At 36.0% G+C, this 144,179-nt stretch overlaps 2 long non-coding RNA genes across 2 annotated transcripts; both read left to right on the top strand.

Moving 5' to 3' along the window:
- The first annotated feature begins 56,943 nt into the window (after positions 1-56,943).
- On the top strand, positions 56,944-79,351 carry LOC102724145 (uncharacterized). The gene is made up of 3 exons (XR_427423.3): positions 56,944-57,229; positions 57,518-57,589; positions 79,294-79,351. It is a non-coding gene; the product is annotated as an uncharacterized LOC102724145 (long non-coding RNA).
- Positions 79,352-83,262: 3,911 nt separating this feature from the next.
- Positions 83,263-126,760, top strand: LOC124909495 (uncharacterized). The gene is made up of 2 exons (XR_007096279.1): positions 83,263-83,403; positions 126,626-126,760. It is a non-coding gene; the product is annotated as an uncharacterized LOC124909495 (long non-coding RNA).
- The last annotated feature ends 17,419 nt before the right edge of the window (positions 126,761-144,179 follow it).

The following is a 144,179-nucleotide window of genomic DNA, read 5'->3' as shown; positions in this document are numbered from 1 at the left end:
CCTCCCCGCCCCCACCGCCCCACCCACCAAATCTCATCTCAAATTGTAATCTTCACATGTCCAGGGAGGGACCTGGTAGAAGGTAATTGTATCATGGGGGTGGTTTCCCCAGTGCTGTTCTCATGATAGTGAGGGAGTTCTCATGAGAACTGATGGTTTCAAGAGTGGCAAGTTTTCCTATGTTCTCTCTCTCCTGCCACCATGTAAGACATGTCTTCCTTCCCCATCCCCAGCCATGCCACATTTTGAGTCAATTAAACCTCCTTTTTAAAAATAAATTATCCAGTCTCAGGTAGTATGTTTATAGCAGTGTGAAAACAGACTAATATATCAGTCAATTTAAAATAAAATTTTAAATGATTTAATATGAAAATAGATGTAATGCTCTACAAAAATCCAGGCAGTTGTTTTAAAAAGACATAGATAATTGAATTTACAGTTGTAATATATTTTTTCTCACTTACCTGAGTGTATGATCCCAATTTGGAGATCACTGAGTTAGACAAAAAAGGATCAAAATTGTTGTGGAGAATGCACAGGAATTTTATAATTATCTATTGGAGACACGAGAATATGTTATCTATGGTGTTCATCATATTAATGGCTTGAAAAAATTTCACATCAATTAATTACAGAAAAAAATTTATTATAAAATTCATCATTGGGTGTGTATGTATGTGTATGTATAGCAAACTTTATGCCCAGTAGCAGATTACAGCAGACAATCCCATTAAAGTCAAGGATCAAATGAGCTTACATACTAACACTACTAGTTTTAATTTTGCTTCAGAAAACAAATTGTGTAATAGAACTTATAAATATTGAAAGAATAGAGTGAATGTGGTATAATTCACAAGTTATCTGATACAAGATAAATCTAAAAAAATTAAGTCTTCAGAAACACCAAGAATTCAGTAGGATAGTGAATTTCAAATTAATTTGAAAAATTACTTTCTAATTATATTAGAAGAATAAATTTATCCACAATAGCAATATCAACAAAATAAAAAAAAATGGGAAAAAACCCACTTTGGAATAAACCTAATAAAAGCAGGCAGTAATGATGTTCTTTACAACATACTATTGTATGTAGTTTTACAGTTGTAAAGTTTTAAAAGTTGTACAGGTGTACAGATTTCTTAAACTTCAAAAATTTAATTTAAGAGTTAGAACCTTAATGTGCAGAGTCACAGGCCATGTTCTTGGATGGTATCACTATGTATTTTACAGATACAAATTTTCTACAAGTTGACCTATAAGTATAATGAATACTAATTAATTCCATAATTAAACTGGAGAAAAAAAGTATAAGATTATTTTAAATTCATTGGAACACTAAGTACGTGAGTATAACCAGAAAATAATTTAAAATAAAAGAAAATGAAAAGGATTGGTCTATCAAGTATAAGAAACATAAGAATATAATTAATTAAACTGCTATTGATTCAGGAATAAGAAAAAAATGGAATATACTAACGGCTACGGAAACAGATTCAAGCATGTATGAGTATTTAATATGTAATAAAACTGAATTTCTTTAGTAGTGAAGAGAGTATGAATTAAAGAATAAATGACATTGGGACCATTTTATTCCAGTTTACAAATATTGTATTTTTTTCTCATACCATAAACCAAAAGTCTCAAATGAGTTGATGATTTAATTGCAAAGAATCATATAACGAAAGAAAGTTTGGGAAATAATTTTTATAATTTTAAGGTGGGAACAACTTTCTGTAGAAAACATTGACACGTTGATTTACATAAAAATTTATAATGCACAATAAAGCCATGGAAACTAGTGATGGGCAGGATCACATATAAAAAGTATTTAAATACTAAAAAGTCCTGTTAAGAGCTATTTAAGTAGATATTTTTCAGCTATGAAATTGGTTAGGACTTTAACATTTTCCATATCAATATTGGTGTAAATTATATACTGACACCTTTCTAAATGTCAATTTAGTAATATAATCAGATGTTACTAAATTAGTTATCCTATGTAAGTAATTAGATGTTTGTGACAGTATATACACAGTGGTGGTTATTGCAGTTTTGTTTACGTTTTTTTTAAATGGTAAGAACTCAATATCCAATAGTAGGGGGCTTACAACCATTTAAAATGGAATATTAAGGGGTTTACAAAATGGTTAACGTTACAGATCTTGTTAGTGGCAAATTTAGAAAAATGGAAAGCAGGTGGCCGTTGTGGGATCCTGCATTGTGTGTGCGTGTGTGTGTGTGTGTGTGTGGGTGTGTGTCTGGGGGAATTAAGCCTGTGGGGAGAAAGATCCTTAGTAAGGAAAGGAGAATGTGAGAGTGATGGGATATTCTGGGATCCTTAACTAGGAAAGGCTGAGGTGCTTGGTGGAACTGGGAAATAGAGGGAAAAATAAAAAATAAAATAAAAATGGTTAACATTAAAAAGTCTATACACCACATTAGTAACAGAAAAAGCAGGCTATACAAATAACTAAAGTCAGATAACCTCCCAGACTGTTTTTTACAGGTGCATAGCTAAAACAGTACTAGTAATTATTTCTGGGTAGAGACAGAAAAAAAAAAAGGACCATTCTTTTCTTCTTCATAATTTTCTGAAAAGTTTGAAATGAGTATGAATTTTTCTTATGTTTAGAAATGATGTGGCTATTTTCATTAAACTAGTTTTATTTAAATAAAAAAGTAACAAATGAACTAATCCTCTTCCTATTATGTATTGACTTACATACTTTATTTGGCAATCCATGAAAATTTTCCAATTTCTAGTGACTATCATTTTATGTAAATATAATTCTCCAAAAAATGACTTTACTCAATTTTAGATGATTTTATTTCATACTATATATATCACTTGGGAGTCATTAAAATATTTAAATAAATGAATGAAAACAACACATGCATTTGCCATAATTGCTTCATTTTTAATTTCCCCCCTCTGTCCCTAATGAACATCAGCCGTTCTTTTCCTGTGATTCAGCACAGCCAGTGATCACCTATGAACCAGGATATGAGAAATTTCCTTCCCACACAGAGCTAAGTGAAATACATATGCCTTTGTCTCTCTTTGTATCATAATTAACTTACTAGAGTTTCACAGGATATTAATCTACCCTTTTATTTTTATAGTTCATTAAGTATATTATTATGTGTCTGTACATATTTTATATTCACAGCATTCCTTAAAACAATTTTACTAGTTATTTCTCACATATTGTTATTAAATTATGAAATATGATTCAACCAAAAAAAAACACTCAGAAATGAAATTGCCTCCAGTTCTAGCTGTAGAGAAAATCTGACATAATAAGAAAAGCCATGAGATATCCAGTTCGTAATCACAGCTGTTTCCAAGCAGTTCTAGGTCAGTTTAATAAAACCTAGAATGGTCAGAAAATAACTGATTTTACCTTTCAGCCTTGTCACACTGCATCTGAATTTTCAAAACTCTATTCCCAAAGCTCAATTTCAATTTAGTCGATTGCATGCGACTCTTAACCCTACAATTAACCAACAATTGACTTAGATTTCTTGCCAGCACCTAAAAGTTCATTAAGTGACTGATAGTGTCTCCATTTTTCTACCTATCAATGTCAATATAATGAATTATTTTGCATTCGTATATATTTATTTAACATTCATAGAGGAAATAGATTGAGTTTGTGTTATTCTCTTTAGTTACATGTAAAGTAGAAAACTCGGGTGTTGACATCCAAGCAACAAACAGGCAAACAAACATGGAAGTTCTCATAGATTATTATATTCCTCAATAAATCTCCACACTCTATCATCTTTCATCTTTAATGTATATGGAACTTTTTTTTTTATCATAGTTTCATTTACCACCTGAATTTTTCAATAGTCTCCATATTGGTCTTCCTTTCTACAGTCCTTCCTACACACTGTCACCAGAATGATCCTTCTAAATTTGTCTCTGAGCATATTACTCTGGCCTTTAAATCTGTCAGTGGCTCTACTCATCTGCCTGGCAAGGGTCAGGTTCATTTGTTGGCATAATACCTTCTCCATAGTAGTGACCCTTCTTTTAATCTTTAGCTTCATTATCCACCATCCAGTTTGACACCTCTGTGGGTTTGCACAAGCTATTGCCCCTACCTTGGATGCCTTCTTCTACCTTCTTCAATCCACCTAGTAAAGGTTTGTCTATCATTTAAAGTTTTCAAACTTCCAGGTATACAAGCATCATTTGAGGTACTTGTTCAAAAGTATGCCAAGCTCTGAGATTCTGAGAACCAAGCTATTTCTGGTCCAAATAATGGACACTATACTGGTGGTTCTCAACCCAGCCTACATTACAGTAGAATAACGTAGGAATTAGAATAATTCCATTAGAATAATATAGGATCTTGGAGAGGATGATGGGCAGGCTCATAAGATGTTCAGACACTGGTGTAATTTAAACACTTCACAGGCGATTTGTTTCTAATATTCAACAAGAATTAAGAAACATTTCTTTAAAACATGTTCAGGCAGTAATTCTTCCATGAAGAATTCCTTGATGCTTGAGACGGATAAAGTTAGTCCCTCTCAGAGGGTTGATTTTTTGCTAGAATAAAAGCCCAAAGACAGCTATGCTGTATTTGTCTTTGCAACCTGATGGGGTGCAGAAAATGGCACCCCTAGGCATGAAAACAGAAGCAGCAAGGTCTCCCCGACCTTCTCTCACCCCTTTTCCCCCTGAAGTAGGATATAGAGATTAAAATTCTCCTTGCCCCTTCGTTCCTGAAGGAGGCCAGAAAATCCAAGAAGGTCACTCTCTAACCTTCTCCCACCCCTTTCCCCTGAAGACCCTTATGTGACAATTGTCCTGTCCTATTCCTGGAGGGAAGGAATGTCACACAGGGATACTAAGAAAAAACTGAACCAAGGGGCCTTGCTAAGTATCTCCCCATCCCCATCAGTTTATTAGCATTAGATCATACCCTTTGTCCTCCAAACACACTTCTGCATGACAGTCCATAAAAATACACAGATCTCCCTGTTTCTTTAGATCTTCATTTCTGAAAGCTCCTGTGTCACATAAAATTTATATTGAATAAATGTGTATTATTTTCTCTTGTTAATCTGTCTTTTCTTACAGGAGTCTCAGCTATGAACATTGTGATGGATGAGGAAAAGATATTACTTTTTTCTTCCCTACAAATCTGCAACATCCAGCAGAATTCATGATGAAGTGCTCTGTCTCTGTCTCTCTCTCTCTCTCCCCTCTGTCTTGCAAATGAAACTTTTGAGGAAACCCTCTGGAGCTAATAGCAATATTACATTGTTTGCCAGATAAGCTAAACAGAAACTATCCTATATCAAAAATCAATCAATGAAAATCATTTTGTTTTCAGAGTTCATTCTCTCTAAGGATAATTACCCATTTGTATTTCCTTATTTACCAGAATAAGGAAATATAAATGGGTAAAAAATGTAATTATCCTTAAAGAGCATGAACATTCTTTTTCTAGCTAAAACCAATCTTCACAGTATTTATGTCATGCTACCACCTCCTACATACTGTTTTAGCCATACTCCCATCCTTCAGCCCTACTCTTTCCTAAAAAAGCCTTTGTGTGAGATTGAACATATTTTTATTTAGTCTTTATCATATCTTTGCTTTGAAAACTTTCTTAAACATAAATCGTTTTCTTCCTTTTTTTTTTCAGTATTATTAGATGCTAATCTAAAATTTAGAATTGAAAACCTACTCTCTTAACCCTTCAAGTCAAATTTTTCAGCCCATGAGATAAGAATATGTGTCCATTTCAGTCATGCAAGGTCCATCACTCCAGCATTTTCTGGATACCACCCTTTTGGCGACAATTACCATTGAACAGACTGACCGTACTAAAAGTCTATTGGACAAATAGCTTATCCGAATTTACATGGGAGAGTACTATCTACAAAAAAATTTATAAAAATTATTTCAAAAGAAACACAAATTGAGCAACAGCAAGAAAGAGAAAGCACAACAGGGAAAGATGAGGTAGAAGCAACAAAAGAAAACAAAAGACAAAAAGTGGCTATAGCCATAAGGAATAAGAAAAGAGAAGAGATTAGAATGGACATTGGGGAAACAGGTCCAATCTAGAGATTTTGCTTAGAATAAAGATGAGATAAGCTGTAGGAAATATTTTGAGAGACATAAATTGTGAAAGGAATAGTGCAGTAGCCATAAATGTCTATGTGAAAGCTTCTCCTATACATCTACTAACAGGCATGGAAAAAAAATCAAGATAAGTGTTTTCTAATGCTACTAATTGTTTTCATTAAACAATTATGTGCTTGCTTGAACTTTGAGCACATGTTGTTATCTGTATAAAATGTTTACCTTGGTCCAAAGGAAAGTAAGCTGGTAAAATTGAATTAGGTCCTCAGATATTCCATTACAATGTTTTCATTCTCTGGGAAGCACAAATGTGAATGATATATGTTATTTATGAAGCGTAAAAATAAATTTTACTTTAGACAAAACCTCTCTGTATTTTTATATTATTCTTTGCAGTGTTTATTTATACATATTTTTATTTGTATTATTATTATTTTTTATATTACTCTGTATTCATCTATATCCAACATGAATAATGGAAGAAGCTGCTTAGTTTTGGAGACAATATCCAGTTAGTCATTTTCTAGAGAAAAGTAAGACTGTTCTATGAGGAAGCCATTCTCATTTAACCATGCCAACGTGTACTCTCTGTAGAGAATTTTGTCAAAATAAATCGGAAATTTCCGTTGCCTAAAAGCTATGTGAGCTGAAACCTTTGGATTTCTGTTGGCTTGCTCCAGACCTTGTGGTCTAAACCACTGCTTAGCAACTTACAGATAGGATTTTTTAATGCCCCTGAACTGATTAAGTTGGGCTTCTAATATTGGAGTGGAATTAGAGGCCATATCAAGAAAGTATAAAATATTTGTTAAGTTAGATTAATTCAGACCGGGAGCAGTGGCTCACGCCTGTAATCCTAGCACTTTGGGAGGCCGAGGAGGGTAGATCACCTGAGGTCAGGAGTTCAAGACCAGCCTGGCCAACATGGCGAAACCCCATCTCTACTAAAAATACAAAAATTTAGCTGGGTGTGGTGGCGGGCTCCCGTAACCCCAGCTACTCAAGGGGCTGAGGCAGGAGCGTCGCTTGAACCTGGGAGGCGGAGGTTGCAGTGAGCCAAGATCGCGCCATTGCACTCCAACCTGGGCCATAAGAAAGAAACTCCATCTTAAAAAGAAGAAAAAAAAAAAGGATTAATTCAGCACCAGGTAACCAACAAGTTCTTTTTTTGTTGTATTATTTTAATGCTCGCTAGACACTTAACTTTCTGATTTTTCTTATTCTGATCTTCAGACTTCAAATTATATCCACAATAACAGTAAAACCATCCTAAACTTACTACACCACAGTATTAAGGGTTTTGGTGGGTTTTTATTTATTTATTTGCTTTGTTTTGTTTTGCTTAATAATGTTTTAGAATAGGTGTCTGTAATTTGTGGCTGCCTCAAATCTTTTTAACCTTATTCCTATATTGTGGACCTTTCAAAGGCAGAATTTCAAAAGATCTACACATTTCTCCTTTGTGATGAGTGCAATTTCCACTCATCAGGTGGATTTGTATGGGACTTTAACTTAGAAGCAAGACATAAAGAGTGAGCCAGGGCACCAGGCGTGGAGTGGCAGAGAGGGCATGCATCTGATACTGTCAGCTGTTGTGGCAGTTTTCTTGTCATGGAACCAAGCATGATTCTGTACTTGGCAAAGAAAAAGCCTGAACAAGCCACAGTACTCCAGTAAAAGTACTGTGGTTGTGGTGTGGGCAGTGGCATATCTGCAGTGTCATGAATGAAATTATTATTGTAACCTCAACCTAGAATCTATTCCCTCAGGCTTTCCAAAAGTTCTGCTACATTTCTAACATTTCTCAATAATTCCCTACTACTTAAACTGATTATGGTAGATTCTATTGTCTGCAACCAAGAACCACGGATTATATCATTTATATGGTAAAATCCAGAATTACAATTTAAAAGTAATACATCTAGCAGCTGCTACTTTGTTTTCCAGAAAACCTTTCATGGGGTAACATTTTTCCATGGACTAACAATATTTCTTGACTTCTACTTTGTATGCAGGACAGCATTAAGTGCTAGAATGAATATCAAAATGATTAGACAAGTTATTCCATTCATGAAGCATATGTATCTATGAAATAATTTTAAGTAATTAAATGTTTTAATATAAGCTTGCTACTAATTAGTAAATTGGAAGAATACATTGTTATTTGTTGGTACTGCTCTTGGAAAGAGATAAAGCAACTTTCATCACTAGCTTTTCTAAAAAATAGAAAAATCAATTGCGTATTTTTTCTTTCCAAATTTTATTTTAGGTTCAAGGGGGTATATATGCTGGTTTGTTATATGGGTAAATTTCGCGTGGTGGAGGTTTAATGTACAGATATTTTTCTCACCCAAGTAATAAGCCTACCCAGTAGACAGTTTTTAAATCCTCACCCTCCTCCCACCCTTCACCCTCAACTAGGCCCCAGAGTCTACTGTTCCCTTCTTTGTACCCATGTGTAATCAACGTTTAGCTCCCACTTATAAGTGAGAACATGCAGTATTTGGTTTTCTGTTCCAATCAATGTTAATTTGCTTAAGATAATGTTCTGCAACTCCATCCATGTTGCTGCAAAGAATATGATTTTGTTCTATTTTATGGTTGGGTAATATTCTATGGTATCACTGGCTTTTAATATCCTTCCTTTGTAAAATAGCCTCTACAATTTTCTTCCCTTATTAAACCTCTGAACAGACTCTCTAATGGTTCAACAGATAATTCATAGAGAACTTGAAGAAAGACTGTCAAGTGGTGAGATAAAAGAAAAAGACTAGGATGCTGATTCTATGTTTAATCCAATCTGAACACCCTTTGGGAGGACCAAAGTGACATAGATTCCAGCTTTCACCATCAAGTGAAAAATTTGGTGAATATGTGTGTACTTTCAAAGTACACATGGAATCCTAAAATTTTGTAGAAATAAGAAATTATCTACATACTCTACTTCAACATCCTAGTTTATAGGTTTGATCCACCTACATTATGGGGAGGGGGTTAATATGTGTACTTTTGTATTTCCTCATGCCTGTGTGTCCTGGACAAATGTTACTCCCAACTAAGCCTTCATTCTTTCCACTTTTCCATATCCAGTAAGCACATTCCCAGATGTGTATGTGTGTGTGTAAATATATATATAACTTTGAAAAATGCATCTTATATTTTTCGTACTATGATATCTATCACATTACACAATTAGTGGTTTCTAGAACCACTAAACTTTGCCTCAGAACAATACACTTGAGTATGTATATTTATACACACACATAAATATAGCTACGGTGGGCATAATGAGATAAAATAAGATTTAAGGACTTTTACTTGGAATTAACCAGTATCTGGTGATGATTTTTGGGGAGCAGAGAATAGAATGTTATGTAGATGTTAATTGTACAGTACAAATTAGTAGCAATGTTAAAGTATATACATAGGACTCCAGTCTCTCTGCTCCAAAATACAAAACTCCCTTCCGTCTCCTCGGTATAAAATTATCTTGGCACAACAGGAAGAGAATTCACAGAAATGCAGCAAAATTACATAAATTTGAGATCCAGCACCAGAGAAGACATAAAAAGTTCTTAGTGAGTCAGACTTAGTTTATAGTGTTGTTTTTCCTTTAGTCTGCATTTCAATGGTCTTTCTATTTTTGTTAAATATAAGTGAAGAGAAAGAAGGTTTTATTAGAGGTTTGTTGGCTAGTTGCTGATTCTGATATGCCTTAAATGGTGCATTGCAATCTTTAGCTGTCAGATACTGGGAAAATGGAAAGTATTCTTAGATTTTCAGTGACGATTCTCTAAAACTCTCATGAATTCATATTTTGAACTAAAGTATTTGCTTTCTCTCTCAATGCTGATCTTTCCCCAAAAATAACATATGGAAGTTTAAAATCTATATCTATATTTTCCTTGTAGAACAAGATGGTCAATGAAGCAGTCACTGTGAAAATCTCATGAGAACAATTAAATCTCTGCAATTAAATTGATGGCTAAATTTGGTGGTAGAGAAATGGTAGTGACACTTTCTGCAACTCTTTCTGGAAGGGCTCACTTTCTTTTTTCTTCCAATTTCTTTAATCAAAATGAATAGGCACAAATGATTTTTTAAAATCTTACAAGTGCCTATAACTTGGAGTTTGGTAGATATAGCTAGAAGAAGTTGCAAAGCACATTGTTAGAAAGTCAAAGATTCAAGCTGTCTTTTTTCTCTGCAACATATTTTTAGAGAATCAAAATGTAATTTTAATGAAAAATTATTTTAAATAGTGAGCTTGAAAACACATCAAACTACAGCTTTTTGCTTTTAGTTAGATTTACACAGTATTTTATGTGAGGAAGAAGAAATACATTACTGTTTGTGGTGAATGACCTTAAGCTCTAAAGTTGAGGGTTGAAAATGACTAGGAGGGGCAAGAAGTAATACTGATACATGATTGTTAGTACAAATGTGAACTTTTGTGGTTGAATGGACTTCAAAACTGTGTTGATATGATAGCTCTATGTTTCTTACCTAAGAGTTAATCCAAAATAATTGCTTTCCTAATAAGGAACAACTAATGTGCCATCATTTATTTATACATGCAATGTACCATCATTCATTTGTTCATTTAACAAAAATCTGATAGGGTTTTTTGGGTCCTGGAGCTACAGAGCAAACTCTCTACCTTCAAGAAATACAGCTTATTGGAGGAGTCAGATGCACATTTTAAAATAATCATTTATTTATGTGAATATTATGATAGAAATCTACACAGAGTATTATGGACATCTGTTCTTAGCATGGTGGTCTTAGGCCAAGCAAGGCTTACTAGAAAATTTAATTCTTCAACTGTCACTCAAATAAATAAAGCTGAGCTAGCCTGGACAGAAGACAGAGAAAGGAACACAGGGATGAGGGAGCAAAAGTATGGCAGTAACCAATCCTCTAGGTGATTTTTTGGTTGGTCTAAATACATTTGCAAATAAGTGGTTATATTGCCAGTTTCACATTGCAAATTCAAATTTCCTTTGATAAGCACAGGAGCAAAATTTAATTAAATGCTGTGATAAGTTATTTGTCAATTCAAAATCACTACCTGGCTGGGTTTTTTTCTATTCTTAAGATGAAGTTATGGTCTTTAAAGTATTTGATTTTATCAAGAGGTTCTGGAGATTCTCTGGACTCTTCCCCAGCAAAATTCTTCTTAGTAATGGACTTTCTACCTTTTATCTACTTTATCTTCTAAAATTATTGAAGCCTGCCACCTTTACACAAAAGCAGGTCTTCTCACCCTCAGCATTATTGACATTTTAGATGCAATAATTCTTTGTTGGGGTGGTGAGCTTCCCTGTGCATTATAGGATGTTTAGAATCATCCTTAAACTTTTTACCCGCTAGATAAGTAGGAGACCTCCCTCACTCCAGTCATCTGCAGTCGTGACAATCTAAATGTCTCCAGACATAGACAAAATATTCCATCGTGAACAAAATCATCACTGGTTGAAAATCACTGCACTAACTTAACTATTGCCACTTAGTTTAACTGCAGCAGTCTGAATTAAGCTCAAATGTTTTACTGTTAGTAATGACATAATATTAAAAAAACTGTTAATAACTTGTGCAGGGGACATCCAGTGACCAAATGCCAAGTCACTCACAATAAGGGCCAAAAATGTACTGGATAGCTACATATTAGAAAAGGTCTCATGTTCCTCTGCAAAGTAGTCTGTGATATTAGTTGGTGCCAATGTCATTACCTGTACTGGTGATGTTACTCCTCCCCTGAGCACACAAGGCGTGTCTAGCTTGTTCATGACCTATAAGAAAGCTGAAATTAGTAAGTCTCTTTCTCACCTGAAGTAATGATACACTCTAACCCATGGTTCTCAACCTCAGATGCCCTTTGAAACTTTCTGGGGAGATTTACATCATACTAAACTCTTGATTGCTTTGCAATGTTCTGATTTAATTTAAACAATTCTAATACACCTCAGTTACACCCAGAGGTTCTGATTTAATTGGTCTAGGGAAAGGCCTGGGCATGAGAAATTTCTAAAAGCTCCTGTAGAGTTCTAATGTGCTGCCAAGCTTGAAAAACAGTGCTCACTTTATCTTACCTTGGGCTATGGACCATGTTTTAAAATCTCCATTTTGTGTAGAGATGTTGGGAGGCAGCTAAATCTTACTTTAGTTATACTCATACATCTAGTTAGTCTTTATGACGCTTATAAATTTTGTGTCTGTTTTAGGTCTAGGAATTTACTTCTTAGAACTAGGAATTTACCTTTAGAACTACAAATTTAGTCTTTAACCAAGTGTTTCCTAAACTTGTCTACACATCAAAATTATGTTTTTGCTTTTTAAAGATCAGGCCATACCCCAGACCAATTAAATTGAAATCGTTGGGGATATTACATATATCAGTGTTTGCGAAGCTCCCCAAGTGAGTCCAATGAACAGACAAGTTTGAAAACCACTGCTTTGTATCTGGAGAAGGATCAAAATGCCTTGTAGATATAGATTATTGGTTCTCATATTTAATTGCACATTAGAATGGCATGCGCACTTTTTAAACTCTCAGTGCCCAAGTTGTGCCCCAAGTCCAGTAAATCAGAATTGCCAGGCACCAGTATGTTTTTTAGTTCCTTAGGTGATTCCAGTGTGCAGTCAAGCAGTAGTTCTCAAACTTTAGCATGCATCAGACTCAACTGCAGAGCTCAATAAAACAGACTACTGGACACCATACTCGAAGTTTCTAATTCTGTAAGTCTGTGTTGGGCCTCAAGAATTTGCACTTCTAGCAAGTTCTCAGGTGACACTAATGCTGCAGATCTGGGGACCACACTGTGAGAACTACTGGGTTAGGAGAATCAGCTTATAAATGAAATAATGAAGTGACACATAGAGATTAAGTTTAACTTCCAGGGATTTTTTTCAGTACTGCCTATTTTAGCTGTTGAATTGTTTTAATGGACGTAATAGTATTTAAAATATCCATGAGGATACTAATTATACCTATTGTAATATTTTCTTGTTTCCCATACAAACTCTCTTCCATTCAGATTAGTTTTTCCCTATTTATATCTTGGTGCTATTTTTTCTTTCTCTCATTTGTATACATAGATGGGATATGGATCAACAGGTATCAGCAGGTATGGTACTTCAAGTTCATTTCTTTCACCCAGATAAGAGGAAGTATATGCCTGGCAGTAAATATAGCATCTGATGATGGACCCCTGACTATAGAAGCTGTGGTTCCACAGGAAAGAAAATGATCTTACCTGTAGAAAACCCTATAATAATTACTCACTAAAAACTGAACTAATAAATGGATTCAGCAAAGTTGCAGGATACAACATTAACAAGTGAAAATCAGTTGTGTTTCTATATACTGACAATGGACAATTCAAAAAGCAATTAAGAAAAGCATTTAGTTTATAATAGCACCAAAGAGAATATAATACCTAGGGATAAACTTAACCAAAAAGGCAAAAGACTTGCACACAGAAAACCACAAAACATTGCTGAAAGAAATTAAAGAGGATACAAATAAATAAAAATACATCTGTGTTTGTAGATTAGAAGACTTAATATTATGATATCAATATTATTCAAAGTGATTTACAGATTTAATGCACTAACTAACAAAATCACAATGATGTTTTGTTGCAGAAATAGAAAAATGCATCCTAAAATTCATATGAAATCTCAAGGGACCCTGAATAGGCAAAATAATCTTGACAAAGAAGAACAGGTTAGAGAACTCACACTTCTCAATTTCAAAACTTATTACAAACCTACGCTAATCAAACCATTGTGGTATCAGCATAACAACAGACATAGAGACTAATGAAACCAAATAGAGAGAGAGTTTCAAAATAAACTTACATATATAGTCAAATTATTTTCAACAAGGGTGCTAAACCCATTCAATGGGAAAAAGAACAGTCTCTTCAACAAATGCTACTAGGAAAACTGGATATCCACCTGTGAAAGAATAAAGTTGGCCTCCTACCTTACACCATATACAAAAACAAACTTAAAGTGGATCAGACCTAAATGTAAGACCCAAAACTATAAAACTCTTAGAAGAAAACATGAGGAAAAGAGTTTGTAACATCAGATTTGCCAAAGATTACTTGGATATGGCACCAAAAGCCCAAGCAACAAAAGCAAACGGACAAATGGGACTACATGAAACTTAAAAACATCGAAAGAAACAATCAACAGAGTGAAAAGTCAACCTGCAGAATGGGAGAAAATATTTACAAATCACATATCTGATAAAGGCTATCTTTGTCAGCTTGGGTTGCCATAACAAATACCATGAACTAGGTAGTTTAAACAACAGAAATTTATTTCTCACAGTTCTGGGGACTGAGAAATCTAAGACTGAGGTGCTGGCCCATTCCATTTCTGGAAAGGGTCTTCCTAGTTTGCTATATCCTCACATGGGAAAGACACCATCTCTCTCTTCTTTTTTTTTATAAAGACAATAATCTCATTCATGAAGGCTCCATCTTCATGACCTATTGACCTCCCACAGGCCCCACATCCAAATACTGTCACATTAGGAATTAGGGCTTCACCATATGAATTTTGGGAAGGCAAAATTAATCAGTTCACAGTTCACAGCAAAAGGTTAATATCCAGAATATATCAACTCCTACAACTCAACAATGAAACCCCCCCCAATGCATTTATTTTAAAAATTGGCAAGGGACATTGAATTCCTCCAGAGGACAAACAAATGGCCAATAAGCACGTGAAATGATGCTCAACATCACCAATCATTAGAGAAATACAAATCAAACCATTATAAGATATAACCTAGCACTCATTAAGATGGCTGTATTTGAAAACCAAAACAAAATGGAACATAACAAGTGTTGAGAATGTAGAGAAATAGGAATTTTTGTGCACTCTGGGTGGCAATGTAAAATGATGCAGCCACTATGGAAAACAGTATGATCGTTTTAATTTAAAATAAAACTACTATATGATCCAAAAAATTCACTTCTGAGTATGTATCCAAAAATAATTGAAAGCAGAATCTCAATAAATTTGCACACCCGTGTTCATAGCAGCACTATTCACAATAGACAATAGGTAAAAACAACCCAAGTGTCATCAACTGATGAATGAATAAACAAAATGTTTTATATGCATACACTAGATTATAATTTAGCCTTATAAAGGGAGAAAATTATGCCAGCAGACAGCCTTCAAATTTGAACTGCAACATTGGCTATTCCCTACCTTTAGCCTACCTGTCCCACTCTGCAGATTTGGACTTAACCATTCTCCATAATTGCATGAGCCTTTAGCTAAATTTCTTAAATGCCTTTAGCTAAATTTCTTTCTATATACTATACATACATACTTTTTGTTCTGTTTCTCTGGAGAACCTTGACTAAATACATGGATGAAACTTCAGGACATATGTCAAATGAAATAAGCCAGTCACAAAAAAGATAAGAACTGTATGATTCCATTTATACATGATATTTAGAGTGGTTAAATTCATAGAAACCTAAAGCAGAGTGTTGGTTGCCAGGGGCTTGGAGTAGGGAAAAATGTGGAGTTGTTTAATTAGCATAGAGTTTCAGTTTTGTAAGATGAAAAAGTTCTGGTTATACAACAATATGAATGCACTTAACACTATTGAACTGTACATTTAGAAATCGCTAGAAGAGTAAATTTTGCATTACATTTTACCACAATCAAACCAAACAAAACAACAAGCTGTCTATGCTTACGTAGTTCTATTGGTTCCAAAACAAACTGCAGAGTTAAAAATTACAAAAGATCTATTATAGCTTCAATGACACAGAGAGGAGAAATGAGTCAGAATGGACATCCAAATTGAACTTGAATCAACAATTTCCAGCTGGTATTTTAAAATAGTAACAAATAAACAAATGGACAAAAAAGCCAGATTAGTGGGGTATTCTTCTACACATAACATATAAAGACAGGTTATAGAAAGGCAAGTACTAATGTCTCTATTCTATTATCAGTGGTAAATTCTTTATTGGATTTTGAATCAGTTTAAGTTAACACAGTATATGTGAGAAAACTGAACTGCATTCAGAAGAAAACATTGTAAGAACTTAAAATATATAAGTAGAAATTTTAAAACAATGTAGAGCTTAAAAGTTTACATGTGAATGTTAAAAGAATCTAGATTTTTTGATGTATAGAGAGTTGAGGGATAAGTTACTAAGTTATTACATATAGGGGATTTTCCATCTAATCTCTATGTCTTTAGAACACAAAATTGAAGGCCATGAACTTCAATTTTCAGTAAGAGACATTTCCTGGGAGTAAGAGCAACTAAGCCTTGATAAAGCAAATGGTAGACTAACTGTATTGACTGTGTAACTAGTTTGTACTCTAAACTTAGAAGCTTAAAACACACACATTTATTCCCTATTATTTATCCCACACTTCCTGTGGGTCAGGAGTCTAAGCATATAGCCTAGCTGGGTTCCTGTCTCCTAAGGCTTAAATTAAGGTGTTGGCTAGAGGTACAACTCCCTGTTATCTTGCAGTCCTCTTCCTGGTTATTGGCAGAATTTAGTTTCTTGCCACTGTGAGGACTGAGACCCCTTCCTGGCCAGATGGCCCTCTCCACACCATGGCAATTTGCTTCTCGAAGGCCAACAAGAGGGAGTCTTCTGCAACTTCTTGTCTCTTTCCTCTAGATCCTCTTTGAAATGGTTCATTTGGTTAGTTAAGGCCAAATGATTTTAATTAATCTTTTGATTAATTCAAAATCAACTGATTAAAGACCCTAATTACACCTGTGCAATTACTCCACTCTTTCCAAACCACGTAACAAAATAATGGCTGTAATATTCTATGATATTCACAGGTACCACTCATACTAAAGAAGAGAAGATTATGCAGGACGTGTACATGAGAAAGCAGGACTCTTGGAGACCATCTTGGAATTCTGCCTATCATCCTATCTCAAGATTTGCCTATCTGACCTAAAATAATATCACTTTCTATTTAATTATTGGGTTTATCCCCAAATATGAGATAGGATAAAATCTCATTTATTTCTCTCGAAAGTTTACAGAACATTTTCTCATGTGCCACCCCGCATGGAGGAGTAATAGCTGCATATGTAGTGTGGTTGAAGCAATGCCATATGACAACAGCTGCTTAAAAATATCTTCCCGGGTTTGCAATCAAACCTGGCATTAGCTTCAACTTACTCTGTGGCATTTACCTTTAGAAATATACCCAATTCATAGTGAACAGATTAATCAGTTGGCTAAGATGAGTTAAAAAGGAGTAATTCAAATTCAAAGTTGATATCACTCTTTCATAGGAATTTTCGGTATGACTGGATTGACATTGCAAGCATCTATACATGTATGTCTCCTACAGTAATATTCATTATATTCATTAAGGAATCACACTTACAATCCTATGTTGATTTCAAAACCAATATGTCACAATAATCTTCCCTTTGCCTGTGATCTGCAATACTGTTGGAATTATTTTTCTTCATATCATTCTTATATTTCCTAACTACCAATGCAGATTGAAATGATAGGAATTTCAGCATTCTCTTTAGTAGCTAAGTTTTTGCTTCAAATGCATCAGTAATGTTTCATTTTCATTTCCCAGGAGGAAATTCCTTAATGTTGTATAGTAAACAAAGTGTCTTACTTTAACAATCTCAAAATTTAACCATGTATTATATTCTTTAACTCATCTGTATTCTTTCTCTCCCTCTAAAAACATTAATACTGTGTGGTATTGACTAAAACATGACAATTGTTAATTTTACATATATCACATTTGTATAGCAGTGGAAAATGGCATGATCCCATGCACATATCACAATCTTTTCAGAAATTGAGAATATGTTTATGTAAAGTATTACTTCCAAGATATGAAACAAGTTCTACAAACTACTGATCAAAATCCTAGTTGAGTGTGCACATGTTGTACATGCTATTTAAGGAAAGTGACAACATCATATAGTTCTTTCTTAGTGTCTGTGAAAGTAATAACACAGGAAGCATGATATTATAACCTATAGAGGTTATAAATACTAACCCTATAGCATTTTTATTACCAACTTATATCAAAGGCAATCTGGCACAAATAAGATTCTCCCATTAGTAAGCAGTCTTATATTGCAGACATAAAATATTTGTAAGCATTTTAACTTCACAAGTCTACAGCAGCTGTGTCACATTTGCTTTTCCTTCATTTAATATGAGCTTATTTAGATGAAATTGGAGTTGCCTTTCTCCCCTCTAGATGACAGTTCTGGTTTAATGCCAAGCCACTTAGTGAGGTCAATCAAACAATGCTCTATTATGTACAGTGGCATAAATCAAAAATCACAAAACCACTAACTTATAACACATGTTACATGCTCAGTAAGTTCAAAGTCTAGCCTTCTACAGGTGATTTTACATTCCATTTTAAGGTATGGCTTATTACCTCCACTGCAAACTGCTCATTTGATCATCTCTGAACTATTTTAACATTTATTTTACATTTTTTATGAGAATACATTGCTACATTTTTAACTAAACAAACCGACCAGAAAGAAAGTCAAATCAAACTTTTAGCCAAACTTTGCTTTGTGTTACATCAACATTATTTGCATTTGGGAAATCTATTAACTGAATTGGAAATGAGATTTCAGTGACTCTCCCTCACTTTCCCATCACTGCCTCCCTCACCTGCACCTGGCCATACTGTTACCATTCAATGAGGTGGGGCCTCTTCAAGATCCTGCTAAGCTAGTAGTCTCTGCCTCCTAACATATTTCCAGTAGTGCCAAATGATAGCGACATAAAGGAATCTGCCATAAGTTTCCTTTCTCGTTCTTTTTTTAAAAGCTGAAAGGGTGAGACTGCCGCAGAAAGATTATCAAATCCTCAGACTACATACTCTGGCATTAGTGACCCATATAGGCTTTAAGCAATACATTCTTGTCATAATTAATATGAAAGCTTCATCCATCTGCTGGATATAGATACCGCCTCAACCCTAAATAATTTAATAACAACTTCCCTGCACATCTGTTTACATGAGAAGCAATCTTTACTACCCTGAAGGCCCCAAATTCCCACCCTCTAAATTTTTCCACTTTGCACTTTAATCTAGGCTTGAATACTCTGAATCTTTTCTTTTGACTCAGATCTCAACTCACCTTTATCCTAAGTACTAAGTAGCTTCAACTTTAACTGATAAAATGCATATACAAACATATACATATTTGAGTTCTTTTCCAAATTTTGTGAATAACCACTAACCTAGATGCTGGTCTATATTACTGGTTTTACAGACTGTAAAATATTTTGGGGCAGGAACTATAACTAAAAATATGTCCAGTATTACAGGGCCTAATTAGGTGCCACTGTATTTAGGTAAATACTCAAAAATAGTTATCATTCATTGATAACAATCATGATTTAATATACTAGAGTAATTCATAATGGTAACCCTGTGGGAAAGAGCTACATCCCAAAGGCGGCTAAGTCAGTAATAGAATAATAATAATTCATTGCCTGTATTAACTTTCTGGTAAAGGAAGCCAGCAGATGTAACTAAGACATGGAAACAAAAATAAATAAATAAATAAATAAATAAATAAATAAATAAATAAAGCAACTTATCATCAACAACCCCAGAGAATGATAGAAATTCTAAATGCAGTCTAAAATCTAGATGTACATGTAAAAGTATAGTGAAGTGTAGTTTGCTATTTAGGTAACTAGACAAAAAATTCAGTTTGTTATGCAAAGTGTTGCATTTATTATTTGAATTTTAAATTCAGCTGAAACATTATTGAAAAAGATTGTTGAAAGCCCAGGATAACTGTTTTGACTAAATTTAACATTATTAGTCATTTTCTTTTTCTCCTTCTCTTAATTATCCGGTTTGTTGATATTCTTGGCAAGTTGATTGAATAGGCAGCATCATAAAATCCTATAATTACATCACAAAAGGCTAGTGATAAGAATCTGTTGCTGTAAAAATATTCTAAAGAAAGAGTTATACATATTCCAAAAATCTTTACTGCTATTTCATCATAAAATAAACAAAAACAGCAATGGATAAAACTTCATGTTTGTATAAAAATAATTTTAAAAATTGTTCTCAATGCCTATGAAAGTAATGGGGCCAGATTATTTACTTTTCAGACATCTGTTAGGATCCTGAATCAATAAAAAGTTGTTCTTTTTTCTTCTTAAGAAAAAAAAAACATCTGAAGTGTGAACTCTTAGGGATGAAGAGATGAAATGATAAAATGCTTTTGTTTTCTTTATTACATAAGCAGAATTTCCAAACTTCATTTTTTATTAATTCTATTTGTCATTCTTTTAATGCTCAGTTAAGAAAAAAAATAAACACAAATTACTTTTAGGACAACATATACTAGATTTTCAGTTTTCTTTGATGGCTTCCAAAAGCCCTTTGATGTGGACTCCTAAAAAGGAATTTTCATCCTCAGAAATGTATTTTAAAACATTAAAACCTTGAGAATTGCAGGATTGGATATTCTCGGCTGCAGCTCTGGAAAAAAAAATGTGCATAAAGAGATGAAGACTTAAAGTAAAATTTTAGAAGCTTGACAACAAGGAGATTCAGTGTCAGAAGCAAATTAACTGGCCTAGTAGGAAAGAGGCCCTCTCAGAGAAGGATAACTTGAATCCAGTTGAGTTATTTGGGAGATGGGGAAAGAGGCCCACATAACGGGGCCAGGATAGTGTGCACATGGCACCTTCCCCCACTGTGCCTGTCCACTCGGCTCTACCAAGTGTGGGCTCATGATTCAAACTGACAAGAACCTTACTCCCTCTCTGATCCAGAAAGAAAGAACCTTGTCAAATTGAATATCCTGCTTGCTGCACAGGAGCAGAGTTGCCAGGAACAATGGGGGAAACTCCAAATATGCTCTCAATCAGCAAGAGGACTTGGGCCCTGATGCGGCTGCTCACAGCATAGCTAGAAGTGTAACTGAAGCTTAGATGTCATTGCATTCTTTTTTGAGGAAATGTGAGTTTCTTCTTGTGGTGATTGTTGTTTTGCTTTGTTGTTTTTTTTCCTGGACTGTAAAAATATGGTGGTAAAGTACTCTCTTTTCTATAAGGAAAATAGAATAACTAATAAACATACTCTAGCCCAAAGAACAAATTCAATCCAAGCAAGAAATGTACGCATTAAAATTCATGGTGTGCCAGGTAGAGTAGCCATAGTGGGTGTGGATATAAAGATGATGTATTGGCCTGGAGGAGACTAATACAGCCTATGAAAAGTGGCACTGCATTCAGAAGATGCATAAAGATAATGGAATTTGAAAGTCAAAGTCCCCCTCTTGACCCTCATTTTCTTGTACTTACTCCGAGATCTTTGAACAATCACTTGACTTCTCCTAAACCTTGTGTTCTTATCTATAAAATGGAGTTATGAGGAACTAACTTACAGGAAAGATGTGAGAATTAAATGAGATAGCCTTTGAAAAATCCATTTGGAACATGTGAAGTGCTACACAAACGTTAGCTATAATTTGTCTGGAGGCAGATATGACTCATGATTTCTAGCTAGTACTGCCAATTTGATCTCTATCCATCCTTCCAGAAATGAGGTCCCTCTAAGAGCTCAGATTCTATCTTCCAACAGACTATATTTCAAGAAGGAATTAAGTAAGTATAATAGATATAGGGAAATACTTAAAAAAAAAAAAAGCAAATAAATAAAACCCTTAAAAACAAACAGTCAAACCCAACTGGGATAGTATAGCAGAAGGCTTCTCAAATAAGCTCAATGGAAGTGGCACAGATTCCCATGATCAAATGCTATTAATGTCTAAAAAACCAATGATCACTGTTTCCTAGCATTTCCATTAATAACCCAACCCACTGTGTGTAAGGATTTTAAAGGGAGTGGTCATTCAAGACAGAGGCACCAGGATGAAACTTACTGGCCCCTAGTAAGTTCTGGTATTGTTCTGGCTTTGCATTTCCAATCATCAGCCAGAACAATAGAGTGAAGATCTTTGCTTAGAAGCTCTACTTTCAATCAAATATAATTATTTATTTCTGTTGTTTAAAGTGAAAATATCTTCAAAAGAAAGATAATTTCTGTGAAAATAGATTAAATTTCCCGTAGTGAAGAGGGGGTGAAAGACAAGGTTGTGGCTGGTGGAATACAATTTTTATAACCTGAACAGATTAATGATAATGTTGATGTTTGTGAAAAAAGGGCAAGGTCTGGGGGCCTGACAGCATCAGAAATACCTAGAACACTTATTAAAAGAAACCTACTGAAGCAGGATCTTTCATTAGAGATTAGAGATTACAGCTTAGAATTCTGCATTTAAAAGGAAATCCAGACTAAGAATGAGATCAATGAAGTTTCTTCCCTAGACAAATTTTGCATGTGGGTATTTAGAACTTGTATCACAATCCAACGTGTTATTCTAATAATTCAACTTGTAGAGCCCTTGCTTTTCTGAGAGAATCACTGAATACACTGAATATAACTACCAGATACTCTGGCATGTCAGCAAGTCACAAGCAGTGAGAAAACCACTTTCCCTAGTTTAGGCCAAATCCTATATAGCATCCTGAATGTGACTCTTAGCACATTTCACTGTATTGGTCTATCCAAGAGAAACCTCTCCCTAACCCTTGACTCAAAGATCCTCTAACATAAAACCTAATCTTCCTCATTTTTATATTTAAGCTCTGAGCATTGTGTTGAGCCAATTGCAGAGGCACAACAAATGCTCATTGAATAGAACTAAAACTTTGAAGCTGAAGAAACTTGCCTTAGCCATGAATCTTACAGGAGAGCCAATCCCAGAGCAGCAGCTGCAGTGAGCAGTCGTTGAGCCATCTATAAGATGACAAATGGTTGATCTGACAGAAGTGTAGGGTTAAGGCTAGAAACAAAACAAGGCAGTGCTGAAAAGGAACATACAGTCTGTATCTATTGTAAATTCTAGTTCAAAGAAAAACACAAAGGAGCAGAATAAAAACAACTTCAAAAAGTCAAGCATTCAGCAATGTGTATTAAGCCTCCACTACATGCCAGATACTCTGCTAGATCTTGGGGATGTAGCATAAAAGGAAAGAACGTGTCTTCCCTCATGAAACTAATGGTCACACACATATTAAGGTGCTATGAAGAAAAAATATTGAAGGAGCCATGAGAAAGTGTGATAGAAACTATGTATATGTATGTGTGTATGTGTAGCCATCAGGGTGTAATTGGAGGAAGGTAAGGAAGGCTTTTCTTAGACAGTGATATATAAAGAGAATCCTGGAAGGATAAGTCAGTGTTAACCAAGAAAAGAATATTCTTGGCAGATAAAATGTATGCTATAGTCTGATGGTGTGTGTCTCCCTAAACTTCATATTTTGAAATCCTAACCCTGAATGTGATGGTATTGGGAGGTAGAACCTTTGGGAGTAATTAGGTCATGAGAGCAGAGCTCTCAGGAAAGGGATTAGTGCCCTTACAAAAAAGGCCCAAGAAAGACCCCCCTCACCGTTTCCACCACATCAGAGCACAGAGAGAAGGCACCATCTATGAATGAGAAAGCAGGCCCTTAAGTCTACCAGTGTCTTGACTTTGGACTTCTCATTCTCTGGAATTGTGAAAATCAAACTTCTGTTGTTTATAAAAGCTACTCAGTTTATGGCATTTTTTATAGCAGCCCCAATGAACTAAAACAATATTCAAAACCCCTGACAGCAAAAAGCTTGTCACTTCAGAGGAAGTTTTTAATATTTTAGTCATTAGAACAGTAATTGTTAATACTTACTGGTTCCAAAACAGGTCACCACTATTTCCTAAGGCTGGATATCTGCAAAATCTGCCTACTCTGAGCTACTGGAAAAACCAGAAGCTCCAGGATGCCCCTTCCATCCCTTGGCTGCTCACTACAGTGATGGGTGACATTTTAAACCACATTAATCCCTTAGGAAAAGTCACTTGATTGGCACCTCCAAGATCTGAGGAAGGGTTTTTGAGTATTCTCAGTTAAACAAAATAATATGTTTTACAAATTAATTTTTTAAGCATAAGAGGAATTTTTGTAGCCAAACTGTATTTTCTCAAAAAATAATGACTTATACAGAAGGCTTGTAAAAATCACTCTCTTATATTTGTGAAAAGTAGTATTGCATTTCAACATCAAGAATGCTGGCATGGTGAATACCAGAAGCCAGAGTTGTATTTCTTGGTGGCTTTTTTTGGTCTGAATTTTTAAGCCATATTGGCACTCATATTATCTGATAAATCTAATTTTCTCATCTGAATGAATTTTCTGGTAGACTTTTATATTTCTCCTATCAGTACACACATTATCTTATCATGATTATTTTACACCTACCATTATTTCCAAGGTGCTGAATGTCATCAAGAAATATAAGTGATAGGACAGATTGGAGTTCTTCAATAGCTTTACACTCATTGTACAAAAGGAATTTTGTATGCAATGTTTGTTCTTTGATTAAGAAAGGACCACTGCACTCTTATTTTGATATATTATATGTGATATGTGCAATGTTTACCCACTAGTTGTTTCAGCCTAGGGAGAATTTTTATGACCAACTAACAAACTCTGTAACAGTATTCATAATGTGAATGCTGATATACCATTATTTATACTTCAGTTCTATAGCAAAAATTGGTTCCATGATAAATAAACTCTCATTATCCAATCATTAGTCTATTGTAGCCACAGTGACAAGTCATGCCACAGGCAATACAATATCACTAATGAAATGAATTAATTTATCTTTTTCAAAGGGACATTGGGGAATTGTAAATGTATGTTTTATAGTATCACTCCAAATAGAAAATATACCTAATAATTCAACATTTTAGGCAGATACTTTCAACCCCATCAAGTTTATTTTATTTAACAAATATTTATTGAATGCTTTCTATGCTCCAGGTACTTTCGTAGGTGGTGAAAGTAAATTCTACTGGGAGAAGTCAGAGGTTAAATAAGTAAAAAAAAAAAGAAAACTAGACAAAACTAATCTAGATTTTGATAACTGCTCTGAAGAGAGAGGAGAAAAAAACAAATAAATAAACAAAAAGCCAAACAAACAAAACACACTTAGGTTGATAGTCATCAGAAGGCTGTATTTCATAAGGTGTCCGGAAAACACGACATTGATTCACAGACCATTTTCTACTATAAAAGTCATGGTGATCAATTTGGTTTGGACCCTAAGAGATTGCTTATAATAAACATTTTTCACCCATGGAAATGGCAATTTCATATGGGTCAGCCAGATAACTGATAACACTAAGAACTAATAGTAGATATAATTTTAAGATTAGAATTCTTATTTTACATTTTTATTTTCAAATTTTTGATTGCTCTGTATTTGAATATTTAACATTCAGCATTTTTTTCAGACCCTTAGTCTAGAGACAGAATGAGAATCCTATCATCCCACAGATGAAATAGATGCATAAGCGGTATTTCCAGTCTGTAAATAGAGCTTCTAAAGACAGGACATCTGAAGACGAGGCCTTACTGGATAGAGAAAGGGCCTTGGTAGAGCTTCTGTAATCAATGTGATATCAGAGCACTAGCTCAAGGAATTGTATGCACCAATGGGAACCTGATGTCTTGAAGCCAGTGCTTCTTTTGGACTCAGTTCTGCCAGGAATGTAATCTGCAACATGTACTTTATCCTCTCCCAGCCTCAGGTTTTTTTTTTTTTAATCTTTTCAATGAAAATAATTACTCTACCTTTCAGGGTTGTTATAGGTATTATAGATACAGAGGAGTGACACAACATGCACATCAACTAGTGGTAAAACATATTCAACATTACGCACTTGGGCTGCAGAAGTACAGTGGATAAACAAAGAATAAGAAATAGCACTTCTGAAAGACGTAGGAGATTACACTTACTTCTATACTCAAAGAAATTATGTTCCAGTCTGAGAGGTGTGTGTGTTCATTCTCCAGTTAGTCTCAGGTGCAATGCATCTCTTGTGTTGTAAGCATCCTGCCATCTCACATTATTTATACAGTGTTTTAAAATAAGCACTTCTCTTTAAGTACAAGATAATTATTTAATCTGTAATTAAAGCAAGAAATGGCAACCTGTCTCAAAGCTAAGGAAAAAAACTGGTTCCATATTTATTGAGGGATGGGATTTCAGTCTCCATGGCGATGCTGTTATATTTCCAAGGATAATTTTGATATTAATGAATCTGGCTCTATAAGGTAACTTTAGAATGTAAACCTGCAGAAGATGCAGCTCTAATCTGAGGTAAGTAAAGTGTTCCCAGCAATACCTGGCAGTCAGTAGATGATCTATATAATTATTTTGATCATAAAATAGGCTAAATGGGCCTATTTTGACCATAAAATGGACTAAATGAGTAGTCAATTTTTTTGATTAAAAAAAGTGGTGGATCCCAAGCTTGCATGTCTAGCTGCCACAATCTAAATTCAGACAATGTGCTTTCTTGGAGCAATTTTGCACTTTTCAGACTGTCCTAGATGTCACTGTGTTCTGACCAGCAAAATAACTTATAAATGATATCTCATGCACTGAAAGAATTTGAACAAATTCTTATATTCAGCAACAATCCCCTGGTTGAATTAATATAAAATTGATACTCCTTAAAGTTCCTTTTAGTTGCATTGCAGGCCCCAATTTTTCAACTAAGCATTTTGTCCTACGGAGACTAGATGGAATGGCAAAAACTATCCAACAACCTCTTTATTTTCTGTGTTTCTCCTTTAGAAAAAAAAGCCATGTAAATTACAGAAAAAGGAGAAACTAATAGGGCTATATAAGAGCTGATCTCACAGTTATTTGTCAGGGACAACCCCATTTAGTCAATACTACTTCTGTTTGATTGGCAGCCATGCCCTTAATATTGATTACATATTTTAATATCACTCAGGATGACAAGAACATTAAACTGTCATCATAAATCAGTTCCTATTTAGAAGTCTTATAGTAAAAAGTTGGTAAGTAATTTTTTAAATTTACTTTAAAAACAATTCTGCATACTGTTAGGGGAAAAATAAACTGTTGTTGTAAGGATGTTTCATATAATTCTATGAATGCATATGAAAATCAGGTGGAGATATAGTTTTTCACATTTCTATAGTTTTCATTTATTTGTGGACTCAAATGGATCTGATAAACTAAAATGTAAAAGTAAGCATAATAAAACCCGTTTTGCATTTTTATGTCTGTAAATATGGTTCACAATCCTGATGGCAGGAGTTGTAGAATGCGGGGAAGGTGTATATTTGAAGGAAGCCTTGAGAAAAAAGACGACTTCATAAAATAAGCGGCTTAGATAATAAAGCTCTCATTCACATAAGCTCTCCAAGCAGCATTTCTTTAAACAGTTAGATTGGAAGCCTTGAGAATAGAAAATATATGCTGAGCACATATACTGTGTAATTTGGGAAAACCTTTCTCATACACTCTGTCTGTAGTATTTAGCAGAAATAACTTTCATTTGGAATATTTCTAGTTTTTAAGTTTTCAATAATTGTAGCTCATTTTAAAGTGAGAGCAAATTATGGTCCAAACGATTTATTTTTTGTTGTGTTTGTTTGTTGTCTTCTTGTGTTGTTTTGTGAATGTATTACCATAATTCTTTTTAGGCAGAGCCATGTCTTCATCAATAAATATACTGAAATAATGAATTAGCTATATATAGGCTCCGACAATCTCTAGGACTTCAGGCACGTGCTCTGCTTAGCCCTAACCAAGGGTTCTCACCCCTTGCTAACATTGGGGACCATGAGTAGAAGGTATTCCAGGACAGTTACATGATGCTGAGGACCTCAAAGGGCTGTCAAGTGTACAATGATGTCGCAGATACACTTTTCATCCCCCATGTCTCTAGGAAGCACAAGGCAGTTTGCTACCTCTGGTGTAGTTATCCAGGGGTCAAAATGTGGAGAACTGGGATTAGGAATAGTCATCAGCAGGCTTCAGGAAACAAGAAGCAACTTGGTCTTGACTTCACAATTGTCACAGCTGAGTTGGATATGCAGGCCCTGACTGTTAACTTATATATACCTCAGGAGTATCAGAAAAGCTGCTGGACTTTGCCAAATCAGCATCTCTAACACAGGCCAGATGTGTGAAGGACAGGTAAGGGAATTTCCTGGAGCTCTACGAGGAAAATACAGCCTAAGACCATCCTGGAGCTTGCAGAGGGGGAAATGTGCTTCTTCACTGCAGGATACATTTTTTCATTCATTTAGAAAGGCATATCAGAGGTATTTTTAAAAATTTTATCAATTTATAAATGTAAGCTTTATAAGGAGCATTTATTTAAACAAATTGTTTAAGCATTGCACCAGCACACAGGGGCTGAAATAATATTTGAACTTGAAGATATTGGGTGGTCTAATATTTTGAAAGGGATGCCTTCCTGAACACCTCACATAACTCAAAATAAATATAATTTAAGATGAATATTCCCATAGGAATAAATGTAAAGGTTATTTTTTAGTTTTTAGTTTTTAATTGATAATAATTGTACAAATTCATGGGGTACAAAACAGTGTTTCAATATGTATAGTGTATAGTGATCAGATCAGGATAATTAATATATTTATCATTTCAAACATTTATCCTTTTTTTGTGTTTGAGAGCATTCAAAATTTTCTTTCTAGTTATTTAAAACTATATAATATCTTATTAACTAGAGTCATATTACAGTGGTATAAAACACTGTAATTTATTCCTCTTATCTAGACAGAATTTTATATCCCTTAACAAATCTCTCCCTAGCCCTCCCTTCCCCCTACCACTCCCAACCTCTAATACCTTCTGTTCTACTTTTTACTTCTGTGAGATTAACTTTTTTAAGCTTCTGCATAAGAATGAGAACATGTGGTGTTTAACTTTCTTTTCCTGGCTTATTTCAGTTAGCCTAATGTCCTCCAGTTCTATCCATGTTGCCATGAGTGTAGGCTTTCATTCTTTTTTATGGCTGTATAGCATTCTGTTGTGAATATATACCACATTTTCTTTATCTATTCATCTGTTACTGGACATCTAGGTAGATTTCATATCTTGGCTATTGTGAATAATGCCATAATAAACATAAGGGTGCAAATGTCTCTTCTGTATAATGTTTTTCTTTTCTATTGATAAATTCCAGGTAGTGGGATTGCTGGATCATGTGGCAATTGTATTTGTAGTTTTTTAAGGAAGTTCCCTTTTTTTCTGCATTCTCAACAGGATTTGTTATTTTTTTCCCTTTTTGATAATAGCCATCTTAACTAGGGTGAGGTGATACCTCATTGTAATTTTCATTTGTGTTTCCCTAATGATTAGTAATGTTGAGTATTTTTACGTATTTGTTAGAGATTTATATGTCTTCTTTCAATAAATGTCTGTTCAGATCATTTGCCCATTTTTTTATTTAGGTTGTTTGTTTTGTTTTGTCTGCTGTTGAGATATTTGGGTTCCTTGGATATTCTGGATATTAATATCCTGTTGGAGGAGTGTTTGCAAATATTTCTCTAATTCTGTAGACTGTCTTTTTACTCTACTGTTTCCTTTGCTGTGCATAAGTTTTTTCAGTTTTGATATAATCTTATTTGTTTATTTTTGCATTTGTTTTCTGTGTTTTTGAGGTCTAATTCATAAAATATTTTTCCAGACCAATGTCCTGAAGCATTTTTCCTGTGCTATCTTCTAGTTGTTTTACAGTATTGGGTCCTATGTTTATGTCTTTAATCCATCCTGAGTTGATTTTTGGATAGGGTGACAGGTGAATAATCTAGTTTCATTCTTTGGCATATATATAGATATCTAGTTTTCTAGGGACCATTTGTTGAAAAGATTGTCCTTTCCCCAGTGAGTGTTGGCACCTTTGACATAAAACAGCTGGCTATAGATATGTGGATTAATTTCTGGGTTGGGTTGTTCATTCTATTCCATTTGTCTATGTGTCTGTTTCTATGCCAGTACCATGCTATATTGGTCACTACAGTTTTGTAACACATTGTGAGGTCTAGTGCTGTGATACCCCTGACTTTGTTCTTTTCACTTAGGATTGCTTTGGCTATTCAGGGTCTCCTAGGGTTCCATAAATATTTTAAGATTGTTTTCTATTTCTGTGAAAAGTGTCATTGGTATTTTGATAGGAACTGCATTGAATCTGTAGATTGCTTTGAATGGTATCATAATTTTAACAATATTAATTCTTTTGATTATGAGTATTTTTCATGTATAGAAATACTCATTCATCAGCACATGGAAATTCTTCAAGACAGGCCTTACGATAGGATACAAAACAAGTCTCAATAATTTTAAGAAAATCAAAATTATATCAAATACCCTCTCTGACCACAGTGGAATAGAACTAGAAATTGACACCAAAATAAACCCTCAGAACTACACAAATACATTAAAATTAAGTAATATGCTCTTGAATGATCTTTGGGTCAACAATGAAATCAAGATGGAAATATAAAAATTCTTTCAGCTGAACAATAATAGTGACACAACTTATCAAAACCCTGGGACAGCAAAAGTGGTGCTAAGAGGAAAGTTCAGAGCATTTGAAAGAATGCAGGTAGACAATCTGAGGTCACACCTCAAGTAACTAGAGAAACAAGAACAAACCAAACCCAAGCCCAGCAGAAGAAAATAAATGACAGGGTCGGGCACGGTGGCTCACGCCTGTAATCCCAGCCCTTTGGGGGGCCAAGGTGGGCAGATCACGAGGTCCTGGAGATCAAGACCATCCTGGCTAACACACTGAAACCCCGTCTGTACTAAAAATACAAAAAAATTAGCCAGGCATGGTGGCACGCACCTGTAATCCCAGCTAATTGGGAGGTTGAGGCAGGAGAATCACTTGAACCCAGGAAGGAGAGGTTGCAGTGAGCTCAGATAACACCACTGCACTCCAGCCTGGACGACAGAGACTCCATCTTAAGTAAATAAATAAATAAATAAATAAATAATCAAATAAATGGCAAAGATCAGAGCAGAACTAAAGGAAATTGAAACAAACAAACAATATAATACAAAAGATAAATGAAAGAAAAAGCTGGTTCTTTGAAAAGATCAACAAAATCGATAGATCATTAATGAAATTAACCAAGAAAAGAAGAGAGATCCAAATAAGCTCAATTAGAAACAAAAGGGGAGATATTACATCTGATACTGCAGAAATACAAAAGATCATTCAAGGCTACTGTGAACACCTATATGCACACAAACTAAAAATCTAGAGGCGATAGATAAATTCCTGGAAATATGCAACCCTCCTAGATTAAACCATGAAGAAGTAGAAACTCTGAACAGGCCAATAACAAGTAGCAAGACTGAAAGATTAATACAAATAATTGTTAACAAGAAAAAGTCCAGGACCAGATGGATTCACAGCTGAATTCTTGCAGACATTCAGAAAATTGTTACCGATCTTACTGAAGCCATTCCAAAAGACTGAGAAAGAGGGAATCCTCCCTAAGTCATTCTATAAAGCTGGTATCACCCTAATACCAAAACCGTGAAAGGACATAACAAAAAATAAAACTACAGACCTATATCCCTGATGATCACAGATGCAAAAATTCTCAACAAAGTAATAGCTAACTGAATCCAACAGCATATCAAAAAGATGACACACCATATCAAGTGGGTTTCATAACAGGGATGGTTTAACATATGCAGGTCAATAAATGTGATACATCACATAAACAGAATTAAAAAGAAAAATTATATGCTCATTTCAATAGACACAGGAAAAGCATTTGACAAAATCCAGCATCTCTTCATGATTAAAACCCTCAGGAAAATTGGCATAGAAGGGACATACCTCAAGGTAATAAAAGCCATCTATGAAAGACCCACAGCCATCATTACACTGAATGGGGAAAAGTTGAAAACATTCCTCTTGAGAACTGGAACAAGACAAGGATGCCTACTTCCCCCACTTCTATTCAACATAGTGCTGGAAGTCCTAGCCAGAGCAATTAGTCAAGACAAAGAAAGCATGGGTATCCAAATCAGTAAAGAGCAAGTTAAACTGTTGCTGTTCACTGATGATATGATTGTATATCTAGAAAACCCTAAAGACTCATCCAAAAAGCTCCTAGTCTGATAAATAAATTCAGTAAAGTTTCAGGGTACAAAATCAATGTATGCAAATCAGCAGCACTCCTATACACTAACAACAACAAAGCTGAGAAACAAATCAAGAACTCAATCCTTTTTACAACAGCTGCAAGAAAATAAAATACTTGGGAATATACCTAACCAAGGAAGTGAAAGATCTCTACAAGGAGAACTACAAAACACTGCTGAAAGAAATCATCCATAACACGAAAAAATGGAAACACATCCCATTCTCATGAATGGGTAGAATCAATATTGTGAAAATGACCATACTGACAAAAGCAATCTACAGATTCAGTGCAATTCCCATCAAAGTACCATCAGAACTAGAAAACAAAAACAAAAACGAAAACAAAAACAAAAACAAAACAAAAAACAAAAAAAACCCTAAATTCTTATGGAACCAAAAAAGAGTACACATAGCCAAAGCTGTACTAAGAAAAAAGAACAAATCTGGAGGCATCACATTACCTATCTTCATACTATCCTAAAAGGCTACAGTTACCAAAACAGCATGGTACTGGTATAAAAATAGGGAGATAGACCAATGGAACAGAACAGAGAACCCAGAAATCAAACCAAATACTTACAGTCAACTGATCTTTGGGAAAGCAAACAAAAACATAAAGTGGGAAAAGGACACCCTGTTCAACAAATGGTGCTGGGATAATAGTCAAGCCACATGTAGAAGAATGAAACTGGATCCTCATCTCTCACCTTACACAAAAATCAACTCAAGATGGACCATAGATTTGAATCTGAGACGTGAAACCATAAAAATTCTTGAAGATAGCTTTGAAAAACTCTTCTAGACATTGGCTCAGTAAAAGAGTTCATGACCAAGAACCCAAAAGCAAATGCAACCAAAACAAAAACCAATAGAAGAGACCTAATTAAACTGAAAGCTTTTGCACAGCAAAGAAAGAATCAGCAGAGTAAATAGACAACCCACAGAATGGGAGAAAATATTTGCAAACTATGCATCTGACAACGGACTAATATCCAGAATCTACAATGAACTCAAACAAATCAGCAACAACAATCAAATAATCCCATCAGAAATTGGGCAAAAGACATGAATAGACAATTCTCAAAAGAAGATATACAAATGGCCAACCAACATGGAAAAAATGCTCGATATCACAAATTATCAGGGAGACGCAAATCAAAACCACAAAACGTTACTCTTGCAAAAACGACCATAATTTAAAAATCAAAAATAATAGATGTTGGCATGGATTTCGTGAAAAGGGAACACTTTTACACTGCTAGTGGAAATGCAAACTAGTACAACCACTGTAGAAAACAGTATGGAGATTCCTTAAAGAACTCCAATTTACCCAGCAATCCTACCACTGGGTATCTACCCAGAGGAAAAGAAGTCATTATCTGAAAAAGACATTTGCACATGCATGTTTATAGCAACACAGTACGCAACTGCAAAAATATGAAGCCAGAATAAATGCCCATCGACCAACAAGTGGATAAGGAAAATGTGGTATATACGTATCATGGCATATTACTCAACCATAAGAAGGAACGAAATAAGGGCATTCACAGTAACCTGGATGAAGCTGGAGACCATTATTCTAAGTGAATTAACTCAGTAACTCAGGAGTGGAAAACCAAATATCTTATGTTCTCATTTATAAGTGGGAGCTAAGCTATGTGGATACAAAGTATAAAAATGATATGATGGGCTTTGGGGGCTCGGGGGAATGTTGGAAGAGGAATGAGGGATAAAAGACTACACATTGGGTACAGAGTACACTGCTTGGGTGATGGGTACACTAAAATCTCAGAAAAAAAATGCTGCTGATTTTTGTGTATTAATTCTGTACCCTGCAACTTTACATTCATCAGTTCTAAGAGGTTTTTTTTTTTTTTTTTTAGAGTCTTTAGGTGTTTCTATATATAAGTTTAGGTCATCTGCAAACAGGACGATTTGACTTCCTTTACATTTGGATGCCCTTTATTTCTTTCTTTTGATGAACTGCTCTGGCTAAGACTTACAGTACTACATTGAATAAGGGTGGTGAGAGTGGGCATCCTTGTCTTGTTCCAGAATGTTGTGTTTCTGATATGCATTAATCCCTAGCCAACGTGGCTTAGGGGCATTTGACCTTGGTTTTTAATTTTGCAGCCATGTCATTTCACACATTCTGTTTTCCTCTTTTTTTTTTTTTCAGAATGTGTTGCCTACTTCTATAATGAAGTGTGTGAATAAAAAGGTGCTTTTTCTTTTTCTTTTTCTTTTTCTTTTTTTCTTCAAGATAGAGTCTTGCTCTGTCGCCCAGGTTGGAGTGCAATGGCATGATCTCAGTTCACTGCAACCTCTGCCTCCTGGGTTCAAGCAATTATCCTGCCTCAGCCTCACAAGTAGCTGGGATTACAGACGCGCGCCACCATGCCCGTCTAATTTTTTGTGTTTTTAGTAGAGATGGGGTTTCACCAATGTTGACCAGGCTGCTCTCAAACTCCTGACCTCGTGATCTGCCTGCTTTGGCCTCCCAAAGTGCTGGAATTACAGATATGAGCCACCGCGCCATGCCTATTTTTCTTAACACCATTTCTAAAATTCCCTCATCTAAAATAATAGCACAGGATGTTGTGGGAATTTTAAATCCTCTTCAAATTATTTTTAATCACATCTAAATATCTTTCCAAATTTTTTTATATTTTCGACAATAGTGTTCACACCACAACTTAAGAAGAACTTGAGCAATATTGTTATAAAATTTAAAATTTGTTAATATTGGTAATATAAAAATGGATACTACAATTATTACCAAATTACTCAGAAAATTCTGATATATGTAGAGCATGAATGATGATGTTGTCTATTTTGTATTTCTGTTTGCCAGAAAATGTTGCTGCCAAATGGCAGTACTACAAACACAATTTTCAGTTAACTCCACCTGCTCGTTTAAAACAATACAATTCTTGACCACTTTCAAATTTGATACTCAAATATGAGAGTGAAATTTTTCAGTTTTTTAAAAATTATTTCAAAATGCACATAAAATGAATTATACAATAAACCATTCACTGTCTGAGATTATGTGGCAGGAACTGTGTTGCAGACTCTTCATCCCTGATTATTCCTACTTTAGAGTTAAGGAAGTGAGGCAAATTTGGATTAAGTAACTGGAAAAGAGTTTAACATAAGTCTTTGTGGATTCCAGAGTTTATCCCTATTTTGCCAATATTTCCAAATGTAGTCCCATTTTGAGAAGGGTTTGATGGTGATAAAAGCACTGATATTGTTGTTATAGCAATTAAGCTAGGTTGTTGAGAAGAGAGTAGGTGGTGAGGACAGGAAGGCAGTAAGAGCCACCTCTAGGCAGGGCCATTGGCATCAAAAGTTACACGGAGAACAACAGAGTGGTTATAGGAGGGCTTGGGTTCAACTAGAAGCTTCTTTACTTTAGAATAAATAGATATCTGTGTATGTATAGATATGTTACTTTACAGAAAGAAGGAAACATCTGGAAAGTAGTTCTTTCATTTTAATAGCAATACAGAAATTTCAACAGTCTAAATGTTTAATCAGACCCAACTATAGAGAATACTGTGAATAAGGCATAGAATGTTTTTTTCTTCTAACCCTTTTCACTCTTTTATTCTTTGTCAAGGGCTATCTTCTTAGTAACAATAACAATTATAATTATAATAACTGCACATATTAAAATGGGTAAGTTGAATATATTAAAACTCTAAGCAAAGTTGTAAGCACTTTACAAAACTCAAGTAATTTAATTTTCACAGCACCTCTTAAAAATAGGATACCATGGCTGGGCGCGGTGGCTCACACCTGTAATCCTAGCACTTTGGGAGGCCGAGGCTGGCAGATCACCTGAGGTCAGGAGTTCGAGACCAGCCTGGCCAACATGGTGAAACCCCATCTCTACTAAAAATATAAAAAGTAGCTGGGCGTGGTGGCAGGCACCTGTAATCCTAGCTACTCGGGAGGCTGAGGCAGGAGAATCACTTGAATCCGGGAGGCGGAGGTTGCAATGAGCCAAGATCGCGCCTTTGCACTCCAGCTGGAGGAAACAGGAGTGAGACTTTGTCTCAAAACAAAACAAACAAACAAACAAAAAAATAGGATGCCATTATGATTCCCATATTACAGATGAGGAAATCATGGTATAGAGAGATTAAATAACTTTCAAATTACTCACCAGCAAAAGTACTCACCTTGTCTTCCCAGGATCCTCATTATACGCTTTTCTCCTTTGTCTTTGCATTTTTTTTCCTTTTCTTTTTGTTAACCAAAATTTATGTATTCTGTGTCCCCAGGACCTAACAATATAATTAATTGATTAAAGAGAGTCATGCCAAATCATTTAGCTTAATGTGTTGCATTTCCAAAATAACATTTATATCAAATAAAGACCTTAAGTGTTTTAAAAGGAGGCAAGTGAACACTCAACTTTTGTTTGTTTTTTGTTATTACTAAAAATTACTGACTCAAAGAAGAAAATATCATTTAAACACCTCAACCCAAAATTTGTTTAACACAGACATTGGCTTACAGAATTAGATCCAACTTGTCTCAGAGATTTCTTTAATTAAAAAAAAAAGAAAATATAACCTGATAACATACTATAACAATGCATTTTAAAAACAGAATTAGATCCAACTTGTCTCAGAGATTTCTTTAATTAAAAAAAAAGAAAATATAACCTGATAACATATTATAACAACGCATTTTAAAATAATACATTTCTGTTATATTCATCTCCATATAGTGATGATTTAAGGAAGTAAAGGGAAGATGAAAAGTATAGATCAATAAAGATAAAAATGTTAGGCACAAAGAGAAAAAGAGGGAAGATCCAATTTTTCGTTTGCTTCAGCAAACAACTCTTCCTTCAGCCTACAATCTCTTCTTAAAAGATAGTATTTATCCTTTAATGATAAGTAGTATTAAAAAGTATTACAATATTTCATAAGAATATTATTTAATAGCAATATTTAGTTTTTCACTCTCATTCTCTTGCAAGCATACAGTTTACATTTCTAATATGGCAAGTATTGACGGCTAAACACCATAAACAAAATTTCTTTGGGGTCCTTGATTCTTAAGAACATAAAATGTTCCTGAGGCATGCAATAAGTCAATTCTCCAGACAAATCATTCAAGATAAAACAGGGGCTAAAAGCTATTCTGATAGAAAGAAGCTGGGAAAGAGAAATACAGTTGGAAGATTTATTAAGATTTTTCTCTGAGGCTAGAGGTTCATGAGGAAGGCTTCTGTGGAGAAACAGGTTGGGGGTCGGGGGAATAGTTGCTTACTCAATAGTACCCTGATGGCTCCACTGATATGATAGGAACTTCCCAGAAGTACCTAATTTACTCAAAGGGAGCAGTTCACACCTCATTATGGGCCCACAACTGCAAATAAATGTACAATAATATGAATAACCATAATATTGCAAAAAATATACAGGATAAAAAAGAAACAAACTTGTGCACAGAATTATCTGCAATAAAAGAGCAACCTTTGCTACTTACTAACATCCCAACCTTTGCTGCTTACTAACATCCCACAATAACTAATGTATCCGCCAGAATTTTTCTAAACATTATTTTTGGCTCATTCACTGATGATTACAGAATGAATCTTCTTGGATGTTTTCTCCTTTTATTGCAATTCTCTATCTCTTGTCAGTGAGTGGGCCCCACTTATTTCTTTTGTGAAACCTCTCAATTCCTCTCTCAGTGCAGATACTTCAGGATCTCCTTGCCAACCTACTCTAACATATGCTTTTCCTGTTTCATAAAAATCACTTTAAATGATTTTCTGTTTTCATTCATTCATTGGACAAAATTTATTATCTACCAACCGTGTTTCAGATATGCCTATAAAAATGATTTTTAGGCTCTGGGTTCATGGTAAGAAGACAAACAGTATCTCTGCTCTCACAGAGCTTACATTCTGGTAGAGAGAGACAAATGATAAATAGGTTGAGACATAAACGAAGTATTTTCACATAATGGTTAAAACCTAGGAAGACAATGAAACTGGGTAAGTTATACAGAATGATAGGCAGTGGTGTTTTGGATAAGATGGTGTATTAGTCCATTTTCCCGCTGCTGATAAAGACATACCCCAGACTGGGTAATTTATAAAGAAAAAGAGCTTTAATGGACTCACAGTTCCATGTGGGTGGGGAGGCCTCACGATCATGGTGGAAGGTGAAAGGCACATCTTACACGTGGCAGACAAGAGAGAATGAGAGCCAAGTGAAAGGGGAAACCCCTTATAAAATCATCAGATCTCATGAGACTTATTCACTACCATGAGAAGAGTATGGGGGGAAACCGCCCCCCATGATTCAATTATCTCCCACGGTGTCCCTCCCACAACATGTGGGAATTATGGGAGCTACAATTCAAAATGGGATTTTGGTGGGGACACAGCCAGACCATATCAGATGGTCAGGGAGGGCCTCCATATGGACTTGACATTTAAGGTGAGTCCTGAATAATGAAAAGGAGAAAGCTATGTAAAGATGAGTGAAAAATATTTAACTCAGAGGGCATACAAAGAACTAAGTTTCTAAAGCCTATTAATTCCTCATAGTTACTAGAAAATGAGGATCATAAAGTAGGTGTGGTTAAAGCATAATGAGACAGAGGAATCTTCATAAAGGAATGAGATGGAGAGAAGGGCAAGGATAGGTTAGAAAGATGTGTAGGTCATGGAAAGGAGTTTGAATTTTATTGTAAGTTCAATAGGGAGTTACTGAATGTTTTGAAGCAGAGGTGGGTGTGACAATATCTGATTTATATTTATAAAGGACTACCCAAGGGTTGTGAGAAGAATGTGATGTTGGGGCACAGAGTAGAAATAGGGAGAATGGTTAGAACTCTACTCCAAGCAAGTGAAGACAGTGGGTTAGATAAAGTAGTAGATGGAAAGGAGGAGGACTCTTTGGGATATATTTTGGGGGCAGAGCCTATCTGTCTTGCAGATGAGTTGAATGTAGGTATAAGCAAAATGGAAGAACCCAGCATGGCTCCTGTGGTTTTTAGCAAACGAGTCCTAACTTTTCTTGCTTTCAATGATCCTGAGTTCCTCTCTCCACCGCAGTATCTTGATTGCAGTAAAGCACATTTCCTCATCATTCTTTCCACACACATTACTCATTCCCATTTCTATCCTTTTGCCCAGACATTTTCTAGACTTTACTCTTACACATTCTCTAGCCCAGATCATTAGCTGTAACAAATGAGGGTTGCCTCAATCATATCTTTTGTCTCCTAATTGAAATTCTATCTTGTATTATTTGTTGCTTCATATCAGTGAAGTTGTGTCCCCAGGTATATAATTAGAACATTTATAGTAAGCATCATATCTTAATTTCTTTAGGAAGTGTCTACCATGTAACCACAGATGAAAAATAAACTCTTGCTGATTAATAATGAATGTGATTGGCCCGGTGCAGTAGCTCATGCTTGTAATTCCTGAACTTTGGGAAGCTGAGATGGGCAGATCACTTGAGGTCAGGAGTTGGAGACCAGCCTGGCCAACATGATGAAATCTGTCTCTACTAAAAATACAAAAATTAGCTGGGTGTGGTGGCAGATGCCTGTAATCCCAGCTACTCAGGAGGGTGAGGCAGGAGAATCGCTTGAACCTGGGAGGCAGAGGTTGCAGTGAGCCAAGATCGTGCCATTGCACTCCAGTCTGGGCAACAGAGCAAGATCTCAAAAAAAAAAAAAAATTAATGTAATCTGTGATTAAATATAAAATTCTGCTCTTCTATGTGTTATTCCACTTAGCCTTTGACACATCTTTCTTTGCCTTATTTCTTGTCCTTCAGGCTCCAGCTCAGCTGTTACTTCCCAGGAATGCCTTCTCTGAGGACTCAAGCCAAAATACCCCTACTTACAGCCACTGGCCACTCTCTATCGTGTTTCCTTGGTATATTATTCTTCATAGCATTTATCCCTAATCTGGTGTGATCTTATTTGCCTGTTTACTTGTTTATTATCTCTTTTCCCTACTAGAAAGTTAGTGACAAAAGAGCAGAACTTGTCTATCTTGTTCACTTCTGGATCTCAGCACTTACAGCAGTACTTGTCTTACAGTTTCATATTTTATGCCAAGCACTGTCCTAGAGGCTAAGAATAAAGAAATAAAAACAACAAAACTCTTTACCTCTATGAAATTTATATTCTGGTAGGAGATATAGACAATAAGTAAGATTAATAAGTAAACACATAGTCTATTGTTTAGTGATAAGTGCTGGAAGGGGAAAAAAAATCAAGCAAGAAAAGGCAGATAGGATCAGTATATTTGTGGAGGGGTGGTATATCTGTAGAATTTTACGATGGCCAAGGAAGTCCTTGATGAAAAGGTGACATTTGAGTCAAAATCGGAAGAACATGAGAGGGCGTGTCTTGCCGGGAGCTGATAAAGACCTTCCAGACAGAGGGAACAGCAAATGCACATATGCTGAGGCAGGAAAGTGCCCTCCCATCCCTGTTTTCCAATACATGGTTCCCCTTACCAGAGGTGACTGATCACTGTTGCCAATTTTTTGGATATGCTTTCAGAGACAGCATGTATATACAAACATGGCATGTGGAATATGCATTGTGTATTTTATTAGATATTGCCAGATCACCCTCTAAAACGGCTATAGCAATTAACATTCCCCACCACACTCTAGGGATAACCCAATTTGCTAAGGGTCTGTGATGGCATAAGCAAGTGGAAAAAAGGTGGGAGATGCAGTCAGAAGGAGAAGATGGCAACAGAGGATCATTTGCAGTCTTTGAGGCCAGTAGAATGATTTAGGCTTTGGATTTTACTCTTAATAAAATGAGAAGTGACTGGGAGATTTTGGATAGAGAAGAGCCATAAAATGACTTATATTTTAACAGAATCATTCCAGTTTCTTTTTCAGAATGGGCTATAAGAAAAAAAAAAAACAGAAACAAAGAGATTAAGAGTTATCACCATGACTCAGGTGAGAGACTATGGTGGCTCCAACTGGAATAGTAGCATCAACATGAGCTAAAGTTGTGGTTTCTGGTCCTTGATAAATATTTGTTAAACGAATAAGTAGTAAAGAGTTTCCTACTGAACAGTGATGGTTTACATTTTATTTAAACATATAATGTAGCCCATTTATAAACTGAACAAAACATATGTACAATGATTTTTGAAATTAGATCAGTAACTAAATTATTTAAAAGTCAAAAAGTGGTTTCTTAATAAAATTCATAAAACGTTCATTGATAGATAGGTTACATTTATTTTTACAAGATGCCCAAGTGGGTTATTCATCTGATTTATTTATTCTTGAGACCTATATTTCTCTTGAAAGTAATTCTGATAAGATGGTAGCATTTGTAGAAAATTTAAGAATAGCTATGTTTTTTGGGGAACAAATAAAAAGAACTTGAGATCTGCCATCATTCTGCCTGCTTTGAACACAATGGAAATGATAAGTCTATCACTTAAAATTCTAAATTAGTAGTTTTATAAAAATGAAAATCCTTTTCTTTTCTGTAGTAGAGTTTTCTTTTTAATTTTTTAAAGTGTTTTCATCTGACACTTTCTAATTACCTCTTTTGGATGAGTGTTAATGTATTTTCACAGTGCTACCTGGCTAGGTGTCATCTTTAGACCCAGACAGTTGAGTTCTACTCTGTTTATCAGTAAAACTGGTTTTGACTGATTCTGCAAGTGAAGCGTATGTTCTGAGTCATTCTCAGAAGCAAATTCAGAACATGTGAAATTTCTTTCTCTTTTTTATAGAAATTAATTAGCTTGTTGAAATTGTCTTATTGTTCTCTTTGGGTTGGTTTATATTCAAATCATTGTTTTCAAAACAGAAAATCTGTGATTAGCTGGAGTTAAAAATCTAAACAAGAGATCCCCAAGCTCCAAATCATGTAAATTGTAATATTCATGACAGTTTATAACTTCTTTTCCCCCGATGGGAATATCCTATGTGGTTTATTGCAAGCCATCAACATCAGAGCACTCAAAAATTGCAATATGGTGTTTCACTGGCTCTTGTAAACCTAGTTTAAGCTGGTGGGCTGCCAAAAGCCAAAAAGAGACAAAAGAAAACATACTTAATATTTTGAAAACATGTTGGTATGTACAAATCACTCAAAATTCTGTGGACTCAGTGCTTATGTTCTGCTTTAGGCAGCTTTATAAATGCTTTAGGATACTGCACGCATTGTAACACATTTCACATCACCTAAAATGTGCTAGCTTTTGAAATTGGTTCACATTCTCTTTGGTGCACAAAAGCAATCTTGTTTACATTTCTAACAGATCCTTGGTTACATTCTGGCAGTAAAGACATTGTTATGAACAAAACAGAAAAAGATGTCCTGTGTTTGTCTCTGAATTTTTGTTGTTGAAGATATTGGATTGCCATCTCTAGCACAGTTCATAAACAAACTTGGTGAACATCAAAGGCTATAGCATTACAACCTGCTGAGTCCAGATTACACACCTCAAAAGTAAATGTTACCTCAATGAAAACTCTTCTGAAATTTAAAATCAAATAAAACTCAAAATGTCCAAATGTTTTCTTTAGAACTCAGGCATAGTGTGTGAGAATTTTTTTAATGCTTTTGCAATTATTGGATGATTAACTGTACATTTATTCAATTATGCACAATCTCTTGTTTGGCACAATTTTATTTACTCTCATTTGCTCTTCACACATACAGTCTTGCCATGTATACTCTGGCCCTGGATATGGGAAATACTGGATGTACTTGAAAAACAGAACTGCAAATATCTCTTTTACTACATATAAAACACAGTGCATTATTCACAATAGAATATGGGTAAATAGTTCTTGAATATGAGATTCCAAGATCGTAGCTCTACCAGAGGTAGCCACTTACATGCTCATTAGTTGTAACATACACACACACATACTCACAAATATATGTACTGCATAAATCATTGACTAACTTCTAGAGAAAGAAAACATCAAACTAACAAAACTCTGCCAAGAAACCCTGTTTAACAGTATTTATTGGTGTTTCTCAAAAAAATAAAATTCCAAGACATCTTTGTTATGCCCAGTTTTGTGTTTCTACCAAAAAAAAAACCACATCTGTAAGAATTAGAATCTTTCCCATTGGCAATCTACAAAATCACGTCATATTTTATCCTTAACAATATAGCCAACACAGTTATTTGGGGAGGATTCCAAAAATTTTAAAGAAGCTGAGAGAAAATATCTTAGTCATTAGATTATACAAAGTGAGTCCAGTTGGACATCCCTAGTCAACTTTACATAAATCCTCAGTGCTAATTTAAGTCTTCAGTCTCAATCATTGTATATCTATAGTCATATCTCATCACTTCACTAACTGGCTCCCTCAAGCAGAATCCTTTGCTTCCTCAACTGTGACCTAATAGCACTGTTCACATACCTCCCTCGTGACAACTACCAGACTACATTACAAATACACATTATGTGATCTGACTCTTCAGAGAGCATGAACTTGTTGAGGACAGGGCCATATATTTATCATCTTTTATCCCTAGTACCTAGCATCATTTCTAGTACATAGCTGATAGCAGATATCAGTAAATGCTGAATATATGAATAAACCTTGGCCCAGATATGCTTTCTTAGTATCTCAGTGGAGAATACAGTGATTCCCTGACTTTTACCTTTTAAGAACCTAAGCAGAGAACCCAACTGAGCCTGCCATGGGCTTTTGACATATAGAATTTGAGCTAATAAATGAATGTTGTTTTAAGCTGCTGAGCTTGCGAAAATTTGTTATAAAACAGTAAAAAATAAATACAGTCATATAAATGTGATACTCTTGGTCAAAGGCATATTTTCAGTGAAACAGCTAAAACATGTTAATGTTTAGAGCACAATTTTATAAAAATTATAACTTGTGCAGAATCGTTAAAGTTTGTGATAAATATGTTTAAAATCAAATTTAACAATGCTATACTACTATATACCTATTAGAATGGCTAAAATAAATAAGACTGACAATACCTACTGGGATTCTCATAGTTTGCTGATGTAAATGCAAAATGATACAGCTACTTCAGAGAAAAGTCTGGTGTTTCTTACATGTTTTAACATATATTTATATAATGCAGAAATACCACTCCTAGGTAGGTATACAAGAGAAAACTTATTTTCACACAAAATTGGTACACTAATGATGAGAGCAGCCTTCTTTTCTAATCTCCAAAAGCTTGCAACAACTCAAATGTCTTTCAAGTGGTGAATGGATAAACAAATTGTGGTACATTCATCCACAGGAATAATACTCAGTCATTCACATAATTCAGGTGAATCTCAAATGTGTTATGTTGAATGAAAGTAGCCAGTCTCAAAAGGCTGCATACTCTATGATTCCATTTATATTACTGTATATATTTTCTATTGCTGCAGAACAAATTACCACAAACTCAACAGCTTAAAACAGCATTAATATATTAGCTCACATTTCTATATGTCAAAAGTCTGGGGTAGGCTGTGTTGGGTTCTCTGCATAGATTCTTACGAGGTCAAAGTCAATATGTCACTGGGCTGGGCTTATAACTCAAGTTTCTAGTGGAAGAGGCAACTTCCATGCTTACCCAGTTTCTTGGCAGAATGCAGTTCTTAATGATTGTAGGACGCAGGTGCTCATTGCCTTGTTGCCGCTCAGCTCCCAGAGGCCACTTTCAGGTCTTTTCCACATGTCCCTCCTTATCTACAAGCCAGCAATGGTACATAGAATCTGCTTCAGATCTCTGACTTCCTTTCCTGTTACCAGCTGTCCAACACCCTATGTTCTTAAGGAGCTTGTGTGATTATATCAGGCCCACGTATATAATGTAGCATAATGACAAGAGTTATTATAACAAGCGATGCATGACATCTTAAAATTGTGTCTACCAAAATAACTTTCTGAAAAAGGCAAAAATATAGGGAAGGAGAATGGATCTGTGGTTACCAATAATTAGATGTAGGAGGAGGGGCTAACTACAAAGGGACTGCAAGAGAGAATTTCTTGGAGTGATAGAAATGTTCCATAACTTGATTTTTGTGGTGCTAGGGACTTTACGCACTGGTCAATACTCCTAGAACTGTACATAAAAAAACAGTTTTACTGTTTGTTAATTTAAAAATAAGTGGAAACAAAGAAAAAAATCAAATTCAAAAAAGTCTCTAGTAAAACTGAGCTATCTTACGTAACATCCTAAGTAAATCTAAACCTCAGTTATTAGTATTCTTGATCATCTTGGGTACTATCTGAAGGACAGAATAATCTATAATAACATTTTTTATTAGAAAATCTAGACCCAAATTGAAAAGAGTTAGGGTCTTTTATTTGCACATTACCTTTCTTTCCTATCTTGCATTTTTATTGAGAATTCTTATTCAACTTTCAAAGCTTCAAATGAAGCCTTTTCTTAACTACTCCAACCCCGATTGCTCTCTTCTCTGAACATCAAATAACACTTGCTTTTACATCATCAGGTATTTTTCATACTGGAACTTCTTTTTCCCTATTTTGCTTAATTGTACCTTGAGGGTACACACTTTGAAGCCATAGTGATTACTCTTCATTTCTAATCTCCATGTCCAATTCAAGTCTTCCATTCTACCATAGAAATAGCTCCCATATTTACTCCTCTCTGTTTTTTCCCACTATACTCATTCACTCAGGAATTCATTGCTTCTTGATTAGATCATTGTCTTAAATTCATGTTTACTTTTTATTTTCTGTTTTTGATCATTGCATTTATAATTGTTTCACTTTTTCTGCCACCAATTTAATGTTTCCAAGTAACTGTTCCAATCAGTTAATTTTCTTCCTCAGAAATTTCAGTACCATCCTCACATTCTTTCTTTATTGAATAATGTCCAATCTCTCTAATCCTGGCATTAATGACCCTCCTAAGTCTGGCTGAAGTCTTCCTTTTCAGTTTTTTTTCTGTTAGATATATAATATACAATAAAAAGTTTTGACCAAAAGTGGCCAAATATTTTTTCACTGTGTCCATGCTATTTTCTCAGTCTGGCATAATATCTCTGTTATGGAAATCGCCTACCATATATTCAAGGTCCACATGAGGTAGAACTCCTTCTCAGAAGTCTTTCCTGGTGTCTCACACCTCTTAGCCAAAAATAAATCTTTCTTCTCAATATTCATGGCATTTTTCTTAAATGTCTTAATCACACTCAGCAGATTATATATTACATTACATTTTTGTGCATGTCTTATTTCTCCTTATTCACCTTGAAGTCCCCAACATTTCTCAGAAATAAAACTAAAGAATTGTTGAATGGATTATTAAAGTATTAATTTATAGTAATTAATTATTTTTTAAGTAGTATTCCCTTGTAGAAGTAGAAAGGATAACCAAACAACTCAAAATAACATGCAAAGTGAGTTAAATTGATAAGAACTGACCAAAAAGAGAGATGAGGCATTGCTTTGCCTCAAAGAAAATGGCTTAGTCAGAAATTAAGAATATGTGGAAGAGATGTTGAATATTGTATACCCACACTTGGGCCATATACAAGGCAGGCCCTCTGACCGGGCAAAGGCCAGGCACAGAAACACAGGGCTGGATAATAGCATGGTCTTTGTCTCTGAATTTATGTAAAATTAGGAGGAGAAGAAATAATGGGGTAACATTGTCTTAACTGAAGAGAGTCTTTATTTAGAAATATGAATACATATAAATACACTATGTATGGTAATATTTCTTTACCTAATTGGCCTTATTATTTCCCTTAGAAGCTTTCAAACTCAGAGAGGCAAGAGCTTCGGTTTTGTGATAGATGTCTCCAATAGGAAAATAAGGTTAGTAAGTTAACCTTCTTTAGTTAATAACTTAAAAGAAGGTTGGGTAAGTTAATAATCAACTGTCATAAGAGGATGTTAAAGTAAGGTTTTACTTCTTTGTCTTAGCCAAGTCCCAAATATAGAGAACGAGTATTAAAAATGCCAAGGAACCCCAAAATAAGAAACAAGACTACTTATGAAATACTTGAAAAAAAAAGGTGGTTGTATTAGGGCATTCTTGCATTGCTATAAAGAAATACCTGAGACTGAGTAAGTGATAAAGAAAGGAGGCTTAATTGGCTCACAGTTCTGCAGGCTTTATAGGAAGCATGGAGCAGTCATCTCCTTGGTTTCTATGGGAGGCCTCAGGAAGCTTGCAGTGATGGCAGAAGGCAAAGGGGCATTTGCATTTATAAATGTTTAATGGCAAAAGCAGCAGCAATCAAGAGAGAGTGGGGCTGGGGATGCCACATACTTTTAGATGACCAGATATCATGAGAACTCACTATCACGAAGACAGCACCAAGCCATGAGGTATCCACCTCCATGATCCAAACACCTCCCACCAGGCCCTGCATTGGGGATTACAATTCAACATGAGATTTGTGCAGGGAACAAATACCCAAACTATGTCAGTAGTTAACTAGTTTCCTAGTTTTTCCCTTAATACTTTCCTTGAGGATATGTAAAGGTTAGAGGAGCAAAGAAAAATGGCTGTTTATGGAGAAATACTTTCTTTAAATAAAATTATTGAGTTTTCCCTTGCCATGGGGAAAGAGTGGGGATAGAGGCAATGTGACAGGTCCACTTGGAGAAAGCTTTATATGTGTCTTTCAGAATCAGGTGGCTTTTGACCTGTACTATAAAAATTAAAAGGCTAAAAACTATGACCAGAGGTGCCTGAATAACAGGAGGATAGAGAGAGAAAATGACATTGGGAATAACCTTTATTTGGCAGAAGCAAAGACGTAAAGACATAAGGTGTCCATGGATGAATGTGGACCATGTGGAAGGAAGCCGAATTCAATCCATCTGAAAAGGACTTTTGCAAGAGAGATTCCTGGAGTGATAATGAAGCCTCATCAGTAAGAGTCTATGTGGCCTGGGCTGCCCATGCCGTGAGAATTGAAGTTGTAAGCAGCTAGCTAAATAGAAAACCTCACCATGTGAGATCACTGTATTGGAGGATATCAACAAGTTTGTCTCCAATAAATCCATAAAATTACTCTCAGGCAGAATCAGAATTAGGAATCTCGGATATCCTTCCTAAGAAGAGCAGCCATTGAATCAAATTTATGTCATCCTATAAGATCTTTAGTTTTTCTAACTTCTTTTCTTCACTCCATTTCTGAAAAGGTTAGAAACCTCATCTAGCAAGAGGAGTGCAGGATAGAAGAGTCAAAAATAAGGAACAAAGATGAAGGCAAACAAAGCCTTCTCCTCTGTCCTGTGCCTAAAGCAGCTGCCAAGCTGGAAAGGGGGAGAAGCTTTGACTTTATGTGAAGTTCAGGGTATTTTTAAACATTATACTTAGCATGACATTTTCATAACACTTATGAAAACTTGTTTTTGCCAAATTACCTGTAAATCTCACTATCTAAAAGTGGCTAGGAAAAATATTACAGTGCTTAACCTGATATTAATATCAATTCAAGGAGTGGAGAACTCCAGAAAAGAGATTTGAATGATGGAGGTGAGGATGGCAAACAGTGGAGGTAACATAGAAGGGAGATACAGTCTGTACCTGCATTTAGGTTGTACTCTACTGATTCTCCTTCTTTCAAGGTGCTAGTTATTCTGCTGGAGATGACAGTGCAATTAATTAGGGAAAGATACAGTAGAAGCAATCATCTATATGATTTTAAATGATAATTCATGTTTCCAAATAATTATTAAATAATTAATTTCCACATAATTATTCTTTTTAAGAAAGAATTTTAGTCTAAAGAAAAGGTGTTAAGTACATAGAGTCATGTTTGGGGAAGCAATAATCATTACCTGGAGACAATTGTTCTCTTAATGTTCATGCTACATACCACCAGGAAAACTATATAAAAACAACCAGAATTTTTGAAATTGCGGTATACAACATTTACATTTCTTTTTAAAGCAGAAGTAAGAAGTTTAAAATCCAATGATCTTTTTCTGCATTCCAGCATCATTTCAATGATATTTATTTTACCTTCTTCATGCACCTGATGACTTCCTGCTTTCTAATATCCATGTCCCAGAGAAACAAGAAAGAGTCTAGAAAGCCTTTTTATCTTGACTTTTCCAATTAGTGAAACAAAGCATGTAAGCCCTTCATCTTTAACACTAAAACTGTGAACTATCTCTTAATTTTTTTTTCCAGAGAACAGTTGAGAAGGGAGAAATCATCTGGGGGAGGGTTCAGTAGAAACTTCTTACTGCTCTTGAAGCTTAAAAATGCCTAATATTAGTCTTGAAAAAAACCCTATTTTTAACATTTTATAGTGTGTAAAAGCTAGGTCAGGGAAACAGAAATTGAGACCCTGCACTTCCCAATTATAAATCTAATTGGTTTTCAAATGATAATTTCATTTTCTTGTGGTCAGAGATTATGATTTATCTTTTCTTATCACAGTTCTTGAAACTTTCTTTGTTCCACAAATATTTATTGAATGATAGCTCTGTTGCAAGCATTTTGCCGAACTTTCATATACATGTTGTGTAGTTAACTAGGTCTGGCACTAAACAGATTGTGGGTAAATAAACAGCATTGGTTTTCTGGTTTTATCTCCTGATCTAGTACAGAACTGACATTACTCTATGACACAAAGATTCTCCAGTGTGCTCAGCCTGATTTCAGGTCACCTTTGATAACTTCAAAGTTGTAGCTATTACTGAAGACTCAATTCAAGGGCAAATGCAAGGTGACTTCAGGAATTTAGGGCTGAATTACAATTGACTGTCTAAGAAAGAACTCATACAAGCTTCCATGTTTTTCAAAGGTCCTATTACATAATAAATTTTTGTTACATTCTAATCTTGAGTAAATTACCAAATCCAGATCTAGATTGTTATGTTTGGCCTCAGAGAGCTATGGGTGAAGAATTAGGGCTGGAATTGCAATAAAAAGAAAACATGCCTTGTTAAATTTCCTTTTTTGTACCGAAAACCTTTTTTGCTATACTATGTTTCCAGTGGGAGTAATTACAATGTGTCTAATGTTATACTTGAATAAACTTTTTTATCCTATGTAAGAATAAGTCTTTTTATGTTCCGTAAAGCACCTGGCATATCGTGAGCATTTCAGACGTGCTTAATGATGAAATAATGGGAACTAAAGATCTAAACCCTTGTTTCCTGTGGCTACTGTAATCTGAATGGACAAAGGAGGAGGAAAAATCACCCTGGTTATTGTAATATTGTAGCTTATTATCCCATCCTACACTGTTTTGTTTAGAAAACACGTGGAAGACAATCCACGTTTGAGTATAGAACAAGTTCATCTTATAAAAGCTCACAAGTGTTTATAATTCTTTCGTTAAATCTTACAGAATATGATAAAGTTTGCAAAGAATGATGGAATATTACATCACAAATTGCACATCCATTAGAATTTAGCTAGTGGATATATAATGAGACTCTAAGAGTATACAGGAAATTAATTTTTATTTAATTACCACAATGTATTTTTAAGAAGCAGATTCAAGAAGACTTGTTGGCAGAATGGTCTTCATCAAACAATACACAAAGAGCATCCAATTCAAGTATTTTTCCTCCAAGCAAAAAAAAAATCATTTTTTAAAAATGACACAAATAACTTAGATTTATCAATTCTTAGAGCTAGGAGTTATTAGAGACTCTGCAGTTCAATCCTGAAATCTGGTATTTATTGATTATTTAACAATGTTGCCATAGTTAAGTATTAAATGCTGGTCTTAGATACAGAGGTTTTTATTCATATTGTTAAAGACCAGTGCTAGCCAAAGGATCAAATGGAAAAAAAAGCACCCTAGAACAGATAAAACAAAGAGTAGAGGAAAGAGACTGAGAAAGTAATTCAGAAAGAAAAATAAAATTGTCAAAGATATGTCTCCAAAGTCAAAGAGAACTACCCCACCCCCACCTTAAGAAGATTTCACTTTATCTAAAGAGTAAAGCAAATGCTTTTAGATCCAAGGGTACCTGGTTCAAATCTCAGCAGGGGCAGATTTCTCACAAACTAAAAAGGCACTCTCCCTATTAAAGGAACTGACTTAATACAGTTATATGGACCATTACTGTACAGAATGGGAATTCACACACTATTTTCTAAATGGGGCCTTTTTGTGCATGTACAGTAATTCTTACAGAAGCCTTTTACAAATAAAAAGGGAAAAATTGGGGAAAAATCTAAGAACCCATTATTTGAGCCTTTAATAACTACTGGTGTATTAGAGACAGCCATCTGCAGTAATATAGCAGATCAGGTCTTCCTGGCAATGGTCTGAAAAAGCATTCTAAAGATAAAAGCTTAATTCTTGCACGGACCCCAGATGCCTAGAAAAAGATTAATAAAATATTCCTTGAAGTATGGCCTCAATGTTGGACCTCAAAATGCATGGTCTTCATGGAACTTCACTTAAGCAAGAAGTAGCACTCACATAGTTCATCATAAGAACACTTTTGTCTGAGATTTCCACAAGAAGACTTTACTGAGTACAGTTTTATAAGATACTCTAATTTGACTGCTGAAAGTCTTCCTCAGTAGTGAAACCATGACAGACATGTGGTAAACATTCTACCTAATCCACCTTATAAAAGAACCCTGAGGAAACTGCTAGAAGTCTACTTCTGCAATAAATTTATATTTGGAGAGCTATAGTTGATCTAGGTTCAACATATTTGGGGTAATTTATATCACTCTCCCTGGGAACATCATTGAAGATAGAATAATATTAAATGTTGAAAAAGTCTTTTTCACCAGCTTCACCGTACATAATTCTCTGGGACCTAACTAGAGGCTAAATGATTGCAAATATAGGCCAAGATTCAAAAATGTGGATTATACGAACATATAAAAAGTACTTTCAAAAGTAAAATGTGTTTCTTGCAGAATAAATCTGAGTACTCGGTCAATATTTTAGGTAGTAATAGATTTTACAGAAAGTAATGTATTTGAGACCTATAATTTATCCACACTATACCAAAAATTTTACAAACATCTTCTCAGTATCATATTAGTTTCAGCTGAAAAACAATGAAATAAAATTTAAAAGCTCAAACTGGTTGAAAGAAAGGGTGTGGACAGAGTCAATGTTGTTTCACACAACTGATAGTAACCGGTATGGGGGCAAAAGTGAATCTCAAAGTGCAAAGGATGACTTCAGAAGTCCATCTCCTTCTCTCTGCCTCTCAGGTCCTCTTCTCTTTACGTTGGCTTTTCTCTCAGATAGGCACCCCTGTTAGCCCCACAAGAAAGCTTCCAGTAGCTCTGGCATTGCACACATCCTCACAAATGCATGTCCTGTGGAAAGAGCTACTCCCTTCAACAACATTTCAAAGCAAAATTTCTGAACAAGAGCTCAAGAGAGCCTCAATTATTGTTTCAACTAAATTGACCTAGATTTAAATCGGCTTAGATTTAAATGACAAAGTGTACATGGTCAGATTTCCAAGGATTTTCTTTGATTTTAGTCAATGGAGATGACAAGAAATGTCAAATGTATGTGTGGACACACATACACACTCACACACACACACACACACACACACACCAAAATCTTACAATTTTGGAAACTAAACAGACATGATGTAGAATTAAAATCAGGGAACAATTTTAACTAAGTATGAAGCCACTGAAGTTGGATTGATTTCTGCTAATGCTCTAACTTTGATAATATGAAAAAAATAGAAGAATAGTCAATCTTCAATAAATATTGAATAAATTGGTGAGTGAAGTCATTAGACAGAACAAAAATAATATTTTATTATGGAAACTGACAAGAAACTGCTTCAATAAAAACAAAAAATAAAATCTAGTTAATACTCTGAGTACATTAGAAGTGAAGGTAAGTTCAGGAAGCTGAAAAAAAGCTGGATAAAGTTAAATTCGTTAGTATTAAAGAATTTTCTGTGCTGGTTTTGGATTTTATAAAGTTATTTATATATCAATTTAGCTAATAAAATAATTATTTACTTTACATATGTGTCTAAGCACATGGAATATAATAAAAAGTTAGGTGTCTGCTTGTCAGGGTATCTCTACTAAAATCAATGAACAGGGAGAGGTAGGAATAAGTAAAGTTAAAAAAAAAAGATAAGTAGAATTTAGGTGCATCCTGAACATTATGCGTGGGGACAGAAATAACTTAAAGAATATTATCCTAATGTTAGAGAGCACACCATGTTCTTTTTTTTTTTTTTTTTGAGACAGAGTTTTGCTCTTGTTGCCCAGGCTGGAGTGCAATGGCGTGATCTCGGCTCACCGCAACCTCTGCCTCCCGGATTCAAGTGATTCTCCTGCCTAAGCCTCCCGAGTAGCTGGGATTACAGGCATGTGCCACCATACCAGGCTAATTTTGTATTTTTAGTTGAGACGAGTTTTCTCCATGTTGGTCAGGCTGGTCTCAAACTCCTGACCTCAGGTGATCCACCTGCCTCATCCTCCCAAAGTTCTGGGATTATAGGCATGAGTCACCGTACCTGGCCAAGAGCGTACCATGCTCTTTTCACAGTAAGAAATTAATAGAGAGTATGCTTATATATAAAGCAAAAGTGGGCATTTAGGAGGCAAACGTAGACAATGAGTATCTGGGCCAAGAGAGATGGAATAAGGTACATAAAAATGACAATGTTGTCAAGAAAGAATCTCTGAGTTGTGGGGCAGTTTCTTGAGAAATCTTAAATATTTTCCAGTAAAGCCCAAAAGTTTCTGTTACATTTAAGCAGTCAATTACTAATAAACGATGTTATTATTAATTTTTGTACGACTCACTCAAAGGAGCCATAAAGTCTAGAGAAGCGGTTTCCCAATAGCCCATGGCACAGCCATGTTTTCTAAATTAATCTTTGCTCTTATTCCAAGAAACTAGAGTTTGGGTGGGAGAGAACAATGCTTTAAGTCTGGCTAACTCAAGAGCTTGTAATTTAATAATTATTTAATTTCAGAATTCTAAACCATAGTGCAAAGGATTTTAGCTATCAAATTTCTCTGAGTTTCATGTGCTTTTACTGTATAATGGGGATAATGAACACTTCACAAGATTGTTGGAAAAATTAGATGAGATAATACATGGCAGATTATGGTACAACATATGGCACTCTGTAAATTTATTTTTAAAAATTTTGGCTTGATCTCCCAATTATAAACTAACAAAGTCTTGTGTTTCTTAGTTTCAATAATTCATATTCAGATTTCCCCTGTGGTAATGGAAAATTCCTGGCAGTGAACTTCTCAAGTGGTTAAAGTCTAAAGTCACTTGACCTTTAGCCTCTGGCTTTAAAAATCCCTCAAGAGATACGTTAAATGGCCCAGAAATACATTGCCTGTCATGTCTTATTGCTTAATTAATGGCCAGCTAAGATGGCCTGTATGGACTGCCCTGAAGTAATTGTGAACTGATCTTCTACTCAAGGAAATGAATTGACTAAACAACAGCAGCACTGTCACAGAGCATTTACCGTATTTAAATTTCCACAGCCCTTAGAAGAGACAGAACATACAAGGGCTGGTTAACTGAGCATACAAACACCAGCTAAGCAGATACAAACTGTTGCTCACTGTACCAGACAGGGAATTGTATGGTTCTGGTTTCTGAAAACTGTGTTGAGAATCAAACAAAAAGCTACCAAGTAAGCATTTTCATTTTAGTCCTATTTGTAATAAAATTGGAAGTTACTGAATTCTTTTAATAATAATAATAAAATTGTGGTTTGAAATTGCTCCATTTGAAGATTAATGGCACTCTGGAGAATGGGAAGCAAACTTGGAGTGAAAGTTCACTGATTTAAAATGAACGGTAGAAAGTATATTCCAAAATAAAGGAAAAACTCATTATATTTTAAATTATTTTTCTTTCAAGATAGAGAGTAATATGAATGACTTATTAATAAAATACTGCCAAATATAATTCTGAGTCTTTTGTGACCAATATGACGTGCTTATAATTAAATATGAATGTTGATCTTCTCAGTGCTTATCATTCCCAGAAAAAAAAAACTTTAACAGAATTTTTTTTCTTATATGGTAAACCTCTTTGCTCTACTCCTTTACTGCTTTTATTTGCACTACTCTTTGGCCTTTCCCCACATCCCAAACAACCCCAACCAACTCCCACCCCAATTCATTGTTTCACTTCAGCAGGATGAATGTGCAGTGTCACAAGGGTCTGAAGAATGAAAACAAGTAAAGGATAAACCATTTACACAGCTGTGGACAAGAGAAAGAAGATACTGTTCTTGCTGTTGATGGTTCTATAATCCTTCAGCTAGTTCTGCTAGTTCTTCCAACCCTGACAGTTCAGTAAGTAAATATGAAATTCTGGTCTTCGGAGTGTCCAAGAATGAATTTAAGGATGGTAGTTCAGACTTCACTCCCTTTCAGGTGTATGAAGTGGTGAGGGGAGAGTATGAAGGCAGGGAGACCAGTAAGGAGGCTTTGATGGATAACAGAGTGTTAGGTGGTTTGGACCTTAGTGAGGGTTGCTGGTCCAATGAACAGGAAAATGTCGTGCTGAGAGACGCTCTGTGGCAAGGATTTGCAGAGCTGGTTGATGGATTATATAAAGCTCCTAAGCAAGGGCAGTATAGTTTTCTCCTGTCTACAGCTGTGTGCATGTCCTATCTTCACTCCACTTTCTTCCTCAGTATGTTAGAATATCATGTATTTATTAATCAAAATGAAAAGACAAATGGGGAGCAGGGGTAGCCTTTTATATTTTTTTCCATGGTTCAAAGCATTAAAATGATTGAATGATACAGTGTCTTCCCTTCTGTATTTTAGTAACAGAAAATAGGTCAAGTTTGGGCACATTTTCAGCAATAAAAAAGGTAGAGTCCCTAATCTACTTATCTCTGAATAAATCAAATCACTAGTATTTACAGATTCATTACAATAATCTCAAAAGTAACATTTTCTATATGGCCACAAAGCTATGCAATTTGTAACATAAAAAATCCAAGCCCCTTAAAGAGGAAAATAGTATCCAAATGAATCCCTCCATCTAAAGGCAGCCAACTTCTAATCTGGGCTCTGGGGAAGGAAGGGTGGAAAAAAGGAGACAGAAATAATTGGCAAGTAAAAATGTAAGAAAAGATCAATAAAGAAGAGAAAGGTAGAAGACAGGACAAGGGTAAACAAGCAAATATAGTTTATAGTTATTCAGATATAGGAAAATTGAGTCAAAGCTGTCAGGACTATGAAGAGGTTCCATGCTGCAGCTTATAAATCAAAATGCTATGCTTTAAAATAAGATGATTTTTTGAAATTATTAAACTAATTCTTAACTTCATCTTTATAAAATGACATTTTCCCCATTTTTTCATGTTGATATCTCCCATTTTGAAAACACCAAATGTATACATGAGAATAAATGGACCTGACATAATGTGACCTAGAATATTACAGCATTGGAGCAGTTATTCGGAGGCAACTGCATAATACGTTTATTTTGGATACCACACATCACTAGGGTGAGTATTTGTTTTATAGTCTTGGCTTCTCAGCCTGACTCTTATCCAAGTTGCCAAGTGTAACATCATCCAATTTGTAACTCAATGTTTCATCAACAGTGTTCATGTTTTGTAGACATACAGAAAATAGAAACCCTTGAAACTAAAAAGTGTCAGGATTAATAGGGCTGACATGAGATTCAGCACTAAATAAATGGCCAAGTTCCCATGAAAACAACCACTGTGTCCTGTGTTAATTCTGTTTTTAGTTAACTTTGTCTTCCTGCCTAAAAACATGTAGGTTTTGTATCATTCTTAAGTTGCTGTAACATTGAGATGTGAAATTTGGAGGATTCGAAATAAATGCAGCTAAATGGAACTTTTGGATGAAGAATCCCTGGTTTGTTCAGATCTGTTAAAGTAATAGGGGAAAGCACAAAAGGATCAAGAAAAGGAAGGCCCCAATCTTTGTTCGATGACTGATAAAACAGCATTACTTGGGTGAAAATTGGCCTGACCTTCACCTACAGGATGCTTCCGCTGCCTCAGTGATTCTTGCTTCGCTCTGATTAGGTAAAGATTGCCCCTTTCCCTGCAAGGAAAAGTCAAAGAACAAAAAGAGGAAAAAAAATCTTGACTTAACTATAAAAGGTTTATTTTTTTAATCACAGTTGGGCTCATCCAAGCCAGTTTCTAATCTTATTTTTCAGGCTTAAAAAAAAAAATGCCCTGCCTTTTAAAAGAAATTCTTTGGATCATTTTCTTTACAACCTCTAGTCTAGATCTCAACTCACATTTCTTGGATGTATTTTTTTTTTAAATCTTCCTCACTTGAAATGATAGCTTTTTTATTTCTTTTAGACTCTCCTCTAAAGCTCTGCTGGGAGAGGACGGCCGGAGAAAGACACAAGTCTCCCTCAGCTGGCTGGAACAGTAAGTAGAATGCAGTTGGCAGAGTCCTGCCAATGTTCCAAGGAAACTTGAAGCAGTTTCCCACCCCCATCCCCACCCCTCAGCAGTTGCCCATGGAAGACAGAGCTCCATGGAACCATGGTATTAAGTTTCAGACTCTGCCTGTTCATATAGACCAGAGCTTTTCTGTGACATTACTGTCAAGCAGCCCCCTGTGTGACTAATATTTTTAACAGCGTGATATTTAAAATTTGACAAGGATATAATAATTCATTCTTCAGATAGTCAACATACTACGAGAGTAAGTCATGTCTTCAAAGTATCTTTCAAAGGGGCTATTAAAAGTAGGTTAAATTTTTTCCCCCTACAGCATGCAATTTCATTTTGGCTCCACAACTTCAACCACATAAAATTAAATTTTGACTTGAGAGTGACCTGCTGAAAATTAGATGGAAAAATAAGGGGATAGATTTAAGATACTGATTCAAAGAAAACTAGCATGTCTGTCTGCAACTTAACATGCAGCACACTAAGCTCTCTGAGAATCTTATGTTTCTGGTAGCTAGTATTTTCCTCTTAGGATTCAGATTGTATTTTTAATGAAAATGTTGTAGAACTTAATGGACTGTAATCTCTTGTTGTGATATATAGATGTAAGGCAACACAGGAAAGAATTATCCATGTACATTTTTTGTCACAATTCTCCTCTCCTTGTGACCTTATGATACAGCCATCCAGAGCAACTAGACATTCTCTAAAATGAACTATGTTCTTTAAAACTCCTATGAAAAATGAAGCCAATAAACTTCTGTGATTTTTAAAGTGCTTATCTCAAAAGAACATCTCTCCTTTGACATTCCTTTCCCCAACCATTAACATTTATTCTAAATAGTTATAAAAATGTGATATTGAAGACTAATTTTAGAGGGGTATAAGGCAATAGAAATTAATGTGATTATCCTAATAACAGCAGAATGTGAGCATTTAGAGAAGGCTTAGAGATACTTACTGCAGAGCTGAGTAAGTGATGTATTATGATATATATACATCATATATATATCATATATATATAATCTACTGAGTATTATATATTCTACATATTCTATGATATATTCTACTGAGATCAATGCAAATCACAAAAATGTCGTGTGATATTGCACAAACAGATATTTGGTATCTTTCATTTTGTCCTATTTTAATTACTAAATTTATTTTCCTTTAAAAGCTCCTATATTATATATACACACACATACACATTATACACACACACACACATATATATATATACACATACACACACCAGTCATGATAGGCTAGGTTGTGCCGTGGTAATAAGCAACCCTAAAATCTCAATGATTTAACACAAAAAAAGTTAAATTTTCAATCAGGCAAGTCTACTGCAGTCTCCTCAGTCACTCTTTATAGCAGCTGTACTCCATGTGTTCACGCTGCATTCCAGCTTGCTTTCCTCTTTCAACACACATGCTTCCATGGTCACCTCTGCAGAAGAAGAACAAGAAGAGAGTTCACGTAATTAAAGGCTTCACATAGCCCTTATGCTCAAATTTCATTGGCCCAAACTTGCCACATGGTTAAAACCCAACATCAATGTGGCAGAAAAGTGCAGTTTTCCCATGGACCTCACAGAAGATAAGGTCAAGAGATTGGTAATCAGCAGTAATGCCTATCAATGAATGAAGACAGAATTTTACAATCAAATTAGTTTCATTTATTCTTTCACCTCCAATCATGCTCCTATTTACTAGGGGCCATATCATTATTGTTAAGAGCAAAATATATTAAAAAGCCAACTCTACTGGAGTTCATCCACACATACTGATTGCTATGGTGTGAATGTCCCTGCCAAAGCTCATGTTGAAATTTAATTGCCATTTTAGTGGTACTAAGGGGTGGGCCCTTTAAAAGGTGATTAGGTCATGTGGACTCCACCCTCATACATTAATTAGTGCTATTGTTGCTGGAGTGGGTTCTTAATAAAAAGATTTTGTCCACCATTTTCTTTCTTGCTTGCTCACTCATCATGTGATGTTTTCCACGGTGGGATACTCCTTGCCAGAGGCCTGCAGCATGATCTAAGACTTCCCAGCCACCAGAAAAATGAACCTGTGATTTTTAAACTATTCAGTCTGTGATATTCTGTTATGGCAACAGAAAACGAACAAACACACTAATTTATATTGCTGTTATATAAACAAAGAATATCATTCTTCAAGGTGTCAAATGTTTTTAGAAACCATATATATCTGTTTAATGTAACCTTTCACAAAGCATCCAAAGTATTAGGAAAAAGGAGCCCATGTAACAAGAATACGCTACAAAATTACTCACAAATAAGAATAGCCTAAGTGAAACATGGGCTAAATTGCTTTCAAAACAGGTTAATATTTTTCTTTTCTATTCTTTTATGGTGGAAATATGTACACTATACCTGCCAATTTTAACTGCTTGGCAATTTTCCCAAGAATTTACTCATGCCACGTATTTAATGACAAATGTATCGGCATCATCTAAGATGAGAATTGAGATGCTCAAAACTGCAGTCAGTATCTCCTATTGCTTTATACTCCATCAAAGATGATGCAAGCTGACTTCAAAGGCAGCTCAGTACTTGCATCAACTCTGCAGGGATGTTGAGTAAAATGAGAAATGAAAAAAAAGGAACACCATTATGTTTTGAATTTCAAGACCTAAATCATTATTTCCTAGCTGTGCATGAGGTTACGTAGACAGAAAGTAAAATGACAACTGGTCATGTCATTGGGATGATGATATAGGAGGATCAGGAAGCTTAAGAAGAGGAATATTTTTTAAGTCACATTAAAAAATCTCTCTCCCCTGGTGTTCAGATATTCCTAGGACATTTTTCAGTGATGGAGTGACACTCGGGTACCCCCATAATGCCCAGGTGCCTGCTGGGGATTGACCTGCTTCAGAACTCTCTTCTCAGGAGCAATAATGTGCTACCCCTGAAGATAATTAAATGTGAGATATCCAAATAGTCACTTACATCTGCTGTTGGGCCTCAATTTCCCACTTGGCACTGTATTGACAGTGTGAACTTTAATGGCTTGAAACAAATTCATATGACATTCCTTTTTTTAAAAAAAAATCTCCTTTTAAAGTGCCTAAGTAATTAGTTATAATCAATTTCTAATACAATACTCATATGGAAATATTTGTGTGTGTGTGTGTGTGTGACAGAGAGAGAGTGTGTGTGTGTGTGTTTTTAGTGACAAAATGCAAAAATAATTTATTGTACTAATTCTGGGTACATACTGAAACAAGAAAGAATTCATATTTACTTGAAAAACAAGAATGCCTCTGGATTTAGTTAAGTATCTTAGTATAGTAATATGTGATTTATAACGTTCCTGAAAGTGTTTTTACAGCATTACTTTTGAAAAATAAATGAGGAAATTCTCAGCTAAGGCTGTACTTAAATTATGGTGTGGTGATACAGCATAAAGCACTAGAAATTCACAAAGGCAAAATGAAACTGGCAGGCCTTAACTCATTGTGCTTCTCATCGTATTGGAAAAGAATCATTCTTTGCTATGAGAATTTGGCCACTCTTTTTGAATTAAAATTTCACCTTAGGTGAACTTTAAAAATTCATTATATAATGGCCTTTTATTTACTCTACAATTATGCAAACATACATGAACACATATGTTCATACACCCCATATAATCAGATGTATGGGGTAAACAGACACCACCATATCAATAGGTTATCATTTTAATGAGGCATTACAAGAAATCTTGATACTACTTCTCGGTCTCATGAAACGTTAATGATTACACCACTGTTATATTTCCATTCATCTGGAGCTGTTTCTGCCATTTACTTTAATTCCTCATTAAAGTATTTAGTGTTTTCTTCATTGATATTGCTGAGAAACCCACCCCCTTTTTTTTCACTATAGTTACTGAGCTGTATCTTTTGTTGCTTACATATATTTACTTTTAGGACTATGACATACTCTTCAGATCAGTGGTTTCCAAGGCAGAATATATGCAACTTAGCAACTGTTCAAGTCAATTCTGTTAGTTTGTGCTTCATAAATATATGGTATATTACATATAAAATATATGTTTTTAATTTTTTAAAAATAGATATTTTGGTAATGTATACTTAAATGTTTATAATGGAAAGGATGCACAAATGAAAATACTTACAAATCACTAGCCCAGATATATGCAAAGCTTGATATATTTGTTATACTTTTTTAAATAGCCAAATACAAGATCTAGTTTAATATTATTACAGAATAGGTATATTTAGTTTGTCAGTGGGAAAAATATTGGCATCAAATATTAACACTTTTGTCAGGGGTTCAGCATAACATCACTAAGAAACTAAAACTATTCTAATGGACACGCTTCTCAGATGCCCTATTTTTTTTTAATGCAGTATTTTATTTCTTTTTTTCTCTCCAGTTTTTTTTTTCTAATTTTACTTTAAGTTCTGGGATACAGGTGCTAAACGTACTAGTTTGTTACATTGTTACATAGGTATATATATGCCATAGTGGTTTGCTGCACCTGTCCATCTGTCATCTAGGTTTTAAGCCCCACATGCATTAGGTATTTGTCCTAACACTCTCCCTCCCCTTTCCCCCTACCTCCCCTACAGGCCCTGCTGTGTGATGTTCCCCTCCCTGTGTCCATGTGTTCTCATTGTTCAACTCCTACTTATGAGTGAGAACCCGAGTTGTTTGGTTTTTTGTACAAAGTACTTTATCTCTGAAATTAGATGAAAGCTTTGCTATAGAAAACTGGCTTTACATATATGGCTGTTAACTAATAATTTTACATTCAAATACATCTAAATATGACTAATAACTTTCTGATTGAATACTCCCTCATCCTGTTATGTAGCAACAAAAGGTGTTAAATGTAGAGTAAGCATGTCAATGAGAAAGGCCTCGCCTAATCCAGAAGCACTGGGACTTGGTAAGCGTCATTTAACGTTTTATCTTTGTATCTTCAAGAAATCATATTGTATTGCTCCAAATTTGCAAATGAATTTTGATATAAACAGAATGCCAAAGGTTATTTTAAAATAAACATGCTATCCAGCTAGATTTGTGAGTAAAAGGTGATTTCCTTTTCACTTTCAAAGAGACTAGAAGATAAAATTATTGAAATGCTCTGCTGTTACAAGATGATATTGTTTCTCCTTTAAAAACATATCAACTGTCTTAATAAAATTCACAAGCCTCTTTGCTCTACTACTTAAAATAAGAAAATTTTACAAAATTTATGTGTTATTAGAGCAGCTTCCCTCCTTATTCCAAAAATACCACAGTAGTTTTACCTTCTCCCCCTCCCCTTTCCTTCTGTTTCCTCTTCAGGTTTCTCCCTCTTTCTTCTTATCTTCCCCTCACTGGTTTTCTCCGTCAGAACACTGAATATCGGATATAAGATAATGTTTTCTTTTCCAACATTTTCTTCTTGAAACTATAGTCTCTTTTCTCTGAGAAATTTCTTTTACATGATAGATTAGTCTGTCTTTTTTTTATTAGAACAATATTATTGAGTTTTAAAACCCCTGGTATTTTCATTATTCTGTTACATATATTCTCCTGCCCCCAAATGAAGAAACAAGTTTAATGAGTATGGACATTGCATCAAGCTGGAGAAATGAGGCTAAAAGAAAATGAAGCCAAGAATAAAAGGTGCTAAATGCTATGTTCCCCACAGAGCATAACTCCTGAAGGAACTAAGAAAGAACAAAGTTTCATTCTGTTGAAGAAATTAGGCAGGGCACCAGAAGAAATGTGGGACCTATAAGGATGGATAGGTGTCACTGGGATTAGAAGAGGGTATGTGTTAAAAGAGGACATTAATTTCAGATAGATGGTATGCCCTGGGCCTGATTAAATTCCAGGTCCCAAGCTAAACTGCCGATAACCTTGCTGCCCATTTCTACCTTCACCTTCTGAGACCCTTCCATGGAAACAGAAGGGATCCACATATGATTTGGATATTAAGACAATAGATATTTATTGGGCACCTATTGTGTTCTAAGCACTATGCTGTTAAAGCTATATCAGTGAAAAAAGAATAGACAAAGCCCTTCTTCTCCCCTCATTATCTACTCTTCCCTTTTAATATACTCTTATTCCATTTGAGACTAGAACAGCTTCCCATAAAAGTCTATTACTTGAATTTCAGAAAATATTCCAAAACACCACAGCTATGTATCACTCTTACTTGAGATGATTGGTGTCATAGGCTACCATAATATCCATTAAATATCCTAAAGCCTAACTTAACTTTTACACTGTATGTAGTTTGGCATTTAGACTGGGAAATGCCCTGCCTGTTTGCAGTAATACTATCACCAAGCTGCCAGCCTGGCTCACCTGTTACAATTTAATAAGAAAAATAAATGATAGCAGATGTTACCCATGGTTACATTAAGAGAATTGCACCCCTTTAGTTCTAATCAAGCCAATTTTTCACCCAGCTGAAGATATGTCACTTTTAGAGGGTTCTGAATCAATGGGAAAATACTTGCTTAAGCAAAGAACCCAAGAGAGATAACCTGACCACCCCTGGGGGAAATAGTTCTTATAAGTTCCCACAATTTGATATGCTAGTCTGTAAAACAGTGAGAGTTTTAAAAAAGTATATATTCTGGTTAGTATGTAAATGAATGGAACTTCTTTATGTCTTTCATTTGCATGCAGTTATTTAATAAACATTCTTTGAGCAGATTATATGGAAAGACCTTTGAGCAGTAATGCTCAGAGTCCTTACAGTCAAATAACTTACTGTCTGGTGGAAAGAGACCTTAGAAACCTGTGGAAAGTTAGATTTAAAAAAAAGTTAAAACCAATCAGGCAAGATTAAAAGCCAAAATCTGATGAAGTTGCCAGACTTGGATATGAATCTTTGTGACCCTGTAAAAGTTAATTAATCTCTCTGATTAAGAGAATAATTGTTATAACGATAGGTTCAAAAGAAGCAGCTGTGAATTTTGGATTTTGGGATTTGTTTGCTCTTAACTATATAATAAGCCTGAGCTGATATGAGTGGGCTTTTTCATATGGTGGCGTCTCCAGTTAACTATCTTAAGATGAAAATTTATTTTTCTCTTTCTCTCCTCCTTCACTCATTTCTACAGAGTGTTACTTTGTGCTTGATATGTGCAGGACAAACTTAGAGCATGCCATTATTCATTCAGCATGGCATTTCCCTGTGCCAGCATCCAATTCTCTTGATACCACTGATTTCCAGGTCACCCAATGATCATGCATGAAATTTCCAGCCCTCTTGAATAACAATTACTGTTTGTAATAGACAATCCAGAGAGCAGATTCAGACCCTGATGCTCTATTTTCAACTCACAACATTTCAGAACGTCTACAATGGTGGTTCTCTAGTCCAGAAAAATGGCAGCTGACTGGGCTATGTAGTTAAGAAGCCAAGTTATCACTTCAGAAGCCAAGTTATCACTATAATGGGACAATAGCTTGTGAAGCCACCCAAATATCACCTTGGGTTCCCCATGTTGTGGAAGGAACCTGGTGGGAAGTAATTGAATTATGGGGCAAGTCTTTCCTGTGCTGTTTTCATGGTAGTGAATGAGTCTTATGAGATCTGATGGTTTTAAAAATGGGAGTTTTCCTGCACAAACTCTCTCTCTCTTTTTGCCTGCTGCCATCCATGTAAGACGTGACTTGCTCCTCCTTGCCTTTCACCATGATTGTGGGGCCTCCCCAGCCACGTGGAACTGCAAGTCCATTAAATTTCTTTCTTTTGTAAATTTCCCAGTCTTGGGTATGTTTTTATCAGCAGCGTGAGAACAGACTAATACAGGTGCCTTCCTTATTCTGTCTCATACTCCAGGTTTTCTGTGTCAGTGTCAGGAGAGACGCTATGGAAACAAACAATTGAGGCAAATCTTATGATGTTATCCTTATGTTCACAGCAAACTCAGTTCCCTTCAAATGTGACTTTGACGCAGGGCACATGAGAAAGTAAAACCTTTCATAATTCAAGTTCTTCCACTTCTAAGCTTTTTCAGACTTCAGTATTCAACTATAAGTGGCTGAATTATAGTTTTGCCCTGACCAAAAAATAAAAAACAAAACTGGTCTATTACCAAGTCATCTCCAAATTTATCTTCCCCTTTCCAATATTGAGAAAATATGGCAAACACCTCTGTTTGCCCTTCCCTTCCCATAAAACACATAGTCTCCACATTGATATCCTGCTCAGCTTATTTCCCAGTCCCTCTGTTACTAGTTATGGACAAAAAGTTTATTTCTCATCAGTGACTATACAAAGAAGTGAAGTGTGCAACTTCTGCCATTTATTTAAAATACATTAGCCATGGTCATACTGTTCTCTTAGTCTTCCCATTTGGTTAATAAATAAATGGAAATGTCTTGGGTAGTCCTGGAAATCATATGTAGAAAACAGATTCCTAGAGCTTCAAAAATGTAGCTTGTAGACTAATAAAGAAGAAAAGAGAGAAGATCCAAATAGACATAATTAGAAATGATGGAGGAAATGTTACCACTGACCCCACAGAAATAAAAATAACCAACAGAAATTACTATGAACACTTCTATGCACACAAACTAGAAAACCTAGAAGAGATGGATACTTTTTTGACACATTCATCCTCCCGACCCTGAACTAGGAAGAAATTGATTCCCCAAACAGACCAATAACAAGCACCAAAACTGAATCAGTAACGAATAGCATGCCAATCGAAAAAGCCCAGGATCTGATGTATTCACAGCTGAATGCTGCTAGATGTACAAAGAAAAGTGGTACCATTCCTACTAAAACTATTCCAAAAAATTGAGGAGGAGGGACACCTCCCCAACTCATTCTATGAGGCCAGCATTATCCTGATACCCAAATCTGGCACATGCACACACACAGACACAAACACACACACACACACACACACACACACACACACACACACACACACTCTTCAGGCCAATATCCTTGATGAACATGGATGCAAAAATCTTCAACAAAATTCTTTTGTGAACCCAATCCAGGAGCACATCAAAAAGCTAATCCACCATGATCAAGTAGACTTCATCCCTGGGATGCAAGGTTGGTTCAAAATATGCAAATCAATAAATGTGATTTATTACATAAACAGAGCTAAAGATAAAAACCACGTGATTATCTCAATAGATGCAGAAAATACTTTCCTTAAAATTCAACACCACTGCACGTTAAAAACTCTCAATAAACTAGGTATTGAAGGAAAATACCTCAAAATAATAAGAGCTGTCTATGATAAACCCACAGCCAACATTATACTGAATGGGGAATAGCTGCTTTTCCCTAAAAAACCAGCACAAGACAAGGATGCCCTCTCTCACCACTCCTATTCAACAAAGTATTGGAAGCCTTAGCCAGAGCAATTAGGCAAGAGAAAGAAATAAAGGGCATCCAAATAGGAAGAGAAGAAGTCAAACTATCTGTGTTTGCAGAAGACATGATTCTGTATCTAGAAAACCCAGCCTTGCTCAAAAGCTCCTTCAGCTGATAAACAACTTTAGCAAAGTTTCAGGATACAAAATCAAAGTACAAAAATCGCTAGCATTTCTAAACACCAACAACAGCCAAGCCAAGAGCCAAATCAGGAACAAACACTCATTCACAATTGCCACAAAAAGAATAAAATACCTAGGAATACAGCTAACCAATGGAGGTAAAATAGCTCTACAAGTAGAATTACAAAACACTGCTCAAAAAAATCAAAGACATAAACAAATGGAAAAACATCCCATGCTCTTGGATAGGAAGAATCAATATCATTAAAATGACCATACCTTGCAAAGCAATTTACAAATTCAATGTTACTGTTATCAAACTACAATCACATTTTTCACAGAACTAGAAAAAAAGCTATTTTAAAATTCTATGGAATCAAAAAAGAGCCTGAATAGCCAAGGCAACCCTAAGCAAAAAGAACAAAGCTAGAGGCGTCATGTGACCTGACTTCAAACTATAGGGTTACAGTACCCAAAACAGCATGGTACTTGTACAAAAATAGGCACATAAACAAATGGAACAGAATACAGTGCCCAGAAATAAGGTCACACACCTATGACCACCTAATCTTTGACAAAGCTGACAAAAACAAGCAATGGGGAAAAGACTCCCTATTCAATAAATGATGCTGTGATAAGTGCTAGCCATATGCAGAAGATTGAAGCTGAACCCCTTCCTTATGCAATATACAAAAATCAACTCAAAATAGATTAAATACTTAAATATAATACCCAAATCTATAAAAGCCCTGGAAGACAACCTAGGCCATACCATACCAGACACTGGAATGGGCAAAGATTTCATGACAAAGATACCAAAAGCAATCACAACAGTGGCAAAAATTGACAAATGAGATCTAATTAAACTTGAGTTTCTGCACAGCAAAAGAAGCTATCTTGGGAGGCTGAGGTAGGTGGATCATCTGAGGTCAGGAGTTTAAGACCAGCCTGGCCAACATGGTGAAACCCCGTCTCTTCTAAAAATACAAAAATTAGCCAGGTGTGGTGGCACATGCCTGCAATCCCAGCTGCTTGGGAGGCTGAGGCAGGAGAATCACTTGAACCCGGGAGGCAGAGGTTACAGTGAGCTGAGATTGCACCATTGCACTCCAGCCTGGGCAACAGAGCAAGATTCCAAAAAAAGAAAGATGAAAGAAAGAGAGAAAGAATTATCAACAGAGTAAACAGATAATCTACAAAATGAAAGAAAATATTTGCAAACTATGAATCTGTCAAAGGTCTAATATCCAACATCTGTAACAAACTTAAACAAATTTATAAAAGGAAAACAAACAACCCTGTTAAATAGTGTGCAAAGGGCATGAACAGAAACTTTAAACAAATATATGCAAACAAATAAATAAAACTTTAAATAAATATATGCAAACAACAAGCATATGAAGAAAAGCTCAATATCATTGATCATTAGAGACATGCAAGTCAAAACCACAATGAGATACCATCTTATACTAGTCAGAATGGCTATTAAAAAGAAAAAAATGGCCAGGCCCAGTGGCTCATGGCTGTAATACCAGCACTTTGGGAGACCCAGGGGGGTGGATCACTTGAGGTCAGGAGTTTGAGACCAGCCTGGCCAATATGGTGAAACTCTGTCTCTACTGAAAATACAAAAATTAGCCAGGCCTGGTGGTGGGCACCTGTAATCCCAGCTACTCGAGAGGATGAGGCAGTAGAATTGCTTGAACCTGGGAGGTGCATGTTGGAGTAAATGGAGATCATGCCACCGCACTCCAGCCTGGGCAGTAGAGCAGGACTCAGCCTCAAAAAAAAAAAAAAAAAAGTCAAAATATAACAGATGTGGAGAGGTTACAGAGAAAAGGGAACACTACCTATACACTGTTGGTGGGAGTGTAAATTAGTTCAACCATTGTGGAAAGCAGTATGGCAATTCCTCAAAGAGCTAAAAGCAGAACTACCATTCAACCCAGCAATCCCATTACTGGGTATATACCCAGAGGAATGTAAATTATTCTACCACAAAGAAACATACACATGAGCATTTATTGCAGCATTATTCACAATAGCAAAAACATGTAATCAACCTAAATGCCCATCAATGACAGATCAGATAAAGAAAATATGGTACATATAGTCCATGAAATACTATGCAGCCATTAAAAAGAATGAGATTATGTCTTTTGTGAGAGCATGGATAGAACTGGAGACTATTATCCTTAGCAAACTAATGCAGGAACAGAAAACCAAATACCATACATTCTCATTATAGGTGGGAGCTAAATGATGAGAACTTACGAACACCGAGAAGGAAACAACAGACACTGGCATGTATTGAAGGGTGGAGAGTGGGAGGAGGGAGAGGAGCAGAAAAGATAACTATTGGGTACTGGGTTTAATACTTGAGTGATGAAATAATCTGTACAACAAATCCCTGTGACATGAGTTTATTACCTCTGCAACAAAAATCCTCACATGTACCCCTGAACCTAAAATAAATTTAAAAGAAAAAGGGTAGCCTGTTGACTTGCATCCATCACTACACATTAGAATCACTCACTGAGCTTCTAAAATGTACTAGCAGCTAAGCATCAATCACAAGATTCTGATTTAATTGGTTTGGTTTGGGTCCCAGGATTTATCATTACTGTGTTGTTGCAGATTCTGCAGTGTTTCTTTTCTTTTTTTTTTTTTATTATACTTTAAGTTCTAGGGTACATGTGCACAACGTGCAAGTTTGTTACATATGTATACATGTGCCATGTTGGTGTGCTGCACCCATTAACTCGTCATTTAGCATTAGATATATCTCCTAATGCTATCCCTCCCCCCTCCCTCCACCCTATGACAGGCCCCGGTGTGTGATGTTCCCCTTCCTGTGTCCAAGTGTTCTCACTGTTCAATTCCCACCTATGAGTGAGGACATTTTGCAGTGTTTCTAAGGTGAGAACTCGAACAGAGTCCAATGCAGGCAGTGTTTACAACCTGAATTGCCCTTCCTTGTTCATCCTTTCTCCTGAGATGGAAGCTACACTGTCTTCAAGACCGAGATTTATCAAGTTTATGCCAGTACAATTATTTACAAATAAGTAAAAATTTTCTGCCTGTGGAGCCTAGTTGAGATGAAAGATTCTTTTGAGAGAATTAGAATTATTCATTTAAAGTGAACAAAACAAAGAAACGACATTCTCTTCTGTTACTGAATTTGTCTTCACACAGGTCTCTTTGCTTTCACTCCTGCCATCTCCACACACCACACAGCAGCCATATCAGATCACGACCTTCCTTTGCTCAAAGCCCAGAAATGACTCTCCATTTTAATTGAAGTAAAGCCGAAATTTTTACAAAGTCTTACAAGGTCTCACAAAACATGGTCCCTCTGACCTATCACCTACTTCTTTTCCCTTGCTTACTGTGCTCCAGTTCTATCAGCCTCTTTGCTCTTACTGGAGCATGCCAAACAGTCACATTGCACAGACTTTGCCTCTGCTGAGAATACTCTTCTTTCCCAAATAGTCAAGCAACTAGTTATCTTCACCTCCCTCAAGTATTTGCTCAAATGTCACCTTTTCAATGAGGTCTGCCCTGGCCATCCTACTTAAAATTAAATTTCCCTACTTTTCAACACTTCCAAATTCCCTTTTGCTGGGCTGCTCTATTTTTTTTTTCTCTTGTAAGTTATCACCTATTCTTACAGATTGTAGAATTTAGTTGTTTATGATGTTTATTCTTATTGTTACCTTACAGTCACTAAAATGTATGCTCCAGGAGGGCAGGGATTTTTTTTTTTTTTGGCTAGTTTGTTCATTCCTGTACCCCAAATCCCTAGAACAACATAGAGCCAGTACTCAAACACTGAGTGAATGAATGAATAACATTTCTAACCCATGGTAGAAAACATTTCTTTAAAATCATCCATGAAGAGTTCAAAGAACTATAAGAGATTTTTGCCCCTAAGAATTTCAGTCCACAGTTTTGATTTTGGAGGTAATAAGATGGTGTCAATAGAGTGTGATTTGCAGGCCTCCAAGTATAATTCTCCCTTTAAAATGCCTTTCTAGACACACACACACAAGCACACATGTTCAAACTACACTTCTCTCCTTGCTTTACATTAGCACTGAATTCAGACCACTTAAGCCTTTATAAGCTGATACTTAAAAAAAACTGTGATAGAGAGCAACATGCTAGCAGGAAGAATCAATGAATGATAAGTCTGGAAACGGAAGAGGCAGAATCTCAAGAGGGCACAGCAAGATCTATAGAAAATTTGCTTGCTTCACAATATTGCCTATAAATGACTGATTACACAATTATATTTCAGTCAAGTAAAAAACACCAGAATCTTCTGTGACACAGTGCCCAGCACATAGTAGGGACTCAATAAATATTTGTTTAATGAATCAATAAAAGAAGATTCATAAATCATAAAATGATTTATGATTGTCTTTTTATCATTTACCCTTCCCTATAAAAGAAGATCTCCTTATTTAGACAAATATGCTCACCCACAATGAGGCTATGAAGTGAAAGGATAAAGTAAATGTTTCAGCATTAAAACTATGTGAGATATCTTTTGAAATCTGTGCAGTATCTTCCCCATCTGTACCTGCTGTGCATAATTTCAGAATTCACTGCTTTCATCAAGAAAACCCATTTGCTCTTTCATCTGTGCATCATATCACACTAATTTTCATCAAAACCAGAAAAAACCTTGATGGACCACCAGTCCCCAGGTTTCCTGGAGCATTTACCTGTCTTTCTCTGGCATATACAGAATTATGCTCTGAAGTCTGAACTGTGGAAATTTTTGGTTGTTTTCATAAGATGTGGTTAGCGCTGTGTTTATTTCTGGAAAATTGACATGTTAATTATTGATGACTATTTTCCTAGAAAGCCTCATGAATTTCATGTTTGTGCTTTATTTCATCTTTAATGTCCTTACTCCATTTTAAACCACCACATATAAAAAATACAATACACAAAAATTCTTTTACATTAAAAAAGTCAGTGGTTAAATAGTTCTGTGTATCAGCCACAGCTAGTAAGTTTTCACTTATAGTAAACCATTACTTTATTTCTGAAAGTTTGCTGTGTTTCATGATGAAATAAAAACTCAATCTGGATTTATGTGATATTTTTGACGTAATGGCGTCATATGAAATAGGGAACAGTCTTTGGTCAATGTTCTGCATCATCTAATCTTAAACATTTGAACCATGTTAATGAAATAGCCAATGGTCTGTGTGGTTATGAAACTTGAATCTACTGCAGTTGTCACACACAACTTCATATGTATGCAGATTGACCTAGTCCACAGAAGTAGAGAGACCCCCAAATGGAGTACAGATACATTTTTAAAATAGTGAAAAAAACTTAAAATAGAAGTGTTACAAATATGACATCTTCTGCTTACATTAGGTAAGCTCAATTCTAAATACAAAGAAATGGGGTCTTTACAAAGTATGATTTGTGTTTCTTGAGGCTCTACCAGCCAGGGGTTACAAATATATAGATTATACTAATAAAATTTTAATAATAAAAATGTAAATGATAATTTAATTTATTAAATTAAAAAATGATACACATTTAACATTTAATTTTTTACATTTAATAAATGTTTACAGCTCTGTAATCTATAGCTCTGACTTTGCGTTCTATCTTTTAATGAATTTCTCAGCTCCCCTAAAAATCTCTATTGACTTATTTGTGGAGTTCTCCAAGGGGTATCTGCTAGGTGCCAGCTGGCTTTGTGATCCATTCTTGCTTAAACTTGAATGCTGTTTCATAATCTGTTGCCAAGGATGCTGAAGGTAACAAAGCTGCTCCAGAAGTTGGTGGTGCTCACCAAGGTCTACTTCAATACTGCTAATATGTATTGCCAAGAGTTCTGTTTCTGCAAAAGCTAAAATAGCTATAGTATGGGCACTGATTGTCACCACTGGGAGCCTTAAGCACTGCTTCCTACATGCATAGAAGCTGCTAATAAGTCATGCATTTGGCAAGGCCACATTATATATTCTGTAACCTTCCTTGTTCTAAAACACTGATGTGTTACATTCCAAAGTGGTATGTATCACTCTCCACCTTTTGAACTTCACTGTTCTGAATCCTTTCAGTTTTGAGATTTTTGCTCTCAAAATCTTGACTTTTCAGTTACAACCTCCATTTGTTATAGTTCTGGCTCATATGCCTTAGTGGTGAATGGTGTGCATTTTGGAACAGAAGAAAACAAATGAAGAAACTATTTGGGATTGTCAATAAAGAAAGATGTTATAAACTAAATAGCTTCATTTTTTCACTGCCTTCTGTGTCAGGGAATCACTAATCCATTGTGTGCTTGATCCCTTTCTTCCCACAGGATGAATTCCTTCTAAAGGGGCTTCAAAACTCTCTATAAAGTTTAACCCCTTGGAAGTCCCGCCCTTAAGTCTCCCCAGTTACTGCTGTACACATTAGCTCAAGTTAAGAAATAAGACATCATCACAGCACCTTTAACCATTCATGTAAAAAAAGTTTCAGATACTACAGGTTTCATTCATAGAGTCTCATCCAAATATAGGATTATTATGTGGCAGCTACAGTGACATAACAAATCTCAGGTATAATTTGATATTGATTATGTATTGGGAATTTTTAACTATCTTTTCATAACAAGAAAATAATCCTATTTGGATCATCATTTTCATGTTAAAAGGTAGAGAATTTAGTACACTAACATCACTAAAACAAAGAAAAAGTACAGAAATTAGAACACTGAGGAAGAAGACATGAATTTTGCAGAGAATGGAAGACCAACCTTAAAATTATTGGTATTCCAGAGTGAAAAAAAATATGGAAACAAGCAAAATAATTTATGATGTAATAAAAGAAAACTTTTCTGAGCTACACAAATACTTCACCCTACATATTAAAGGTAATAAGTAAGTTTAAAAACAATGATGTATAATCAAGTGTGTAACTTAAAAAAAATGTACACATACCTGACTGCAAATCCCTGAAAATTCTGACTTACTGAGAATGGAATGGTACCTTGATAACTACATTTTCAAATTTTTTCACAAGGGATTCTGATGAACATTTATAGATTGAGAAAGATTCTTCTAAGTATACGTTTTACGTAAAAGAATAAGTGTATACCCACTTTCTAAGTAACAAGAAGGAGGAAGAAGAGGAAAAGAAGGAGAAAAAACAAGCAAGAAGTAAAACTTAAAAACAGAGAAAAGATCTATATTCTTCAGATTAGAATATTCTTAAGAAAGAAAGAATGTCTGGGTAGAAAAAAAGAAAGATTGCTCTAATAGAAAAATAAAAATATAAAGCTCACTTTACACAAAAATCAGTGAGATGCCACCACATACCTACCTAAATAGTTAAAATTAAAAAGACTGTCAATAGCAAGTATGGATCAAATGTGGAAGAACTGCAACTCCTATACACTGCTAATGGGAATATAAATTGGTAAAATGTCTAGGCAGCATTTATTAGAGCTGAACACACATATATCCTATGACACAGAAATTGTACTCTTTAGTGTATTATACAACAGAAATATTTGCATATGGGCACCAAAGGTGTTCAAGAATGTTCAAAGTAGCATTGTGTGTAACTGTAAACAGCTCATGTTCATTAACAATAAAATGGTTACATAAATGATAATACATTTCATTCGTACAATGGAATGTCACACAGTAACAAGAATAAATGAACTACAGCTACCATAACAGCATGGAATAATCTCAAAAATAGGCTATTAAGTTAAAAGAAAACAAACACAAAAGAATAAGTACTGTATAATTCCATTTTTAAATAGTAAAATACAAAATGTTTGTGAAAACTTATCTAGTTATATGCTCATAATTTGTGTATTTTTCTGTACTTACATTATTCTTCAATATAAATATACTTAAACAGTAAGTGCCACAAGACAGTAAAGTAGTGTCTACCATGCCTTTAGTTAAAAGGGGTTGGGAATTTTATGTATCTATCCATATATTTGTCAGTATATTTCAATTTGTCTTATTTAAAACAGTAAGTTAGTTTTCTTATTTAAAACAGAAATTTGTTAGATTTAAGTATGCTAGATTTTAAGATACACACATCTATTTTTCCTAAGAGAACTCAGAGATGCCATTCCAGACAATAAATAGATGAATAAAAATTAAAACTCAAGACTGAGAAGCTGTACTGTAAAAGTTCTGGTAAACAAAAAGTAAAATTAAATTCAGAGCATCCACCATAAGCAATTATTATTAATAATGTTGTAAAATAAATAAAAATTTCAAATTCTTTAAAAAAGTCTTTAATTGCATGATGCTCTTTTTAAGACACAACAGATTTTACTTTTATATATTTGTCTCTTATATGTATGTGTGAGTGTGTATAATTATTTGTACATCCTTTGTTCTACGGATATAGGATCAGAAATTCATCTTGAGTCAATTGCCTTTTTAAACCACAAATGAAGCTCATGTTCCTGAAATATGTAAGGGTGGGGAGAAAGAATCAAATATTTTGTACTTTTGAGGGTCTAGACTGATAGGTAAAACAATAAAAACAGAACAAAAGATTAAATGACAGCTATAGAACAGATGAGGAACTCTTTGTAAGAGTTCACAAAGTGAAGAGTAAGAGACAGTGTCTAAAATTGATTGAACAAGAAATAAAATGTAACAGAAGTACTTAAGGTTACAAAAGTAACAAATAGAAAAAAGAACAGTAGTTTTATGCATATCTACATCAAAATCAGGAAGAGAAGAGGTGAGGTGGAAGAGTGGTTTAAATGAACTAAATTATTATTTTAATATGAAGTCAACATATATTGTATAAAATTAATAAATCAATAAAATATAGTTATATAATTTAGGATACAAGAATTAATCAGTAAAAAATGGTTATTATTATTATAAGTGGGTTTATCTGCAAACGAAGATGGTGTGGAGAATGGTGGTCAAATATAATACTGTGTTTAATTATGCTCATTAACTATTTTTCAAATGCAGTGCTAAATAATAAAAAAGTAATAACATTTGTATTCATAATACTTACATTTACTGAGTATTATTTTATGTTACTACTGTACTAAACTTTTAAACTTCACTATCTGATTAAATATTCATAAAACTCTATGAGGAAGTAAACCTATATTCATTTTCCACTGGAGAAAACTGAGGCTTAATGAAGCTGAGTAACTTTCCTAAGGCCACAGAAATGGTAAGGAATAGATATATCCATCTTCCAACCCCATACTCTTAACCACTTTGACAAACCAACTCTTCTGAAGAAAAAAAAAAGTAACTATTACAAAAAAAAACCTCTAAATACAGTACATATTTATCTATTTAACATATAATAATTATATCATGTAAACCCTTAGTAGCTGTTATAAAATTGTCTATGCAATTTGAATCAAACAAATATAACTTTTCATTCTCTAAATCAGTTAAATATTCTCCAGTGCATGGATGGAAGAAAATTAAGTAATGACTATACTTGAAAGGAACTTACTTCCTTTTTAGAATCTTGCCAGAATTATAAAATGGGGCTCATCTTGGTGCTCTCAAGAACCAGTGAGGGGATCCTGGGCTCAAGTACACAGTGGTGACCATCACAACATTGCTCTTTCTGCTACCCAGATTTGAGCACTCTTGTCTGGGCTAACTCAGACAACCTGCAGTGGTTTACCTGAGTAACTACCAGACTACAGAGGGTGAAGGTCAGAGTGCCACTTCCAGCCTCTAGCAATCCTTGGTCAAAGTGCCTGAATGTCCTGACAAATTTTCCTTGCCTGATCTGCTCCAAGTTTGGAAATTCCTCAGCATCTTCCTTGAGATCAATCTGATGAGTCCATTTCTACTCTTTCTAACCCTAGAGTCCCCTTTTACCAGACAATCAAACACAAATATCTCATTAGGAAAAATGTTGCCTGATGATATCAATAATTTTGTGTCAAAATAAGCTACAATGTTGAAATGTTGGCTGTCTTCTTTAGATGAAGGGATATGGGCAGGGGAGTACCCACTGCACTGAGAGAAAACACAAATCAGTATCTCAGTAAACTAATCTGCCTCAATAAGACTAAAAAGGAAAGCTGAGCTAATCTTATTATTGACCTTTCAAAAAAAAAATGAAGAGATATATGTGAAATTATATAATATGTGTACACATTTCCAGACATGTCCTCATCTGATTCTTTAAGAGAAACAGAATAGTACACCAAAATGAATATACCTGATGAGCCAAATTATGGAATAAATATCTGTTCAAACATTATTTTAAGACAGAGTTTGGCAAACTATGACCCACTGGCCAAATCCACCTGTTTTGTAAGTCCCATAAGCTAAGAATAGTTTTACATTTTCAAGTGACTGAAAAAAATTGAAAGAAGAATAATATTCTGTGACATGTGGAGGTTTTATGAAATTTAAGTTATAGTGTCCATAAGTAAAGTTTTATTGGAACAGAGTCCTGTTCATTCTTTTATGTACTGTCTGTCACTGCCTTTGTGCTGCAACAACAGAGTTAGAGTTTCAACAGGCCCTCAAAGCCTCAAAGCCTACTATTTACTATCTGGACATTGACAGAAAAAAAATTGCAATCTCCTGCTGTAGGGCAAGGAAAACTTTCTGTGTCAATTATCATCTACTAGTAGTGGAAAATTAACACTGTCCTATCATAGAGCTCTAATGACATCATTACCGTATCCAGGCAAATAACTTACTAGAGGTTATAATGAAGATAGACACACACATACATATACTCATGGATGTACATGCATTCGTACAAAATATTGTTTAAAATACAGTAAGCAAATAATTCATTTTTGTCTTATTAATATTTAAATATATGCTGGATATACCTCAACTTTGTTGGAGAAGATTATCCCTCCCAGTTTGGTTATTTTCGATAAAGAAATAATTGCCTCTGTACAAAGACAAGCATATCCTGCTACAGCTGTATCAACAGAATATTCTTTTCTTTTGGAATGCAGCTGACATTGCATGTCAAGTTTGACATACTTGGCCAATGATGCAAAATATGACCTCCATTGCCTATGACCATAAGCTTAGAAAATTTCCCCTGAACAAAATTTTTCTGGGGGAAGGGGAGTAGGCTGAAGGGCATAATTATGCTTCTTTTATTTATGATTCTATAAAGTATTTGATGTTTGACTGAACACAAGAGTGTTCAATCTTCTAAAGCATATTTTTCTTATATAGATTCATGTAAGCCTAAAGTTTTGTAATTCGAATTACTACTAAAGTACCCATGGCCAATATGAGAAAAAAATGCTGGAGGATTATTTTCTGTTGAATTAAGAACTTTCCTCTACACAACCATTTATTCAAATAAACACTATTAGATTTTAGCATTCATAAGTTGTCTAATTACATAAATGTAATAAAAATAGTGTTCCCATTTTCCAATGTCCTCTTAAATAATTCCACTCAACCCTCTCAACTCCACATCTAAAAACACCAGCAACAAAGTAACCCTCAGTTAATCCAATATTTTTTATCTATACTAGCAAATACCTTGTCATTTTAAGTTACTATAAGAAGAACATGCTACATTTTGAACTCCTCTTTGTTTTACTCCGAAATATTATAGTTGGCCTATAGTACATTCACAAGCAGACAAGCTATATTTTCCTACTACTAGAAGAATTAAACAAAATTTATATTCATATTTATAACTAGAGCCTGATATGCACCTGTCTAAATAAATAGCCGTAGCTTGATTTATATTCTCTCCAAAGAGGTACTAAGACTGAGGCATTCGTTAAATCACATTCTCTATGCAAGCATTAACAAACTGAAAAGCAAATTTAACTTTAACCATAGTTCCTGGTAAGAACAACGATGCAACTGAATTATTACTGTAGGTATTAAAATATTCTCCTAGTAGATCTAAATCACAGGACAGTGAATGAAGACCATTTTATATGGCCTTTTACTTCTTTGACCTATGAAAGTGTCCTATGTTGCTTATTTTGAAAGTCCATTGTGAGATGTTAAATAAATCCTTTCCCTGTTGACATTGTACAGTTTTAAGTGATAAATATACTTCAAAGAAAAAAAGACGTGTAATGCTTTCTTCAAGTGACACTGAAAATGCCTCCAAATTTGCCTAATCACAGAGGGACTCTAAATGTGTAATTTCTCCTTAAACTTCCCTTTTCTCTTTACAGGAAACATCACTGAGTTACACCAGGTCCTATTTGCCATCCATTTCTTCTTTTTGCCACAAATAGAGCATCAAAATAGATTGTTCATTAGAAGGAACACGTCCAAGCTATTGCCAACCTATGTTGGCACCTAAAGACATTATATGTGGTTTCCTCTTAACAAAAAAAGAAAAAGAAGAAGGTTAAGAAACTAAAAGCCCAGAATCTCTGAAATAAGTCTACACAACACCCAGTTTTTTCCAGTTACTCTGTATGAAATGTTATTGTAAATATAAGTTCCAGTAATGCATAACCTTAAATTATTGTTCTGAAAGATCAGCCCAAAGAATATTAAAAGTGTTTTCAACATACTCCATTAAAAAAATAAAAATAAATAAAAGTGCTAGAATTTCTCTTTCTTCTGACTTCAAGTGTTCAAGAGAATCACATCGATGGGACAATGGAAGCAGTTATTTGGATGCATGTTGCAAATCTCCCATCTCCGACTTTATGATGGATGTCAGTGAAGTTTGTGGCTGGATAACAGTAGTCCTACATCAAGGAGATTTATGGAGAGGATGCATTTAGTATTATTCATGAGCCACTTAACAAGCGTCAGCAAAGGAAACAATATGGCCTTTGTTTATAGTCCCAGGAGTTCTTTAGAGGGCTTTTGAAAATTGAAGAGATTTTCTGATAAATGGTAGAGGATCTTTAGGTGGGCCTGAAAGCTGTAAGTGTATTTTCCTGTTAACTTGAAGAGTACTACATTTCATCCTAACTTCCCTGTTTCCTCAATAAAAAATTATCAGATATTCTGCTGGTATTTTATTGTGCTATTGTTCTGCTACATTAAATAACCAAGAGGGACACATTTTTAAGAAAAATGTTCATTTCACTCTCTATTACAGGAAGTTGGAGCATCTTAACAGGCTATCCAGACTATTTGAACAGAAATGAAGCAACATATGTTCAAAACTGTCTCTGATATTATATTCTTTATGTTTATGACCCACATCTTTCTCAACGAATTGTTATTTATGACAACTTATGTGTATAATAGTTCTGACTTAACCAAGAAATTTAGTTCTGCAGCTAGCTGAAAGACTTGGGAATCAGACAGTTGCATTGGGTGACTTGGTTGAACTAAATTAGGAAAAAAGATTTCACTAAGATTATTAGTGTTAGAGAAAATAGTGATGAAACTGATAGAACTGTTAACTAAGGGTAATCAATGACATATTTAGATAGATTTTCTTAATTATTATTTTGTAAGATTGCTGGTTTTCTAAGCAATTTGCAACCAAAGAAAGTACCTTCAGAATCTGATCATATTAACAAGCAAAAAATAAATATTTTTTATTGTAATAAAAGTACAGGTTCTGACAATTATTTCATCCTACCTAATCCTTAAAATGATTCCAGAGGCCAGGTGCAGCGGCTCACGTCTATAATCCCAGCACTTTGGGAGGCCGAGGCAGGCAGATAACGAGATCAGGAGTTTGAGATCAGCCTGGCCAATATGAAGGTTGCAGTGAGTCGAGATCGTGCCACTGTACCTGGGTGACACAGCAAGACTCCATCTCAGAAAAAAAAAAGAAAGATTCTGGAAGCGTGTTTATTCAATCCATTTTATGGCCGCTTTGTGTGCATTCTTAGTGAATTGGAGTGCTTGAGGCTACAGATTGCAGTTTTAAAAATAGACATATTGCTGGAGATAAAACTCCATTGGAGACTGTGGTTTACAGGATTTATTTTATACTTGATGCCCTTTATGCAAATTCTTACGTCTTACCAAGTGCTTCATTCCCAAGCCCATCTTTCTTTCTATTTCAATTTTGGACTTCCAGTCAAACCACAAGAGCTAGGACCTTAAATTTCCTGTCCATCAACAGTGTTTAACATGACTCCAATGTGGAAACAACTGGCAAAATCATTTGGTTCAAGCTCATAGATTTTTAGATGCAGACATGGAAGCGCAGAGACTAAGTGACTCACAAAACATCATATAGTTTGTGAGCGACAGAAATCTTTATGTTTCTTAATTTATCTCTTATCAACTCCAAGAAATGTTTGAGAATGGTTTCAGAGCCCTCTGATGTGGTTAGCAAAGCTACTAAATCAATGTGCCTATTGAAAATACAAAATTAGAGTTCTATCATCTGTTATCTGCTTGCAACTTGAACCACAAAAATATTAAAATGTAGAAATTTAAATAAGATGTGCCTTATGGGAAAAAATGTAAAACCATCATAAACAATCTACTAGCTAGATATTGAAAAATATACCACTTTTAATAATTCAGCACCGAAAAAAAGCATCCTAAAATAATTTGAAGGTTAATACATAAAAACTGAGACAGAGAGAAGAGAAAAAAGAAGGCCTACTCAAAAATTCTATTAATCCTCACTAATGTTCTGTTTTGCCTCCCCTAGGCACTAATTCTTCGTGAGAATGCCAAAATGCTAGATGATATTACCTTGGGTTTCCTAAGTGGGAAGCTTCTTTATATAGTGTGGTACAGCAATGTTTATGTCTTAAAGGCTAACAAGTAAACAGGAGCTAATGTTTACAAAGCAGAAAGTCAATCCGGAGTTCCTGAAAGGTATTTTGTTCATACAGCACATAAGCCAAGTAGCTGGTCAAATAATTAACATCGTCTTCCTTAATTGTTGGTATCAGTTGTCATTAATACATAAAATTAGGAATTTTGCTGGGTCAACATTTTAAATGGGAAGACAATCTCTAGGAACATATTCATTTATTAACTCCTATGACAAGCCGGTGACAGCTCCCCCTTGTACAGAAAAAATGGTTCCTTTTTTTTCACTTTGGTTACTGGCATCTAGTTCTCTAACCCCACATTTTTTAACATCCCATTAATTCAAATCTTCAAACTAATAACCTATATTGTGCAAAGTGAGAGTGTTTAAAAGCAAAGGTGCTGACAGTTTGTAGATAGAGGAAGTAAATTTCTTTTAAAAGACTTTATAGGTGCTTATCTGATTCTGTCAAGGCAGTGATTATAACACACAAATATGACAGCGTTCACTGATAAAGGCAATGTGAGTAACTGCCAACAGAGGCATCCACCAAAGAATATCTAGGCCTGATAATATAGCTATATTAAAATTTAAACCTATTTGTAGAATCGTTGCCCTGGCATTATTAGAGATCATTTCTAGAGGTCAAAAGCAGCTGGTCCTCTCTCCCTGTAAATCTTTAGCATCTTCTCCTTAAGAAACAAGTGATTTAGTTTCCAAATTTAAAGTTTTAAAGTAACAGGCTTTTCACAGGTAATCAGTTCTAAGATCATGAAAACATACAGGGTTTCATATTGCAATTCATACTGTGTACTAGGACATATATTGCTGATGTGAATGTCTTATTCTTTTTTTCTCTGGTGAAGGACCTATCAGTTCAAAAGTTGTGTTCTAGCTTCAGGTTTCGGCTGCAGACAGATTGCTGACCTCAGTCTAGGTGGAAGCCATGAAAAAACTAAACCAAAAAAAAAAAAAAAAAAAGAGCAGACCAACTAACACAGATTGTCAAATGACAAAACTTCAAACCAGAGCAGTATATTCACTTTGATTCCTTCATTCAGTATTCACTTAAGGCCTAATATTTCTGGATACTGAACAAGATTATTCAGAATTTTTTTTTTTTTTTTTTAAGGAAAAAGAAAACCTGGTCCCTGCCTTCAAGGAACTTGTATGGCAAACACTTGCAAGCAAATGACTCTAATAATAGTATGTGTTTACTATGTTCTATGCATTGTTTTTAGTGCTTTACATGAATTAACATCCCTTTTATCAATCCTATAGTGTAAATACTATTATGTTCTCCATTTTACATATGAAGAAATGGAGCATAGAGAGGTTAAGTAATTTGCCTGAGTTCAAACAGCTGATAAAAGAGAGTCAAGTTTCAGATCCAAATATAGGAAGTTTGGCTTCAGCATCCAGGTTCTTTCCCATCATACCACACTCAATTATTCTACAATAGAACACTGGAGAGAAAGAGATGCAGGTGGGGAGGAAGGAGGCAGGAATAATGGGAATAGGTGGAAGAGAAGGCGGAAGATGTATTTATCCGGATACAATCAAAGAACCATTTCAGAGGAAAAAGGAGAATGTGAGTTGGAACTTTAAGTTTGAGTAATGATCCCCAGAAATAATTAAAGAATCCTTCTAGGCAATTTGGAAAATTTTCTTTCATTTATTTTCATTTACTTGTATATATGTGTGTGTTAACCCTTGCCTTTGCATGAGTTTTTCTGCAACCCGAAATTCATACTACATCTCTGTAAAACTAAGGCTAATCTGTAATTACAATTCATTTTATCTGGAAAATGTTATTGTACTCCCTAAAATATGTACACTAATTCTACATAGCAATAATTATTTTGGATGTTAGTTAAATGCTTTGCTAAAACAGGGGGAAACTGCTTTGTTCCTAGTTATTTGGGTAAATTTAATTTAAAAAAAGGTTTTCTTTTTTATTCTTCTTGTTCTCTTCAGTTTGGTCAGAACTGCCTCACGGTCTCATAGTTTTGGTTTGCACTTCAGTGGTTAGAGAAGTCTGAACTCCTTTTGCTTTGGAAAGCTGGTAAGCACAGAAAGTGAGAGGCAAGGATGTATTTGCTAAGGTATATTTCTAGAAAATTCCATGTAGACAGTGTAAAGGGATGGTATTTGATAGAACACACTATTTAAAATTATGACTTTGGAATGGGGACATTTTAAACTCAGTTATAGGCATATATGGCCTCTTTTCCTTTCCTTTCTTCCTCCACCACAAAATTCTATGTTGACTGGAAGTCAACTATTTTGAGAGATGCTATATTGAATTGTAGGATAGTAAGAAAAGTCATGTAGCTGATATACTGCGATGGGAGCAGCTTAACAGCAGCTTTAACTGATAATTCCTAGTTTTCTGTAGGCTCATTAGCGCAAACAGTGTGGAATTGGCGAGCCACCGTCCTAATCAGTACAGTTGTAGGGTAGGCATTAGGCATTAGGGTTTCCAGAAATTGGACCCCTGATAGCTCTTAGAGCTAGAGCCTATGTCTTATTTCACTGTCCTAAACCACTGAAAAATATAACAGCCACAGCATGTTTAATTTCACTGAGCTATAAGTGTTGAGGAAAAAATATTTTTAAATCACTTTTAGATTTTAATTAATATGTCTAATAATCTCTTGGGAAATCTCTAGCAAGGCAGCCAATGAAAATGTGATGATTGCAAACTTGATTTTATAGAAGTATATTTTGTATGCTTTTTATTCAGATATCTGCAATGTCACAAGGAAAATATTAATATTTTTTGCTCTAGTTTGTCAAATTTTGATAAAAATTATTTTATACATCTTAATTTTATTTGCTAGAACATAATTATAATTTTATACTATTTGTAAACTAAATGAAATTTCAGGATTCAGTCCAATGGTCACCTTATTCTACTTTGGAATAATGAAAACAACATTAAAAATATTAACCAGCTACTCTACAACTCATGGAGTGTGAAAGTTTAAGTAAGTATTCTGGTGACAGCTTGCAACAGAAATAGAAAGTGGCATACCATTAATCAAGTTATCTGATATGTCATAAAAAGGTGGAATTGGTGGAAAACATAGCTATTTCCACTACATTCTCAAGACAGTACTGTCTGCAGGTATTCTTCTAAAGCCTTCATGCTGTGGACCCTTTTGTCCAAAGCATTTTAAGAAGGTCTCCTGTGAGCCCTTTTCATTAATCACCAGTGTAGTCTACACGGGAGTCTCCTGAAAGAAGTAGAGGAAAGTCTTGTGTTGAGAGACCTTCAGAAACAGATGACAAGAGCACCCCAGCCTCGAGACGGGGTCATGAAGGGTGGAAATATGAGCTCCTAACCCTTGACCTCTTTGCCTCTTTATTTTGATTCCTTTAACAATACACGTTTGGCAGACACAAGCAGTGGCAAGTCCTTCTCTCTTTTGTTAGGCTTGGGAAAAACTCAGGGCAGCTCACTGTGACTCCCACCTAAGGGCTTGCCTGGTTTTTAATTAGAATTACAACTCATGCCACATTTTTTTAAATAATGGTTTTTAAAAAGACCCAAGCAATAATATATTTCTAAAATTTCCATAGCCAAATGAGCATAACTTTCAAGGGGCCATTATTAGTTTTTTGTGTGTGAATGGGATTTTTTTTTTTTTTGGTGGATCTGTTTAGATATTTTAAATTGTATTTGTTTTGTCCCCTACAGTTAATGTCTTTTTTAAGTGATTTCACAAATGTTAGTGGTTACAGATCATGAAAGGATGTTAAAAAGGGATGCCACGGCTCTGGAAGAACAAGATGAATATTATCCATATGTGTGTTCACAATCTTGGAGAAATAACAATAACAACAAAACTATAATAATTTTTCATAGAACTATCTATCCAAACATAACCTTACAGTAAAAAATTTTAAATAGTGCTTCTTATGAAAACACACATTATTCTAATTTAATGCTAAAATGATCGGGTCCATTTACATTTGATAGTTTCTGAGATTCTAAAAGCTTGTGTATTTATTGACCCAAGTAAGTTACCATGGACTTTTGTCCAAAGAAAATAAAAAACATGACATGCAAAGAAGCTGTGGAGCAAATGTCACATGGCTTTGGTTCCAAAAATTCAAAGAATATACAGAGAGCTGATAGTCAACTAACATTCTGGTACATAATACCAGGAAAAAAAATCGAGAATTTTCATTATTCCTAGAGAAATGCTTGTCCCTGCCTCCCTCTCTTTTTCCTGTTTTCCTCTACCACTTCCTCCTGTTTTCACACAAACAAAAATATTGAACTCAATTTTACCCTATTTTTCAGGTTGTCTTAATGGTTAGTAGTCACATCCCATAATCCCTTTAAACTTTTAAAAATATTACTTGGGGCTTGGACACAGGAAGGGGAACATCACACACCGGGGCCTGTTGTGGGGTAGGGGGAGGGAGAAGGGATAGCATTAGGAGATATATCTATTGTCAAATGACTAGTTAATGGGTGCAGCACACCAACATGGCACATGTATATATATGTAACAAACCTGCACGTTGTACACATGTACCCTAAAACTTAAAGTATAATAATAAAAAAAAAATTACTTGGGGTTATTATGGTGCTGGGGCTGGAAAATCTAGTGTCAGATGTAGCCAAGACATTTGTTTGTTACATATGTATACATGTGCCATGTTGGTGTGCTGCACCCATTAACTCGTCATATACATTAGATATATCTCCTAATGCTATCCCTCCCCCCTTCCCCCATCCCACAAGAGGCCCCAGTGTGTGATGTTCCCCTTCCTGTGCCCAAGAGTTCTCATTGTTCAATTCCCACCTATGAGTGAGACCATACGGTGTTTGGTTTTTTGTCCTCGTGATAGTTTGCTGAGAATGATGGTTTCCAGCTTCATCCATGTCCCTACAAAGGACATGAACTCATCATTTTTTATGGCTGTATAGTATTCCATGGTGTATATGTGCCACATTTTCTTAATCCAGTCTATCACTGATGGACATTTGCATTAGTTCCAAGTCTTTGCTATTGTGAATAGTGCCGCAATAAACATATGTGTGCATGTGTCTTTATAGCAGCATGATTTATAATCCTTTGGGTATATACCCAGTAATGGGATGGCTGGGTCAAATGGTATTTCTAGTTCTAGATCCTTGAGGAATCGCGACACTTTCTTCCACAATGGTTGAACTAGTTTACAGTCCCACCAACAGTGTAAAAGTGTTCCTATTTCTCCACATCCTCTCCAGCACCTGTTGTTTCCTGACTTTTTAATGATCACCATTCTAAATGGTGTGAGATGGTATCTCACTGTGGTTTTGATTTGCAGTTCTCTGATGGCCAGTGATGATAAGCATTTTTTCATGTGTCTGTTGGCTGCATAAATGTCTTCTTTTGAGAAGTGTCTGCTCATATCATTTGCCCACTTATTGATGGAGTTGTTTGTTTTTTTCTTGTAAATTTGTTTAAGTTCTTTGTAGATTCTGGATATTAGCCCTTTGTCAGATGAGTAGATTGCAAAAATTTTCTCCCATTCTATAGGTTGCCTGTTCACTCTGATGGTAGTTTCTTTTGCTGTGCAGAAGCTCTTTAGTTAAATTAGATCCCATTTGTCAATTTTGACTTTTGTTGCCATTGCTTTTGGTGTTTTAGACATGAAGTCCTTGCCCATGCCTATGTCCTGAATGGTATTGCATAGGTTTTCTTCTAGGGTTTTTATGGTTTTTAGTCTAACATTTACGTCTTTAATCCATCTTGAATTAATTTTTGTATAAGGTGTAAGGAAGGGATCCAGTTTCAGCTTTCTACATATGGCTAGCCAGTTTTCCCAGCACCATTTATTAAATAGGGAATCCTTTCCCCATTTCTTGTTTTTGTCAGGTTTGTCAAAGATCAGATGGTTGTAGATGTGTGGTATTATTTCTGAGGGCTCTGTTCTGTTCCATTGGTCTATATCTCTGTTTTGGTACCAGTACCATGCTGTTTTGGTACTGTAGCCTTGTAGTATAGTTTGAAGTCAGGTAGCATGATGCCTCCAGCTTTGTTCTTTTGGCTTAGGATTGATGCAGCCAAGACTTTTTTATTTGTTTGATTTCAGCTCAAGTTCAAACAAAAGCACCAAAGTTGAATATTTTAATTATATGGTTGAATTTTAACTACTTTACAATAGCGTTTTATCTGGTTGAATTTTAATTACAATAGTGTTGTTTTGTTTTTTAGGCTACTCCATAATTGTTAAGTCTCTACTTCTTTAATTCATTATATAGTCAAAAAATAAATTGAATGTGATATTTTTCTTTCTTTTTATTATTATACTTTAAGTTTTAGGGTACATGTGCACAACGTGCAGGTTAGTTACATGTGTATACATGTGGTATGCTGGTGCGCTGCACCCACTAACTTGTCATCTAGCATTAGGTATATCTCCTAATGCTATCCCTCCCCCCTCCCCCCACCCCACAACAGTCCCCAGAGTGTGATGTTCCCCTTCCTGTGTCCATGTGTTCTCATTGTTCAATTCCCACCTATGAGTGAGAATATGCGGTGTTTGGTTTTTTGTTCTTGTGATAGTTTACTGAGAATGATGATTTCCAATTTCATCCATGTCCCTACAAAGGACATGAACTCATCATTTTTTATGGCTGCATAGTATTCCATGGTGTATATGTGCCACATTTTCTTAATCCAGTCTATCATTGTTGGACATTTGGGTTGGTTCCAAGTCTTTGCTATTGTGAATAGTGCTGCAGTAAACATACGTGTGCATGTGTCTTTATAACAGCATGATTTATAGTCCTTTGGGTATATACCCAGTAATGGGATGGCTGGGTCAAATGGTATTTCTAGTTCTAGATCCCTGAGGAATCGCCACACTGACTTCCACAATGGTTGAACTAGTTTACAGTCCCACCAACAGTGTAAAAGTGTTCCTATTTCTCCACATCCTCTCCAGCACCTGTTGTTTCCTGACTTTTTAATGATCGCCATTCTAACTGGTGTGAGATGATATTTCATTGTGGTTTTGATTTGCATTTCTCTGATGGACAGTGATGGTGAGCATTTTTTCATGTGTTTTTTGGCTGCATAAATGTCTTCTTTTGAGAAGTGTCTGTTCATGTCCTTCACCCACTTTTTGATGGGGTTGTTTGTTTTTTTCTTGTAAATTTGTTTGAGTTCATTGTAGATTCTGGATATCAGCCCTTTGTCAGATGAGTAGGTTGCGAAAATTTTCTCCCATTTTGTGGGTTGCCTGTTCACTCTGATGGTAGTTTCTTTTGCTGTGCAGAAGCTCTTTAGTTTAATTAGATCCCATTTGTCAATTTTGGCTTTTGTTGCCATTGCTTTTGCTGTTTTAGACATGAAGTCCTTTCCCGTGCCTATGTTGTGAATGGTAATGCCTAGGTTTTCTTCTAGGGTTTTTATGGTTTTCAGTCTAACGTTTAAGTCTTTAATCCATCTTGAATTGATTTTTGTATAAGGTGTAAGGAAGGGATCCAGTTTCAGCTTTCTACATATGGCTAGCCAGTTTTCCCAGCACCATTTATTAAATAGGGAATCCTTTCCCCATTGCTTGTTTTTCTGAGGTTTGTCAAAGATCAGATAGTTGTAGATATGCGGCGTTATTTCTGAGGGCTCTGTTCTGTTCCATTGATCTATATCTCTGTTTTGGTACCAGTGTATTTTTCTTCTCCTTGGGATGCATGACTGCTTGCCTCAGCCTCCTGGAAGAGTAGAAGACTGAATTATGCAGTTTCTCATTCACGGGAAACAAATCTTGCCTATCAAAATATTTTAAAATATGCCATGTTATCTTTCACCTCAATTAAATATATAAGAAAATGTAAAAAAGCATATTTAGGGGAGAGGATTGTGGACTTCATGGTGAAACCTCCAAATGCAGAACTCCTGAGAACGATTTGAAGTGAAGGTCTTGAACTATAGAAATATAGGCAGTTATCCCTCCAAAAATGAGAGCCGAAGTTAGGAGAAAGGACGTTTGCAAGGGAGATATATTGGAAAAGAAAGAAAAGGTGTCTAAGACATATGACTATGTATTAGTCAGGGACAGAGTTCTCTTAGTAGGCTGGAAAGATAGGCCCATCTCTCTTTTTCACATTTTTATGCCTGCTTTATATTCACTGGAACCTGGTTAGATTGTGCCCACCAGATTAAAGTTGGATCTGCCTTCCCCATCCCACTGACTCAAATGTTAATCTCTTTTGGCAACACCCACGAAGACATACTCAGGATTAATACTTTGTATGCCTCAATCCAATCAAGTTGACACTCAGTATTAACCATCAGAAGCCCACCCCTTGTCAACCGGAACCCATACACATCTCCTGAGATCATACATAATCTTCAAATAAAGACAATAATGAGGTCATAACTACAGCTAACATAATACAACTATCCTTCATACAACCAGAAAAGCACCAATCTCCAACCCAAATACTATTACATAAAGTTAACAATACTTAAATATTGATATTAAGTCAATAAATTTTATATCACATGATGAAGAAAGGAAATAAAATGAAGTTTTTTTTTGGACCAGTATATATATGCACAAACATGTTTTTAAAAAAAGAATGAGAAAATACTCATGATAATTAAGGTCTTTGTTTCTGTAGCTGGTCATGTGGTTATAGCTGGTATTATTGACTACCTTCTTCTGCTATTTGTTCTGTATTCCCTTTGCCTTCAGCAAGCACCTCAGCAGATAGTGTTTTGTTTTGTTTTGTTTTGTTTTCCTGGTGGAGTGACACAAACCCTCATTCCTAAAGGATCTGGGTCTTTTGTAGTCCTTCCTGCATTGGGCTGTTGTAGTTACCCATTATCCTTAATCGCAGGACACAGTAATACTAAGAGACACCCTAATGGATCTCCTGTATTCCACGCATACTCTTCCTTACCTCCACTGTGGAGTAGAAGACTGATTTCATCTTAATAGTCAGGGTCAATCACCCCAGCCAACAGTGTAACTCCCTTCTTAGCCTGTTGACTTAAAGGTAGGAGGAACCCAAAGTGTCCAGGTGGCAATCTTAATTTCCACTTTAATGGGATCGTTATTGTGTCTCCTGGTGGCAGCATTCCTTCCTCTGGAACTAAGACCTCTAGGCCAGCAGAACATAATGTTGTTGGAACAGGAAGGAAAAATTTTGCTGGTGGATCACTAGGGGTGATGGTAAGAGGTGCCACTTCCACTTTCACACCTTGATTCCTGTACCTGTGAATCCTGGCTAGGAGAGAAAGAGTACAATATATTGGACACTGATTCAGAGCATGCACGCCCTTCTGGAGAACTTTGCCTCAGCCCTGCAAAGTATTGCACCTAGTTGGCATTGTAATTGTGACTTCAAAAGGCCATTCCACCATCCTATCAATCCAACTGCTTCAGGATGATGGGGAAGATGGTAAGACTAGTGAATTCCATGAGCACGAGCCCACTGCTGCACTTCTTTAGCACTAAAGTGAGAGCCTTGGTCAGAGGCAATGCTGTGTGGAATACCATGATGGTGGATAAGGCATTCCATGAGTCCATGGATGGTAGTCTTGGCAGAAGCATTGTGTGCAGGATAGGCAAACCTATATCCGGAATGTCTATTCCAGTGAGGACAAAGCTCTGCCCTTTCTATGATGGAGAGGTCCAATATAATCAACCTGCCACCAGGTAGCTGGCTGATCACCCAGAAGAATTGTGCCATATCGAAGGCTCATTTTTGGTCTGTGCTGCTGGCAAATTGGGCACTCAGTAGTGGCTGTATCCAGGTCAGCCTTGGTGAGTGGAAGTCCATGTTGCTGAGCCTATGTGTAATCTCCATCCCTGCTACCATGACCATTTTGTTCATGGGCCCACTGGGCAATGACAGGGGTGGCTGGGGAAAAAGACTAAGTGGTGCCCACAGAACAGGTTATCCTATCCACTTGATTAAACTCCTTCTCTGCTGAGGTCAGCTGTTGGGGAGCACTCACATGGGATACAAATACCTTCATAGTTTTTGACCACTCAGAGAGGCCCATCCACATAACTCTTCCGCAAATTTCTTTGTCACCAATTTTCCAATCAGGCTTTTTCCAAGTCCCTGACCATCCAGCCAAACCATTGGCTACACCCCATGAATCAGTATACAATTGCACACCTGGCCATTTCTCCTTCCATGCAAAGTGCACAACCAGGGAAGATTCTGCCTGGGAAGTTCTCAAAGTTCTGCACACTGGGAAGATTTACTTTCACCACTGTCCTTCAGGGATATCTTAGAAAGGGGCTGTAGTGCTACAGTTTTCTACTTTTGGGTGGTACCTGCATATCGTGCAGAACCATCTGTGAAACCAGGCCCTAGTATTCTCTTCCTCTGTCAGTTGATCATAGGGAACTTCCAATGAAACCATCAGTGCAGGCTGGGAAAGAGAAGGCAGGGTGGAAGGAGTGGAGACCATGGGCATTTGAGCCACTTCCTCATGTAACTTACTTGTGCCTTCAGGACCTGCTTGAGCCTGATTACATATATACCACTTCCATTTGATGATGGAATGGTGCTGTCATGGTTAGCTGGGTCAGAAAGCAACTTGTTCATGATAGGCAGTTCAAGTTGCATGGTGACTTGATGACCCATAGTCAAACATTCAGTTTCCACCAAAGCCCAGTAACAGACCAGAAGATGTCTCTCAAAAGGAAAGTAGTTATCTGCAGAAGATTACAGGGCATTGCTCCAAAATCCTAGAAGCCTCCACTGTAATTCTTCCTATCAAAGGCTCCAGAAAGCAACCCTATCTGCCACTGACACCTCAAGCACCATTGGATCTACTGGGTCATATGGCACAACTGGCAGAGCAGCTTGCACAGCACCCTAGACCTGTTGTAGAGCCTTCTCTTATTCTGGACCCCATTCAAAACTGGCAGCCTTTCAGGTCACTCAATAAATGGACTGGAGTAACACACCCAAATGAGAATGTTTTGCCTCCAAAATCTAACTAGGCTTACTAGGCATGCCTCTTTCTTGGTTGTAGGAGGGGCCAAATGCAGCCATTTATTCTTCACCTTAGAAGGAATATCTTGACAGGCCCCACATCACAAGACCTCCAGGCATTTCACTAAGATAGAAGGACCCTGAAATTTAGTTGGATTTATTTCCCGTCCACTGGAGTGCAAATGTCTAACCAATAAGTCCAGTGTGTTTGCTACTTCTTGCTCACTGGATCCAATCAGCATAATGTCATCAATGTAATGGACCAGTGTGACATCTTGCAGAAGCAAAAAGCAATCAAGGTCTCTCCGAATAAGATTATGACACAAAGCTGGAGAGTTGATATACCCCTGAGGTAAGACAGTAAACATATATTCCTGGCCTTGCCAGCTGAAAGACAACTGTTTCTGGCAGGCCTTATGGATGGGAATGGAGAAATAGGCATTTGCCAAGTCAGTGGCTGCATACCAGTACCAGGAGATGTATTAATTTGCTCAAGCAATTAAACCACATCTGATACAGAAGCTGAAATTGAAGTCACCACTGGGTTAAGCTTATAATAATCCACTGTCATTCTCCAAGATCCATCTGTCTTCTGCACAGGAAAATGGGAGAGCTGAAAGGGGTAGTGATGGGAATCACCACCCCTGTGTCTTTCAAGTCCTTGATGATAACACTAATCTCTGCAGTCCCTCCAGGGATGAGATATTGTTTTTGATTTACTACTTTTCTAGGGAGAGGCAGGTCTAATGGCTTTCATTTGGCCTTTCCCACCATAATAGCCCTTACCTTAGCAGTCAGGGAGCCAATGTGGGGCCTCTGCCAGCTGCTTAAGCATGCTATGCCAATTATGCATTCTGGCACTGGGGAAATGACCACAGGATGAGTCCGGGGACCCACTGGACCCACTGTAAGTCAGATCTGAACTAAAATTCCATTAATTACCTGACTGCCATAAACCCCTACTTTAACTGGAGGACAAGAGTGACATTTTGGGTCCCCTGGAATCAATGTCAGCGCAGAGCCGGTGTCCAGTAGTCCCCAGAATGTCTGGTCATTTCCCTTTTCCCAATGCACAGTTACCCTGGAAAAGGCAGGAGGTTTCCCTGGGGATGGGTGGGAGAAAGCTTCATTGTATAAATTGTCGGTAATGTAATGGGGTCCTTCCTCAAGGGGACTCAGCTTCCCCTTCATTCAAGGGGTTCTGGGTCTGTAAACTGGCTCAAGTCTGGAAATTGATTGAGGGGCTCTGATTCTCTGTTTTTATAATTCAAATTAGTCTTTTGTCCATTCTATCTATAAGTTTCTGTTTGTATACTTTAAGTAGGAATGCAGTAGGCTTCCTATCAATTTCACTTCTAGGAACACTGTGATTAATAAGCCAATGCCAGAGCTCTATATGAGTCAGACTATTCTGATTGCCACTTTGCCTCTGCTGTCCATTACGGTCGCTACACCCACCTTGCCTTTGATGGCTGAGTGCTGCCACTTGGCCCCTTCCACCTTGGGATCCAGTTGTTCCCATTGTATTTAAATTTTGGAGCTGAGTGACTGAGGTTCCCACTGTTAAATCTGACATACAGAGAAGAGCAATTACAGGACTCTCCAGTGATGCAGGTGCTGCTTTCACAAATCTATTTTGCAAGGCACTGGTCAAGGATATATCTTCTGGACCCTCCCAGCTGGGATGAATAAGTCTAAAGTTACTAATCCACTCCACCATCCCAATCTCCCTAAGCCTTTGGATCCCTTCCTTTACATAAACCGAGGGAGATCAGGCATTTCCAGCTTGCTCACAGTGGGCCATCTTTTAATCCATATTTCAGCTAACGAAGCAAATTAACTGTTAGAACCTTTTTTATCTCTCCAAGCTGCAACATTAAATGCAGAGTCCCTACTTAGTGGGCCCAAATCAATAAATTCAGCCTGACCCAACTCCATGTTCCTTCCACCATTATCCCATACCCTTAGTATCCATTCCCATGCCTGTTCTACAGATTGCTGTTTATATAAATTAGAGAACTCAAACAGTTCTTTCTGAGTGTAGTGCACCTCCTCATGGGTCACAGTCTCAACCTCACCTCTAGGGATCTGCTGGGACTTTAGTCTTGCTATAGGTCTAGAAGCAAACAGAGGTGTTTGGGGTAGAGGAGAATCAATATTATCTTGCCTGGCAACTGCCTCTGGGGAGGCCATCACTGTTGATAAACCCAGGCAGCTCAGGGTTTATCTCTTCAGACACAGGTGGAAAGGGTGATGGCAGCATGGGTCAGGTAGAAGATGTTGCCACTGCTGGGGATGGGGAAGCTGTTCATTCTGACAAAAAAAAAAAAAGGTTCATCCGAGTTCACAAACTCAGTGTCCCCATCTTCATCGGGGTCCTCCCACACACACACACACATTCCCATTCCAAGTTGCAGGGTCCTATTCTTTTCCAATAAATGCTCTCACTTTAACAGTAGACACCTGGCAAGGCTGTGCATGCACCTTTCATTGCAGGTCAGCCACTTGCATGATAAAAATTTGTGTCTGTTTTTCCACAATTGCAGCTCTTTCTCTACAGGAGATAAGACTCACTCAGGGAAATTCTAGCAGATTTGAGGCTCAGTATCTGCTTCTGAAACCAGGAGAGACAGAATCCCTGATTTCATTATTTTCTTTCATCACTTTGTCCACTGAATTTAAGAGCAACCAACCAGCTTCATTATGTTCCTTGGTTTTCCACATATGGTCAAAGATATTATGTATAGAGTCACTAAACCCCTTGCCTCTCACGAGTGGTGAATCAGGAGCGTCAAATGCATTAATTTTGCATAACTCTCTAAACGGTTTCCACCAAGGATGATCAGTGTTCTCCGTACTATTAGAAGTAGAGTCCTTACCATTTTGGGGTCTAATCATATTAAGTAGCAACTCCAGAAACCGCAAAACCAACAAAATAACTCCATCCTTAATGTCATGTTCCTCTAGACCCCACTCCTGGTGCCAAAATCTGTATTAGTCAGGGTTCTCTAGAGGGACATAACTAATGGAATATATATATATATAAGTTTATTATTAACTTACACAACCAACAAGTTCCCACAATAGGCTGTCTGCAAGCTGAGGAGTAAGGAGAGCCAGTCTGAGTCCCAGAACTGAAGAACTTGGAGTCTTATATTCGAGGGCAGGAAGCATCCAGCTTGGGAGGTAGATGTAGGCTGGAAGCTAGGTCCATCTCTCTTTTTCATGTTTTTCTGCCTGCTTTATATTCGCTGGAAGCTGATTAGATTGTGCCCACCAGCTTAAGGGTGGATCTGCCTTCCCCAGCCCACTGACACAAATGTTAATCTCTTTTGGCAACACCTTCACAGACACACCCAGGATCAATACTTTGTATCCTTCAGTCCAATTGAATTGACTCTCAGTATTAACTGTCACAGACTATAATTAATATTTCTTTATTTTTTGAGATATCCCAATATTAAAGATAAATCATTGCTTTTGCCAGATTTGGAAACGTCCTTTAGCTTTAAACATGTTCTCTACTCAAATATACTACTTCCTTTAATATAATGCAAAAGATTTCTTAAATTGAAAGACTCTTCTTAAGAAAATCCAAAAGATGTCAATAATACCATTTCAATATTTTTAAAAAATATTTTAAATATTTAAATATTTTAAAAAGATCCATTTTTCCAGCTAAATAAGTTGAATTCAAAATTGTCCTTTTTATGTTTCCTGTACTTTCCATTCCTTCTCTCCTTTCTATTTGACCTCTCCCTCTCTCAATCATTACTTCCTTGCCATTTGCCTTCAACTCTTCCTTCTCTCTCTCACCAGAGAAAGAAGGGTCCTTATCAGCATGTGAGCATCTTTAAATGCTCACATATCTCCAATTTAAAAAGAAACAAATACGCTGGATGTGGCGGCTCATGCCTATATTTGCAATACTTTGGGAGGCCGAGGTGGGTGGATCATCTGAGGCCAGGAGTTCGAGACCAGCCTGGCCAACATGGCAAAACCACATCTCTACTAAAAATACAAAAATTAGCTGGGTGCAGTGTCATGCTCCTGTAGTCCCAGTTACTTGGGAGGCTGAGGCAGGAGAATTGCCTGAACCCAGCAGGCTGAGGTTGCAATGAGCCAAGACTGAGCCACTGCAATCCAGCCTGGGCAACAGAGCGAGACTCTGTCTCAAAAACAAAAACAAAAACAAACAAACAAAAATATAACAATTCCCTTTCTTGTTTCTTTTTGTACCATATTTATCTCCTTTCCTTTAAGGTTAAAATTACGGAATTTGGTGTCTATATTTCCACATACCACTTCATTCACACCCATGACAATCAGGCTTCCATCTTGACAAAGCCATTAAAACTGGGATCACCAGTTCTTGTTGCTAAGTCTAATCTAAATCCAAAACCTTACTTACCCCCTTAGCATTTGACATGGCTAACAACTTCTATGGCCACTTTTGATTGCATATCCTCCTGAACTTCCTCCTCCTACTTTTTCAATAAAGCTTTATATTTTGAAATACTTTCAAACACACAAAAGTTGCAAGAATAATACAAATACTTCTCTTTACCTAGATTCACATATTTGCTATGTTTTGCTCATTTTGCATGCGCATTTCTCTTTTTCTCTCTTTCCAAATAGACCAACGGACAGATAAATCAGACAGGTAGATATAGCTATAGATGTAGATATAGATTTGCTAACTTTTTTCTGAACCTTTTGAGCCTAGGTTACGTACATTGTTCCTCTTTACCCCATGACACTTCCATGCGTATTTCTTAAGACTAAGAATGTTCTCTTCCATATTCACAGTACGATTATCAATTCATGACAATTAATATTTATATTAGATTGCAATCTATTACAGTACATTTTCCTAATATCTTTTATAGCATATTTTTCTAGGAAAGAATCTCCTGGTACAGTATCGCCCAATACATTTTGTTGTACATCTCTTTAGTCTATTAATCTGGACCAGTTCCTCAGTCTTTCTTGGGTTTCATTCCATTGACATTTTTAAAGAATGAGACAAATGTTTTATATAATGTCCTTTAATTTGGGTTCTCTTGCATTTCCTCAATATTAAATTCAACTTTTTATTTTTTGGGGCTGGAATCCTACATAAAGAAGGTTATATGCTTTTCAGGGTATCAAATCTGGTGGACCATGATGTTCACTTGCCCCATATTAGTGACATTAATTTAGATCACTTAGTTAAAGCTGTGTCCAATTTCTCCAAAGTGTATTTATTATTTATCCTTTTGTAATTACACTCAAGTGTCATAATTCGTGGTAGTTATGTTCTATATAGTTGCTGTGAATACTGAACTAGCAAATACTGAAGCATTGCTTCCAGAGGAAATCAAGGTCAATTTATTGCAAGCCTCTAATCACAACATTTCCATCAGCCAATAAATACATAACTTTGTTCTGCATGTGTTTTTGTTTAGAGATACCTTATTTAATATAGACCATTAATTAGCATTAAACTCACAACCAATAGCTTTGTAACTCATGCCTGAACGTTTATCTAACACATGTATTTTGACCGTAAGGCACATCACAACCCTCTCACACTTAGGAACACAACAAAGAGACTTCATCACTACATTTTGGGGATATTTTAAGCAGCAAAATAACCCCCAAAAAAGCACAAAAATGCAAAAAACCTGACAATAACTAAACCACAGAGTGCTTGTTTACAGTAAGAGAGCTGAAATAAGACAGAACCACCTCGTTCCACCTCAAATGAAAATATGTGCATTAGGCAATTCAAATTTTTCACTGCTTTTGCATATCATAAGGAATTCCAACAGCCATGAATATTGTTTTAGGGTTTACAAATAACTTTTTTTTTTTTTGGAGACAGGGTCTCACTCTGTCACCCAGGCTAAAGTTCAGTGGCATGATCTTGGCTCACTGGAACCTCTGACTCCCGGGTTCAAGCAATTTTCGTTCCTCAGCCTCCCCAGTAGCTGGGATTACAGGTCCACGCCACCACACCCAGCTCATTAATATTATTATTATTATTATCATTTTGCATTTTTAGTAGAGACAGGATTTCACCATGTTAGCCAGGCTGATCAAGAACTCCTGACCTCAAATGGTCCGCCTACCTCAGCCTCTCAAAGTGCTGGGATTACAGGTGTGAGCCACTGTGCCTGACTACAAATAACTTTTAACAGGAGGGTGAATTTGCAAGTATAGGATCTGTGACTAATAAAGATCAACTGTAATAAGTAATTTGTGGGAGATTCTTAATATTATGTAAGTATTCTCAACCTCATTTAACCTCCCTGCCCACCCTAGATTTGCCATCCATTTCTTTCCTTAATCCATTTTTGCAATGATGGTTGCAAATGTGATTTCAAACTCCATCATTCTTTCTATATTTATTACTCAGAACTTCACTACAAGGAACAAATTTCTCTTCTCTCCCTATCTATTTATCTGTTATTACCAATAGGAACTCATGAAATCTAGTTGTATTTAATGAGTTATGAGATATTTCCTTCAAGTTGTCTCCTGTATCCTTGTGACATTTCCACATCAATTTTTCAGTACTTCTTTCTGGTATCACAGATACTTCAGGCTCATCTTTGATCTTCCCTTGCCTTGAAGTCAGCCATTTTTCCAAGGGACTCTGGTTTATTTGGGTGGGAAATACTCAGCCTTTTTATAGACTCTTCTTCTGGTAGCCTTTATATGCAGGGATCTTTAAGTATCTGCCCCAGGCTCCTTCTCTTAGTACTAATAATTTCTAAATAAGTTCATCCCTTTTATGGCTGTATCTTTCTTTTAAGTGTCAGAGCTTCCTCGCCAACTTCATAGTGACTTTGGCTGCCTTGGTTACACTTAGAATTAGTAAAGCTAGTTCCTGAAATACCATAGGTAGTCAATAAATGAACACTTTTATGACAATGAAATAGAGATTAAATCACCCCAAATTGTGCTTTTACTCTGTGCATAGTCTACTTTTGACAGATATTATTTCACCTTCGTATATCTGACATATGTAATAGTTTATTATGTAAGAAAGTGTTCCTATTGTGGTACCTTCTTATTCCTAGAAGTATTTTTACTATAAATTTTTAACAGATTCCTCATCAAGATCAACAAATAGGATTGCCAGATAAAGTACAGGACACTAAGCCAACTGTGAATTTCAGGTACGCAATGAATAATGTTTAGGAAAGTACGTCTCAACTAAGTTTTAAAATTTCATTGTTTACCTGAAATTTAAATTTGAGTGACGTCCTATTTTTTTATTGCTAAATCTAGCAGCCCTATCAGTATATTATAAACATTTCTCTTCAATAGCATATAACCTGTGAAATGGTTATGGCACCCTCATATTATCTAGAACTAAAAGTAAAATTGCATTGAAAGTATATCAAATGTCATTACATAAAAGGATGAGGAAAAAAAGACTTTATATTTCCAGCTATCATACTTTGGACATTTTGTGGATATACCTCTCACTTAAAATTTAGTTTAAATTTAAAAGAGTTTTACAAGTATATACAAATACATTTAAACATGGTTATAGCTATGCTCATCATTTTCAAGGATGAGTTAAATGAGTTGCGCCACATGATGTAAAGCAAAATAAGATTTCCAGAGGATGCAATGCAATTCATGCAGGATCCCCTTAAGTGATCATCAATGCAAAAAATCAGCACTCCCTCAGGGAAGAACTTTGCTTCCAAAGTACATAGAAAGGTTTGCACAGAACAGAAAACTCTTCAAGGTAAATGGGAAAACCATGCTGAAAGACAAAAAATGGAAACTACAATGGATGTAATTTAGATCCTTCAATATATCACTACCAACTCTAGTATTTGAATTTTTGAAGTAAACATAAAAATGGTTGAGGTAGATAGTGTAGATTAATTGTGTGATACCTCAATTCGTTTGTTTTATTACCAAAGTGGAGAAAAATGGGCAATTAATTCAAATGCAAATAAGATTTTAATGGTCATACTTAACCAAAATTGGGATTATCAGTGTAATCCTATGAAACTCTATTTTTTATTGGTGTGTACTTTGAATTGAATTAAAAAGAAAAGAAATGCAGCTTTAAGGGTATGAATTGCAGAGTTCCTTTTAACGAGAAATATTCTAGGTTCTTGGTTCACTAGGCATGGGATATTTCCACTCTCTCGATAAGCTGACTAGGCCTTGTAAATTTGTAAGATTTGTACTAATGTAATGGGTAGGAAATTTAAGGGTCAGAATGTTATATAGTATTCGATTCCAGTGTTTATAACAAAGAATAAAAATAATAGAATTAATAAATAATAGAGAAAAATAATAGAAAAAATGAACAACAAAAACTCTAGGGATATGATTCTTTCAATATATGTAATTAGAAAGCTATGGATAATAATTTGTAGGGAGGAGGACTCTCCATTGACTTAATAGAAACTAGTTTTTATCTTTGTAAGAAGTTTAATTTACAAAACATGTAGTTTGTATCTGCTTTATTTATGACTAAGAATTGTATTCTTACAGTGGACATAAAGACTAATATGACATAATGATACCCCCAAGCAGCCCAGGTCTAGGAGTGTAGCCATAGCCCTGCATCTGTAAACAAGATAAAGATTTTGTAAATGCTTCTATTCAGTAAACTTCTAAGTTGTAAATGGATTTTAGTATTTTTTAAAATGTGCTTTCATTTTCCTTTCAAGATATTTCTTGGTCCAGGACTGGCTTACAGCAAGTAGAAAGGAAGTAGTAAGTAGAATTTATTCTTGGTTTTCTTTTCAAAAGATAAATGAAGAGCTGAGCTTTTGTATTCAGATGAGACATGCTTGGCAGTTCCAAAGGAGATTAATGGAAGTCTGAATTCCATAAATCATTAAAACATTTTTCAGTTTAAGGGACAGTAACACTTAGCAACAATGCAGAAGATCTGGTAATAAGAAATCTAATGCATGTTGTGCTTTCTCCAGGACTTGACTATTTAGCCTGCACTTCCCAAAATAGAGTTCTTGAGGGGTTGCTATTTTAAGAACAGAACCATAGATTAACTAATCACAACTTTTTCCTGCATGTTGGTACTCAGAAAACAAAGACCTGAAACAACAGCCAAATGAATACTTTGAAAAAAAAAATATTCTGAGAAACCAGGATGGAAATTGATTGTTTTTTATTAGTTAAGCCAAATATAGACATGTCTTATTACCAGGCCTACCTTATACACACTGACAGAGCAGAGGTGGCTTCGCCAAGGAAATGTGGAGTGTTGTTTACCTCTGCAAATGAACAAATGCCCCATGACACAAGCAGTAGAAATCCACTAGACAGGTCCAGGGCAAGATGGCTGAATAGGAACAGCTCTGGTCTGCAGCTCCCAGCCAGAAGGTGGTTGATTTCTGCGTTTCCAACTGAGGTACCCAGCTTATCTCATTGGAACTGGTTAGACAGTGGGCGCAGCCCACAGAGGGCAAGCAGAAGCAGGGTGGGGCATCACCTCACCCACGAAGCACAAGGGATTGGGGAACTCCCTCCCCCAGCCAACAAAAGCTGTGAAGAACTGTGCCTTGAGGGATGGTGCTATCCGGCCCAGATACTACATTTTTCCCAAGGTTTTCACAACCCGCAGACCAGGATACTCCCTTAGGTGCCTACACCACCAGGGCCCTGGGTTTCAAGTACAAAACTGGGCGGCCATTTGGGCAGACACCAAGCTAACTGCAGGAGTTTTTTTTCTGTACTCCAGTGGCACCTGAAACGCCAGCAAGACTGAACTGCTCACTCCCCTGGAAAGGGGGCTGAAGCCAGGAAGCCAAGTGGTCTTGCTCAGTGGATCCCAATTCCATGGAGCCCAGTGAGCTAAGATCCACTGGCTTGAAATTCTCGCTGCCAGCACAGCAGTCTGAAGTGAACCTGGGACGCTTGAGCTTGGTGTGGGGAGGGCCGTCTACCATTACTGAGGCTTGAGTAGGCGGTTTTCCCCTCACAGTGTAAACAAAACTGCCAGGAAGTTCAAACTGGGTTTAAACCACTGCAGCTCGGCAAAGCTGCTGTAGCCAGACTGCCTCTCTAGATTCCTCCTCTCTAGGCAGGGCATCTCTGAAAGAAAGGCAGCAGTCCCAGTCAGGAGCTTATAGATAAAACTCCCATCTCCCTGGGACAGAGCACCTGGGGGAAGGGGCAGCTGTGGGCACAGCTTCAGCACACTTAAATGTTCCTGCCTGCTGGCTCTGAAGAGAGCAGTGGATCTTCCAGCACAGCGCTCAAGCTCTGCTAAGGGACAGACTGCTTCCCCAAGTGGGTCCCTGACCTCTGTGCCTCCTGACTGGTAGACACCTCCCAGCAGGAGTCGACAGACACCTCATACAGGAGAGCTCCGGCTGCCATCTGGTGGGTGCCCCTCTGGGACGAAGTTTCCAGAGGAAAAAGCAGGCAGCAATCTTTGCTGTTCTGAAGCCCCTGCTGGTGACACCCAGGCAAACAGGCTCTGGGGTGGATCTCCTGCAAGCTCCAGCAGACCTGCAGAAGAGAAGCCTGACTGTTCGAAGGAAAACTAACAAACAGAAAGGAATAGCATCAACATCAACAAAAAAGACTTCCACGCAAAACCCCATCCAAAGGTCATCAACATCAAAGATCAAAAGTAGTTAAATCCACGAAGATGAGGAAAAGCCAGCACAAAGAGACTGAAAATTCCAAAAATCAGAATGCCTCTTCCACTCCAGAGGATCACAACTCACCAGTAAGGGTAAAAAACTGGGTGGAGAATGAGTTTGATGAATTGACAGAAGTAGCATTCAGAAGGTGGGTAATAACAAACTCCTCCAAGCTAAAGGAGCATGTCCTAACCCAGTGCAAGGAAGCTAAGAACCTTTATAAAAGGTAACAGGAACTGCTAACCAGAATAACCAGTTTAGAGAAGAACATAAATGACCTGATGGAGCTGAAAAGCACAGCACGAGAACTTCGTGAAGCATACACGAGTATCAATAGCCAAACTGATCAAGTGGAAGAAAGGATATTAGAGATTGAAAATCAACTTAATTAAATAAAGTGTGAAAACAAGATTAGAGAAAAAAGAATGAAAAGGAATGAACAAAGCCTCATAGAAATATGAGACTATGTGAAAAGACTAAACCTACGTGTGATTAGTGTACTTTAAAGTGATGGGGAGAATGGAACCAAGTTGGAAAACACTCTTCAGGATATTATCCAGGAGAACTTCCCCAACCTAGCAAGATAGGCCAACATTCGAATTCAGGAAATACAGAGAACACCACTAAGATACTCCTTGAGAAGAGCAATCCCAAGGCACACAATCATCAGATTCACCCAGGTTGAAATGAAGGAAAAATTGTTAAGGGCAGCCAGAGAAAAAGGTCAGGTTACCCACAAAGGGAAGCCCATCAGACTAACAGCAGATCTCTCTGCAGAAACCTTGCAAGCCAGAAGAGTGGAGGCCAATATTCAGCATTCTTAAAGAAAAGAATTTTCAACCCAGAATTTCATATCTAGCCAAATTAAGCTTCATAAGTGAAGGAGAAATAAAATCCTTTATAGGCAAGCAAATGCTGAGAGATTTTGTCTCCACCAGGCCTGCCTTACAAGAGCTCCTGAAGGAAGCACTAAATATAGAAAGGAAAAATGGGTACCAGCCACTGTGAAAACATACCAAATTGTGAAGACCATCAACACTGTGAAGAAACTGCATCAACTAATGGGCAAAAGAACCAGCTAGCATCATAATGACAGGATTAGATTCACACATAACAATATTAACCTTAAATGTAAACGGGGTAAATGCCCCAATTTAAAGACACAGACTGGCAAATTGGATAAAGAGTCAAGACTCATCACTGTGCTGTATTCAGGGGACCCATCTCACGTGCAAAGACACAAATAGGCTCAAAATAAAGGGATGGAGGAATATTTACTAAGCAAATGGAAAGCAAAAAAAAAAGCAGGTGTTGCAATCCTAGTCTCTGACAAAACAGACTTTAAACCAACAAAGATCATAAAAGACAAAGAAGGGCATTGTAAGATGGTAAAGGGATCAATGCAATAAGAAGAGCTAACTATCTTAAATATATATGCACTCAATACAGGAGCACCCAGATTCATAAAACAAGTTCTTAGACACCTACAAAGAGACTTAGACTCCCACACAATAATGGTGGAAGACTTTACCACCCCACCGTCAATATTAGATAGATCCATGAGACAGAAAATTCACAAGGATATTTAGGACTTGAACTCAGCTCTGGACCATGCAGACCTAATTAACATCTACAGAACACTCCATCCCAAATCAACAGAATATAAATTCTTCTCAGCACCACATAGCACTTATTCTAAAACTGACCACATAAATGGAAGTAAAACACTTCTCAGCAAATGCGAAACAACAGAAATCATAACGGTCTCTCAGACCACACTGCAATCAAATTAGAACTCAGGATTAAGAAACTCACTCAAAACCACACAACTACATGGAAACTGAACAACCTGCTCCTGAATGACTACAGGGTAAACAACGAAATTAAGGCAGAAATAAATATGTTCTTTGAACCCAATGAGAACAAAGACAAAAGGTACCAGAATCTCTGCTAAAGCAGTGTTTAAAGTACCAGCAGTGTCTAAAGCAGTGTTTAAAGGTACCAGAATCACAGCTAAAGCAGTGTTTAAAGGGAAATTTATAGTACTAAATGCCAACATGAGAAAGTGGGAAATATCTAACATCATAATTAAAAGAACTAGAGAAGCAAGAGCAAACAAATTCAAAAGCTAGCAGAAGACACGAAATAACTAAGATCAGAGCACAATTGTTGGAGATAAAGGCACGAAAAAAGCTTCAAAAAATCAATGAATCCAGGAGTTGGTCTTTGGAAATGATTAACAAAATAGATAGACCGCTAGCCAGACTAATAAAGAAGAAAAGAGAGAAGAATCAAATAGACCCAATAAAAAATGATAAATGGTATGTCACCACTGACCCCACAGAAATACAAACTACCATCAGAGAATACTATAATCACCTCTATGCAAATAAACTAGAAAATCTAGAAGAAATGGATAAATTCCTGGACACATACACCCTCCCAAGGCTAAACCAGGAAGAAGTCTAATCCCTGAGTGTACCAATAACAAGTTCTGAAATTGAGGCAATAATTAACAGCCTACCAACCAAAAAATGCCCAGGACCAGACAGATTCACAGCTGAATTCTACCAGAGGTACAAAGAGGAACTGGTACCATTCCTCCTGAAACTATTCTAAACAATAGAAAAAGAGGGACTCCTCCCTAACTCATTGTATGAGACCAACATCATCCTGATACCAAAACCTGGCAAAGACACAACAAAAAAAGGAAATTTCAGGCCAAAATCCCTGATGAACATCAATGCAAAAATCCTCAATAAAGTACTGGCAAACCGAATCCAGCAGCACATCAAAAACCTCATCCACCACGATCAAGTTGGCTTCATCACTGGGATGCAAGGCTGGTTCAACATAGGCAAATCAATAAACATAATCCATCACATAAATAGAACCAATGACAAAAACCACATGATTATCTCAATAGATGTAGGAAAGGCCTTCGATAAAATTCAACACCCCTTCGTGCTAAAAACATTCAATAAACTAGGTATTGAAGGAACATATCTCAAAATAATAAGATCTATTTATGATGAACCCACAGCCAATATCATACTGAGTGGGCACAAGATGGAAGCATTCCCCTTGAAAACTGGCAAAAGAGAAAAATGCCCTCTCTCACCACTGCTATTCAACATAGTATTGGAAGTTCTGGCCAAGCAATCGGGCAAGAGAAATAAATAAAGCATATTCAAATAGAAAGAGAGGAAGTCAAATTGTATCTGTTTGCAGAGGACATGATTGTACATTTAGAAAACCCTATCATCTCAGCCCCAAAACTCCTTAAGCTGATAAGCAACTTCAGCAAAGTCTCCAGATACAAAATCAATGTGCAAAAATTACAGGCATTACTATACACCAACAATAGACAGAGAGCCAAATCATGAGTGAACTCCCATTCACAATTGCTACAAAGAGAATAAAATACCTGGGAATACAACTTACAAGGGATGTGAAGGAGCTCTTTAAGAAGAACTACAAACTACTGTTAAAGGAAATAAGAGGACATAAACAAATGGAAAAACATTCCATACTCATGGATAGGAAGAATCAATATCGTGAAAATGGCCATATTGCCCAAAGTAATTTATAGATTCAATACCATCCCCATCAAGCTACCATTGAGTTTCTTCACAGAATTAGAAAAAACTATTTTAAATTTCATATGGAACCAAAAACAAGCCTGTATAGCCAAGAAAATCCTAAGCGAAAAGAACAAAGCTGGAAGCATCACACTACCTGACTTCAAACTATACTATAAGGCCACAGTATCCAAAACAGCATGGTACTGGTACCAAAACAGATATATAGACCAATGGAACAGAACAGAGGCCTCAGAAATAACACCACACATCTATAACCATCTGATCTTTGACAAACCTGACAAAAACAATCAATGGGGAAAGGATTCCCTATTTAATAAATAGTGTCGGGAAAACTGGTAGCCACATGCAGAAAACTGAAACAGAACCCCTTCCTTACACCTTATACAAAAATTAACTCGAGATGGATTAAAGACTCAAAAGTAAGGCCTAAAACCATAAAATCCCTAGAAGAAAACCTAGGCAGTACAATTCAGAACACAGGCATGGGCAAAGACTTCATGATTAAAACACCAAAAGCAATGGCAACAAAAGCCAAAATTGACAAATGGGATCTAATTAAACTAAAGAGCTTCTGCACAGCAAAAGAAACTGTCATCAGAGTGAACAGGCAACCTACAGATTGGGAGAAAATTTTTGCAATCTATCCATCTGACAAAAGTCTAATATCCAGAATTTACAAGGAACTTAAACAAATTTACAGGAAAAAAAAAACCCCATCAAAAAGTGGGCAAAGGATATGAACAGACACTTCTTAAAAGAAGATATTTATATGGCCAACAAACATATGAAAAAAAGCTCATCATCACTGTCATTAGAGAAATGCAAATCAAAACCACAATGAGGTACCATCTCATGCCAGGTAGAATGGCGATCATTAAAAAGTCAGAAACGGCTGGGCACGGTGTCTCATGCCTGTAATCCCAGCACTTTGGGAGGCTGAGGCATGCAGATCACAAGATTAGGAGTCTGAGACCAGCCTGACCAACATGGTGAAACCCCGTCTCCACTTAAAAAAATACAAAAAGTAGCCAGGCACGATGGCATGTGCCTGTAATCCCAGCTATTCAGGAGGCTGAGGCACGAGAATCACTTAAACCTGGGAGGTGGAGGTTGCAGTGAGCCGAGATCGTGCCACTGCACTCCAGCCTGGGTGACAGAGTGAGATTCTGTCTCAAAAAATAAAAGTCAGGAAGCAACAGTTGCTGGAGAGGATGTGGAGAAATAGGAACGCTTTTACACTGTTGGTGGGAGTGTAAATTAGTTCAACCATTGTGGAATACAGTGTGGCAATTCCTCAAGGATGTAGAACCAGAAATACCATTTGTCTCAGCAATCCCATTATTGGATGTATACCCCAAGGATTATAAATCATTCTATTATAAAGACACAGGCACATGTATGTTTACTGCAGCAATAGCAAAGACTTGGAACCAACCCAAATGCCCATCAAAGATAGACTGGGTAAAGAAAATGTGGCACATATACACCATGGAATACTATGCATCCATAAAAAGGGATGAGTTCATGTCCTTTGCAGGGACATGGATGAAGTTGGAAACTATCATTCTCAGGAAACTAACACAGGAACAGAAAACCAAAGCCTCATGTTCTCCTAAGTGGAAGTTGAACAATGAGAACATATGGACACTGAGAATGGCACATCACACACTGGGGCTTGTCGGGGTTGGGGGCAAAGGGAGGGATAGCATTAGGAGAAATACCTAATGTTGATGATGGGTTGATGGGTGCAGCAAACCACAATGGCATATGTATGCCTATGTAACAAACCTGCACGTTCTGCACATGTATCCCAGAACTTAAAGTATAATAATAAAAAAAAGAAAGAAATCCACTAGACTACTGAATAAATAATGAGCAGACTCAAAAAACAAATGAAAGAAGAAGAAATGTCTTATTACCAAGGTATTCACTCCACATAGGGTCTACAAGGCTATTTTACCTGATTTCAGTATAATGCTGAGGACGTGCTGTTGAATTAAAATTGACTGCCTATAGTTATAATACATACACATTAGGTTCTGTGGACAGGATCTTTTGGCTGATGTGGCTTTCATCTGTACAGAAATCCAGTAAATAATAGTATTTGGCACATCTCTTTTAAACACATTCAAAACATAGGATCAATATCTAAACATAAATGCAAGTAAACTAATTTCAATTTTTAATTAATAAAAAAATTTTCTTCCATTTTCGTCTTAATTCTCAATCCTGTGGAAGTAACAAATCTCAAAATCTAGGGAAGAAATAACTGAGACTATGATTCAGGTAACATTCTCTGAAAAATAAAGTTCATCATTCAGAATTTAAGAAGAATTCTTAAAATATGCCTTAGCATTTCCAACTAAATTTAGCCAAGATGAGACTATCTCCCAGTAGGTAAGGAAATGACAGATGTGGTGTACAGATCTGGGACTGAAGTTTGGCTGCTTTCTTTGCTGATCGTGGGAGATGAATTCTTTTCCACAGTGGAAATATGGTCTATGAGGGTTAGCCAGAACCTTAGAAACGTTCAGTAAGTGCAGGCACATGCTTTTGACAATATAATGCGTTATTGTGTAAATTAATAATTTAGTTTCTCAAGGTGCAAACATAATTTTCAGTTGTGGAGCTTTCTCAAACTTAGTTTTAGAATGTCAACAGTGACAGGAGACCTGCCCAGAGTTCCCCTTTTTTTTGGCATTCTCATTATTAGAGAGATTGCATTGTAGGCATGTGGTTCATATTCAATGTGACAAGTCATGTAGCGATTAAAAATTGGAATGCTTTGACAGCAGACTGAGCATGAGGATCAGTTGCCAGTGTAACTTCTCATGACAGAGAGAGCCTGGCAAATGACTAGGATCTGGTCAGGGGGGAGTCTTCAGCATCAGTGCACAAGGTGGAGAGGACTGATGGGGTCTCACCAAGACAGCACCCAGGGATGGCAGATGCACTGACCAGTTTCACTTCTTGCCAGTACTTCCCTTGTGCTGTTTTCCTGTAGCAACAAAACGGAAACTGAGTTTTTGCAGCCTCAGGGTGCAGATTTTAGATCTGGTTCTGGAAGTCAAATAGAGGCCTGAAATACAGCTTAACACATACACGCACACATACACGCACACACAAACACACACAGAGACACAGACACATATATACACACATATATACATATGTACACACATATTTACATATATACACACACACACTGTCTTGCAAAAAGATATTACATTGTTAAAGCTATAATATCTCTGAGAAAAATTTAAGAGAAGTTCCATAGAGGGTTAAGTCCTGTTCATTTTTATTCAACATCATTCATTAAGTTTATTTTTTCAGTTTTCTGGATTGAAATTTATTTTTGCTTCTATCTAATATATATCTATGTTAATTACATAATGTTATGTTGCTGATGTGGATTGACTTTCACGTCCATTAGAAAGTATCTTGCTGAAAACTTCAGGTTGAAAATTAATGCTATTTATAGGGAAATAAACTGTTCCACGAATTGTTTGTGCGCATGAGTGTGTAAGTAAATTGGTCTCTAGTTAGCACTGAAATTTTTTTTCAGCAGGTCTGTTTCCTAAGATTGATTGAATTCATGAAGTATAAACCAAATAAGCCAAAGAAGAAAGTTCAGAGAGGGAAAGAAACTTATGAAGAAAACAAAATAAATATTATTTGCAATATTAGAATCCATATCATAAATAAAACAAATTTTATTGACTTGTTTTTTAACTGTATGCACTGTGAAGAACACTGTCAAATTTATAACCTACAACTTCTTACATATTTTAGGCTTGGTATAAAATATTTTCAAGTTACTGCTCACTGAAATAGTATGACAAATAAATATTGCTTACACTAAATATAAAATTTCACAAATGTAATTTTATATTTTTTTAATAAATTTTCAGAATGTTAAACTGGCACCTTAGCAACTACCAATGGTAACTAATTTTGTGTATGTGTGTGCATGTGTGTGTTTTAGGAATTATTATGAGCTCATAGATACATTTTTCCAGCTTTTAAGTTCAGGGGTACATGTGCAGGTTTGTTACATGGGTAAGATGTGTGCCATGGTGGTTTGCTGCACAGATCATCCCATCACCCAGTTATTAAGCCAAGCATTCATCAGCTATTCTTCCTGATCCTCTCCTTCCTCCCAGCCCCTGCCCTCCAACAGGCCCCAGTGTGTGTTGTTCTCCACCATGTGTCCATGTGTTCTCATCATTTAGCTCCCACTTGTAAGTGAGAACATGAGGTATTTGGTTTTCTGTTCCTGCATTGGTTTGCTAAGAATAATGGCCTCGAGCCCCATCCATGTCCCTGCAAAGAACATAATCTCATTCCTTTTTGTGGATGCATAGTATTCCGTGGTGCACATGTACCACATTTTTTTTTAACCAAGTCTATCATTGATGGGCATTTAGATTGACTCCATGTCTTTGCTATCGTGAAGAAAGCTGCAATGAACATATGCGTGCATGTGTCTTTATAATAGAACAATTTATATTTTGGGGGTATATACCCAAAAATGGGATTGCTGGGTTGAAAGCTATTACTACCTCTATGTCTTTGAGGAATTGCCACACTGTCTTCCACAATGGTTGAACTAATTTACACTCCCACCACGAGTGTAAAAGTGTTCCTTTTTCTTTACAACCTCATCAGCATCTGTTGTTTTTTGACTTTTTAATAATAGCCATTCTGACTGGTGTGGGAAATACATATTTTAAAGTACATAGTTCAATGGATCCCACTATCTTTACAGTTGTTCAACTATATAATCTAATTCTAGAACATTTTCATAATTTCGGAAAGAAATCTTTACTCATTAGCACTCATTCCCCATTCTCCCTCCCCCTACCCTCAGCCTAGGCCATGACTAATTAACTTTCTGTCTCTATAGATTTGCCTATTCTGGACATCTCATATAAATAATACTATGCAATAGATTGTCTTTTGCAACTTGCTTCTTTCACTTAGCATAATGTTTTTGAAGTTTATCTATATTGTAGCATGTATTAGTGCTTCATTCCTTTTTATTGACAAATAATATTCTATTATATAAATATATACTATTTTTGCATTCCTTCATCTGTTGATTGTCAATTTGACTGTTTCTGCTTTTTGGCTATTATAAATAATGCTACTGTCACCATGTCACCATCCATGTACAAGTTATTGTGTTGACATATATTTTCATTTATTTTGGGTACATAACTAGTTGTGATATTCCTATGTCACATGGGAACTCTGTGTTTAATATTTTGAGGATCTACTAAAGACTTTTTTCCAAAGTGGCTGCTCATTTTACATTCCCACCAGCAATGGATTAAGTTCCCAATTTGTCCACGTCTATGCTAACACTTATTATTGCCTGCCTTACTATTATAGCCACTTCACTGGGTAGAAGTGATATCTCTTTGTGGTTTTAATTTACCTTCCAAATGCCTAATGATGTTGAATGTCATTTTAGGCACTTATTACCAATTAATATACTTTCTTTGGAGAAATGTCTATTAAAATATTTTTCCCATTTTCATAATTGGGTTGTCTTTTTATTATTGTTATAAAAGTTCTTTGTATATTCTAGATAATAATTCTTTGTCAGATGCACGATTTTCAAGTATTTTCTTCCAGTTGGGGGTAGTTTTTCTGTTCACTTTTTTGATGATGTCATTTGAAGCACAAAAGGTTTTTATCTCTGATGAATTCAGATATTTAGAATTAGTTTGCAAATTTCTGCAAAAAAAATGTCAGCTGGGATTTTGATAAGAATTGCATTGAGAGTTTAAAGATATTTCTATATGTGTTTATTTCTATCTATTTTAATCATAATTTATTTTGGCATTCAAATTGTTCTATTTTAGGCCAGTGGGAGCACTTTCAAATTGGCTCCTTATCCTTTTGGCATATGTTTGCTTAATAATCTTTGAGGGCTTCCTTTCTTCCTGGTATAACAAATGTTCAGTCCTTGTTTGGACATCCCCTAGCTCAGCCCCAGAGTTAGTCATTTCTCCAAGCAACCTTGGACCTTGGCTCCTTTTGGTGGCAAATTATATGTAAAGACCACAATCTGGATGCTAGGAATGATCATTGCTGTAGAGTTTTTACAGCTTGTTTTCTAGTGACAAAGCAAGGGAAAAAAATACATACACACACAATAAAGATAAATTTTAACTAATACCGATGTTTTAAAGTTATAGAAATTTATTTAACTTCCCTGTTTTATAATTTTATCTTTTTTAACATGAAAAATATATATGGTTTCCAATGTTATTAACACAATTATTTTTCTTTATTTTAAAATATACCTTTAAGTTCAAAACTAAAATATAACTGTAATCTCAGCACTTTGGGAGGCCAAAGCAAGAGAATCACCTGACACCAGAAGTTCAAGACAAGCCTGGGCAACATAGTGAGACCCCACCTCTATAAAAACCACAAAAATTAACCAGGTGTGGTGGCACAAACCTGTAGTCCCAGATACTTGGGAGGCTGAAATGGGAGGATTGCTTGAACCCAAGATGTCAAGGCTGCAATGAGCCATGATCATGTCACTGCACTCAAAGCTGGGTGACAGGGCAAGACCCTGTCTCAAAATAAATAAATAAAAGAATATTACCATTAATAATATTGCATAAAGTTTATTTGCTTTTTTATCCTTTGAATATAGTATACCATGGATATCCAGTCAAAGTACTGTATTTCAAAGTATTTTCTCTTTCTGGTTATTCTTCCATGTGATATAAAGTTAGGTTTACTTGTTTTAGTCATTTTTAATCTTTTAGGGAATTTCTACATTTAAATTTGTATTGCAATAATGTTAAACAGTTACACAGTTCTATGATAATGTGGGCTAACAGAGGTTTTACTTCCATCCCTGTTCCATCCATTCTGGTTTTTTGCTTCCCGTAAAAGTAACCATATTATTAATTTGGAGGGTTTTTTTCTATTACTTGTTTTTTAATATAAGCAAGTAGTCCATATGAATAATCATATTTTCACCACTTTCTTAGACTAAAATTGGCATCCTTGTTTTTTTCACTTTACATAGACCCTGGATAAAACTCTACATCATAAGGAAGACAGATATCTTCCTCACTCATTTTGCATTTGTAAGGCTCTCAAATACGCAGACACACATTCTCCTATTGATAGACATTGGGGTTGATTTCATTCTTAGGTCTAAGAGATCATACCACTATAAATAGTCTTGTGAAGTTTTTATTTTGTATTTTTGCCAGGATGTCTTTGGAATAGAGATGGGATTGCTGAGTATAACAGGCACACTTTGTGCTCCCTCAGGATCTACCTTCTTCCCTCTTCTGTGCACTCCGCTCTCAGCCCTGTGAGTCTTCCTTTCTAATGGCCTGCAGCTGTAGCTGGAAGACTGCCCTCAGGATACTGGAGCAGTTCTCTCTTGCATACTCAGATTGCTGGAAGTGCTGAGGAATTTACACTCTTCCAGGATAAGTTTAGAAAAGGATGGATGGGTATCAACATGTGAAAGCCCAGCACCTATGCCAGAGGCAACCTTATGAAATCAGGCACAAGCTTCTTCCTGAGACTCTCCCTGAAGCTGAACACTTTCAGGGCATCTTCTTCCCTAGGCTTACTCCCTTAGCTTTGTCTCCTACCGGCACTTTCTTAATTACCCATTTGTACAACCCTTTGATAATTTAAGATAGTGGTAATTGTACTTATTACCAAACTGGGTTGGAGTGAGAGGGAATGGGAGAGGTTAAAGATGATTCTAAAAGTTTTTGGTTTGATCAACTGGAAGAATATAATTGTCACAAGTGGAAGGAGAAAAGACTATGATTACAGTAGTTTTGAGGAAGAAGATAAGGATATCAGAATGGAGCAAAGCCTAAACTCAATATTCACATTAAGATAATGCATAGACTCTGAAATTAAAGTTCAAATTATAACTTCCTTTAAGTCAGGTACTATATTAGACAACTTTTGGAATTCCACAAAATACCTGGTACTGGACACCACACTCAGAAGATGTAAAATAAATATTTGTTAAATAAATATTTGTTGAATAAGTTAAAAGGTACTCACACCTTCAATCTTTTTCCCCATAGTGTGGGTGAAATATATGAGCAAATGCATTGCTAAATACTATGTTAATACTCTAAGTGTTTAAAGTGATAGAAAATATTTTTAAAACTGGCAAAATAGCCAAACTGATAATATTTATAAGGGATTATCTCTTTAATACAGATTTTTTAACATACTGTACAATGTGTGTTTGTGTATATAATTCTACATTTTCTTTTAAAAGACATAGTCAGATGTTATTCACTTAAGAATACATTGTTATGAATGTATTTAAGCAAAAAAAAAACAGATTTGAAATGTATCCTTAGGTTTTATAGCCATCTATTTTACACAGACTTTTCATATTGTTCTTTTTCTGAATCAAAATGCACATAACTTTTCAGTAACTACCAGTATATGTAAAATAACAAAAAGACTCATAATACTTAGAATACCTTATTTCCATATCTCATAACGAAATCTTATATTATACAGTATTTCTTGAATTTCTTTCTCATATTATTCAATAACACCATGGAAGGAATTTGCATACAAATTCAAAGTATTTAAAATTGAAGCTCATGTAAGAAATTATATGGGACATCATTTCATTTTAATAGATGACAATTAAATCTATGATAATTTGCATTTCCAAAACAATGAGTGCTACATTATTGCACAATTTGTAGATATGTTATGATGTATAAACAATGTTCAGACATTTATGCATTTGCTACTTTTCATATAACATCTAAAGCTAACCAGTCCTTGAAAAAGAAGTAAAGGATTTAGTCCTAGAAAGTTTACTGCAATATTGGCCAGTAAAGAAAGAGTTAAATTGAACTTTGGATATATGTTAGTCATAACATAATCTCTTGATATATTAGTGGGTCAATAGTTCAGCCAAGAAAGGGACTCTAACTTGAGCAGACACTAATTAAAAGAATCAATTCTTATCCTACTACATACGTCCAATCATATTAACACATTTCTAGATTTCTTACTCAGTGGACTAGTCAAGATTAAAGGATTTGCTAATATGAAGGAACAGAGTATGCTTCCAAACTGACTGAGCAGATTTGTGAACAAATTAGTTCATTTAAAATTGACAGTGAAAGATTGATTTTGCACAGAATGAGTTACCTAAGGTATTCATCATTTCCTCTGCCTCTGCACACAAGACAGAGATCCGTTTCCTTCACTTTCTGATTGTAATAGGGCTGCTTACTGAGCACCTTTATTTTACAGTCCTGATTGCAGCCTGTCATTCCTTTTAATTCAGACATATTTTAGCCTCTTAGGCAGACCTTCAGAAATAACTTCCTTAAAAGCCTCAGAAAAATGACTCATTACACATTGCTCAATTCAACCATGCTATAAATTATAATGCAGGGAAAAGTTCTAATTGCACAAAAGATCCAATTACTCATAAGGCTATGTGACTCCTTATTCAAAAGCAGGTACAAGTAGGAAATCCAGATGCAAAAACACATTTCCAAAGTTGAAGGTCAATACTCTACAACTCTAACAAAACCTAAGATGTTTGACATTTAGTATACGTTAGTATATATTAGCACATATTTAGTAGATAAATATTTTAAGTAAAGGGTTAGAAACTATATACAAAAAATGAAATAAAATGCTGAAATAGTTGAGGATTTTAAGTGTAAGAAAACAAAAGCAAAACTTTGTGGAAGAAGGAAAAGAGCATGACAACAGCAAACACATTTAGAAAACCATAAGAACCAGCTAGACATGGTGGCTCACGCCTGTAATCCCAGCACTTTGGGAGGCCCAGGTGGGTGGATCACCTCTCAGGAGTTTGAGACCAGCCTGGCCAAAATGGCAAAACCTGGTCTCTACTAAAAATACAAAAACATTAGCTGGGCGTGTTGGCAGGCACCTGTAATCCCAGCTACTCCAGAGGCTAAGGCAGGAGAATTGCTTGAACCTAGGAGGCAGAGGTTGCTGTGAGCCGAGACTGTGCTACTGCACTGCAGCCTGAGTGGCAGAGTGAGACTGTCTCAAAAAAAAGAAAACAGTAAGGACCAAATTAAAACAAAATCCAAGGAAAAGTATATGCACTCATGTTATTTTCCTACAAAGACCTAGACTTCAGATATCTAAAATATAAGTTATGGCAAAGTGATGTATTTAGAAAATGGAATTTTCAGGACTTGTTAATCAAACTTGAGACAGTGGGAGAGTGGAGGAGAGGTCTAAGTTAAATGTTGTGGGGTGAAAGAGTTGAGAAACTTGATCCATGACAGTGTCTGTTCATTCAAATATGGCAGACAAATTAGAGCAGAAATGATTTCAATTTTGAATGTCTGGAATGTCTATGGGAAATCAAATGGCAATATGCAGAAGTGATTTTGATAGATAGACCTGTGTTTATAAGTTATAAGCAAATGTAATATTACCTCTATTTTGTTGATGAAAATAAAGCTCAGAAAGAATATAAAGTTTTCTACAAGGTATTACAGTTAAAAAATACTGGTATCACCCCGTCTCTACTAAAAATACAAAAAATTAGCCAGGCATGGTGACAGTCTCCTGTAGTCCCAGCTACTTGGAAGGCTGAGGCAGGAGAATGGCATGAACCCGGGAGGCGGAACTTGCAGTGAGTCGAGATCACGCCACTGCACTCCAGCCTGGACGACAGAGCGAGACTCCGTCTCAAAAAAAAAAATAAAATAAAATAAAAATAAAACTGGTATCAGATTATCTGACTTTAGATCAAATATTTATTTTTACATAATAAGGGGTGTGTGTGTGAGTGAGAGAGAGAGAGAATCTGTGTGTTTAAAACAATTCAGATTTCAGATAAAGAAATCCAATGGCTTCCCCAGTGTTTCTATGTAATCTTGGGGGAATCTCATGTTCACTTTTGGTTCTAAGTTGCCATTTCCATTGAATTCTTGGTTTTGCTGCATTTTAAGGCTCATGTCCTCTTTGATTTGCTCCATTTCTGGGTAAACAAGAAATTCAGACCTCATCACCAAGTCAACAAACCTATATATATCAGTACCCATATATTTTGTTTTTCCTCCTGTCATAATAGATAACATCTTTGTTCCAAAGTCAACTCTACCACATGTAAACTAAAATCTCTCCCCTAATAAAGGACCTCACTCCTACAGTTGTCTCCTCTTTTTCCCAAATCATTTGCATTTCCTCACTATTAGATTGTTTTTTAATTAGCATAAAAATCAAGAGCTAATAATAATTCCTTTATTAATTGCCATCAAAAATAATTTCTAATAATGCCCATCCAAAAAAAAAAGAGAACCAAAACTTTAATTCTCCTTCAGCTTGCTTATTGTTGCTTGAACTCACTTCATTTAAGTTTTTGTCTTCACTGCATCCAAATTTCTCTTATCAAGATCTTTAAAGACCTCTACATGTTAAATCCAGTAGCCAATGTTCAGTACTACCTGACCTGTTTGCAGTATTTGGCACTGTTGATAACTTACTCTTTCTCAAAACCCTTCCTTTCCTTGGCTTATTGGAGCCCACTCTCTCCTGCTTCTCCTCCTCCCGATTTGGCTGCACCTTCTCAGTTTCATTTGCTGATTTCTATTCATTTTCCCAATTCCTAAATGTCACAGTGTTCCAGGGCACTATCCCCAGAACTCTTTGTCTGCACTCAGTCTCTTGGAGATCTCATGCCTCATACCTTTAAAACCCATCTATATGCTAATGTTTCCCAAATATATCTCAGGAGCTGAGACCTTTTCTTTCAAACTCCAGATTTCCTTTTTCACCCCAAATGCCTACTCTCATCTCTATTTGGTTGACTAAGAGGCACCTCAAATGCAATATGCCAAAATTAAGCTTTTGGTATCCAAGCTTCCAAAACTGCCTACTCTCTGACTTTTCATATACATAAATCGCACCTACATTTTTCCAAAACTCAAGCCTTAGTGTTTTTTACCTTTTTCTTTTCTTAGTATCAAACCAGCAACAAATTCTATTGACTTTTTTTTTTTTCCGAGACCCTATTGACTATTTTCTTTTAGTTTAAGTTACATCATCCCTAGCTCCCTATCCTGTCCAAGCCACATTAGCACACACTGGATGTTGGTGTAACCTCTGAACTGATCTCACTACTTCCATTCTTGCCCCCAAAAATATTCTTCACCTTGCAGTCAGAATGACTTTGTAAAACAAATTAGATCATGGTACTAATTGCTCAAAATCCCTCAGTGCCTTCTGGTGTCACTCAGAGCAAAATCTAAAGTTTATAACCATGAAATAGGAGACCTTAAGTGATTTGGCTTTCTGTAAGTCTCTTGACTTCATCAATTGACTCTTCTTCTTGTTGACTCCCTCCTTTTACACTGGCTTCTTTGCTATAATTGAAACTTCGTAAGCATTATTCATTCGAGGGCCTTTGCTTTTGCTATTCCCTTAATGGGAATGATTTTGTCCATAAAACCTCATGATTCCTCATTTATTTCAGGCACTGCTTAGATGTTACCTTTATTCAGTTGAATATAAATCTGGTCACTGTTAACAAAGATCAAAATAATAGTAAATGAAACAAGATAAAAGTTTATTTCTCTTTGACATATGAATCTGAGAGTATTAGTGGTCCAAAGCTGTTGTTGATGCTCCATAGTATCAGGGACTCAGACATCTTCAATCATGTTGCTTAGCCATCCTCAAAATGCAGCTTCCATCATGAGGTCTGGACAGCTACTACATCTCCCATCACCATGTTCACCTTCTGGACATTGGGGAAGAAGAAAAGGCAAGGAAGGGAGTACTCAGGTGCATGTGTCACTTCTACTTACATCTTACTTCGCTACAGCTTAATCACCAACTGCAAGGAAGGCTGGGAAATGTAATCTAGGCTGTGTGGCTATGTGGCCAGCTAAAACTCATATGTCTTATGTCTAAAGGTAAATGGAAACATGCTTATTGGAAGATCATTGGCAGCTTTTGTCACATTATCTTATCACAGAGGCTTTTTTCCCACCTTACTCTACAATAGTCTTTAATCTCCTTTATTTTTGCTTACAGGACTTATAATTACTTACATATCATGCTTATTTGCTGATTTATTTTCTGGGTCCCAACACTATAATGTGAAATTCTCTAGGGCAAGAGCTTTATCTGTTTTAATCATGAGATCCCTGTAGAGGTATGAACTCAATCAATGTATTTTGAATGAAGAACTCTCTGAATATCCATGAACTCACTATTCTGTCTCGTTCCCATGCATTTTCACAACCTGCTCTGTACCTCAACCTCTCTATTCCTTTTGATTCACATAACCCCAGTGTCTATTTAAGGTTCAGTTTCAGGCATTAGCTCATTTGTGATAACTTTGTGAATCTTTTAGGGTCTGTTCTGCACCACCCAAACCCTGCATTCCAGTCCTCCTTCCCATTGTCTGTCTCCATTATTATATTACAAACTCCTTGAAGATAAGAAGCCATGTCTTATCTTTGTATCACAGGCTCTCCATTAGTAAGTACTCTGACTGCAATTGATAAAAACTCATTTCAAACTATTTAAATAAAAAAAGATTTTAAAGCCAGTTGAGCATTGAGGTGGGTTTCTCTTATGTAACTCCAAGAGCAATAAGACCTCATGCTCCCTCACCTTGATCATTTCCTCTGAAAAAAAGGAGTTCCTTCTGGTAGCTCTCGTGAAATAGTTGATTTTTCTATCTTTTCTGAGAGATACTTGGTCATCTTATTTGTAAGCCTGGAGTTGCCTTTAAACTCTGTATTTAATAATGATTTTCTTCTCTATAGGTTAGAAGGTGGGAGGAGAATGGAACTCTCAAGAAAGTCACCCCAAGATCTATAGATACTTTTCTGAAAAAAAAAATCAATTCATAAGCTTACAAAAAATCAAACCTGTATTTCTTATCTGAAACATTCAGGTAATAATTGCCTCAATTTGTTGCTTGGTATTGGTCGGAAAGGTTAGAGAAGGACCTGACTCATTAAACCCATCTCAAATTAGGTAACGAAAGTTTGATTAAATGTAACCCTGCCAGTCATTTTTTTTTCTTATCATTGTAAAAGGGTTGAATGTTCTTCTTCCTTTGAAGTAAAATCCCAGGCTGCCTGCCAAAAAGTGTACATGTGTGTTGGAAATAAGTAGCCAGGTATGCTTGGAAATATGAAAAATTAGAAATTTCACAGGTAACACACTGAATCTAGAGTATAATATCTTAGTGTGTGTGACATTACTTTGACTAGGTAATGTCATAAAAGTGAAGTTCTAAAATCTCTGCCTCATCGCTTATTTTTGAAGAGATAAACATCAGATCTAGTTTGGGAAAGGCCTCACCCTCTGACTTTGCAAAGAGCCTATTACAGCTTCTCACGATTCTTGATCACGTCACCCCTTTCTCACTGGATCAGATGGGTTTAGAACCCATCTAGAAGCCAGTCACTGTGGCTTGGAGGAGAGATATGCTCATTGGATAAAATAATCAAGGTCCACCCAGGAAGCACAGGTGAGTCAATCTTATCAAGAGTGTTGGGGGGTGGGAAGGAAACTGGAGTGGATTCCCCGAGACCATTAGGTTGCTTTAAACCAGGAAAAGACAGAGTATATTCCAAATGTAATGCTACAAGTGTTCACTGAAGATTTCATTAAGAGTTTTATAAATAGATGTGTAGTATAATTTTATTTGTGTAAGAAACCATATTTAGAGAGACATAAATATATATGCAAAACAGAAGGTCTTCAAGTTAGACAGCATAATGCAATGCTAGCAGTGCTACCATTATGCATTGTGGGAAGGCAGTAAAAATGTAGAGTGTGAGGGGATTCCACTAAGAGGAGATGGTTCACGTTTAACTTTACATACCTATGTACTGCTTGGATTTTGTAATAAATATGTAGTCCAAAGTAATTTGTTACTAAAAACAATTTTTCATTAGAAAACAATACTTATTCCTTATAACAGAAAGTTTATAGCTTGATTTAATGAACAGTGGTCTTGAATATGGCAAGCAATATTGACAGGATGTCATTGCATTCATACTTCACCCTCCTATTGTTGAAAGTAACTCTTCACATATACTTCCAGTTTATTTGAGTCATATTTACTTTTGTAATAAGTCAAATACACCCTATATTATTAGATAAGCATGTTTCTTGCAGAATTTAGCATTTAGAAAACAAAAAGAAAGAAAAATATGCATTTACTTTTTTTTTTTTTTGAGATGGAGTCTCACTCTGTTGCCCAGGCTGGAGTGCAGTGGTGCGATCTCGGCTCACTGCAACCCCCGCCTCCTGGGTTCAAGTGATTCTCCTGCCTCAGCCTCCCGAGTAGCTGGGACTATGGCCACCATGCCCAGCTAATTTTTTGTATATTTAGTAGAGACGAGGTTTCACCATATTAGCCAGGATGCTCTGGATCGCCTGACCTCGTGATCCACCCACCTCGGCCTCTCAAAGTGCTGGGATTACAGGTGTGAGCCACTGTGCCCGGCTCCTACCTTTTTTTTTTTTTTAAATACAATACAAGCATTTACATTTTGTTTCCTGAAGTTGTATTTACTTATTTATTTTCACTGAGAAAGCCATTCATCATGTTATGGTGTGAATGCTTCTATCTCCCCAAAACATATGGGTTCATATGTTGTAACCCAATCCCCAATGTGATGGGGTCTATGAAAAGCAGTTAAGTAATAAGGTCACAGGATTGGGGTGGGATTAGTGCCCTTATAAAAGAGATCCTCAAGAATTGCTTTGCCTTTTTCACCACGTGAGAACACAGCAAGAAGGCAACATGTATAGACCAGGAAATGGGCTCTCACCAGACACCGAGTCAGCCAGTGCCTTGATCTTGGATGTCTCAGTTTTCAGAACTGTGAGGAATACATTTCTGTTATTTGTAAGCAACCTAGTCTATGGTAACAGTCCAAAAGGACTAAGACAGGTCATAGTTGTCAGATATTCACAGATATTAATTAAGCTTAGAGCTTAGCAAAGCACTCAGAAGCATTATACTTGTACTATATTCATTGCAATGTCTCTTACAAAAATAATTCAATGAACTGCCAAGAACCACTTTTTTTGTTTTTTGGTGACGAAAAATGTCAAGTGAATGTGTGCATGTGTGTAATTACAAAAATTATTAAACATATATAAGCATGTGGATTCAATTGTAAAACTTTTATTGTATATCTACTGTATATCAGCCACTGTTCAGGAAATACAAATACAAAGTCATTACCCTGATAATTACAGAGACTACTGGAAATCACTAATAAATAAACAATTTCTTTTGATTGTGGTGCATTAATGAGGAACAAGGGGAAACAGAATCACAGAGTCAGGCTTAAGTAGTGTTAGGGGTGGGAGGAGATCCATGCAAGCCTTCAACAGAGGAGCAGCTGCTTGGCAGAAAATGGGGTGACAGTACATTTCAGGCTGAAGGAATAGTAAGCACACTAATGGAGTTGTAAACAGCATAGTAGAATTGGGAACCTGCAAAGAATCCAATACTGTGCACTAATGAAGTGGAAGGGCAGGAGTTATCATCAAGTAGGTAAGAGTCAAAATTTACTATGCTATTGTAAACACTTTTTCTGTAGATAATGCAGTAATATTAAATAGGAGAAAGGCGTAACAAAATTTATGTTTAGGGAGAAACATTTTAGTTTAGAAGATACGTGAAAGTGAATTAAGGTGGATAAGGACTAAAAGAAGAACCAGTTAAGACACTATTAATCCAGATGACGTATGATAGCTTGAAGTAAGTGATTCTGGAAACATGAACGAAGGAGATTTAAAGATCAATTTACATGTGGGATTATGAGATAGAAGGAATTAAGGATGGGCTTCCGAGAATCTATAAACTTTCTCCCAGATAGGAAAATGTATATGATTATTTACATTTTCTGGGGAAATAACATAGATTTTATCAGATCCCTAGATGGGTTCATAACTGAAACAAGTTTCAAATTATTGTATTGTACAATTTTCATACTCACACTTTACTTAAAAACTTGTGTCTTTTGACAATTATTTATTCGGGTAAGGTTGCCAGATGTAACTATTAATAATACAAACACAGAATGGAGTGCAGGATTTAGCAAATAAAAATTTACGTTTAGGCCTGGCCCGGTGGCTCACGCCTGTAATCCCAGCACTTTGGGAGGCCAAGGCAGGTGGATGACCTGAAGTCAGGGATTCAAGACTAGCCTGGTTAACATGGCAAAACCCCATAGCTACTAAAAATATAAAAATTAGCCAGGCATGGTGGCATACACCAGTAGTCCCAGGGGCTTGGGAGGCTGAGGCAGAAGAATTGCTTGAACCCAGGAGGTGGAGGTTGCAGTGAGCCGAGATCACATCCCACCACTGCACTCCAGCCTGGGCGACAGAGAAAGACTCTGTCTTAAAAATAAAATAAAAATTATATTTAACTGAGCATCCTTTACTTTTATTTGGCATCCCTACTTAAAGACATTCAAGCTGGGAAGTGACGTTTTTCTGGAATTGTACATTATCTGGATATGAACTTTCTTCCATTTGAATTCCATTAATTAATTAGTTCACCCGACAAATATTGATTGGTTACCTAATCTGTCCACTGAGTACACATTTAGTGGAAAACAGATATATACCCCTTTCCTGAGACACTAACAATGTATTGGGTAATATTTTTTTTTAAAAAGTAGATTGAGAATTAATAGATTATTATGAATAGTGAGTACCAGGAGACAAGCAAGGGGTAGTGACAGAGAGCAATGTGACTTTTTATTAGAATGGGAAAAAAGCCAAGCCAGGTGAAGGGCAGGGAGGAACATGTTCCAGGGAGAGGAAAGATTTTGATGGAAAGACTGGAGGTGGGAAAGAATTGCTGAGTTGATGAAAGAAAGAAAGAGAGAAAAGAAAGAAAGAGAGAAAAGAAAGAGAGAAAGAAAGAAAGAAGAAAAGAGAGAGAAGAAAGAAAGGGAAGGGAAGGGAAGGGAGGAGGGAGGGAAGGAAAGGAAGGAAGGAAGGAAGGAAGGGAGGGAGAGAGGGAGGGAAGGAGGGAGGGAATGGAACTTTGGAAAGCTGAGGTGGGTGGATCACAGATCAGGAGTTCGAGACCAGCCTGGCTAACATGGTGAAACCCCATCTCTACTAAAAATACAAAAATTAGCCAGGCATGGTGGCATGCGCCTGTAATCCCAGCTACTTAGGAAGCTGAAGCAGGAGAATTGCTTGAACCCAGGAGGTGGAGGTTGCAGTGAGCCGAGATCATGCCACTGCACCCCAGCCTGGGTGACAGAGTGAGAATCTGTCAAAAGAAAGAAAGAAAAGAAAGGAAGGAAGGGAGGGAGGGAGGGAAGGAAGGAAGAGAAAGAAGAAAGAAAGATTTTATGTAGTGTTGAAAGGAGAGACTGGATACAGAATCAGCTACATAATTTATGATTTTCAGGGCCCAGTGCATAATGAAATTATGGCCCCTTGTGCAAAAAGCAGGATAAAAGCAGCATTAAAGTTCCTAAAATAAAAAGTATTTTCTTTTTTGTTGTCTCTCTTTTGATTTGTCATGGTGTTTTTTGCTTGATATTTAATATTCTAAGTAAAAAAAAAGTTAAAATTCAAATTATTAGCATGAATTTTAACATTTATTTTTATATTGGGCAATTCAATTTTTAAATGCAAATATGAATGTTTATCTTGTATGCAAATCACTGAAATTACACAATTTGTATTCCATCACTCATATATACATATGTATTCCATTCTTAGAACCGTAAAAATGCTACACAAAACTAACTGAAATGTTTTTATTTCACTTCCTGATACAAATGCATTCTACCACCTCTCTCAACCTTCAGCTAACTGATAAGGAGAAAGAACCAAGTAGAAAAGGAACTACAGGCTGCTCTATCTTTCCCTTTCCTTCTATATCATTCCTTTCAGTGTACATGATTGGCAAATACAGAGAACTTTGGGTAAGAAAAGATATGATAGAGTTTCTTGGCTCTTTGAGTCTCCTAGAATGTTATTAACTTCTTTTGTCACTAGAAGCAAGATCTGATTCAATAGGAAAAGATGGTGTCCAAGAGCTGTCAGCAGCCCCTCACCCCACCCCCACCTACTAGTTGTAGACATTACACTTCACTTGTACTCTCTTTGAGTCTCCCTGGGCACCCATATAATGGTGAATTCAGCAATATTTTGTGCTTATGGGGCACAGCAAACTGGAACACCAAAAAACAGTGGATTCACTCATGGCATGCATTTCTTCTGTTCGTGGGTATGCTTCATTTTTTCCTTGGACTTAACTTACAAAACACAAATTCAAAGATAAAAGAATAATAGAAGGTAAGAATTTAGAATTGTAATGTCAGAACATTAAACCATCCATGAAGCCCTGTGTGACTGCTATGGACTTAATGATTTTGCCCTCAAAATTTTATATGTTGGAGTCCTAATATCCAATGTGATAGTGTTTGGAGTTAGGGTCTATGGGAGGTAGTTAGGTTGTGAAGATGGAGCTGTCATGATAGGATTAATGGCCTTATAAAAAGAGACAGGAAACAACTTGTTTTTTTCTCTCTCTCTTCTCTCCACCAGGTGAGGCTATAATGACAAAGCAGCCATCTGCACACCAGGAAGGGGCACTCACCAGACATCAGAGCTGCCGGCACCTTCACCTTGGACATCCCAGCCTCCAGAACTGTAAAAAATAAATGTTTGTTGTTTAAGCCACCCAGTCTATTTTAATTTGTTATAGCAGCCTAGTATGGTTTGGCTGTGTCCCCACCTGAATCTCACCTTGAATTGTAATAATTCCCATGTGTCATGGGAGGGACACTGTGGGAGGTAATTGAATCATGGGATGGGTTTTCCCATGGTGTTCTCATGATAGTGAATAAGTCTCATGAGATCTGATGGTTCCCCTGCACACATTCTCTTGCCTGCCACCATGTAAAATGTGTCTTTGCTCCTTCTTCACCTTCCGCCACGATTGTGAGACCTCCCCGCCATGTGGAACTGTGAGTCCATTAAACCTCTTTTTCTTTATAAATTACTCAATCTTGGGTATTTCTTCATAGCAGTATGAAAATGGACTAATGCACAGCCCAAACTAACTAGGTCAGCTATGCTACAAGTTACAATCTTAAAATGGTAGCCCTGCGGTGGAGGAGATGATGATGGAGAAGTGGGTAGGGACCTGAACATGCAATTTATGGTGTGGTGTCTGGGTTTAATTCAGTGTCTATAATTTTGCCATACTTCTCCTGCCCTCTAGCTTCTTTTTCTCCTGTTTGGAAAACCTATATGTAATACAAATTTAACATACCTTGTGTTAAACAGATTTGATTTATTCCAATGTCATTAATTCCTTCCAACTACAAATCAAACCTTGAACTTAAAAGAGGAACAATCAGAAACAAAAACCAAATTTTCCTTTTTCTCAGTATTTGTTTCTGGATCTATCACAAATAATAATAACAGCAATTACATATTCAGCATTGAAAAATCAGGAATGATGCCAAGTATTTTATGTAGTAGTTTGCAATTAAAAAAATATTTAGAAGCAGACACCACAAGTCTCCAAGAACTATTTTTCACAGTTGAATTTTGCCATTTCACAGGACTATTGGCTCTGGAGTGATGCCCTAGTAATCTGTTTTCTGACACCCATTAATTCATTTCCTCACTTCTTTGATTGAAGTACTGCATACACTGATCATTGATTTGTAAAGTTGGGTGTGAATGCCCAATGAATTTTAAAAAGAAACTCTTAACACTACATTCTGTTCTAGCTGTACTTCACTTTGCAGTGCAGTTCATGGTGTCATTTGCTGCCTATGTCCTGCTTCAGCAGAAGTGGGCAAAAGAAAGAAGAGAGTAGGAGCAGAAAAAAACATACCAAGGTAAATTTGTAGACAAAGTGCACTCATACTTCTAGTATCATCTTGTACATTATCATTAAGTAAAACCCTGAAAATCTCCTTTCTGGTTCTTTTGCTTGTTTCTTATTTTGTTCTTATGAAAGATTTTATTTCATTTTACAAAATCTTTCATAAGAACAAAATAAAAAACGAGCAAATGAATTTAAAAAGGTGCAATTCATGACACCACTAAATTGCATTATAATTCTGTATGGTCTTTTCCTGCATTTGGGGAAGCTGGCTGTAAAGGCTCATGAGACACCCATATATTGTTCACAGAATCCCCCACATGTGTGCGGCTCACAGCTTCTGGCAAGGATGTGAATGCAGTGGCTTAGAAATTGGCATCAGTTGAGAATAGTAACAAAATATTACCGGTTGGTGTTTTCTTCTTATGCTTCCTGTGTGTAAAGAAAAAAGATCCTCCTTTTTTCTAAAAAATAATTTTAAATATTTCCTATAGAATATTTATTTCTAAAACTGGCATTTTCATCACATTTAATTTTTAAAGGTGATACATAAATATACTTTATATTATAAAAGTTTTTGTTCAAAGAGCAAATATTACCAAGCCAACATAACAAAAAGATACATTACAGTTTCTCTTTGGTGATTTATGAAAAGTACCAGTAATACCAATGAAAAGTTAAGTCCCAAAGGGAGAGATTATCCAAATATTTCTTAATTAATCAAACTTTTTTGGGCATCTACCACACACTAAGCACGGTACTATGTACTAAAGTCTACATACACATCTCTATGCCATATAAAGTCCTACTGAGGTAAACAAAATATGGTGGCAATATTTTCTTTGCACGGGATTAAATAAACTGGGATACCGCCAAGATTGTCTTCCCAGCATACTTCCTCCGTTGCAGTTAACCTGCTTAATTTAACATACTTTTCTCTTCTGGGCCAAAGCCCTAGATTCATGACTACCTGACTTTTTTCCTTCTCTGTCTTCCTTCTATTATTCCAAGGTAGACTAGTTCTTAAGTTGTGCTAAATCATAGCCTTCTGCAGACCAACAGTGGCAAGCCTAACAAGAACCTTTTCTATACCAGGAGCTCAATTTCAGGAGCTCAATGCTAAGCTTTTAATATGCTAAAAGAGGAAAATGAGAAATTTGGAAAATCCTTTCTCAAGGCAATAGCCTGGTTGATGAAGCTATTGTCTTGATACATAATCGTTTTTGCATTTTTTCTTTCTATTTAAATGCCTTCTGTAACATGTCTAATCTCTACACATACATGATCTCTGGCAGATGGATGCATAACCAAGTAGAGTGATGCCATGAATTTAGAAAAAGCAAAATAAAATAATAGTTTATAATTTTCAAATGCTCCTCCTTCTAATAATATAGTCAATATCCAATACATAGGAATTCACCTAATTTCTCCTCAACTTATTTTCTTATTTATTTCTTCATCTTCTCCCAAGTCTACCTTTTTGATAAAACCACTAACAGAATACACACACACACACACACTCACACACACCCCTAAACACTACACCTCCTTCAAATTCATGCAAACACTTTGGACACTTCTACTCTAATGGTAAAATGGCAGCACTAGGCAGTATGGAAAAAGATGATGGATTAACTAAAACCGAATTACAGGCTCCACAAAATAAAACTATATTGTTAGTAGTAACATTAGTAGTATTGATATTTATAACAAATAAAATGTATTAAATAATCAATACTCTACAGGCCCAAATTGATACCAATTGACCACAAAATTTATCATAATTGACATGGAAAGTGCCTGCAAGTACTACTTTCTGGACTACTATGAAAAGATCAATCTGAGTTTTGTAAGCTCTCCTATTAATATATTTGAAAACATTGCAGTTGCTGAAATAAGTAGTTTTATTTTGAAAGATTTCCATTTGCTTCAGCTTTTCTGTCACAATTACATTATTTTTTATGGTTTGTGATGTTTGCTATTTTTAATCCATGATAGAGCAATAGTCTATCTACCATCATGTGGTTTAATAAATAGAATATTTGTTAAATATTCTATTGATTATTATTTATGTTTAATCAAATAGAATACTTCAGTTAATTAACAGTTGAAATGAGAAGGGTTTAGTCTACAGTGACATGTCAATGCCAGTGAAGGATACAGAATAAATATGAACACATTTCAAAAGAAAATTCAAGATTATTTAATAACTAACTGGTTGTGGAGAGAAGATAAAACATAAATCAGAAATTTTGCTGATGTTTTGAATCAGGGTTCAAATAGGAGAAAACATATGAGAATTGCAGGAAATGGGAGCAGGTATTTTGTTTCAAGACTCCTAGTAAATTTCAGGTTTGGTGCCGGGTATCTTGATTTGAAGACTGGGAAATGAACATATCGTCTGTCATTACCTAAAATTCAAGGTGACCTTTAAGTAGTAAAATGTATTTACCTGCATTACTTGTGGGATTGCTCTCATTATTTTACTCCCAAATTAAATTTTTCCCTGTGTCTCAAGGGAAAGTGATATCCATCTCTCCATTTACTTTCCAGAAGGAAAAATTATAAGGCTCTATGAAAGAAAATGTGTTTTGTTTATTCTAATGTCATTAAGAACTATGGTAGTTTTAAGTTCATAAATGAACAGAATTTGAGGTAAATCTTGAAGTGAAAATGTAAGGAGACTGTCATAGGCCACAAAATGAGGCTAAAATGCATAAGCAAATCTTAAATTCTAGATGTTTTAAAAATTATAAAGTTGACTGTTTCAACATATGCAAATCAATAAACATAATCCAGCATATAAACAGAACCAAAGACAAAAACCACATGATTATCTCAATAGATACAGAAAAGGCCTTTGACAAAATCCAACAGCCCTTCATGCTAAAAATTCTCAATAAATTAGGTATTGATGGGATGTATCTCAAAATAATAACAGCTATCTATGACAAACCCACAGCCAATATCGTACTGAATGGGCAAAAACTAGAAGCATTCCCTTTGAAAACTGGCACAAGACAGAGATGCCCTCTCTCACCACTCCTATTCAACATAGTGTTGGAAGTTCTGGCCAGGGCAATAAGGCAGGAGAAAGAAATAAAGGGTATTCAATTAGTGAAAGAGGAAGTCAAATTGTCCCTGTTTGCAGATGACATGATTGTATATCTAGAAAACCCCATCGTCTCAGCCCAAAATCTCCTTAAGCTGATAAGCAACTTCAGCAAAGTCTCAGGATACAAAATCAATGTGCAAAAATCACAAGCATTCTTATACACCAACAACAGACAAACAGAGAGCCAAATCATGAGGGAACTCCCATTCACAATTGCTTCAAAGAGAATAAAATACCTAGGAATCCAACTTACAAGGGATGTGAAGGACCTCTTCAAGGAGAACTACAAACCACTGCTTAACGAAATAAAAGAGGACACAAACAAATGGAAGAACATACCATGCTCATGGATGGGAAGAATCAATATTGTGAAAATGGCCATACTGCCCAAGGTAATTTATAGATTCAATGCCATCCCCGTCAAGCTATCAATGACTTTCTTCACAGAATTAGAAAAAACTACTTTAAAGTTCACATGGAACCAAAAAAGAGGCTGCGTAGCCAAGACAACCTAAGCCAAAAGAACAAAGCTGGAGGCATCATGCTACCTGACTTCAAACTATACTACAAGGCTACAGGAACCAAAACAGCATGGTACTGGTACCAAAATGGAGATATACACTAGTGGAACAGAACAGAGCCCTCAGAAATAACACCACACATCTACAACCATCTGATCTTTGACAAACCTGACAAAAACAAGAAATGGGGAAAGGATTCCCTATTTAATAAATGGTGCTGGGAAAACTGGCTAGCCATATGTAGAAAGCTGAAACTGGATCCCTTCCTTACACCTTATAAAAAATTAATTCAAGATGGATTAAAGACTTAAATGTTAGACTAAAAACCATGAAAACCCTAGAAGAAAACCTAGGCAATACCATTCAGGACATAGGCATGGGCAAGGACTTCATGTCTAAAACACCAAAAGCAATGGCAACAAAAGCCAAAATTGACAAATGAGATCTAATTAAACTAAAGAGCTTCTGCACAGCAAATGAAACCAGCATCAGAGTGAACAGGCAACCTACAGAATGGGAGAAAATTTTTACAATCTACTCATGTGACAAAGGGCTAATTTCCAGAATCTACAAAGAACTCAAACAAATTTACAAGAAAAAAACAAACAGCCCCATCAAAAAGTGGCTGAAGGATATGAACAGACACTTCTCAAAAGAAGACATTTATGCAGCCAACAGACACGTGAAAAAATGTTCATCATCACTGGCCATCAGAGAAATGCAAATCGAAACCACAATGAGATACCATCTCACACCAGTTAGAATGGCGATCATTAAAAAGTTAGGAAGCAACAGGTGCTGGAGAGGATGTGGAGAAATAGGAACACTTTTACACCATTGTTGGAACTGTAAACTAGTTCAACCATTGTGGAAGACAGTGTGGCAATTCCTCAGGGATCTAGGACTAGAAATACCATTTGACCCAGCCATCCCATTACTGGGTATATACCCAAAGGATTATAAATCATGCTGCTATAAAGACACATGCACACGTATGTTTATTGTGGCGCTATTCACAATAGCAAAGACTTGGAACCAATGCAAATGTCCATCAATGATAGACTGGATTAAGAAAATGTGGCACATATATACCATGGAATACTATGCAGCCATAAAAAAGGATGAGTTAATGTCCTTTGTAGGGACATGGATGAAGCTAGAAACCATCATTCTCAGCAAACTATTGCAAGGACAAAAAACCAAACACCGTATGTTCTCACTCATAGGTGGGAATTGAACAATGAGAACTCTTGGACACAGGAAGGGGAACATCACACACTGGGGCCTCTCGTGGGATGGCGGGAGGGGGGAGGGATAGCATTAGGAGATATACCTAATGTAAATGACGAGTTAATGGGTGCAGCACACCAACACGGCACACGTATACATATGTAACTAACCTGCATGTTGTGCTCATGTACCCTAGAACTTAAAGTACAATAATAAAAAAAATTGCACAGTTGATATATGTGCCTTTTTTGGCTTCCTTTAAAGGGAAAGAAGGAAATTATCACTTCAGGAGATTCAAAACTCTTCCCTTACTAATATTGCTCTCTACTAACCTTATGACCTGGTTACCTAAGGCCAATTTAACACATCATTAGAAATGTAACCAACATGTCACTTAAATAGGTTCATCATTTGGCCAGAGGATGACAGGTTCTTTCTTCTCCTATATATGCATTCTAGCAGCCACTAGTTTCCTGTAATTTCTGTAAGAAATATAGATATGCAGGTAATTATTTTCAAGTGTCTATACCCTACTAATAAGAAGATGCCATTTCCAGATGAGATAGCACTGTGATTTTAGAAATGTTTAGAGTGTAGAGAAAGCAAAATATGCAAATAAACTATGTCATGGACAATTTAAGGAAAGAACTGGTGCTATCATGCCCAGGAAAAGGCTGGAGATCAACTAATGAAGGGATTAACTATTTGTAGGGCTGGAAAGCAAGTTATTAGAAGAAGAGACAGCTCTTATTTTCTGTTCTTTCATTTTTTACTGGCCAAAACAAGAATAATGCAAGAAGACCTAAATGTGCCAGGATCATGTTACGCTACTGGTAAAGAGTTCATCATCTCAAAAGAAGACCTTGTTGAAGCTTTTCCTTAGCCTCTCAAATGCCTAATTGTCCCATTGCTGCAGTTGATTCCTAAATAACACTGAGGTGGGGAGACAATACAAGCATCTGAATAATGGCAAACGCACTATTATATTAGATTGTTTTGACAGTGTGGTCAGGATTCAAAAGTATATGTTGGCACAGATTTATTTCTCAACCCTTTAAAAATAAACTTACTTCATGCTGGGGTACTACTCTACACATATTTGTAACCAAGTTGCCCTTTTCCACTGCTATTAATTATTGCTTTTTTGATTTGCCAGCAAACACTCTCTAGAACATTTTCTTACCCCATGTAGGTACAGCTTTTTCAAAAATAGAATGTGTTGGTTCTTTTACATTAAAAAAGTAATGCATGTTTATTGCTGAAAAATGTAAATAGATAACAAAGCTGAATAACAGCTAAACCAGTGAAATATTTTTATGCTCATCATCTAATTTTATCCCCACAATAACCTTATAGTTAAGGTAAGATACAGAATATTGTCTATTTAGCTATTGTAGAAAATGAGAATGAAGTGAGTTGCCTTTAGTTCATGGCTGCTCTGAGTCCCATCTAATTCCTAGGCCAAAAATCTTTCTGTATCATACTGTCACCCACAAATAGTAGAAAAGGAATAGGTATCCCTTGGTGTTAGGAGCCAAACCCAGAAACGGAAACACACTCATGTGACTGGTCTTGAGCTAGGCAAGGCCAGCCTGGCCCGTGTGTGAAGTCTCCCCAGCTGCATCGTCACTGACACATTTCGCAGCAGTGTTGAAAGCTGCTTGGGAAACTGCTCCAGTCAGTGACCGTGGAGGCTGACAGCTCTGGCTGAGTGATTCTCGGCCCTAATTACAAATAAACCTCTGATTTTAGGAAGGGTATGGTGGGAGAGTGTTTAGTCCCTGTACATCTGAAGAGACTGTATTATGTTGTGGGCCTGATAATGAATCAGGAGGGCACTTAGATTAGCATAACTCATTCATTTATCAGATAAAAGGTGTGCTCCAGTCTGTATTACACTCAGGGGCTCAGTGTCTCCATTTTTGTGTATGAATACATCCACCCTCCATTTGCCTTCTGTCCAGAGACACTCTAGGCCAATCTGCTTTAATAAATGGATTTGTAAAGTGCTTTGTAATTTTTACATGGTTGATTATCCATGTAAAAGGTTTTTTGAAATAACAAACAGCTAATAGCAAATGAGAATGTGTGAGACTACTTGATGTCTATATGAGTAACCAATTTTAGACTGTTTCCCCACTGCATTCTTGTCTTTAAGCCTGTATTTTAAGTTAAAATATTTATAACATATGGTTTAGCGGAGATTAGCCCTCTGTGGTCCTGAAATATATTGAATACATCATTATTTATCTGTAAAACAAATTCATGAATGCAAAACATTTATATTAAATATTCTTAGTGGTAAATAATATGAAAGAGAATGGCAGAACAGTAGGACAGAGAAACAAATGGAGTAAATAAAGTAAACTATTTCATAAGATGGACCAGGGGCATGTGGAATACACTAATGAAAACAAGATATGTAACATATACCACACGTTCATGAGCCAATATGTTCAGCAGGCTCTTAAGAGCTTTTGGCCAAAAAGGGACTAAAGAAGGGTATGGACTTTGTAGAGCTGGAGAAGCATAGGACATTATGGTATATTTGTTAAACAGGACTAGTTGATGAAGTTATGGAATCTCTAAAGTTATATTTCCAAAGAATGGAAAAATACCATAGATGAGATTTTGCTTAATATATTTTCTAATATCACAAATAAAGTAATAGCATACACTATTTTTCAAGGGAAAAAAATACATCATGATTAATCTTTCATTTACACAATCATTTATTCACATTTAGTTACTATTGTCTCACCTCTATTCCCAGAAGAAATACACATATACATACACACATCCATGCAGTTTGGCCCTGAATGTCATTATTACAAGCAGACTACTTCTGAGATATTTGCTTTCTTTGTGAACAATCACTAATGATAACATAGCTGACCACATACCTTACACCCAGTTGCACTTGTGACCAACTTTTAAATTGTCTGCCTATAGAACATTATCAAGAAAAATAAGGACAACAAAATGTCTGAAGGTCACTGATTATTCTCTTGTACTAGGAAAGGACATAAATAAAAAAGAAATTTCTGAAACAAATCAGTTAGTTGTAAGGCCAGAATATATTCATAGATTAGGAATTTTTTAACAACTAGGGAACCAGCACAATAAAATGATCATATTGAGATTTTTTGGTCACATTAAGAAATAAGAAATCTTGGTCAGGCACAGTGGCCTATACCTGTAATCCCAACACTTTGGGATGCCAAAGCAGAATGATTGGTTGAGGCCCGTAGTTTGAGATCAACCTGGGCAACATAGAGAGACAAAAAAAGTTTAAAAACTTAGCTGAACGTGGTGGTGCACACATCCAGTCCCAGCTACTTGAGAGGCTGAGGTGGGAGAATTACTTGAGCCCAAAAGCTGGAGGTTGCAGTGAGCTATGATAGCACCGCTGCACTCCAGCCTGGGCAATAGAGCAAGCCTCGATCTTGAAAGAGGGGAAGGGAAGGGAAGGGAAGGGAAGGGAAGGGGAGGGGAGGGGAGGGGAGGGGAGGGGAGGGGAGGGGAGGGGAAGGGAGGGAAAGGGAGGGGAGGGGAGGGGAGGGGAGGGGAGGGGACGGAAAGGGAAGGGAAGGAAAGGGAAGGGAAGGGAAGGGAAGGGAAAGGAAAGGAAGGGGAAGGGAGGGGAGGGGAGGGGAGAGGAGGGGAGAGGAGGGGAGGGAGAGGAGAAAGAAAGAAAGAAAGAGAAAGAAAGAAAGAAAGAGAAAGAAAGAAAAGGAAAGAAAGAAAGAAAGAGAAGAAAGAAAGAAAAGGAAAGAAAGAAAGAAAGAGAAGAAAGAAAGAAAGAAAGAAAGAAAGAAAGAAAGAAAGAAAGAAAGAAAGAAAGAAAGAAAGAAAGAAAGAAAAAGAGAAAGAAAGAAGAAAGAAAGGAAGGAAGGGGAAATCTCAATCAACTGTCCTGGTATTAAGGGATAATTCAACAATGTAGAATATAAAATTATAATTTAGAGAAAGCATTGCTCATCTTGTAACTTATCATAGGAAGTTCTAGTCCATTTTCTAGGAGATACTGAGTTTTGATGAGTACTATTCCACATACAAAGCTTATTTCTATCAAATTCCCTAAAGTACTGTTAAATGATAATATTCACTGTAGGTAAGGGGATGGAGAAATAGGAAGTCATGTATTGCTGAAGAAAAGGTAAAATGGTGAAATTTTTATGAAGGACACTTTTGAAAATACTTTTAAATGCCTCTGATTTTTTAATATATTTGATCCAACAGTTCTATTTCTAGAACTTATCCTAGGCAGCAATTGTGATACTGCTTATAATCAGAAAGAAAAAGAAAGGAAGGAAGAAAGAAAAAGGAAAGAAGGCAAAAGGGAAAGAAGAAAAGAAGGAAGGAAGGAAGGAAGGAGGGAGAAAGGAAGTAGAAAAAGAGAAGAAATAGAAGAAAAAATTTAAAAGCCTAAACACCCCAAATCAGGGAATTAATTTATCTTGTATTAAGAAAAAAAATCAATGAAAGTTATTATTTTATATAAAAATAATATTTTTACTGAGTTGGTTCCATTGTTGCATTAGGCATTTGGGTATCTGCCAAGTTGTCACCTCTCTGATTTAGGGAGGCTTTAGACAGTTCCTCCTAGCTGGCCTGGCTCCAGAATGTCTCTATTAAATCTCACTACCTAGTGCCCTCACCTATTCAGGCCAATATGTATCTTGGCCCTACCCTCACTGCCAAACCCACAATGATCAACTCCATTTTCAATGCACTGATGCTTAGGTCTGGAGCAAACATCTACCAACTCTTCAATGTCCTGCCTGCTTTCTTCTCAGTGTCTTATTGTACACATCTTATCTCCTAGGATGAGTTTTCCGACATTGGCTCAGGAGAACATTCCAGAGGTGCTCTTTTCCTTAAAACACAAGAACAAGAACAACAATACTCTTGAAGATTTGGCAGGGGGTAACTTGGGAAACAAAAAGACAAGATGAATGATTTACAGCATAAAGATAGGCACTACATAGGAACATCTCAGTTCAATGATGACTGTGAGATCCTATCCTATAATACAACCATATCTTCAGAGAGAGATTAAGCCTTTTAGACTTCCTTCTGGGTGGTTTTGACAATTTCCCCACCAATAAATGATCTGCCAAGTCTATAGGAGGAGAAACATATAATCTACCAAACTCTTCAACAACCAAAAATTGCTTTGGGAATCAAATCCCTCAATATGGAAAAACATACCAACGTGTACTTACTTCAGCATAAGAAAAATATTTTGAAATAAAGAAATTTTACCCTTGTACTACTTTATTACCTTTGAAAACTTGGTTGGTAGGGTTGCCATTATTTGGATGTTATTAAGAGATCTAATTTCGGCAACTCAGGAACCAACTCCTAGGCACAAAACATACAGTGAATTCTTAGATTTAATAAATATGTTTATTTTTGTTCTCCTTATGTTTATTTCATGCATATGTACATGCAATGCATATTAGCAATATATATTCAATTATACAAAGTATTTTGTAAATTACTTTGTGTGGAGCAAACACCTTTTTTCAAATATGAGTGTACTTTATCATTATCTAACATCAATTATCAGGCAATGTCAACCTCATGGAAACTCAGAGTAGGCCACTACTTGTATGGAGTAATTGAAAGACACCTAAAATAACAATGAGGAAAATATAGTACCTTCTTCACGAGACTTCCACCATGCCTGAATTTTACTATGATCAGCATCATACAAGAGTGCATGAAGAAATAGGCATTTTACCATCTGCAAATGGTATTCTATCAGCTAGTTAGCACTTTAACATGAATTACTTAAACTCACTTTGACCTACTGTGATTTAGCAAAGAAGGTGCCAAGGGAGTACTGTAACACTGTAAAGTATTGATTTGGAGACAGGTAGAGGGTAAAAGAAGGTAAGAAGAGTCCAACAGACAGACTAACATTCAGCATAGATAATACATCAATGGACCTTGACCAATTATTGTTTAGCTGCAGGCCAATTTGGACACTAAACGGGGCTGTGAAAGGCTGTGTGGTCAGGTTGATAAAATCAGGAGACAGTGGGCACCTACCTTACAAGTTTATCTAAGTCTCGTACTGGTTCTAAGATGGCATATATGTACAATCTTACACTGACCACTCTAATTCAAATTTTTTTTGGTATTCCAAGATTGAAGAAAAGTTAAGATTAAAATAAGTTATTGTGTATGGGGAGGGGTTGAAGGTGTGGGGGAATGTGTGTACACATGTATGTTTGTACCTTACGTATTACAAACATATTACAGTTTGAAGTGGTGAGTGGTGACTCTGTTATAAATACAATTTAGATTAGGTTTATAGTGGGATTTACTTTTCACATTACTTCTTTATCCATTTACTTTTTCCCTCACTTTTTCTTAATAAATCATCACATTTTCAGTATAGAAAGTATCTCAGCAATTAGTATGATGTTTCAGCAGTTTGTCTTTTGTCTTTGAGGAGAAAAATGCAGACATGCTTTTCCTAAATAATCCCTAACTATTCCAAACAAGATGCTGGCAGATGGGCATTCTGGATTTACTAGCTTCCCCCAAATTATTTTTGCTGTAGAATGTACAATTTTTCAGCATTTTTATGTGAATTTCAAAGACTACATGTTCATGCTTTAAAAAAGCGTGTGATTATGAAAATTAAGTATTTTCTCATTCCTTTGTCTTCACTTCCTGCATCCAATAGCTGAAAAGGGAGTCAAATCTTCCCAAAATGACTATGCACTGTCAAAATGAGATGCTTTAATTTAAATAATAAATAAGCTCCATGGTTACCTTTTGCTCTGATCCATGCTAAACATTAGTACCTGATTTGGTTTCCAGCATTATTGCAACAACATTTAAGTGTACAGTATAAGATTGTACTTGATTTATTAAAGTAATAAATTAGTTTTATTGTAGGTGATTAAATGTATTTTACTTTTTAAAGCACAAGAACCAGAAAAGAAAGGCATCGTTACAATCTGAAAATAACTAGAAAGATAAGTTCATTAACTTGCCTACACTTGCGCATCATAAAAACCTTGTTAAAAATTATTCCCCAGCCTGCTGTATTAGCTTCTTTATGAGGTAATTTCTCCACACAGTAATAAGATTTTTCTTTTACTCTCCAGTGCATATTAAACCCACTAATCTTCTATTATAAACTATAGTTTCAGCCACTTTCTCAATTTACTCACTTTAAAGATACACTCCTATTAATATTAAAGGTAGCAAAAGCAGATATGAACTTTGTAAAACACGCTTTTGGATTTATGGCACAATCATCTAACAGTGTACTCCAATAGCACAAAAGGGAAAAAGCTGTAAATGTCGAGTATGTCTCATGACAAACCAAACAATCTTAGTCCCCATAGAATTAATTTCCCACCCTATTCATTGTGTGAATTAAGTGTAGACATATTTTCTACTGTCAGCAAATAAAAACAGAGTAAAAAGACTCAATTCATTGAAAGAAGTAAAACAAAATCTTGCATAGGAATCACACAGATGTCAATGATCTGATTGATATGCATTATGGGTGTTCTGGGGAAAGGATAACTGGTAGCCATTTCCACTTGTGGGTAGCTCTCTAAGGATCAAGGTTTTCTTTCTGTATCCAAGATCAGACAGGGTACAATAGGAAGTTAAAAATTAAGTTTTTCAAAGGTTAAATTTCAGTCATTTCTGTTACATCTCTTATTTCAATAATTCTTCTAAAATAGTCAATATTTTAAACAGTTTATTTTTTAATAATGGCAGAAGTAATTAATACTGCACTTTAAACCTCCTCTAGTGGGTAATGTATCTTAGAAATAATAAATTAACTCAAATTATTATAGAAATTTATTTAAAAAAAATGCAGAAACAGCTACCCCAACATCATTTTCTTTTACTTTCACTTAAAGTAAAAAATAAGAATTTCCTTATTATCCTGTGCTTAGACTTATTTTGTTAATGAAGAAACAAAAAATTTTAATTGTTCTTTTCTGAACTAGGGGAAGACATTTGAAATATATTAAAGACAAAATTCCTAATATGTAAAGGTTCTTGCAGGTAAAAAAAACCTAGGCAAACAGCTCAATAAAAAAGGAAAAGGGGGATAGAATTGAAAAGACCATGCAAAAGAAAAAATGTAATAGGCCTATCAATATGTGAAAAATGTTTAACCGCTCCACTAGTGAAAAATGCAAATTTGAAATTTTAATGCAAAATGTCATTTTGTTCAAATCAGGTTGATAAAGATTACAAATAATGGAAATAAATATTATTGTCCAAAGTTTACAAAAATAAAATTCTTCTATATCGATTGTAAGCTCATAAATTAGCATCATCTTTTTAGCAACTTTGAGCAATATTTAAAATCTTAAACATGCATGATATTGACCCAACATGCCTAACGATGTATATACATATATAGGGATGTATATAGAAGATGTAGATTAGAGAGAAGAAAATTGGTAACAATATAATGCTCATCAATACTTTAGTAAATTATGATATATTTAAAAGTATAGAATATATTCAATCATTATTTGCTAATGTTGAAAGATGTTCATAACATACCAAATAGAAAAGTAAATTACCAGACAACATACATTGTACAGTGGTTTTTTTAGAGTGCAATTTTATAAATATGTTCATTCATTTAAAAAAAAGAATATGAATAAGGAATATACACTGAAAGACTATCAATAGCTGTTGCTGTAAAATAGTATAAGCAGTAAATAGCCTATACTGATTTCTTTTTTTACATTCTAATATACTTCCTTTCTACCCATTAAACACATTGAATAAATAAATGCTTACAGTCTGATTTCATTCATCTGTAGAAACATATGCTTACTGTTACACAAAATTAAAGCCTAGATACATTTTTAACTTTTCTAAGTGACATAAATTACTCAAGTATATGAAATACATATAAAAGAATAGTGATATCATAGATTATTATCAGAAGTCATGTCAATAAGTTCTTTGACATTTAATAGACAATAAATGTCCATAATTTTAAAAATAAATAAATTTATGATGACATATTTGTGCCATTTTTATTAACAGCAGATTAAAAATAATAAGTAATTATTTTCTTTTTTCAGAACTTTAAATGTTATTACAGATTTGAATTCATAACATTTTAGCCATTTCTAAAATTTTATATACTTATTAAGGTAATGTTTCAGAAGTTAGCCAAAACATAGAATACATTTTAAATAGACTTTCTTCAAATTTCCTTCTTCTATGATAGTAAGGTTTATTTTCTCATACTCCTCACTGGTGCTCTCCATTTTTATTTCTTCTTCATTCTAATCAGTTGTTCATTTCTTTAATTACATTAGCTTTCCTCCCTGGCATATTTCTCTTAAGAGAGAGAGAGAGAAAGACAGGGTAGGGAAGGTTGGGGGTGGTATGTGTGTGTGTATGACTTTTCTTGTTGTTGCTGTTATCTTTCTTAGCTCAGGTATTAAATTTCTTAATTATATTCATAGATCTACATTCTGCTTTAGAATTCCTCTTTCCATTTATCTTCTGTATTCAGAGTGATTAACTTTTTCTATGGCACCATTTTTCCTTTTCTTGTTGAGAAAATTGAAAGTGACTTCAAACATTTCTGATGTCTACTGTCCCTTTAACATAATGTTAACTTTTTGCCTAACAAAGCTTTCTTCATCCCATCATAAACATTCCAACACAATTTCTCTGCATTGTTCATTTCACCAGGGATAACTATTATTGCTAGGGTTCCATCTGATCCTTTCTGCAAAAATCGTTTTCTCTGAGATGGTACTGTATCTTGTAGCGTCCTTTATACCAAGGCAGATGGTAGTTTGGTCAATGATAGAGTAAAATAGAAGCCAGATTTATACAAAACATAAATCCATTAGTGTGGAGAGTTTTAGACCCTTGAGCTACTTCTAGCACCTAGCACCTCTCACATAGTGGGTTATCAGTATTTGCTGAATGAATAAACAAGTGATGGAGAATGACCAGCTAACCTTATTCAGAAACTTAAACACTGAAAGAAGGCATCAGCCTGTCTTTCATCATTTCTTCAAGAGAAATCTAACATTATTTTATCACAATCTTTGCTCTTATATCTAATCTTAATAAATTATATATTTTGTAGTAGTCTCAGAACCCATTGCATTTAGTAGTCATGAGCTGTGTTCACCTGCAGTCTTTATATAGGCTGTAAATAAGACTTCCGTGATTAAAGAAGGACAGAGCAGGTTGGCATCATTAATATGAGCTGTTCCTCCCTTTTGAGTACATATGTTGCTCCTAATGACAGATGGGAGCATTGGCTGGTTACACAGACTGCAAAGACTGAGGATTATAGGGCAAAAGGGATGCAAAAATAATAAAAGACCAGCTCCAGGATTGTAAGCATGGAAGTTTCTTCATACTTGCTTGCCCCTAGCCCCTGGACAAGGGAATTGTAGGGGGTTCTATGGCAAATTTGTCTACTAGAGCACGTTATAAGCAGCCTGCACTAATGAGTTTAGTCTTATTTGTCTAAGACATTTAAGTTACCCTTTTTAGTTAAGTGTTTTATTCTGGCATTTTGGAAAGATACATGATGCCAAACAGAATATTTATAAAAACCTTTTAAGGTTTATTCTCATCTATTTTTGCCCTCAAAGGTCATTTCATAAAAGAGATCAAAAGGCAGCTTCTTCCAGGCCAGCACAGTGGGTGGCCAGCAGCAGATTAAGTACTAACAGAGCCCTAAAGAAGTACAAATCTGTATGACTTGTTTTACACAGTTCTGTTATATATTTTCTCCATTACTATGCCACATAATTACATATATGAAGTAGTTTAATTATAACTGATATAATGAAAAAGCATTAAAATGATCTTGCAGCAAGCTTACCAAATGGGATTCCTGTGAGTATCTAAACCCTTTACTGGTAGTAACTTGTTTCTTCAGTAATTTAAAAATCTTCAGGAAACCTGATATCATTTGGTGGGTAAAGCCTATCCAAAAAATAGATTCTCTCTTTCAAATTTCTAAACTTCTAGTGTTAGAAACAAATTTTTGGTTTGTTTTTAGTGTTCCAGCCAGCACTGATCTTATATTAAAAATTTGAAGTATGTACTTTAGGAATTTGTTTTCTATATCTTTTCCTTTTGGTAGGTCAATTCAGTCAGCACTGTTGTGTGCTGTCTCTGTGTAAGGCACAATTCTAGGCTCTTTGGTAGCCAGAGATGAAAGAAATATGATGGTGACTGACCTCAAGGAGGTAAAATCCAAAAGGAAAAGTCAAACATGTAAAAAGATAGTCAAATATCTTTTGCCATAGTAAGAATTTCAAAAAGAGGTACCTTCAAAATACAGTGATAGTTTGGAGGGCATGAGCAAGTCTGCCAAGGAATGCGGAGAAGGCTCACGTT

The sequence above is a fragment of the Homo sapiens genome, chromosome 3 (assembly GCF_000001405.40).
Source record: "Homo sapiens chromosome 3, GRCh38.p14 Primary Assembly".
In the NCBI taxonomy this organism is placed as follows: domain Eukaryota; kingdom Metazoa; phylum Chordata; class Mammalia; order Primates; family Hominidae; genus Homo; species Homo sapiens.
This window is presented reverse-complemented; position numbering and strand designations above follow the sequence as displayed.